The 144179-nt window shown below is 41.9% G+C and overlaps 6 protein-coding genes and 1 pseudogene across 10 annotated transcripts; 5 read left to right on the top strand and 2 right to left on the bottom strand.

Annotated features, from left to right (window-relative positions):
* Window positions 1-28904: 28904 nt before the first annotated feature.
* Window positions 28905-32726, top strand: LOC112264981 (transmembrane protein 42). Its single transcript, XM_024441929.2, has 3 exons — window positions 28905-29267; window positions 30380-30526; window positions 30698-32726. The coding sequence occupies exons 1-3, from the start codon at window positions 29091-29093 to the stop codon at window positions 30827-30829; spliced, it is 456 nt and encodes a 151-aa protein (XP_024297697.1). The 5' UTR covers window positions 28905-29090; the 3' UTR covers window positions 30830-32726.
* A 7667-nt stretch (window positions 32727-40393) lies between these two features.
* On the bottom strand, window positions 40394-54559 carry LOC112264980 (zinc finger DHHC-type palmitoyltransferase 3). 5 transcript variants are annotated; one of them, XM_024441927.2, is made up of 8 exons: window positions 54152-54559; window positions 54010-54032; window positions 49691-50028; window positions 49160-49284; window positions 47461-47557; window positions 46215-46296; window positions 45682-45812; window positions 40394-45312 (listed from the first exon to the last, which is right to left on the bottom strand). In XM_024441927.2, the coding sequence occupies exons 3-8, from the start codon at window positions 49994-49996 to the stop codon at window positions 45154-45156; spliced, it is 900 nt and encodes a 299-aa protein (XP_024297695.1). In that variant the 5' UTR covers window positions 49997-50028; window positions 54010-54032; window positions 54152-54559; the 3' UTR covers window positions 40394-45153. The 5 variants fall into 5 exon arrangements, with proteins under 5 accessions (XP_024297695.1, XP_024297694.1, XP_024297696.1 ...); XM_024441926.2 differs by having other exon boundaries at window positions 49691-50025; window positions 54152-54558; XM_024441928.2 differs by lacking the exon at window positions 54010-54032 and having other exon boundaries at window positions 49691-50025.
* A 1074-nt stretch (window positions 54560-55633) lies between these two features.
* exosc7 (exosome component 7) lies at window positions 55634-64456 on the top strand. The gene is made up of 8 exons (XM_024441923.2): window positions 55634-55792; window positions 55988-56089; window positions 56209-56303; window positions 56420-56585; window positions 59933-60003; window positions 60149-60272; window positions 60428-60583; window positions 64296-64456. The coding sequence occupies exons 1-8, from the start codon at window positions 55736-55738 to the stop codon at window positions 64398-64400; spliced, it is 876 nt and encodes a 291-aa protein (XP_024297691.1). The 5' UTR covers window positions 55634-55735; the 3' UTR covers window positions 64401-64456.
* A 790-nt stretch (window positions 64457-65246) lies between these two features.
* On the bottom strand, window positions 65247-93403 carry LOC112264978 (CUB domain-containing protein 1). Its single transcript, XM_024441922.1, has 12 exons — window positions 93386-93403; window positions 93193-93267; window positions 79511-79744; window positions 77239-77595; window positions 75079-75288; window positions 73783-74139; window positions 73272-73631; window positions 72808-73005; window positions 70389-70751; window positions 67693-68049; window positions 66750-66837; window positions 65247-66619 (listed from the first exon to the last, which is right to left on the bottom strand). The coding sequence occupies exons 2-12, from the start codon at window positions 93260-93262 to the stop codon at window positions 66088-66090; spliced, it is 3126 nt and encodes a 1041-aa protein (XP_024297690.1). The 5' UTR covers window positions 93263-93267; window positions 93386-93403; the 3' UTR covers window positions 65247-66087.
* A 6444-nt stretch (window positions 93404-99847) lies between these two features.
* Window positions 99848-105336, top strand: nrm (nurim). Its single transcript, XM_024441920.2, has 4 exons — window positions 99848-100194; window positions 101978-102171; window positions 102302-102478; window positions 102804-105336. The coding sequence occupies exons 1-4, from the start codon at window positions 100044-100046 to the stop codon at window positions 103107-103109; spliced, it is 828 nt and encodes a 275-aa protein (XP_024297688.1). The 5' UTR covers window positions 99848-100043; the 3' UTR covers window positions 103110-105336.
* Window positions 105337-111950: 6614 nt separating this feature from the next.
* Window positions 111951-125067, top strand: ppp1r18 (protein phosphatase 1, regulatory subunit 18). The gene is given in 5 exon segments (XM_042294924.1): window positions 111951-112294; window positions 112719-116998; window positions 117000-117174; window positions 121891-122104; window positions 124315-125067. Coding segments are annotated over 4 exon segments (4671 nt in total). The 5' UTR covers window positions 111951-112294; window positions 112719-112787; the 3' UTR covers window positions 124386-125067.
* On the top strand, window positions 124412-137640 carry LOC112266042 (annotated as a pseudogene).
* The last annotated feature ends 6539 nt before the right edge of the window (window positions 137641-144179 follow it).

The raw sequence follows: 144179 nt of genomic DNA, 5'->3' as shown, positions 1-144179 counted from the left end.
ATCTTGCAGTATATTATAACAATCGGTGAATAGATGCAAAGTTCCATCTTGAGTTGATGGGTAGGCTACAGTCTAGGATCTGGGAATTATGGTCATTTCAATTACTGAACCATTGATTCAATGCATGGATAATATCATGTATAAATGTACACCAAGATCATTCTTTGTCATGCCTCATTTTAAGGGGCTCAGATGGTGTGGTGACAGGGATCTTAACAGGGTCAGGCAGCCAGGGAAGACCAGTCTGTGACGGAGGTGAGGTGAATTCTTGGAGATACAATACTTTGTTCTCTCTGTGCAGCAAATACTGGACAAGTAAGAAGCTTCAAAGACTGAAACTATTTTAAGGCACTCTGACAACCTCTAAAGTTTATTTCCAAACTGTATCAAGGTGCGTGGGGCTGCCTTAATTGACATCCATATCTTCAGCACCCGGGGAACAGTGGGTTAACTGCCTTGCTCGGGCAGAACAACTGTTTTTTACCTTGTCGGCTCTGGATTCGATCCAGCAACCTTTCGGTTACTGGCCCAACGCTCTAGCCACTAGCCTACCTGCAACTATTCCTATATGGGAAGATGTACTGTTTCTGTGTGTTTATACGTAAGTGTGTGTGTTTTTTTTTGTTTTCAAAACATTCCCCTTGAGACATTTAAAAAAAAAGATGGGAAGGAAATTGTGTTGGGGAGAGTTGAGTTATTAGACTGGTGGGAGTCTGGCGTGCAGGCGGCTCGGGCTGGCTGGGCGGTCTGGCTGAAATTTGATATAGAGGATGTCTTAATTAAAGACAATCAAAAGTTATGTCTTTGCATTTTATTTGTAGGAGTTTTTCATTTGTTAGGCTATTGGTTAAAGGTGCAACACAATATTGATTATTGAATTATCATTGATCTAGTTCAGTCTTATCAATCACGTAAACCAACACAATCTCACACTAAATTTGTGCAAATATGTACAAAACATTTCAGCAGATTTTGTCCAGCTTAATTTGTGTGAAAATACAAACATTTTTGTGCAACTTCATTCGTAGGAAAAAACTTCTGAACAATCTGTTGGGCAATGGTGTTCTACACTGCCTTTTTTTGTGTCCCACCTTTATACAAAAAAACCCCACAATATTGTTAATCTACCAGGTTGTCACCGAAATACTAGTAATAGTAGCCTTACATTGTTTTTTTTATTTGTATTAATGCCAATTCTGTTTTCTATGCTTGTTTTCGCTTAATACTTTGGGATACTGGTGCTATGTCAGATGTTCTAAGGGTTGCCAGTTTGGAGTAAAATCTGTATTTGTCTTTTGTGGTTTTGATGAAGGTATTTGATTGGCGAATGAGGATACATTTTCATGATGGGAAATTCATTCACCAATAAATGTGCGGAAACAGAAGACCTGCAAAAAAAATCTGTTTGGTTTAAATTCCCCTGGTGCAGTTGCATGGTATGTGCAACTATAATGCGTCTGGACCATGATGAACTAAGCCATATCAATGCAGTTGAACAGGTTCATGTAAAATAATGAATTATGGCCCCCCCGAGTGGCGCAGTGATCTAAGGCACTGCAGCACAGTGCTAGCTGTACCACTAGAGATTCTGGGTTCGAGGGTTTGGCTGGCAGTGATGCCCTTGCCCCATCGCGCCCTAGTGAATCCTGTGGCGGGCGGGTGCAGTGCACGGTCACCAGGTGCATGTGTTTCCTCGGACACATTGGTGCGGCTTGCTTCCGGGTTAAGTGTGGCATTGTGTCAAGAAGCTGTGAGGCTTGGTTGGGTTGTGTTTCGGAGGATGCACGACTCTTGACCTTTGCCTCTCCTGAGTCTGTATGGGAGTTGCAGCAATGAGACAAGACTGTAACTTCAAATTGGATACCATGAAATTGGGGAGAAAAAGGGGTAAAAAAAAATTATACTAATAATGATGAATTTAGTTGGCTTACACTTATGGCACTTCCAAGGCTGCTTCATGATGCTGCTTCCAAGGCTGTGTCAATCATGTAATATACTTAGGCTATTGTAACAAGGTATATGCCAGCATTTTAGGCCTACTGCCTCTCCACAGAGGCCTACTAGGCTTTCATGACAACGGCTGTTGGAGCTCACTTCAACGCATATGAGCCCTGGTTAGAGTTCCTGTTGCAGCTTTCACTTTCTTCCACAACATTGGTGGCAGAGTTGGAATCACGTCCAGCTCACGTCTCGTTATGTGATCTAGTGGTGGGAATCATTCTGTTTTTGTGTTGGGTGTAATTACGTTGATATATCTAGTGAACAATGGATAAGCAACAATGGGTGTGATGGCTAGAAGTAGTCACTACAGGTGTGATCAAGACTTATATCAAAGTTGCCTGAAGCTGAATGGAATGTATTATGCCCCGGCCAGTTATTCAGAAGAAAATCTTATCAGTGTGGACCCAAAACAAACACATTCTACACAACCATGGTGTTATTTTGTTACTGAAGCTTATATATCTAATAACCTGACAATGATCCACATCATATGGGTAGACAAATGATGTGTGTTATGCAGAAAAACACAACTATCCTTTTTTTTAGGATGCAAACCAGTAATATGAATCACTGTTGATCCGTCCTGTTCTGATCTAATGAGATGGATGTAGGATTTTCTACTTTGTCGGGTTCACCTAGGGGTCATAAAAAGGGTTGTACCCAAATGTTTATTGTATTTTAAAAAAATGTATGATGCTTATGTTTTATTAATAGAAGGGGAGGGGTTAAAAGACCTTACATTTATAGGGCTTTAGACTACTGATTAACAATAGATATATTCATTGTAGAAGTTTAGTATTGTTCTACATTTGTATTTTAGTTAAATCTCTCTCTTTTTCTGCCTCATTAATAAAGAGGCCCTTAGACAGAACTCTGCAGGGGAGTGAAGGAGATAACACTAGGTAAACATTCCACAATAAATCTACTTTGGGGGAAGAGGACATTTACTGCTAGTGTTTAGCTAACAATAAAGGCCCTGTTTATACAGATTTGTAGGCTGGTTTTGGTCCCAGGAGTAGAGTAGTGATGATATAGGCAGTGACATCACCAGGGCGCGACTTAGGGTTTAATAAAACAACTGGGAACTTTTGTTGGGGGCAGAACTTACTCAGAAACATGCGTGCTATGTTCCTGTTTGTCAACTTCTGTCTGCAATTGCATTAATAAAGGTTTTTTAATTATTTAATTAAGGATATTGTCATAATGCTAATTTCACAACAAGTGAGTTGTGTGTGTGTGTGTATTAGGGTGTGTATTATAATTTCCCATCATAAAAATGTATCCCCATTCCCCAATCATATACCTTCACTATGGATAGTGCCCTAAGCAACACACCACCAAGTAGGATCGCCCTAGATATGACAAAATGCCATGATGGAGTCATTTAGCCAAGACTGTGGACGTATATAGAATAGAGTCCAATTAGATGATTAATGTGTGGTAACTATATTTTGTATATATTTTTGTATGTGTTTTTATTCTTATTTAATTTTCTTTGGCACTTAGGAAGTGATACTGCCACAAAGAAGTTCCCCATACAACCACCAATTAGTGCCACAACACTGCTCATTTGGGAAAGAAATGTAATGATGTATTGCATGAGTATTGTGCATTATTAACATCTGCCTAGGTTACCTACATCCACCAACCTGTACAACTGGACGACGGGTCACGAACGACGATCCACAACCAGGATATCCCACGGCCATACTTGTGGTGGTCTGCAGCTTGCAGAAATCAGGTTGAGCGACCAAAGGGGATGGACTGTCACGACAATCCACACCATCCATAATTTTGCACTGTGAGTAGTCACCGCCCCGAAGTGAGGTCAGAGAGCGTGTCAGCCTGCCGGAACTGCCTCTTTCGAGCAAAACGTATAAATGATGGGTTGAGAAAAAAACATTAGACCAGAAAAGCATGAAGCTGCAGCTGCACGTTTAAAACCTCTTTGGGCTAGGTGGGGCGCTAGTGACCGACCTCGATAACATCTGGTGAAATTGCAAAGCACGAAATTCCAAATACAAAAATCGTAATATTAAACGTATATGAAAATACAAGTGTCAAACATCATTTAAAAGCTTAACTTCTTGTTAATCCAGCCGCTTTGTCAGATTTCAAAAAGGCTTTATGGCGAAAGCATACCATGCGATTATCTGAGGACAGCGCCCCGCGTACAAAAGCATTAAAAACATTTTCCAAACCAGCAGAGGCGTCACAAAAGTCAGAAATAGCGATAAAATAAATCACTTATCTTTGAAGATCTTCCTCTGTTTGCAATCCCAAGGGTCCCAGCTACATAACAAATGGTTGTTTTGTTCGATAAAGTCCTTCTTTATATCCCAATATATGTCAGTTTAGTTGGCGCGTTTGATTCAGTAATCCACCCGTTCCACTAGTTCAACATGCATTCAAAGGAATCCCAAAAGTATCCAATAAACTTTGTCCAAACAAGTCAAACAACGTTTCTAATCAATCCTCAGGTACCCTAATATGTAAATAAACGATCAAATTTAAGACGGAGAATAGTGTGTTCAATACCGGAGATAAATAACCAAGTGCGCACCCTCATCCACGCGTGCTACAACACCAGTCAAAATGAGAGCCATCTTGAAAAACAACATTCTAGCTCATTTTTCAAAAAACAAGCCTGAAACCCTTTCTAAAGACTGTTGACATCTAGTGGAAGCCATATGAACTGCAATCTGGGAGGATTTCCTTTGATTTTCCCATAGACAGGTCCCACCTCAAAAATGTTTTTTTCTGTTGGATTCTCCTCGGGTTTTCACCTGCCATATCAGTTCTGTTATACTCACATACATTATTTTAACAGTTGTAGAAACTTCAGGCAGTTTACCTTGGGCATGTTAGTCATCTGAACTTCTGAATACTGCCACCTATCCCTAAGAAGTTTTTAAGATGGTTTGAACTTTGAATGTAAAAACGAGGTGGAGAAGATAAACTCACCTCCCGGACAATCACTGGTATGGTTGATTAGCTGTCCTAAGTAAAGTATCTTCAAAAGATAATTTAAGTAGGACCATCCTGATACTCAGTTCAAACCATCGTATTACGTAACTCTCATAACCCCACTGGGAAACCATTGATACAGCTGGGTAGCCTATCTTCAAAGAAGCATCTTCAAGAGCAAACGGAAGGAAAATCAACTCTGTAATTCTGTTCAGGATTACACTACAAGTCACCGGATACGGGACAACAACAAAGAAGGACAAGAGTAGAAGACATGTTGGAACAATTTCGGACAATCAGAGCCTTACAAGTGTGCTGTGAAAAGGCCCAACCCCCTTTCCAAGGCTATTGGCATCCTCATGGAAGTTACATATTAATACAAAGCTATGAATCAAATACAGTGCCTTGCGAAAGTCTTCGGCCCCCTTGAACTTTGCGACCTTTTGCCACATTTCAGGCTTCAAACATAAAGATAGAAAACTGTATTTTTTTGTGAAGAATCAACAACAAGTGGGACACAATCATGAAGTGGAACGACATTTATTGGATATTTCAAACTTTTTTAACAAATCAAAAACTGAAAAATTGGGCGTGCAAAATTATTCAGCCCCTTTACTTTCAGTGCAGCAAACTCTCTCCAGAAGTTCAGTGAGGATCTCTGAATGATCCAATGTTGACCTAAATGACTAATGATGATAAATACAATCCACCTGTGTGTAATCAAGTCTCCGTATAAATGCACCTGCACTGTGATAGTCTCAGAGGTCCGTTAAAAGCGCAGAGAGCATCATGAAGAACAAGGAACACACCAGGCAGGTCCGAGATACTGTTGTGAAGAAGTTTAAAGCTGGATTTGGATACAAAAAGATTTCCCAAGCTTTAAACATCCCAAGGAGCACTGTGCAAGCGATAATATTGAAATGGAAGGAGTATCAGACCACTACAAATCTACCAAGACCTGGCCGTCCCTCTAAACTTTCAGCTCGTACAAGGAGAAGACTGATCAGAGATGCAGCCAAGAGGCCCATGATCACTCTGGATGAACTGCAGAGATCTACAGCTGAGGTGGGAGACTCTGTCCATAGGACAACAATCAGTCGTATATTGCACAAATCTGGCCTTTATGGAAGAGTGGCAAGAAGAAAGCCATTTCTTAAAGATATCCATAAAAAGTGTCATTTAAAGTTTGCCACAAGCCACCTGGGAGACACACCAAACATGTGGAAGAAGGTGCTCTGGTCAGATGAAACCAAAATTGAACTTTTTGGCAACAATGCAAAACGTTATGTTTGGTGTAAAAGCAACACAGCTCATCACCCTGACCACACCATCCCCACTGTCAAACATGGTGGTGGCAGCATCATGGTTTGGGCCTGCTTTTCTTCAGCAGGGACAGGGAAGATGGTTAAAATTGATGGGAAGATGGAAGGAGCCAAATACAGGACCATTCTGGAAGAAAACCTGATGGAGTCTGCAAAAGACCTGAGACTGGGACGGAGATTTGTCTTCCAACAAGACAATGATCCAAAACATAAAGCAAAATCTACAATGGAATGGTTCAAAAATAAACATATCCAGGTGTTAGAATGGCCAAGTCAAAGTCCAGACCTGAATCCAATCGAGAATCTGTGGAAAGAACTGAAAACTGCTGTTCACAAATGCTCTCCATCCAACCTCACTGAGCTCGAGCTGTTTTGCAAGGAGGAATGGGAAAAAATGTCAGTCTCTCGATGTGCAAAACTGATAGAGACATACCCCAAGCGACTTACAGCTGTAATCGCAGCAGAAGGTGGCGCTACAAAGTATTAACTTAAGGGGGCTGAATAATTTTTGCACGCCCAATTTTTCAGTTTTTGATTTGTTAAAAAAGTTTGAAATATCCAATAAATGTTGTTCCACTTCATGATTGTGTCCCACTGGTTGTTGATTCTTCACAAAAAAATACAGTTTTATATCTTTATGTTTGAAGCCTGAAATGTGGCAAAAGGTCGCAAAGTTCAAGGGGGCCGAATACTTTCGCAAGGCACTGTAGGTGAAGACTTTACCACTACGTTCTTTTGGTGGGTGACAATAAATAAAAATGTGGATTGGATTAATGACATCTATTATAATCAACAGAGATTCGTGAATGATACTGGGGATGCAGTAAAGGGGTTCTCTGACCAATTATCCGCCACCTCCCTCATGACCTGGTAAAATAGACTGACTCTCGATATGTTATTGGCAGAAAAGGGCAGGGTATGTAGAATGATTGGGGTTCATTGCTGTACGTTTATTTTTTAATAGCACAGCTCCAGACGGATCAGTGACCAAGAACCTGGCCAGTTTAACCACATTAGCTCACGAATTAGCAGAGAACTCTGGGGTGGATAATTAATGTGTTGTGGAGACTTTCAACTGTATGAGTGTGTTGGTTCTGTGTGGATGTTGTTTGATACCGTGTATGAGAGGTTTGATCACCAGGACTCTGGAGAGGTCAATGACGCAACAGAGGATGAGGTATGGACCGATTCTGAGCTCCGGCCGGTGGGATGACGAATACGGGCCTCCAGGCCTAGGAGATGGCTCCGTTTCTTTTAACTACGAGGAGCCAATGTTGGATGAGATTGTTTTTGATGTTTAAGACTGTTTTTTATGAAATTTGTAATAAAAATTCCAACATGAAGCATTATGATGGGATGTAGGCCTATAACAGTCATTGATGAACATCGAATGTACATACATGTATTGGTTTGGATTATCCTTGTATACAATTTATGTATCAGGGTGTATCATTTAGTCATTAAGGGTGGATTTGTAATGGGATTTATATGTTCATATGAATGATTAGAATATTCCACCCTGAAACCATATGATTGTATGAAATTGATTAGAATCCTGATGAAATTGATTAGAATCATGATGTGTGCGGTTTTAGTCAGTAGAATTATAATATCCGCGTGTAGTTTTTAGTCAGAATTACTGAGTAGTATTATTGAATTGGGTTATGAACTAGAGTATAACAATATATCTGTACGATGTGTCTATAATAATATCTTAGAACCAGACTGTCTGAGCAAGATTCGGTGCCGACCTTGGCTGGGGGCCACTGAGAGTACTTCCCAGGGCCTCCCTATCTTGAGGGAGGAAGGGGAGTGATTCTCACGAATTCCCCTAATCTTTGTCGGCTGGGTAGCAGGACATTTTGGGCGTAGGATACCTAAATATTTGTGTGTGAACGTGTGTGAACGTGTGTGCGTAGGACCTAATGTTTGTGGGGTGAAAGTATGTGCGTAAGACGCCAGTATAAAATGAATGGTTTTGTACCACTAACCAGCGCTCTCGTGAATAAACCTTTTTGTCTATTTAGCTGGGCCTTCGTCTGTTTCATTCGACCAGGATCTTACAAATTATAGGTTTAAGTTGCAGACTGAGTAGTATTATTGAATTGGGTTATGAACCTTGAGAACATAATTCTCGTAACACTTACTCAAAGCGGGTGGCGATTTGTGTGCAAAATATATGGTTACTGTAGGTGAAAGTAGTTCCTGAATGTACCAATGTTACGTGTCTCTGTCCCTCTCCATCTCTTCTTTAACAAGCAGCCATATTGTTCATGTATTACAGACTCAGACAGGGAGAGGTTGAAAATGTCAGTGAAGACACTTGCCAGTTGGTCAGTGCATGCTCAGAGTACACGTCCTGGTTATCCATCTGGCCCCGCGGCCTTGTGGATGTTGACCTGTTTAAATGTCTTACTCACAATGGCTGTGGAGAGTGGGATCACACAGTCATCCAGGACAGCTGATGCTCTCATGCATGTTTCAGTGTTACTTGCCTCGAAGTGAGAATAGAAGTTATTTAGCTCGTCTGGTAGGCTCGTGTTACTGGGCAGCTCTCGGTTGTGCTTCCCTTTGTAGTCTGTAATAGTTTGCAAGCCCTGCCACATCTGACGAGTGTCGGAGCCGGTGTAGTACAATTTGATCTTAGTCCTGTATTGACGCTTTGGCTGTTTGATGGTTCGTCAGAGGGCATAGTGGAATTTCCTATAAGCTTCCGGGTTAGAGTCCCGCTCCTTGAAAGCGGCAGCTCTGCCCTTTAACTTGGTGCAAATGTTGCCTGTAATCCATGGCTTCTGGTTGGGGTATGTATATACAGTCACTGTGGGGGCGACGCCCTCACTGCACTTATTGATAAAGCCAGCGACTGTACTCCTCAATGCCATTGGAATATCCCGGAACATATTCCAGTCTGTGCTAGCAAAACAGTCCTGTAGTTTAGCATCTGCTTCATCTGACCACCTTTTTGTAGTCACTGGTGCTTCCTGCTTTAATTTTTGCTTGTAAGCAGGAATCAGGAGGATAGAGTTATGGTCAGATTTGCCAAATGGAGGTCGAGGGAGGGCTTTGTACGCGTCTCTGTGTGGAGTAATTTTTTCCTTCTGGTTGCACATTTAACATGTTGATAAAAATTCGGTAGAACTGATTTAAGTTTCCCTGCATTAAGGTCACCGGCCACCAGGAGCACCACCTCTTGGTGAGCATTTTCCTGTTTGCTTATGGCGGAATACAGCTCGTTGAGTGTGGTTTTAGTGCCAACTTCGCTCTGTAGTGGTATGTAGACAGCTATGAAAAATACAGATGAAAACTCTCTAGGTAGATAGTGTGGTCTATAGCTTATCATGAGATACTCTACCTCAGGCGAGCAAAACTTTGAGACTTCTTTAGATATCGTGCACTAGCTGTTGTTTACATAAATGCATAGGCCCCGTCGCGTGTCTTACCAGAGGCTGCTGTTCTGTCTTGCCAATAGAGTGTATAACCCGCCAGCTGTATGTTCTTAATGTCTTCATTCAGTCACGACTTGTGAAACTTTATTACAGTTTTTAATGTTCCGTTGATATGATATACGTGCTGTCAGTTCGTCCCATTTATTTTCCAACAATTGAACGTTAGCTAGCAGAATGGAAGGCAAGGGCAGATTAGCCACTCAGTTTCCTTCTCCAGCAAATCATGGGGTTCAGGGCCTGGTCGGGTGTCTGCAGTATATCCTCGCGGCCGGCTCATTTAAGAAGAATTCCTTGTCCAATTTGAAGTGAATAATCCCCATTCTGATGTTCAGAAGCTCTTTTCGGTCATAAGAGATGGTAGGAGCAACATTATGTACAAAACAAGTTACGAACAACGCAAAAAGACAAACAAAATAGCTGGTTGATTGGTTGAGAGCCGATAAGACGGCAGCCCTACCCTCCGGGGCCATCACGGGCAATACAGTCTTTGCTGCAATTTAGAAAGTAATATTTCATGATCAACCGTGTCAAACGATTTGGATAAATCTAAAAAGATGCCAAGAGCATATTCATTGTTGTTCAGGGCTGTAAAGATTTTATCCACAAGTTGCAAAAGAGCTGTGGATTAGTTTTTACGAAAACCATATTGGTGTTCTTATAGAATACAGTGTTGATTTAAATGTTTCAACATTCTCTTATACACACATTTTCTAGGATTATAGAAAAACATGGTAGTACAGATATTGCGCGATTGATAGATGGATAAAGAAACAGACATCGAATATCCCTTTGAGGATGGTGAAGTTATTAATTACACTTTGGATGGTGTATCAATACACCCAGTCACTAAACTGCTCAGGGATTTAACCATGATGCCAATGGTGCCTTTAAAATAGTTACAGAGTTTAATGGCTGTGATAGGAGAAAACTGAGGATGGATCAACAACATTGTAGTTATGCCACAATACTAATCTAAATGACAGAGTGAAAAGAAGGAAGTCTGTACAGAATAAATATTTTCCAAAACATGCATCCTGTTTGCAATAAGACACTAAAGTAAAACAGCAAAAAATGTGGCAAAGAAGTTAACTTTATGTCCGGAATACAAAGCATTATATTTGGGCCAAATCCAACATCACACATTACTGAGTACCACACTTCATATTGTCAAGCATGGTGGGAGCTGCATCATGTTATGGGTATACTTGTCATCGGCAAGGACTAGGGAGTTTTTGTAGGATAAAAACTAATGGAATAGAGCAAATGTATTTATTAAAGCAAAATCCTAGAGAAAAACCTGGTTCAGTCTGCTTTCCAACAGATTCTGGGAGACAAATTCACCTTTCACTAGGACAATAACCGAAAACAAAGGCCAAATATACACTGGAGTTGCTTATCAAGACGACATTGAATGTTCCTGAGTGGCCTAGTTACAGTTTTGACTTCAATCGTCTTGAAAATCTATGTTAAGACTTGACAATGGCTGTCTTTTTTAAAGAATGTACAATCCAGGTGCGCAAAGTTCTTAGGGACTTACCCAGACAGACTCACAGCTGTAATCACTGCCAAAGGTGAATATAACATGTATTGACTCAGGGGTGTGAATATTTTTGTAAAAAACTATGTATTTATGTGTTTAATTTGCAATATATTATAAAATGTCTTAAAACATGTTTCCACTGTTATTATTGGGTATTATGAGTAGATACAGTACGTGAGATTTTTATTATTTTTTAATCCATTTTGAATTCAGGCTGTAACACAACAAAATGTGGAATAAGTCAAGGGGTATGAATACTTTCTGAAGGCACTGAATGTTTTCATAGCCTGCTGGTGACTGGTCTTCTCTGTCTAAATGCATGTCGTCGCAATCATCATTCTCAGTCACTACCAAAGTAGCACGTGGTTCTATGACGCATCCCAGCAGTATACAATGTGACCAATGTGTCCACCATGTAAAACTTTAAAGGTCATACACATTCCCTTGAGCCAGTAGATTCCAGGATCTTCACATGCTTTTGTGCTACATGTTTCCCTCAGGCCATACTCCTTCCCCACTAACATAATGCCAATCCATTCGATTAAGCCCAGTGTCGGTTCAGATTTATTGCAGCCCAACGCTATGCACTTACTGTCAGAGGCCACAGTACATCGGTCTGGAGAGCAGATGTATCACAAGTAATGAGGGCAGGGGCTGGGCTCTCCTAAATATCCTCCTGAAAGCCTGCTGTTTATGCCCTAAACTAGTCTGAAAATATCACTAGCTGTTTAAATCCTTGCTTCCTCCATCCTAGTTTCTTCAATACCTGTCAAAGCACTTTGGAGGAGAGGATCTAAGGTCCCTCTATTAGATCCTTAGGACAGAGGAAGCAAGGATTTGGCAGCAAGTCACGTTATCAGATACAACCTATACAGTACATTAAACATTTGACATTTTAGTAATTTAGCAGACGCTCTAATCCACAGCGACTTGCAGTTAGTGCATTCATCTTAAAATAGCTAGGTGTGACAACCACATATCACAGGCATAGTAAGCACATTTTCCTCAAAGTAGTTATCAGTAATATCAAAGCTACTCGGGAAGTGGGGAATCACTAGCTCAGTGCTTCCCCCTCTTATTGAGTACCTCAACTTGAAGGCCGACCATGGTACCATTAGCATCTAAATGATCCTTATAACTTAACTTCTGTGTGCGATTAAAAAATAATTGGCTCAAGGACATACATCTGTTGTATTGGAAGCAATTATTGGTACGATGATTTTCTTCAAGTGTTTTATTTATTTACACAAAGATTGGCCAAGAAGAGAAGGAGTGGAGAGGAGCTTTTCATTTCATTTGCCACCTCTCCTCGATTACCTTTGATCTTTTTCAAAAGGAGGCGAGAAAAGATGGAGTAGGGAGGACGCAGGAGTTGGGCAAATCTAATTGAGAAACTGCCCTAGTCTCTTCATGGAAGAAAAAGAGATCTGAAGACCTTCCTTAGCAACCCATTTTACATGTTAATTATTTATTTATAGCTCTAATGGCCAACTAAGCATTTACCGAGTGATACATATTGTGAATCCTTACTTCCCTATGTAAACTGTATATGAAAAACATAATTTTATATGCAAAGTCTAATATGCTACTTCCGATATGACATTTTGGAGGCAGTACATCTGAAGTTCTCTCAGAGAAATTGGCCATTGATCAGAGGTAGAGAGAGAGAGAGAATTCATCAGAGCCCTGTCTTCTACTGTCTACTCCTCTCAGAGTATCAGTACACACCTACAGTAAGCTCCAAAAGTATTGGGACAGGGAATTTTGTTTGTTTGTTTCCGCCCTGTAGTCCAGCGCTTTGGATTTGAACTGATACAATGAGTTTAACGTGCAGACTGTCAGCCTTATTTGAAGGGTATTTATGGGTATCATCCATATTGAGTGAACCGTTAAGAAATTACAGCACTTTTTGTACATAGTCCCCCATTTTAGGGGACTAAAATTATTGAGACAAATTCACTTATGTGTATTAAAGTAGTCAAAAGTTTAGTATTCGGTCCCATATTCCTAGCACATAATGATTACATGAAGATTGTGACACTACAAACTTGTTGGATGCATTTGCTGTTAGTTTTGGTTGTGTTTCAGATTATTTTGTGTCCAATGGAAATTAATGGTAAATAATGTATTGTGTCATATTGGAATCACTTTTATTGTAAATAAGAATAGAATATGTTTTTAAACACTTAATGTGGATTCTACCATGATTACGGATAGTCCTGAATGAATCGTGAATAATAATGAGTAAGAAAGTTACAGACGCACAAATATCATACCCTCAAGAAATGCTAACATCTCACCATTACAATAATAAACAGCAAATGCATCCAACAAATTTGCAGTCACAAGCTCGATGCATGCTATGAATATGGGACCAAATACTTTACTTTTTACTACTTTAATACACATACAGTATAAGTGAATTTGGCCCAGTACATTTGGTCCTCTAAAATCTACAGAAAATGCTGTAATTTCTAAACGTTTCATCTGATGTGGATGAAAATAGCCTTAAATTAAAGCTGACTTTAACCTCATAGTCACTGTATAATTTCAAATCCAAAGTCCTAGAGTCCAGCCAAAACAGAAATGTGTCACTGTCTCAATACTGTTGGAGCTCACTGTATTAGTCCATAGGCCAGCAGGAAAATGTGTCCACTTTGGGGTGGCAAAGGTTTTTCTTACCCCCCCTTTTTTCTTCAACCCAATTTCGTGGTATCCAATTGTTAGTAGTTACTATCTTGTCTCATCGCTACAACTCCCGTAAGGGCTCGGGAGAGACGAAGGTCGAGAGCCATGCGTCCTCTGAAACACAACCCAACCAAGCCGCACTGCTTCTTAACACAGCACGCATCCAACCCGGAAGCCCAGCCGCACCAATGTGTCGGAGGAAACACTGTGCACCTAGCGACCTGGTCAGCGCGCACTGCGCCCGGCCCGCCACAGGAGTCGCTAGTGCGCAATGAGACAAAGATATCCCTACCGGCCAAAACCTCCCTAACCCGGACGACGCTAGGCCAATTGTGCGGTATTCAATTGTTCACCACAAGCCCCTGATAAAATGTCTCCAAAATACGTGCTTTCTATTTTTTTCATACCTTTAAATGTGTTGTTGTATGGGATTAGCATGAACTGTTATGACAAGTTGGAATGTTCATATTCTCATTGAAAATTATTGTATCAAACAATGGAACATTCTATTGGGTGGACCTCATCTTAAAAAACATTATATTTGGTAAATTTTTGCCATCAGATCAAATGATTTACCTAGACTGACTGACTCATCATTGAAACAACAATGTTACAAATAGCAGAACTACACTGAAAAAAATATATAAATGCAACATGCAATCATTTCAAAGATTTTACTTAGTTACAGTTCGTAAGTAAACCAGTCAATTGAAATACTTTCCTTAGGCCCTAGTCTATGGATTCCGCATGACTTGGAATACAGACATGCATCTGTCACAGATACCTTTTATTAAAGGTAGGGGCGTGGATCAGAAATCCAGTCAGTATCTGGTGAGACCACCATTTGCCTCATGCAGTGTGACTCATCTCCTTCATGTCGTGTCTTTGGCTATGCCGGATTAATTGCTATAACATGCTATTCTATAAAATAATTTCTCCGTAATTAATATCACCTGATTGAGCTAATCATGTAAATGTAATTAACTAGAGAGTCGGGCACCACAAAATAATATTTATAGAGCTGTTATCTTCTGAATAAACTCTTAAAGATTTAGTAATATTAGCAGTCAACATTAATCGTCATCTTACTTCAGTTGTAAATTCTTGGTTATCTGCAAGAATCTTGGCTAACAAGTTGAATCAGCAATACAAAATTGGGTATAATTATTTATTTACTAAATACCTAACTAATCACACAGAATTACATATACAAAGGATGCTTTATACCTGGATAATTCTTTACGTCATAGGAAAACGTCCCTAGTGGGCGGAACAGATATGACAGCTTGTTACACAAAGGAAAAGGGCTGGGTTGAATAAAAGAGCGGGAGACCGGAACAAAGGCGAAGCTGTGCTATCGTAAATAGTTTCTTATGCATTCTAAATTACCGCCCAGTTGGAAAAGGAAAATGCAATAAATGTTTACTCTGAGCTGCGCTTCAGTAGGTTGGTGGTAGATGGAAGACCTTGTTGCCAAACCATTTGAAGAATGTCTCTGGTAGTCACGTGGATAAGTTGTAGTAACGTCGTGGTAGTAACGTCGTGTGGTAGATGGGATACTCTGTCTGTTCCTTCCTTAACCTGCGTTTGCAGCTGCGGTCGCTAACTCAACGGCTAGGAGGTATCACTTCTGTCGTGAATAAGAGTTTAAAGTTCATACCATTCGCAACCAAAGCTCATGCTGATGTTGGCTTCGTTCTGTAGTTTTATCTGAACCATTCTGACATAGGATCGTCATCCTACCTCATTGGAACAGATTGTTATGTTGTCGTCAAGGCTTTATATAGGAAGGAAGAAGAGGGGTGTGTGTCATAATTTACAACCTCTGTCTCTTCACGTGGGCAGCCCTAACTTATGAAAACCCACATCTCACATTTTAGAAGCTAAAATCACATTTCATCCCATCACAAATAATTCCATTATTCAAACATTTAAATTGAACAACAATTCCAGTGAATCTGATAACTCTGATGTATAGACTTTCCACTGTAGAGTTTATGTCATTTTATCATTGATGAGAATGTCTCAGATGACAACCGAACTGACATCATATTCATTAAGTACCACTGCATATGCTCAATTGTTCGGATTAGCAGAATATAGTTCATTTCCCCCCACATACTGATGTTCCCAGAATCTCTATTTTAACCAAGTTTTTTTTTAATGTAACCTCAGTAGGGTAGAGAGAGGAAAAAGGGGGGAAGAGGTATTTATGACTGTCATAAACCAACCCCCCAGGCCAACGTCATGACAGTCGCATAGAGTTGATCAGGCTGTGGATTGTGGCCTGTGGAATGTTTTCTCACTCCTCTTCAAAGGCTGTGCGAAGTTGCTGGATATTGGCATGAACTGGAACATGCTGGGGTACACATCAATCCAGAGCATCCCAAACATGCTTAATGGGTGACATGTCTGGTGAGTATGCAAGGCATTGAAGAAAGGGGACATTTTTAGCTTCCAAGAATTGTGTACAGATCCTTGCGACAATAGGCCGTGCATTATCATGCTGAAACATGAGGTAATGTCGGCGGATGAATGGCACAACAATGGGCCTCAGGATCTCTTCCAGGTATCTCTGTGCATTCAAATCACCATCAATAAAATGCAACCGTGTTTGATGTCCGTAGCTTATGCCTGCCCATACCATAACCCCACTGCCACCATGGGGCACTCTGTTTACAACATTGACATCAGCAAACCACTCGCCCACACAACTCCATACAAGCTTTCTGCCACACTGTCGTCCGTGAAAAGCACACTTCTCGTGCCAGTGGCCATCGAAGGTGAGCATTTGCCCAATTAAGTCAGTTACGACGCCAAACTGCAGTCAGGTCAAGACCCAGGTGAGGATGACGAGCACGCAGATGAGCTTCTCTGACACGGTTTCTAACCGTTTGTGCAGAAATTCTTTGGTTGTACAAACCCACAGTTTCATCAGCTGCCCGGTGGCTGGTCTCAGACGATTCAGTAGGTGAAGAAGCCAGATGTGGAGGTCCTGGGCTGGCGTGGCTACACGTGGTCTGAGCTTGTGAGGCCGGTTGGACGTACTGCCGAATTCTCTAAAATGACTTTGGAGGCAGCTTATGGTAGATAAATTAACATTCAATTCTCTGGCAACAGCTCTGGTGGACATTTCTGCAGTCAGCATGCAAATTGCATGCTCCTGCAAAACTTGAGACATCTGTGGCATTGTGTTGTGACAAAACTGCACTTTTTGTGGCCTTTTATTGTCCACAGAACAAGGTGCACCTGTGTAATGATCATGCTGTTCAATCAGCTTTTTGATATGCCACACCTGTCAGGTGGATGGGTTATCTTGGCAAAGGAGAAATACTCACTAACAGGAATGTAAAGAAATTTGTGCACAAAATTTGAGATAAATAAGCTTTTTTTTGCTAAGTATGCATATTTGTTTTATGGAAATTAGTCATACTGGGAAATAAAGTCCATGAGATTCAAATCTGGTAACTGGATTTATAGTTGCCACCTGTAACATTGTCTATTGTATAGCAATACTCAACATGCTAAGATGAAAGGAGTGATCTGCCATTAGTTGAGTTACAAACACTTAGGTAGACACAAATGATCTCTAAAAAGGAACATTGGTGATTAAAAGGTCTTCTGTCTCTGAAAAACATGATCATAAAATGATGATCTCTAACCTTCAACCTTACAATTTATTAAATTAAATACGTTACCTTATCATTTTGTAGCCATTAGTTCAGTGTCTGGTTTACAAATGATGTAATGGGTGATTAGAAAAAATCCAGCCTTTTAGCAATTGGACCAGTGCTGAAACCCCTCAACACCCATCAACCAATGTATAGTTCAATAGGCCATATACTTCAATATACTATTTTTCCATAACTTATTTTTCCATAACCTAATGCTTTAATACTTCACCAGCTATGTACATTGATGCCCTCATCATCAGGCGGTTTGTTTGAATGTTATGTTGGAATGAAGTGTTGACAGGATTCAATCAGCCTGGTCTCATGACTAGCTGTAACATTATACATGTAAAACCGGAACACTAAAATTAGTATGATATGTTACATTTGGTATGGTTACATACGACAGAAGGTTACTTAATAAGGCAATAACAAAAGTAAGATGGTTGGTCGGGGTGGATTGGTAGGCGTATAAGCGAACATCTAGCAACACAAAGGTTGAGTGTACGAATCTCATCACGTGAAAACTTTAGCATTTTAGTTCATTAGCAACTTTGCACCTACTTACTCCTTTTTAGCTACTTTGCAGTACTAGCATGTTAGCTGACCCATGTTAGCTGGCCCTAACATATTGTATGAATTGCAATTTGTAACATATCATACGAATTGTAATTCGTAACATAGGATACGAAATGGATGATGTACATCCAGAAATTAATACATTCCATATGAAATGTATCATACTAATTGGAGTGTCCTGGATTTACATTTACTATGTTAGGTCTAACCCTGTTTCCAGGTTGATTCTAAACATAGATTTAATATTTAACAATATGGCATAATATTGTATATCATTATAATCACTATTAACCAGTGAAAAATCCCTTTCGGAATATTATAGGTATTTTATTTATTTGTAAATTTGTGATATCCAATTGCGATCTTGTCTCATCGCTGGAACTCCCCAGCGTGCTCGGGAGAGGCGAAGGTCGAGTCATGCGTCTTCCAAAACATGACCCGCTAAGCCGTGCTGCTTCTTAACACCCACTCGTTTAACCCAGAAGCCAGCCGCACCAATGTGTCAGAGGAAACACCATTCAACTGATGACTGAAGTCAGCTTGCAGGTGCACTGCCCGCTACAAGGAGTTGCTAGAGCACGATGAGCCAAGGAAAGCACCCCGGGCCAAACCATCCCCTAACCCGGACGGCACTGGTCCAATTGAGCGCCGCCCTATGGGACTCCCAGTCATGGCCGGTTGTGACACAGCTCGGGATCGAACCCCACGCTGTAGTGACGCTTCAACACTGCGATGCAGTGCCTTAGAGTGCTGTCCACACTCACAAGGCCCTAGTTCAATTTTATTGTTTGAAAATAAAATGTAGCAATTAGAGATACAAATAGCCTACTGAACATAAACAATTATATGAAATTGAGTTTTTGGTAAAAAACAAACAATTATGCTAATATTTTACAAAGATTATATATTTTGCAAACCGGGCTAAATTGGTAGTGATATCTCCACAACTATAATCAATTTTGAGTTATCATTAGGCATATTGTAACGTCTGTCGTTAAATGAAGACCAAGGTGCAGCGTGGTAGGCATACATTTTCTTTAATATTGAATGTTCCACCAATAAACAACTCAACGAAGGTAAAGCTAGGAGTGCACCACATGCAACACACAAAGACAAGATCCCACAACAGAAGGTGGGAAAAAGGGCTGCCTAAGTATGATCCCCAATCAGAGACAACGATAGACAGCTGCCTCTGATTGGGAACCAATCAACAAAGAAATATAAACATAGATTTCCCACCCTAGTCACACCCTGACCTACCAAATAGAGAATTTAAAGGATCTCTATGGTCAGGGTGTGCCACATATTCCACCTATTATTGAAAGAGTTGTGGCCATGTCAGACCAATCCCATTTAAACCAAAGGAGCTGGTTGGCGTCCATACTGTAAAACGGTTAAATCATTAATAGCTAGGCATCATTGTTTAGACTTTGCCTACATTTTTGCATTACGATGGCATTTTACGATAATGGGTATGTACCTCTTTGTTGGACGCAGTCATTCCTATGGGATTTCATTTAGGGTGCAATGTACGGGACAGGTTTCACGTCACATTTCTTAATGTTCACACAATTTATAGAATCATATTGCATATCATTTTAATTAATAGACATCAGTGAATGCTTCTCTGACATTTCCTAAGTGTTTTAATGTAATATATTTGAAACGGCTACAAAACTCAACAATTCGGACAGCAATTTGGCTAAATACATATATATAAATATATATATATATATATATATATACAATACATTTCATTAGTTTTAGAATATTGTTTCCTGACAAGAAAAATTACATTTCATACCCTTAATCCTTTTGGCCCAACTAACCACATAGGGGTCATATTAATGCCAGTGATAACCACATTTAGCTACCTCTTATACCTAAATATAACCCACAGACATGGACCTTAATTAAAATCATAATAGACTTGACTTTTCCACCCCAAAGTGGACAAATATGTTAAATTTGGCCCTCTGGCCATGGAATATATGGGCCATTCTGGAGTGGCATCTACTGTCTGAACATTCCATTTCAGTGACTGGAAGGTCTCTTGTTTGTTGGCAAGGTCTGTTCTAATAAAGAAGTTATATGGTGTCCTGACACTGGCAGCAACTGAGACAACCTCAAGGTCTCTGCTGGTTTGCAAACCTGCAAAAGTGCCATGTAAGTACTCTTCATTGTATTTCCATTTCTTAACAACATCGATATATTTTCTGTATACAACAGCCAAATAGAAAAGGAACAAGGATAACATTTATAAGGCTCAGCAAGTGTTCCGCACATATCCAGGAATGTAGCTTCATGAAGTTTATATGAACTCCTGTGAAAGTCATTTAACAGAATCCCAGTCAATGTGATCACATTTCAGACACCTTGCTGATGCTGTCCCTGTCCTTGTCTGCCTTACAGGTATGTTCGCTGCTTGAGAAATCTCTCTCTCGCTCTCTCTCTCTGACTAGTGGGAACAGACAAATGGTCGGAACACAGTGCCAGTTCATTAAACAAAAAGACAACTAACCTTGTTCTCTGCTCGGTGCCTATGACATTGCATTTGCAGAGAACAGTAGGATCAGATTAGCATGTCACCTGATCTAATTGCTTTTGGCATTGATGTCAGAGATAATCTACAGTTTGTTTTTTGGGGGTGCATTTTTATCCGTCTGTTTTGCTGCAAAAATGTCTATAATTTGAATAATGACTTTTCCTAAGCAGCGTAAGAGGTTCCTCTATCAATATTCCCAATTTTTGGGGTAAATAGAACATGAAATCCAGACCACAGTTAATGTAATACTGTGATTTAATCATTGATAATCATTTTAATGTGGCAAATGGAAGCATGGTTGTTCATTTGTTATTCTCTGGGTCATGCAGCTCACAGAAAGACATGACATCTGGTCATCGGAGGCCTGCCAGAGCTTATGGATGTTTGCAGTCAATAGTCTAGAGGGGGCTGTTGACCATGCATACTCACAAGGTGTATGTGTATTGTGTGCATGTGTGTGCATATTATCGTGGAGAAATTATAAGATTATGTTAATAATACTGTTATTGCATCAAGTGGTTGTTTTATGTAACATAATAGGGTTCCTAGAACTCTACTGTGTCTGTGTGAACTGAGAGGAGCTTCTGAGATTTAACTCTAGCAACAGATTTATGATGGTCTTGTCCTCTCTCGGAGACCGCATTCCATAGAATGAGTTGGTGTTAGTGTACTGGAAGGTACCAGGGTGGAGATGGCTCCGGTATGGATAATGATGAGGGGAACTTTGTTTTGGGGGCCAGACCCTGGTTTCTACACAATGAGAACAGTCGTTACAGCAGATACCGTCTGCTGTGAATTGTTAGTATCTTTCATACAAATCCTAACCTTGTGACCCATTCCATACATCTGTTGTTTTTCATGAACATTCAGGGGGATGTACTTTGCTATAAAATTCTGTGGCTCAAATCCCTCGTTGGGCTCTCAACTAATCACCTACAGGTGGGTCATCGACCAGCTTCATTATTGCAATAATTAATCAATGTTATTAATACATTTTGAATAAAGTAATATCCTGATTGGTGATTGAACTTGTCTCTCCTCATTATTGATTAGAATTTCCACGACAATATGTGTGTGTGCCTGTTGTGTGTGTACTTCCTGCCTCCATGTATGCATGCCTATACGGGTGAAGGATGGAACCATGCATATAGATTACAACTGCTAGAAGACAAATGAAGGGTTTCATGAATGCAGGGTATGGACAGGGAGACAGAGCAATTCATGTACCCAGTCCTCTTGTGTCAGGAACCCACGGTAAATCAAAGGTCTGAAGGCCAGCATGCCACTGCATCTTCCACAGGGAGACTGGATCTGTGTCCCAAATGGCACCCTATTCCCTATATAGTGCACTACTTTTGACCAGGGCCCATGGGGCTCTTGTCAAAAGTAGTGCACCATATAGGGAATAGGTGCCACACCCTGATCTGTTTCCCCTGTCTTTGTGCTTGTCTCCACCCCCCTCCAAGTGTCGCCCATTTTCCCCATTATCCACAGTGTATTTATACCTGTGTTCTCTGTTTGTCTGTTGCCAGTTTGTTTTGTTCGTCAAGCCTACCAGCGTTTTTCCCTTCGCTCCTGTCTGTTTCTAGTTCCTGTTTTCTATTTTTCCCAGTTTTGACCATTCTGCTTGCCCTGAGCCTGCCAGCCGTTCTGAACCTTGTCACATCACCCTGGATTATTGACCTCTACCTGCACTGACCCTGAGACTGCCTGCCATTCTGTACCTTATGGACTCTGATCTGAATTACTGACCTCTGCCTGCTCTTGACCTGTCGTTTTTCCTGCCCCTGTTCTAGTAATAAACTTTTGTTACTTCGACACTGTCTCCTCCATCTGGGTCTTCCCTGAAACGTGATAATAGGGTGACATTTGAAACACAGCATGGATATGTATGCCCTGTAAATCAACATAGGCCTTCACCACTTACTGAATTATTTTTTAAAAGTGATTTAACATTAATTTAACTGGGCAAGTCAGTTAAGAACAAATTCTTATTTACAATGACGGCCTGCCAGGAGGCAAATGCCTCCTGCGGCGACAGGGGCTGGGATTAAAAATGAAAAAAATAAATAAAAATATAGGACAAAAAACAATGGCAAATTTTCTACTTTTAAACTCGGGACAAAACAGAGATGCTTGTTCTAGGTCCCACGAAACAAAGAGATCTTCTGTTGAATCTGACAATTAATCTTGATGGTTGTACAGTCATCTAAAATAAAACTGTGAAGGGCCTCGGCGTTACTCTGGACCCTGATCTCTCTTTTGACGAACATATCAAGACTGTTTCAAGGACAATGTTTTTCCATCTACGTAACATTGCAAAAATCAGAAACGTTCTGTCCAAAAATTAAGCAGAAAAATTTATCCATGCTTTTGTCACTTCTAGGTTAGACTACTGCAATGACCTACTTTCCGGGTACCTGGATAAAGCACTAAATAAACTTCAGTTAGTGCTAAACCCGGCTGCTAGAATCTTGACTGGAACCAAAAAATGTGATCATATTACTCCAGTGCTAGCCTCTCTACACTGGCTTCCTGTTAAGGCAAGGGCTGATTTCATGGTTTTACTGTTAACCTACAAAACATTAAATGGGCTTGCTCTTACTTATCTTTCCGATTTGGTCCTGCCGTACATACCTACACGTACGCTATGGTCACAAGACGCAGGCCTACTTACTGTCCCTAGAATTTCTAAGCAAACCGCTGGAGGCAGGGCTTTCTCCTATAGAGCTCTATTTTTATTGAATGGTCTGCTTATCCATGTGAGAGACGCAGACTCGGTCTCAACCTTTAAGTCTTTATTGAAGACTCATATCTTCAGTAGGTTGTATGGTTGACTGTAGTCTGGCCCAGGAGTGTGAAGGTGAACGGAAAGGCACTGGAGCAACGGACCGCCTTTGCTGTCTCTCCACTGGGATTCTCTGCCTCAAACCCTATTACAAAGGCTGAGTCACTGACTTCATGCCGTCGCTAGGAGGGGTGCGTCACTTGAGTGGGTTGAGTCACTGATGTGATCTTCCTGTCCGGGTTGGCAGCCCCCCTTGGGTTGTGCTGTGGGGGAGATCTTTGTGGGCTATACTCGGCCTTGTCTCAGGATGGTAGGTTGGTGGTTGAAGATATCCCTCTAGTGGTGTGGGGGCTGTGCTTTGGCAAAGTGGGTGGGATTATATCCTGCCTGTTTGGCCCAGTCTGGGGGTATCGTCGGACGGGGCCACAGTGTCTCCGGACCACTCCTGTCTCATCCTCCAGTATTTATGCTGCAATAGTTTATGTGTCGGGGGCTAGGGTCAGTGTGTTATATCTGGAGTGTTTCTCCTGTCTTATCCGGTGTCCTATGTGAATTTAAGTATGCTCTCTCTAATTCTCTTTCTCTTTTTCTCAATTTCTTTCTTTCTCTCTTTCGGAGGACCTGAGCCCTAGGACCATGCCTCAGGACTACCTGGCCTGATGACTCCTTGCTGTCCCCAGTCCCCCTGGTCGTGCTGCTGCTCCAGTTTCAACTGTTCAGCCTGCGGCTATGGAACCCTGACCTGTTCACCGCATGTGCTACCTGTCCCAGACCTGCTGTTTTCAACTCTCTAGAGACAGCAGGAGTGGTAGAGATACTCGGAATGATCTGCTATGAAATGCCAACTGACATTTACTCCTGAGGTGCTGACATGTAGCACTCGCTACAACCACTGTGATTATTATTATTTGACCCTGCTGGTCATCTATGAACATTTGAACATCTTGGCCAAGTTCTGTTATAATCTCCACCTGGCACAGCCAGAACCTCTTCCACCCCAGAACTGGCCAACCCTCATAGTCTGGTTCCGCCCTACGTTTCTTCCTAGGCTCTGGCCTTTCTAGGGAGTTTTTCCTAGCCACCGTGCTTCTACACCTGCATTGGTTGCTGTTTGGGGTTTTAGGCTGGGTTTTTGTACAGTACTTTGTGACATCAACTGATGTAAGAAGTGCTTTATAAATACATTTGATTGATTGATTGATTGATTGATTGATTGATTGGCAATAAAGACACCACAACACTACATGAAGAGAGACCTAAGACAACAACATAGCATGACAGCAACACATGAAAACACAGCATGGTAGCAACACAAATAACAACATGGTAGCAACACAACATGGTAGCAGCACAAAACATGGTACAAACATTATTGGTCACAGACTTCAGCACAAAGGGCAAGAAGGTAGAGACAACAATACATCACGCGAAGCAGCCACAACTGTCAGTAAGTGAATATCTATGAGATCATACTTCCCCTACCACCCACAGTCCATGGGGCGTATTCATACCTAAATATTCCAACATCAAGATCACAGATTAGATGGAGTCTGTGGGCTGTTTGCTCTATCTTTTTATGGTCTCTTTGGCAGAGAAAACACACATTTGGAGAAAATTAGGATATATGTAAAAGATGTAGAGGGCGTTTTTTCTGAATTTCTATTCATTTTAGGTCTGCCTCTTTTTAACCTAGTCAAATTATCTTATCTGCCTAGATCACCCCATTTAAGATGTCATTTAAGATGGCCCGATATACTGAGACAAAGGTCAAAGTTGTAGTAGCTAATGATCTTGGTCCCTTCACCTTGAGGTCAGTCTAGTTAGCCCATCCTGTAAAGTTAGGATTGTAAATGGAAAACATGGCTGCCTTTTCAGCCAACGGATATAGATGGGAAGCTCCATGACAGGTCCTCATTTGCGAGTGTTCGTTTGTTCTCTGTGGACTCTTATCTCCCAATAAACACGAACAGGACCCCAAATTAGAGATTTATCTCAATACCTTAGTGAGTCATAAGCTGTGTCCCAAATGGCACCCTATTCCCTATATAGTGCACTACATTTGACCAGGGCCCATGCTGTATATAGGGAATAAGGTGCCATTTGGGACGCAAACATACACTTCCACAAGCATGCACCTTCAAATGTGAAGATTACATTTAATTGGCCCCTTGATATGAAAGTTATTCTTTTCTGAGGGTGGCGATGATGACTTGCTAATGACTGGATGGCGAGACATGATGATGGAGACTGAACAGTAGCCTAATGGCCTAACGAGAGGAGAGCTTTGATGTGACTGGTCACAAATATCCTAATGATGTGATCATAGATATTACAGGTAAAATAGGTAGATTTTTTAGGTAACAGACCTGAAGTAGTCAAACCACCAGTAGTTTATAATCACATTTATTTGAGGTAATATTTTTAATGATACATGACTGATAATAACAATAATCCAATTTAAAATGATTCCAGAAGTATTTTCTGGATGTTTTTCAGTTCATCCAAGCAGTAATTTCTGAAGTGCATCACAGATTATAGGTTTACATGATTATTTGTGTACATTTTAGGAAATTGTCTGCATTCAAAACTCAAAACTGTTTGATTTCTGTAGATATGCTGTCGCTTGAAGAACATTAGAGACATCTACTGGCCAAAATTTGGATCTGTTGAATAATGGGAATGGACGGATAATTTTTGTTTCAGCTTGGGCCTGTAACATTTTATGACCTTGAATTATTCATTAAATAGGCATTGTGCAAAAATCCGTAAAACACATACAAAAGTAAACTACTTGCCACAGCTGAGGAAAACAGTGGCCCAGTGTTATTCTCATGGTGCCTGGAGCCATAACTTAAAGATTGGTGCATCCATAGTATTGTTAGGTTAATGTTTTTGAGGGGGTATCTTAGATCGATATCTTACAGTCTCAAATCTGTAATACAGATAATATTCTTCTTTGATAATCGATAAGAGGAGGAGAAATAGATTGTTTTTTATACAGTGTTCTCTTTTTTAGGGAAACTCTAATAGTAACAGACAAGTTCCCTCACTTTATTTCCTCTCTGTGTGCAAATAATGAGGATTTCAAGTCTTGTCTCTGAAGGACAGAGATCTTTCTGAACTAAGGTACCATTTTCTCCCCTCCACTTGTTGAGGAGATGGGGGATGCATCCCAAACGGCACATTATTCCCTACGTAGTGCACTTATTTTGACCAGAGCCTATAAGGATCTGGTAAAAAAAAAAGTGCACTATATATTCAAGAGGATGCCATTTGTTTTTAGGTAATGAACCTATAGGATCCAGCTCATCAGTATGGTGAAGGGGACATTTATTCAGAGGGCCCCAGGCCCCAATCTGAGGGACTGATAAAGGAATTCTAAATTCCTCTGTATTATTTCCCAATCAGAATTCAATACTCTGTCAATGCATTCGAAGGGCTTGTAAGACCCTATATTTTTATTGATTAATGGACAGAGCCCCGGTCTTAAAAGTCAGGTAACAGCGTTTAATTCAAGAGAGTACTGGTACATACATTTTTCCACAGGTTATAAACTGAAAATTACGTCAGGGTTTTCTAAATGTTCTATCTCTTCATGACACTAGTAGAGAGGCCCTATAGTTCTCGAGCCTTCCCTCCTCGCCTGAAGCCAAGGTCAGTAATTGTAAATCAGCATTCTAGACAGTCTGGAGATAGTTCATTCATTTGTACAAAGGAACAGACCGTCATTGTTACTAAACTCCTGACTATATTATATACAATTGGGAATGAGAGCAAGAGAGAAAATTCATATATGTACAGTACATAATCGCATTTGGACTAGTCAGTCCTGATTGAAATGTATACATAATTAGTCATCATTGATAAAAACTCCCTTAACAAGGACCCACTGTCTGGATCAGGATTGGGGCTAGTGTGAGAGTAGTCCTGCCTTGACCCACTCAAAGACATCACATTAGCATCCAGGATATAAAATTAACACCCGCCACCCACCAAATGCTGGTAGATGTAGGTATTGGCAGGTAAGAATGTCTATTTCACCTGCCACGTTGGCGGGTGATCCGTTTGCAGGGCTCTACAGTGCGAGCAATACATTTGCAAATAAAAATTGTCTAAATTCAAGTATGAGAATGTGTGAGTTTGTGTTAGAAAAATACATCAGTAGCTGTTTTAAAAGTAGTTATGCTGTTTTGTTTCATAGCTGCTAATTGAACAAATAAATACAAATCCTATATCCCATTGTTGTATTTACATTGTTTTGTTCACAAGCTTGGTTATTTTTCAACATTAATTTGAGTCTGCTGCTTCAACTGATAAGAGAAGAGATGCCCTAGTCCAGTGGTCACCAACCTTTTCTGATTCAAGATCACTTTCGAAGTCAAAATGCAAGCCAAGATCTACCACTCCGATTGTTTTCAAAACATGACTTAAAAAACTTAAACCTATGCAACATAAACCAATTAAAAACAGTTCTGTAGCGATGAGGTTTGTGCAGTAGACTATAGGCCCAATATTATCACTACATATTGGCTATGCTTGAATTGCCCTGCAAAGTTCTTCTCAGACCAGTTAGAAATTATATTTAAAAAATGTAGGTATATAATCATACTGGCACCAGATTTGTTGTATAATCTGTATTACTGTATTACTTATGCTGAGTGAGCATAATAATTAGCTTTTTAATTTTTTTTATTATGGACTGGTGACCTGCATCTGATGGTGAGTCTGAGGGGAGGGAGGGTAGCAGTGGAGGCTCCTCAGAGGAGGAAGGGGAGGACCATCCTCCTCAGTGAATTTCAGAAGAAAGAAAAATATTGAAACATTAAAAATGTATGCTTTTTAGATAAAACTATACTAAATATATTAATGTCACCAAATAATTGATTAAAACACAATGTTTTGCAATGAAGGTCTACAGTAGCTTCAACAGCACTCTATAGGGTAGCTGCTTTACTGCTTCTTAGACTTGCTTTCGATGAGAATGACAGATCTATAACTCACATTTCTATGTACATTTGGTCAGGTTTCTCAAAAAGTTACATATATTAACAGTTAACAGTTACTTTGTTAACAGTTACACATATTAACAAAGTAGTAGGCTATAAGACTAACCTCACCCTTTGCCTAATGTATGATTATTTTTTGTGATTAAAATAGAACGTCTGGCTATTAATTTAATATTATAAATATGAATTAGACTAATTAAAGGCCTATTATGATTCATTAATTGGGTCTTGCATTTGAGAGACTAGAAACTCACTCATAAACCTATTGATTCCTGAAATAAATTCTTATCCAATATCCACAGAATTCCTGAACACGTGATGCCGCTGAAGAAACTACTCATCCCACAATGCTACACAGCCGTGGAGTTCGAACCACTTTCTGCACCTACCCGCTGAGCAAGTATTTTGATTGGTGTGGCTATCTCCGGGCGGTTATTGTTAGGAAGTAGCCTGTAGATTAGATTTTAGTCACACATTCAACTCAATACCGCCGTAGGAATGTGATGGATTAGAAAAATATGTGCCTTGGTTGTCAACATGTTCCCCGGCGTTTTCTATGCGCTCCTGGCGGGGTTTCTCGGGGCTGTCGCATCTTCATCTGCAAAGCTGTCACTTGGAGCCGATTACCTTAAAGGTGTATGTGAAACGGGGCTACGAACATGGGGAGAGCAGCGGAAATTTAGACAACCGGATGAAACTACCGCGTGTGACTGGGTGAGGAATCGCCCCCGTTTAAGTGCCTGAATTATTAACGCGATGGGATTCGGGTGACTTTGAATAATGTAAATGTCAATGTGTTAGCATAGCAATACGTCCGCGAGAAGGAAAATTGGGGGTTTCCAGTGATGAGTTTAAGGCTCCCGATTCCGGCTCGTGCGCTCAGCATCAGCACCAGCACCATCGGCAGCATCATCGGCGGCTCGCTCAGCTGGACAGGCGATGCTGTATATCAAGCTCCTGTCGTACCCGCGTGCTTGAACGACATTGCAGCTCGTGCGACCTACAGTAGTGCAGTATTACATCGTTTATTTTTGTGTTAAAGCAATATATTTGCTTATGTTGAGTATCATTTTATTCTAGTGGCCGAATGTGATCCTAGTTTAACATATGGGCAATTGTCCATTCAATGTCAATACCAAATTGTAATTGGGCTGCTTGAAACGACCTTCATAATGTGGTGTTATGATTTTACGTTTGAGTTATCATCTATATTATTTATTTATAAAGCCGTCAGATATTTATTTAACATACATTTACATATCAAGACACATAACTAAAATAGGCTCCAAATCCCTGAAATGGAGCTCAACTATTCGATGTGACTCAATTGCCACATAACATTGTTTTCATACATATAGACCACATTCCAGTACACGACACACTGACGTCACGTAGAAATGCGTGCTACTATTGGCAGCAGTAAAAGGCCATCACCATCTATGCCCGTTCAACATAGCCTAGATTTATGTTTTTATTACTTATAAACAAAGTCACTTTTTGGGGTTCTCCTATGCTTACAATGATGTTTAGACTCTTGCTTGAATAGTCAAAGATTCTATTTGGTTATCTTTGCAAAATAACTATTTTGGATTCAGCCGTTGTTAGCTTGATGACACAAACATTATATTAAACAGGACATACACACTAGCCTTAAAATATGATTATAATCCAAAAGTAGTGTGCAATGCACTTATAAGCAACATGTAAATAGAGGCTTTTTTGCCCTTGTTCCCCCTTGTTCTCCCACCAACTTGTGTACGTTGCCCTAGTGCAGCAATGTTTGCAAACACAGAAAGGGGTCTATTGTGTTTGTGTGTTTGTTTCAGTTACACATCCCCCTGAGGCTGCTTTGTGGGGGGCTGCTCTTCACTTGTAATGCTGTGATGTGGACATTCCTCGCTAAGGCTCTCAGGTACTCTTCCTCCTCCACCCGAACCACTGTGACCACCACCGCTTCCAACTTCATATCTTCCGTAAGTACATGTTTCCCTGTGGAAAAGACACACTTATTTATAAATAATGTATAAGACTAAAAGTGCATGGTTTGAATTAATACATGACACAGATTTTCTGTTTTGAGTGCTGTCAGAGAGAAAAGTGTAATGACTGGTGCACTAAATTTAAATACCTGTATTTTGCCACAGGCCTTTTTGGGGCAGCTTATCTTCGGGGAGGCCCAGATTGCATTGTGGTGGGTGGGAATCTCCCTCACGTTCTCTGGCCTCCTGGTACTTCAGAGGGCAGCCCCCAACGACCGAGCCAGGAAGGACGAATAACAGCCTGTCGGAAGGCACAACTAATTAACTGATATAGAAAGAAACCAGTAATGCAACGTATAGCCTACTATCTGTGACAAACAATAGCATTTCTTGGGTGAATGGCAACTTTGGAAGGTAAACACTGTCAAAACATACCATGTAAGGAATATACAGTGATTTTTGTTTTGTTTTAAACACTTTGACATCATCAGCAATGTGTGCATGACATCAATACTTGAGAACACAAAAGCTGTTTTGCTCACATATCCTAAGATGACACTCACTGTAAACTTCCACACCAACATTGCATTATTGCATGTTCAAGGTGATGTGTGAATGGAATCATGTATATAGCCTCATATCTTGAGGACTTGACCCTTAGAGTTTTGACATGTTTTGTGAATTCTGAGGAGGTTTGGCCTTGCCTGCCTTTATAGCAAATGTCTAATAGAAAGTTCCTCACAAGGTCTAAACCCAATTAAGTCAAACCAAAGTACCCAAATATGTTGATCCTGCCTTTTACCCACTAACCACAGCAGTGGCTCTGTCAATGCATTGTGAAGTCAAACTGCTAAGTGGCCCAAAAAAAATCGTAGTGACCTCAACTGCCTGTAAAGTGATAGTGTCTAGTTCACTCAAAAATCAAAGTTTGTCAGACATATTCAAACCTCAAAAGTGGCCTAATGTCGAGATGAGACAAACTCCAATGAATGGAAAGGATAGGCACAGTCTAATTTAATCTTCTTTGGAGGGTGCCTGTCTTTCCAATTCATTTGGAGTTGAGGCACAGAGCTGGATCTACACACCAGACAGTCTGGACCTCTTGACATTAGCCCACATCTGACCTCAACTACAATTTTTGAGTGAACTATCCCTTATTCCTTTTGGCAGAAGAGACTAATTTAATTCTGACCTAATGGGGTGTCTAAACAACAGTTACTCCAATGTCTGGCCTTTTAATTGAGTGTCACCAGCTGTTTGTCTTCCAGCTATAGGCCTGTCTCATCAACAATGTCTATCCTAGTTTTCCAATGCAATTAAAATCAGTTTGAGGTTATCCTTGGGGTAAGAGAGGCATCCGGTAGCACAGTCCCTCCCTCTGCATCTTCCAAAACTCCCAAAAGGTCAAATGTTGCTGTGGGGTTTCTAACCCAACTACTGAAAGTAGTGTTTATTACTAGCATGCTTGTCCTCCAACGGTGTACTTCCCTGATATTCCTTAACACTGTGATGTGCTATTGTGGAAATGGGCTTTTTGCGTAATACTGACAACGTTACCATAGACTGGAGTTTGACTTGACAACTTTACTATACGATCACACTTTGCTGTTTTTTTTAAAAATACGTATCATATGCATGCAACAACCAACGGTAGCTACCTGTATTCTGACTGTATCTATTAGACAATGATATGTCTGTATAAATGCAGAGGAATACACACTATGAAATCGGTTCTCCATCCAGTTGCAGTACATTACAGACTGCAGGTTTTGTATGTAATGTAATCTACTTCCCTGGCAATGTGACTATCTATGCTATTGAATCAGGATGGGAGACATTGGTGCTGACATTTCTCCTGTGTTCTTCAGTCTAAACTGAGGATAAACATTTACCTGTGAAGCCAGTGTCACTAAGGGCAAGAGAAATCAATGCATTAGTGCAGTGGTTTCATGAAATGTTTGATTTATAGCCAGCACCGGAATGGGACATGTTTGTTGTAACCATTATACTGTAGATATGGATATCATGTTATAAACTGTAGATATTAGTTTGGGAGGTGCATATGACTGACCTGTTAAGATGTGTGTTCCAGATTAGTGCAGCACTGGGGCCCTACTAGGGGGATAAGGAAAGGCAATGTATTATAAACAAAAATGCATTATTAAAAGAGTCCTTACTTGGACAAGACACCTCCCCATCCTTTGAATATGTTGCTTGGCTCTTAGTAAATGGTGTATGATAAGGGAGGAAGTCTCAGAAAATGTCTGTTAGCCAATAGAATCTGATTGCACATACTGATGCTGTGTCTGTCAAACTGTTAGTCATCACTTCTTGGAAAACGGGGAGAGAAAAAAGATGTTTGGGCAGACTGCAAACTGTCTGCACTGGTAAGAAATATGAACCATTCATATCTAGTCTAATATAACTTATATTAAACTAACATTTAAGTGTAAATATTTTCTATTTACAGAAAATATTATGGACATGTGTAACCACTCATCCAAATATGAGATGGTGCACAATGTGAAATAAACCTCATCTAGGAAAGTGAACTATTTTTTGTTCATTCTATCACGTTAAGGTGCAGACAGTGTAGAAGGAACAAATGTTTATTCTTTAAAACGGGCAGTCAAACGACAGGTCAAGGCAGGCAGGGGTCAAAAATCCAGAGAGGGTGTAAGACACCGGAACAGCAGGCGGAGTCAGGTCAGGCAGAGGTCGGAAATCCAGAGCAGTGTGGTATAAGTACAGGACGACAGGCAGGCTCAGGGAAGGCAGGAATGGTCAAAACCCGGAAACTAGAAAACAGGGACTATAGCAAAGACAGGCGCTGGTAGGTTTGAACAAACAAACAAACTGGCAACAGACAAACAGAGAACACAAGTATAAATAAACGGGATAATGGGGAAGATGGGTGACACCTGGAGGGGGTGGAGACAATCACAAAGACAGGTGAAACAGATCAGTGTGTGATACATTCATTCTAAATGACTCATCTAAAACGCCAAGAGACTAATTAACTATCATCAATGGAATGAGATGCACATACAGGCAGAATTTACAAGGTTACAAGTCCTGTAAATTTCTCAGATTACCTAATTAAATGATTGTCAAATCAAATTGTATTTGTCACGTGCCGAATACAAACAGGTGTAGACCTTATCGTGAAATGCTTACTTACAAGCCCTTAACCAACCATGCTGTTCAAGTAATAGAGTCAAGAAAAGATTTACTAAATAAACTAAAGGAAAAGGAAAAAAAAGTAACACAATAAAATAACAATAATGAGGCTATATACAGGGGGTACCTCTGATCTGGCCAACCCACTAAACATACTTGCTTCGTTTGTAAATTACGTCTGAGTGTTGGAGTGTGCTCAAGGCTATCTGTACATGTAAAAAAACAAGAAAACGGTGGCACCTGGTTTGCTTAATATAATGAATTTGAAATGATTTACACTTTTGATAGTTAAGTATATTTTAGCAATTACATTAACTTTTGACACCTACTTAATTATATTTAAATCCAAATACTTTTAGACTTTTACTCAAGTAGTATTTTACTGGGTGACTTTAACTTTTACTTGAGTCATTTTCTATTAAGGTATCTTTACTTTTACTCAAGTGTGACAATTGGGTATTTTTTCCACCACTGACAACTTTTGCTAAAACTAGATTTGTCTGTCGGACTGCCAGATGGTGAAGTGTGATTCATCACTCCAGAGAACGAGTTTCCACTGCTCCAGAGTCTAATGTTGGCGTGTTTGACACCACTCCAGCCGATGCTTGGCATTGCGCATGGTGATCTTAGGCTTGTGTGCGGCTGCTAGGCCATGGAAACTAATTTCATGAAGCTTCAGACGAACAGTTTTTGTGCTGACGTTGCTTCCAAAGGTAGTTTGGATCTCAGTAGTGAGTTTTGCAACTGAGGACAGACAATTTTTACACGTTACGTGCTTTAGCACTCGGTGGTCCCGTTCTGTGAGTTTGTGTGGCCTACCACTTTGCAGCTGAGCCGTTGTTGCTCCTAGACGTTTTCACTTCACCATATGAGCAAGTACAGTTGACCGGGGCAGCTCTATCAGGATAAAACTTTGACTAACTGACTTGTTGGAAGCTAACTGACAATGGAGATTGCATGGCAGTGTGCTCGATTTTATACACCTGTCAGCAAAGGGTGTGGCCGAAATAACCAAATCCACAAATTTGAAGGGGTGTCCACATCCGTTTGCATATAGAGTGCATTCGGAAAGTATTCAGACCCCTTGACTTTTCTCCACATTTTGTCATGTTACAGCCTTATTCTAAAATTGATTTAAAAATTAAAAATAAACGTTTTTATTCATCAATTTACACACAATACCCCATAATGACAAAGCAAAAACAGGTTGTTGTTTTTTTGGTGCAAAAACCTCCAGAAATATCACATTAACATAAGACCCTTTAACTTGGTATTTTGTTGAAGCGCCTTTGGGAACGATTACAGCCCCGAGTCTAATTGGGCATGATGCTACAAGCTTGGCACACCTGTATTTGGGGAGTTTCTCCCATTCTTCTCTGCAGATCATTTCAAGCTCTGTCAGGTTGGATAGTGAGCATCGCTGCACAGCTATTTTCAGGTCTCTGTTTGATCGGGTTCAAGTCCAGGCTCTGGCTGGGCCACTAAAGGACATTCATAGACTTGTCCCGAAGCCACTCTTGCGTTATCTTGGCTGTGTGCTTAGGGTCATTGTCCTGTTGGAAGGTGAACTTTCACCCCAGTCTGAGGTCCTGAGCGCTCTGGAGCAGGTTTTCATCAAGGATCTCTCTGTACTTTGCTCCTTTCATCTTTCCTTCGAACCTGACTTAGTCTTCCACTCTCTGCCGCTGAAAAACATCCCACAGCATGATGCTGCCACAACCATGCTTCACCGTAGGGATGGTGCCAGGTTTCCTCCAGATGTGACGCTTGGCATTCAGGCCAAAGAGAGAGTCCTTTTGGTGCCTTTTGGCAAACTCCTAGCGGGCTGTCATGTAGCTTTTACAAAGGAGTGGCTTCCGTCTGGCCACTCTACCATAAAGGTCTGATTGGCGGAGAGCTACAGAGATGGTTGTCCTTCTGAAAGGCCCTCCCATCTCCACAGATGAACTCTGGAACTCTGTCAGAGTGACCATCTGATTCTTGGTCACCACCCTGACTAAGGCCTTTCTCCCCCGATTGCTCAGTTTGGTGGGCAGCCAGCTCTAGGAAGAGTCTTGGTGGTTCCAAACTTCTTCCATTTAAGAATGATGGAGGCCCCTGTGTTCTTGGGGACCTTCAATGCTGCAGACATGTTTTGGTACCATTCCCCAGATCTGTGCCTCGACACAATGCTGTCTCGGAGCTCTACGTTCAAATCCTATGACCTCCTGGCTTGTTTTTTTTGTCTCTAACATGCACTGTCAACTGTGGAACCTCATATAGATAGTTGTGTGCCTTTCCAAATCATGTCCAAACAATTGAATTTACCACAGGTGAACTCCAAGTTGGAGAAACTTCAAGGATGATCAATTGAAACAGGATGCATCTGAGCTCAATGTTGATTCTCATAGCAAAGGGTCTGAAAACTTACAGTACCAGTCAAAAGTTTAGACACGCCTACTCATTCAAGGGTTTGTCTTTATTTGGACTATTTTCTACATTGTAGAATAATAGTGAAGACATCAACACTATGAAATAACACATATGGAATCATGTAGTAGCTAAAAAAGTGTTAAAGAAATGTGAGATTCTTCAAAGTAGCCACACTTTGTCTTGACGACAGCTTTGCACACTCTCTCAACCAGCATTCTGGCATTCTCTCAACCAGCTTTATGAGGTAGTCACCTGAAACACATTTTATTTAAGAAGTGTGCCTTGTTAAAAGTTCATTTGTGGAATTCCTTTCCTTCTTAATTTGTTTTAGCCAATAAGTTATGTTGTGACAAGGTAGGGGTGGTATACAGAAGATAGCACTATTTGACAAAAGTCCAGGTCCATATAATGGCAAGAACAGCTCGAATAAGCAAGGAGAAATGACAGTCCATCATTGTTTTAAGACATTATGGTAAGTCAATGCAGAACATTTCAAGAACGTTGTAAGTTTCTTCAAGTGCAGTCGCAAGAACCATCAAGTGTTATGATGAAACTGGCTCACATGAGGACCGCCACAGGAAAGGAAGACCCAGAGTTACCTCTGCTGCAGAGGATAAGTTCATTAGAGTTACCAGCCTCAGAAATTGCAGCCCAAATAAATGCTTCACAGAGTTCAAGTAACAGACACATCTCAACACCAACTGTTCAGAGGAGACTGCGTGAATCAGGCCTTTATGGTCAAATTGCTGCAAAGAAACCACTACTAAAGGACACCAATAATAAGAAGAGACTTGCTCGAGCCAAGAAACACGAGCAATGGACGTTAGACCGGTAGAAATCTGTCCTTTGGTCTGATGAGTCCAAATTTGATATTTTTGGTTCCAACCGCCATGTCTTTGTGAGACACAGAGTAGGTGAACGGATGATCTCCGCATGTGTGGTTCCTACAGTGAAGCATGGAGGAGGAGGTATGATAGTGTGGGGGTTCTTTGCTGTTGACATGGTCTGTGATTTATTTAGAATTCAAGGCACACTTAACCAGTATGGCTACCACAGCATTCTGCAGTGATTCGCCATCCCATCTGGTTTGCGCTCAGTGGGACTATCATTTGTTTTTCAACTCGACAATGACCCAACTCACCCCCAGGCTGTGTAAGGGCTATTTGACCAAGAAGGAGAGATGGAGTGCTGCATCAGATGACCTGGCCTCCACAATCACCCGACCTCAACCCAATTGAGATGGTTTGGGATGAGTTGGACTGCAGAGAGAAGGAAAAGAAGCCAACAAGTGCTCAGCATATGTGGGAACTCCTTCAAGACTGTTGGAAAAGCATTCCAGGTGAAGCTGGTTGAGAGAATGCCAAGAGTGTGCAAAGCTGTCATCAAGGCAAAGGGTGGCTACTTTAAAGAATATGAAATATAACAAATATTTTGATTTGTTTAATACTTTTTTGATTACTACATGATTCCATATGTGTTATTTCGTAACAAAATAGTAAAAAATAAAGGAAAACCCTTGAATGAGTAGGTGTGTCCAAACTTTTGACTGGTAGTGTATGTAAATAAGGTATTCAGTTTTTTTTTTTTTTAAGACATTTGCAAAAAAATCAAAAAAACAATTTTTGCTTTGTCATTATGGGGTATTTTTATTTATTTAACTAGGCAAATCAGTTAAGAACAAATTCTTATTTACAATGACGGCCTACACTGCCAAACCCGGACGACGCTGGGCCAATTGAGCTCTGCCCTATGGGACTCCCAATCACAGCCTAATGTGATGCAGCCTGGATTTGAACCAGGGACTGCAGTGATGCCTCTTGCATTGAGATGCAGTGCCTTAGACTGCTGCGCCACTCGGGAGATTGATGAGAAAAATTTAGAATAAGGCTGTAGCATAACATGTTCAAACAGTAAAAGGGTCTGAATATTTTCCAAATGCACTGTATAGTTTATTTTGAGTAGATACATATTCAACCTCCTGTTAGAAACACTGTTGTCGATTACAACTGTGAGTTTTTCTGGGTAAGTCTCTAAGAGCTTTCCACACCTGGATTGTGTAACATTTGTACATTATTTATTTATTTTAATTCAAGCTCTGTCAAATTGGTTGTTGGTCATCACTAGACAACCATTTTCAGGTCTGCCACAGATTTTCAAGACGATATAAGTCCAAACTTGAACTGGGCCACTGGAACATTCACGGTCTTCTTGGAAAGCAACTCCAGTGTAGATTTGGCCTTGTGTTTTAGCTTACTGTCCTGCTGAAAATGTATTCATCTCCCAGTGTCTGGTGGAAAGCAGACTGACTGAACCAGGTTTCCCTCTAGGATTTTGCTTAGCTCCATTACTTGAATTTTTTATCCAGAAAAACTCCCCAGTCCAAATATGCCCACAACATGATGCAGCCACCACTATGCTTGAAAATATGGAGTGCTACTCAGTAATGTGTTGTATTGAATTTGCCCCAAACATAACACTTTGTATTCAGGACAAAAAGTGAATTGCTTTGCCAAACTGTTTTTGTGCCTTGTTGTAAACTGGATGCATGTTTTGGAATATTTGTTATACTGTACAGGCTTCTTTCTTTTCAAGTTAGAAATGTGGAGTTACTACAATGTTGTTGATCCATTCTCAATTTTCTACTATCACAGCCATTAAACTCTGGCCTCATGGCAACTGAGTTAGGAATGATGCCCGTACTGTATCTTTGTAGTAATTGGCTGTATTGATACACCATCCATAGTGTAATTAATAGCTTCACCATGCTCAAAGGGATATTCAATGTCTGCTTTTTTATTTTTTATCCATTTACCAATAGGTGCCCTTCTTTGCAAGGCATTGGAAAACATCCCTGGTGTTTGTGGTTGAAATTCACTGGTCAACTGAGGGCCCTAACAGATAATTGGATGTGTGGTGTACAGAGATAAGGTTGTCATTCAAAAATCATTGCACACCGAGTGAGTCCATGCAACTTATTATCTGACTCGTTAAGCACACTTTTACTCCTGAACTTATGTAGGCCTGCCATAACAAAAATGGGTTGAATACTTATTGACTTAAGATATTTCAGCTTTTCATTTTGAATTAATTTGTAAACATTTTCCATTTTAATTTTATGTGGTATTGTGTGAAGACCAGTGAAAAAAAAATCTATATTGAATCCATTTTAAATGCAGGCTGTAACACAATAAAATGTGGAAAAAGTCAAGGCGTGTGAATACTTTCTGAAGTCACTGTACGTCATGTAGCTGAGTCAACCATTAATGTACTGAAAGGGAGTAACATGAGCCTTGAACCAGCCTCTTTCTAAGGAACCTCATACCCCATTACTTCTGATGTCTCTCCTCTAAGTGACTCTGACACAGACAGACATTAATCAGATTCAGGAACTTCTACATCTACAAAGAATTAATACATGCCTGTGAGGCATGTACATGATGAGCAGATAATTAGTTGAAGTTATTTGGTTAAAGGTCGAACTGGAATGAGCTGGAACAGGAAGCACCTTTTAAAGATAAAATAAAGAATGTATTTTTGGAGAGCATTTAGTCTGATATGATAGTCAACTTTAGTCACAGTATTTGATAGTTGGGTCATTCTACGAAAATGGTGGGTTTCCTGTCCCAGCCTTATTCACCAGGAAAAACACTTAAAAGTGTGAGATAATGACACAAAAAAATATTGTTTCAGGAGTCATGGTTTAGTGACATATTTTGAGTTTTTCTCCCTCTTTAAATGCCATAATACAAAGACAAGTATTATAGTTATTTAGTGTACTACTTAAAACTAAATTATCAAATAATTTACAAGTAATAGCTGCTCCTCAATTTCATGTCACTGGTGTGAAAATGTATAAAAACCACCACTTTGAAAAAAATGCAACATCGTTGCCAACTTTTTCCTGGGTCAAAGGTTCATTGGAGACGGGACTGTTTTGAAAAGCACATGGTGAGTGTGCACCCTCTTCAATTTGATTATTAACTTGGTAATTTCATGCGAGGACTTATGCGAGATTTCACACAGTTTATAGTAAGGGGAAAGAAAATTGGATTAAAATGATTGATAAAATTCCACAATTAAGTGATTTATTTACAATTTAAGAAGTGTGGTTTGAGCTACAGTGGCTGCAGTCTTAGATATTCCATCTTGTCTGCAGATTTGTCACTGGTGTTACGGTTCTTGCTGGTAACGCCAGTGACAATCAATAACACAACTTTTTTCTCAACGTAATGTTTTATAAAACCCTCAACAATTATATATATATAAAAATACTTATTAGCATTTTATTACTGTTTCAATATTGTAATCACATAATTAAAGACTGAAATTACATTCTAGAAAGCCTGAATTGTCATCTAAAACATAGGTAATACCAGTGACAAAAAGGCAGCACAAGCATTTTTGTTTATGTAAAGTAGTAAAAATATAAAAAATATGTTAAGCTGTCATTTATCTTGATTTATAACATTAAGGGGTTAACTATTATCTGACTATGTTTTGATTAAAAATAAAAATAATTAACATTTGTAAAAGTTTGCTGTTCAAAAAGCCACCATTTTCATAGACTGACCCAGTTATATGAGTCACTACAGAGTTTAAAGGGGTCAATCAGTTCAAGTAGGAGATAGCAGTATTGAGATTTAGGTAGTTGAGCATTCTGCTTTAAAAGAAAAAAGGTGCACCAAATCAGAAAGATATGGTAACGTAAACTCACGTGAACTTGTACATTGCCTTGGTCCGTACAATTGCCTTTATTTTAGCGCCCCAAAAACTTAATACTTCCAGATCAACTGTAATGTCAATACCATTGTAAAGCACAATTTCTCCCCTTTCCAACAAAATCAATTACATGACCTAAACGCTGCCCATTTCTGCATAATTCAACAAGGCAATGAGCTCTGTCGGGTCTTTAAAAAAATGGCGGGTGGGGAAGCTAAACTCATGCGTGGTAGTGAGGAGAGATGTGTGGGATTTCTTTTTTTTCACTCGATCTGTCCAACTTATCACCTTATCGCCTCTAGAATGTAAATAAAACACTATAAAGAGTTTATATAATGTGTCATTACATACCTATTTGGTTTGTGTCGAATTAGAATCAGGTTTTTAGGGCGGTGCTAAAGTGATCTTAGAAGTAAACAGCGGCTTTGAGAATGATGATCGCATGCAATGATGACGCAAAAAATGACTAGATATCCCTCCGCCTTACCCCTGTCACTGTCCATTTCTTGTTTCTAAAGGATCAGAGAAGTGCTACACCTGGTGAAGAGAGATTGTAAGACAGAAATAGTTGCTTTATGCGTGCTGTACGTTATGGCATGACACTTCACGATGTAAAGGAGGGTCCGTTTTTTAAACTTTTCTCCAATACTATAGAGCCATTACCATGTCGATCAACGCTTGAATAGAAACCTAGTTCACACCACCGATTTTGACGCCAACACAGTCTCTACAGTCCCATTAGCTTTCTTTGTAGCCTTGTTTGTTTGTTGTTGTTGTTGCGCACATTTGTACAGAATGGGGTGAGTTTAAGTTAGTAGATTTGATTGAAGCATCTTTAACTTTAAAGTCACCTATTCAATAAAAAAATGTACTGCTTAGAAAAAGTGACTGTCCGGCCTCTCGAGTGGAGCATCGCAGTACTTGAGGCATCACTACAGATCCGGGTTCGATCCCGGGCTGTGACACAGCCGTCTGGGAGATCCATGAGGCGGCGCACAATTGGCCCAGCATCGTCTGGGTTGGGGGAGGGTTTGGCCGGCCAGAATTTCCTTGTCCCATCGCGCTCCAGCGATTCCTGTGGCGGGCCGGACACCTGCACACTGACTTCGGTCGCCAATTGTATGGCGTTTCCTCCACCCCATTGGTGTGGCTGGCTTCCGAGTTAAGCGTGCAGTGTGTCAAGAAGCAGTGCTGCTTGGCAGGGTCGTGTTTCGGAGGACGTGTCGCTCTCTCCCTTCTCCTCTCCCGAGTTAGTACGGGAGTTGCAGCGATGGGACAAGACTAACTACCAATTGGGGAGAAAAAGGGGTCAAAACCAACAGGAAAAGGTGACTGTCGTGATAGTGTCATGCTGCTTTAGTGACTTCAAAGTTGATTTTATTCTTCATAATACTTTTTTTTTTTAAATCTATAAAATGTGGTCCATACACATTTCAAATGACACCCATGCCGTGCAAATGCACTCTGAATTCTCAATTAAGAGAGAAACATTTTTGTTTGATGAATACATAACCATTGTGTTCATTCAGCATGGCTTTGACAGTCTGTAAAATGCATTTTCATAAAAGGCATATGTTTCTGAAAGTTCCCCTGTGGCCTCAATGGTACATTCCACCATAAGCTGTACAAAATGATATGCAGGGAGGGTGAAAGAGTTCAGAGATTCCTCATTCATAAACCAGAAAATATGGCACCAAAAATATTCTACATGAGTTAGGCTGTGCCCCAAATGACACTCTATTCCCTACACAGTACACAACTTTTGACTAGAGCCCTGTTGGAATAGAGCCCCATTTGGGATGTAGCCATTCTGTTCATCACCAACAGCCCATACTCTTTCTATAGTAAGGCTTCTGAACACACGATTGATTGTGTGATCATTTTCTCACTCGACAAAGGCATTTTCACTGAAGTATCTGCTTTGAATGAAGCTTGTTTGTTTGCAATTGGCCTAGAGCCAATCTAGACTGTCTCTAGGAGACCGGTCTGTGCCTTTACATAGTGTGTGAACTAGTTAGCATGGTCCACAATGTTCTTTCGGGTTTCAGTGCACGTTTCACTGGCCTAAATGTCATCACCAATGTTTGTCCCGCAAAGCTTAGCTCGGTCAGATTCATAACCACAAATGTCAAGCCGATAGCCTGTTATGATATGACATTTAACAAATTCCATTTAGTGAACACAGGGGAATTACACATAGCTGCAGGCTTCTGTTCCAAAACGTTAAATATTATGTACATTTGATTTACCAGTTGTATAGTTATTCAGTGATCAAATGAACATCTCAGAGGGCATTACAGTACTTTTTCTATAGAAACAGTTGTCACATACACCAGCCAGTAAGACATCCTGTTACAACAGACAACCATCCACCACTGTCACCAGCCGCTACCGCAGTTGGACTTTCAATCATCCTGTCATGACCTTCGGAGGGGACCCATCCTGCACATGGACATGACTGACAGCCTGTGAGAGGAAGCAGATACCCTATTCAACTGAAACTCAAGGTTACAGAGCTACAAAAATATCTTTACCCAACTGCCATGGTGTACTGTCCTACAAGTAAACATTTGGGGGGCTGAGCAAATTTGAGGTGTTGTGAGCGGAAACTTGAACGTTGTGAGAATTCTGTGCAAGTTCCGACACGCGATTACAGTGAATACTGAGGTGGAACCCTTACAGTTTTAGACAGTAACCAATAGCCTATTGTGGCTATTTGAGCATAATGTAGTCCTACCAACAAAACCAATGGAGCAAATCCCATAACATTTTCAGATAGAAATTGCTTTTGATTTCTATGATATAGCCTACAGTAGTCTATATGTGGTGTTCAATGCAGGACTACATTGCATGATACCTTTAAACATTTTTACATTATGAAGGGTTTGACATTAATTAATGACTTTTTACTTGGTCTGTAACACCATGGGCCAAATAGGTACATTGCATTGTATGATGCAAGAAACCACTTTTCAAATAATTAATTATTATCATTCAGAGAATTAGACAATGAAGACTACCCTTCTGCCTATTGGCTCATTTCCATATTCAAGGCTGTCTCAAAATACAACACTGCCCCTTTAATTAAAACACACGCTTTTTACCTGACTAGTTTTTCAAAAACAGCTTAAAGGGGCTGATATAATTAAGCAATAAGGCGCGAGGGGGTGTGGTATATGGCCAATATACCACGGCTACGGGCTGTTTTTATGCACGACGCAACGTGGAGCGCCTGGATACAGCCCTTAGCGGTGGTGTATTAGTCATATACCACAAACCCCTGTGGTGCCTTATTTCTATTATAAACTGGTTACCAAGTTAATTAGAGCAGTAAAAATACATGTTTTGTCAAACCCGTGGTATACAGTCTGATATAGCTGTCAGCTAATCAGCATTCAGGACATCCCAGTTTATAATGTTGATTCGGTCACAGAAAAAACGTTGATCTATGTAGTGCAAACTAATGGGGTGAACTCAGTGAAGTTCAATCTCTGGAGTCTGCGCGGCCTGGCATTTCTTCTGTGCGTCAGTCCTGCAGGAGGTGAGCAGCCGCGCATGCTTATAAGGCAAAGACTCTGCAGCAACAGATTTGGCTGTTCTAAACAGCAAATGTAATGCCTTGTGGGTCGGTAGTACATCAACAGCGTGGCGCTGGCACCAAAGGCTATAGCTTATACCCATAAAGGATACTTTATGGAAAGGCTGAGGTACTGCAACATTGGAAGACAAAATATGCCTATTGGAACTGATCGTTTTCGTCCACTGAAAAGCCAATCTGAATTCAGGTCATGCGTTTGCTTTGTTTAGGTCTAGTCCTCAAACGGGACATGAACAAATACAGGAAATACTATACGTTGGGTTTAAGAGTGTCTATCCTTTCTATCCCAAAGGTAGAGCCTAGTTTATAGCCACGTCAGATTCAGTCTCTGGCTAGGTTACATCAGTAAGTGCTCTCTTTCATGTTAAACGTGAGAGAAGCAGAGACTCATTTTACAGTTGATGGTTTTGCAGGGCTTGTCTGTGATTGTGAACAGAAGGGAAAATAACTTGTTTTTCATACAGGTATCAAAATCAGCACCAGGCATAGAAAACTAAAATAAGTGACAAGAATTAAAAACAGGCAGAAAGATGTTTTTCACAAAGAAGACCCTGAAATTTAAAAATGATCAAAAACAGAAAAGGAGAAGAAGTGTCAAGAGTTAATGCTCAGTGAAGTCAGGCGGTGGGAACACCTTCGCCTGTACGCATCATCAGTCCGCACCCTGAAAGACAGGCTGGTAGCAAGGGTGCTGGAGCTTGGCTTCGTCTTCTCAGACAACGTACTGGTAATAGTCTGCCTTCCCGTGGTCGGGGGTTGCAAAGGGACTTAGCCAGGCTATGGAGAACGGATGGCCAAATACCACCCTCATGTTCATCCACTTTGTCCTTTTAACCCATCTTCTCTCCTCCTTTTTCAACTGCTCTATGCCCTGTAGATAAGATCCAACAGGCAAAACATCAGCAGGAGACCATGTGTCTCAAAATAATCCTGGCTACTTATACATCTTGGGGACGGTTCCATCAAGAACCTGAATAAAGCTATGTGCAATCTGGATCTAGTAACTAAGCAGCATGGTTGGGGCCAATTCCATTTCAATTCAGGAAGCAAACTGGAATTCTAATTCCAATTGTCCTCAACGCTTTTCTATGACAAAATATGGAATTGGAATTCCAGTTGACTTCCTAAATGTTAAAATGGAATCAACCCCAAACCTGCTGAGCAGCGATGGTTAAGAAGGAAGAGAGGAGCATTGAGTGGGGGAGTAAATGGGAGCTGGTGGCGTGTTCTGTTCACTTACCGTCTCATCGGTACAGATGGAATGGACCTGGGTCCCAAACATCACTGAGGTGAAAATGAGGAAGAGGAGTCCCTCAAAGCAGAGGAAGATGAGGAGGATGACGGTCGCAGGAGGAGAGAATGTACTGCACTCTGGGGAGGGCCGAGGGAAGAGAGGAGAAGGGAGAGAAGAGGTTTAAACTGGAGGGCACTGATAGTCTGGAAGCTGAGGAAAGGGGTGCTGGGTTCCTTCTCACCAGGTAAGTATTATCTTAGGGGGCAGGAAAGGAGAGACAAAGGTTGATATCCTGTATGTGGCATTGACCAATTAAGTCATGCTTTAACAAAGAGAGAGTCAAAGGAGAACAATCAGGGTACTGGAAAGGAAAACAACATGATACTTATGAAGTAGTGGAAATAAATAATTGCAAATGGAAACCACAACACCAAATCCATTAAATGTGTTTCTCTGTTGCGGAAGAACCACGCAAAGTTAAAAACAGTATGGTGGATTTGACAGAGAAGGCTAACATAGCTGAACAGCATGGTACTCACTTGTCCAGTCTGACTCGAAGCAGAAGATAAAATGGAAGGCAACCATGACCAGGGCATGGAGGGATATCAGTGCAATGTACATCTGAAGGGAGACAAATATCACATTGCATCAGCTAACACAGTAGTAACACTACATCAGCTAACACAGTAGTAACACTACATCAGCTAACACAGTAGTAACACTACATCAGCTAACACAGTAGTAACACTACATCAGCTAACACAGTAGTAACACTACATCAGTTAACACAGTAGTAACACTACATCAGCTAACACAGTAGTAACACTACATCAGCTAACACAGTAGTAACACTACATCAGTTAACCACGCAGTGCTCTTATTTTGAAAAAGTATTTATCAGAGTTCTGTCAAGATTGTGTACATTGTTATGGATACAGGTATCCTATGTGTATTTGTTTTCTCTCCTTCATGCCCTAGTCACAATTTTCACTCATCAGTCGCCAATCAGAAGACACACCTGCTCCTTTTCCCTTACCCAATCACATCCCCTTGGTTTAATAACCCACTCGGTTGTTTTCCCAAACACTCTCTGTCCGTCTCTCCCTCCGGATAGAGATCATCTCTCTTTTGTTTTTGCACCTACATGTCACATTTGCCCGTTATTATGTATTGTAATATTGTGTATGACTGTTTGTTTGTTGGTGGGAAAAGGGGATACCAAAACAAGTCGCCCATGGGCATTACCCGTAGGAAAACATCGTCTAAGAACCCTAGTTAGAACTGGGCGGACCACCCACTGTATTTCATTGGTCAGTTAGCTAGCTGTGCTTGAGGAAGGTAAGACTAGATTAGGGTTTTTTGGATATTTATTAGTTCTTTCCTTGGGTCCAGCTCAGCCCTTTTCCACCCCATTACCGTGTGTTTGACGGTAGATTTAGGTTGTCTGTTGTTATTAGTTCTCACTGCTCCTTTTCACTGTTATGATTTGCATGAGATATGTTACGGGTCTCTTTTCCATCTCCCCCTAGACTGCAGGGCCAAAGGGGCTCGTAACATCCATAATGGAATAATGTGTTGTCTTGATGAATGTGGGTGAGAGTTTGCAGGTCTGTAGGAGGACATTAGTCAGCATTAACTGTAAGGTAGGAACACATTAGTCAGCAATAACTGAAAGGTATGATTGCTGAGACAAGTAGCAACATCTCATGTGAGGGAGTCAATAACAGCTTGTTGTGAATGTATGTTTGCGTAATAGCTGAGTAGCTCGAGGCTAAAAACACTCACTGTGAAAAGCACAAAGAATTTCTGGTTCTTCTCTCCTACGCAGTTGTTTACCCATGGGCAATGGTGGTCCATCTTCTTGATACAGCGTTTACACACACTGAGAGGGGCACACACAAGGACATGACAGCATGGAACAGCCACAGAGAAAGAGGCCTGGAAATATGAGCCAAACCGTGACCTACACAAGCTGCTCCTTCTGGAAGCATGAAGACCAGCCACAACGCCTAGTTAATTAAATCTGGCAATTCAGAACACGCACACCAACACAGCAGAGTGAGTGGAGAGATACTCCACTCCTTCTAGCCACCTTCAGCTGCATGTCTGCGCCCCAAAGGGCACTCTACTCCCTATAAATGGTGCACTATATAGGGAATAAGGTTACATTTGAAACAAACATGTTGACATTTATGGAGGTGAGAGATGGGAATAACCAGCTGAACTGGACTCTCCCATCACACAGGGGAGTCACAGCGGAGACATATTATTTAAGGTAGCAGACTGACAACTCAACTCTCTGCCATATGGAGCTGCAATATGCTCAGAGGTGTTCTGATACCATGGTATTCTCTGAAGGTGGAACAAGTGTTACAGTATGGGGTCATGATATATACTATATGCTTTAGAGGTGTTCTGATACCATGGTATTCTCTGAAGGTGGAACAAGTGTTACAGTATGGGGTCATGATGTTTATACTATATGCTTTAGAGGTGTTCTGCTACCATGGTATTCTCTGAAGGTGGAACAAGTGTTACAGTATGGGGTCATGATATTTATACTATATGCTTTAGAGGTGTTCTGATACCATGGTATTCTCTGAAGGTGGAACAAGTGTTACAGTATGGGGTCATGATGTTTATACTATATGCTTTAGAGGTGTTTTGATACCATGGTATTCTCTGAAGGTGGAACAAGTGTTACAGTATGGGGTCATGATATTTATACTATATGCTTTAGAGGTGTTCTGATACCATGGTATTCTCTGAAGGTGGAACAAGTGTTACAGTATGGGGTCATGATGTTTATACTATATGCTTTAGAGGTGTTCTGCTACCATGGTATTCTCTGAAGGTGGAACAAGTGTTACAGTATGGGGTCATGATATATACTATATGCTTTAGAGGTGTTCTGATACCATGGTATTCTCTGAAGGTAGAACAAGTGTTACAGTATGGGGTCATGATGTTTATACTATATGCTTTAGAGGTGTTCTGATACCATGGTATTCTCTGAAGGTGGAACAATTGTTATAGTATGGGGTCATGATATATATACTATATGCTTTAGAGGTGTTCTGCTACCATGGTATTCTCTGAAGGTGGAACAAGTGTTACAGTATGGGGTCATGATATATATACTATATGCTTTAGAGGTGTTCTGATACCATGGTATTCTCTGAAGGTGGAACAAGTGTTACAGTATGGGGTCATGATATTTATACTATATGCTTGAGAGGGGTTGTTGCTATGTACTTTTTTCCAATTCCTACTTCAACTAATCCCTTTTTGTTTTAGCCATTTCCGTCCCCTTGAAGTGTTAAAGCACTTCAAAGTCTGGGGAACAACTCCTTAGCCATCCAGTAAGTACCAGTGGGTATAAGTAATGCAGCCAGGCTGAGGCTAAACAACATTGTCAGGAGAGAACATTAGAAGAAAATAAGTGGAACGGGACAGACTAGACTGCAGCAGTCCTGTACTGTACCTGCAGTGGTGAGCTCTGTCAGGCTTGATACTGCAGCACTTGGGACATTTGTAGACCACCTGACCGGGCTTGAGTTGCAGGCTCTCGATAAACTCCTTGGTTGCGTTCCCTTTAGGCACCGCACCCTGGGAGAGAGGCACGGGTTAGGACAGGGGCATTCATTCATATCTGAAACCTATCTGAAAACAAGAGTTCTCTACAAGCAGGTTTTCTAGTGAAGACAACTTATTTCTAGACTGAAAGCACAGCATTCGACAGTTTAGCCTGAGAGTCCAGTCACTGACTCACTGGGTGCGTCCCAATAGTATCTCCTTTCTCCTGAAGTGTGTACTCGTTCACCACTGCCCACAAATCAAATAGCATTGGATTGGTGGAGGCATGGGCTAGTAAGAATATCCACCATATTTTTTGATTCCAGTCATTTCCTTTCAAATCAGTGAAGGAAAATGATCATGTGCATACTTGGGGGGGGCTAATTGGAACAAAGCCACAGAATCACTGAGACAGACAGACAAAGCCAGCCAGACTAACCGGGTCTGTGCACATGGCCCGGGCGTGCGAAGCCAGAGCAAGGAAGGCGAGGGTACTGAACAGTGCCCCGTTGATTAGACTATAGAGCAGGTTCTTGGCGGGCAGCAGCATGACGAAGAGCACCACGAACTCGGCGTAGAACACCAGGCACCAGGTGATGACGCCGCACGCGATGCCGCAGCAGTCGCGGATGAACCACATGGCGTCGGAACTGGGGCGGGTCGGGGGAGGGGCGCAGTGCTCGGGCTGCAGGTAACCGGCTTGCCTCTCTATGTCCCTGCAGCGGTGCGCCGGGCTCTTCTTCATTCTAGAGCGGATGCAGCTCTCTCCGCATGCTGCTGAGAGAAGGGTTTGGATGGTTAGGAATAGGCTACAGATGTAGGTGTCAACGAAGTGATATCTGATGTGCCAATGTTGCAATGCATTTTCTATGTTGTTGGAATGCGCGGTTGTTGTAGTGTAAATGAGAAACTACAGGTGTATACAGAAGTGATTAGGAAGTGAAGTGTCAATGTTGCATTGACTGTACAGACACTATTGTTGGAATGTGGTCAGTTTCTGTTATTTGTTGGAATGTGGCGTTGTAGCCTGAAAACAAATGCTTGACTGAAAAGGCTCGAGACCTGTGTGTTGCATAATCTAAACTTATCTGAACTATGGTGATGGCGCAACGTTGACATGCAATTCAATCATCTGTGCAAACAGACAGTAACGGACAAAGGGAGTGAGAGGAGACGGCGCATGAGCGTTTGAAGTTCCTGTTAGTCTGTTTAAGGATTCTAAAGCAAGTCAATTACCCTGGTCAAAATGTCTCTATGGTCAGTTTTGGCCCACGTTTAGTTGAAACAGAATGTCAGGGTACTAAATATAGCCATATATGTCAAAACATACGTAGAAAAGTTCACAAAAGCTGAGTATTCACTGCCTTTTCAAATGTATTTATCAATCAAACGTATTTTATAAAGCCATTTTAACAAAAGCAGTTGCTACAAGGTGCTTATACAGATACCCAACATAAATCCCCAAAGAGCAAGCAATGCAGATGTAGAAGCACAGTGGCTAGGAAAAACTTCCCCCTCTGAAATCTGGCCTACAAGAGATCAGAATTACATCCATTGATGTGGCCAATTCAATCTCACTTTTATGATTAGCCACACTAGCTTAATTGAGCTTTAGCCTATCGGCTTTGAGGGGAACCCTGGTCCAACTGACATTCCTGCCAAAACTGTTTTCATATCATGTTTGTAAAAGCCCACTATTCAAGCATCCCTAACAGCCAGGGATATAGGCCAGTGAGTAAGTAGCCTCATAGTGACAATCAACCTGAGATAAACACATTACTGCACACACAAATGCACAAGCCTACACAGTGCCCTCCCCCATCCTCTGGTTGTCTCCAATATACACTACAGTATTGTAGCCTGGGTAGTGCCTTGCGACAGACTCTGGACAGTCTGCCTACAGACAACAGGCTTAGAGCCCACCTGCTGTGTTAGTGGGCGTGATGTCCAGTCTGGCCATGGCTATCACTTTCCCCACTCAGCCCAGACATTACCATCTGCTGCTGATAGCCTGAATGTGCTAGCATAGCAGTAACGGCATCTAGCTAATTCACTGGGTCAGTGTGTCACTCACTCTCTCACAGACACACACACACAAGCTACAACACTCCCATCCTGCAAATTGGGCATAGCTAATAGCCAGACTGCAAGGATCCCTCTGTGGATTTGATAAGCGCAGGTGTGGAATGTTTGTGTTAGCCTAGTTAATCATAAAATCATGATGCATATAATTTGTTTTGTCAAACAGCCAACAAATGGAAGGCCTTTGCTGTTATCCATCAAATGAAATATTCAGTGAGTCATTTCTGGTAGAACTTGCTTTAGACAAAGGAAGTGGAATGCTAATATCTCCCGGGGGTTGTTCCATGTCATTTCAGCAAGCCATGAATGACACCCACCATCTCATTGTTCTGAAATCATTTCTATAGTCAGAAACATGTAAGATTAGCATTCCTGAAACATTATTTTGCTGAAATATAATGATTAAGTAGATTGATTGCCCCCAAATTGGCCATTTTAACTTATAGGATTCATAACATTCAATAAATATAGTACCTAACATCTGATTTAGACCAACAATTTTCTAACAATGAGTAAGACATGAGGAATCCAAATAAAGTCAAAATCCACCCACCATGCCAATCCCACCCCAACGAGTATACAGTATCAGTTCTCCATGTCTGACAAGTAGTATGGAGCTGTGGCTCTGAGTATTGTTTCCTCGTCTTATTTTATGTATTCTCAGTGAATTTGGTGATGTTCCCCCATGTTCAAAGAAATGAGTCATTGAAGTGGTTAGGTTTATGTCCCGTCATACATACTGATATTACAAGGTTCTAGTGGTCAGAACCGGGTAATATCAGGACGCAGGATGGGACACAAACCTAACAACTTTAATGACTAATTTCTCTGAACAGGGGGAAATTAGTATTTCCTAAATATATTTCCTAATTATTGGAGCATTACGGTAATGATAAGCAGGTTTCGGTAATGAGTGTTTCAGTTTGCCATTGAAAAACTGTACTGAGCTCTATTAGAGATTGAGTAACCCAATACATCATCAAACTGTGTCACTTGTTAATCCCAAATTATTTGCATAAAACAAAATCTGATCTTAATGCAATTGACTAAAATATCCCTTATTTTATCATAAGTACTGTAATTGTGCATGTATTATCAAATGTCAAAAGTGGACTTAAGCGTAAAAAAAAGCCTATTTTTAGACAAAGTAATTTCTCAAGTCTTTCAAATGTATTTAAAATGAGACTGTGCCATAAACTAGGCATCTTAGTATTCAGAATGATAGTTGATTGTTGCAGATGCATAATGGTTTTCTAATTCAATTTACTACTGCTATGGTTAACTGGTTTCTGAGAATCACCCGGTGGGTGTTGAAATCCTCTTTCTTGTGCTTTTTTGAGGTGGAACAACCCATAAGTGAATCCATGTTGAGAGATGACTGAGCGTCACTCTCGTTGAGTGAACAAAGCTAACAGTATCTCTTGTACAACATCATAAATATTGTTTCATAGAAACCCAATAAGTCAGGAACGTCACAGAAACGTTGCACTATATCATCTCATAATGCTTCATAAATCCAGTGCCACAATCTGTTACCAAGGACGATGCTACTAATGAAGTCACTATAGCTACTATGGCATTTGTACACATAAGCCAAAGCACTGTCAAGAAAAACACTTCCAAGAAAAACACTTCCAAGAAAAGCGTTGATTATCTATTATCTGCTAAATCAATGCTCTTTTGTGGTTGACTGAAAGGGGGAGTGAATAAACTACTGTTTCACTGAATGACATGCTGCTGTTACTCTGAATGAACTGATTTGACTTCAGTATCATCTTTGTCTTACAGCAGAAAGTACTTTTACAAAACTGCCATTCTATTCTGCCGTTCGAGGCAGCAATAGTTTTTTAAGTTTTTTAAATTTAACTAGGCAAGTCAGTTAAGAACAAATTCTTATTTACAATGAGGGACTACCCCGGCCAAACCCGGGCGACGCTGGGCCAATTGTTCACCACCCTATGGAACTCAACCATTAATAAACATAACGGCATATGTCTAACAGATTACTTCACTGGACCAGTGATCACTGTATGAGCGCTATACCGCTGAATGAGACATCCGTTTAATACATGGATTTATAGGGATGCAGGACGAGCTGCTGCTTGGATGCCTCCAAACAGTACAACTGAGGAATGATGGTAGACACCGAGGAAGAGACCACGGGAGGATGGGAGTGGAGATGTGTCTCAATAGGTCGAAATAGCAGTTAACAGGCTGATGAGACTTCCGTTTATAACCTCTGCTGGCAGTCGCTGTCTGTGACATGAGATACTGCTGGCAGCTGAAAAGATACTGCTAACCTAGCCGAAAGGCCGGCAGATGGCGATATTGATCTGGTATTGATAGTCCTAACACTTTCTATTTATTTTGAAATTTCCTAACAAACACCTTACACGGAGTGTAATAGTAAGATGACAAATGGAATGAAACTGGTATTTTGATCAGTTGACCCTCTAAATCACAATCACTGTTATTGAGCTAGAATAATATGGTTCATTAGCTAATGCAACAAATCTCGATTCTGCTGTCAGATTCAGAATATAATGCGAGCTAGCTTGGTAGCTCCAATGATTAGCATGGTTTCACCGGTTTTATGACTTACTTACTTAGTTAGTTAGCCAATTTGGTTAGTTTAGCTAGGCAACGGTAGAAACAACCATGCTGATTTCAACTCACCTCTTTCCTGGTTGAGGAAATACCTTTCAGAGAAGAGAAACGTTACTCAGTTTGACAGTCTGGCACGCAAACGTCAGCTAGGTAACGTTTCACCATTCACAACAGTAAATCGTAGCTGATTGTACCAAATTAGCTAGCTTACGTTCACTAGCTGGTTATCCTTGCTAGCGTGGAGGTAGTTAGCAGTACCCCTTGTTGGGTCTCACTATTCACGCCTGACGTAACGAGTCCATCGTTAAACTACAAAACCACTTAGTTTCAATATTTCCTGTGATTCATTTGTCCATAAGTGCAGACCTAACGTTACTAGTTCGGTGGGTGGATGCCTGTTTCCCCATTACTCAATATAGAAAGCGCTCTCTGGTAAGCAAGAAAAGATCTGAGGAAAAACAGGAAGTGCCCTGCCTTCCATGCGCAAGACATCAGTGAGCTCCAAAGGTTATCTGGCTTTCCAAGCACCTGAAGATGCCCCAGTATATTTGTTGCCTCTGCAAGCAGATCTAGGAACAGATTTGCCTACCCAATCCCAAACTCAATCCCAAAGAACTGCATCTAAAAACCGATGTAGGATATTAGTGTAGCTAATGGCCCAAAAGCCGGCAGATGGTGATATTGAGTCATTTTAGTGTACCGTCCAAAGCGAATGTATGCAGCTGGCTATTTAGCGTATAACACTTATCCTCCATGGACCAGTTTGTACATAAATCGAGTCTGAATGGAGAATGTTTTAATGATGAGAATGTGAAAAATATGAGTACTTTCTTTATGAAACACATTTTCCACCACCATGTAAGAGTGGCTAATGGTACTTTTCCTGATGATGTGCCACACTTTCATCCAGGGGTAAACAGCAGACTGCTGTTACTTGATTGGCTGAACACCATACACCCAGGGTTGTATTCATGACAGAAACATTTACCATTTAAGAACCAAACAGAGAAAACAGAACGAAACGGGGTGGGATCTACCTGAATTTGTTCAATAGAAACTCTCGTTTGCGTTTTCTGTTTGGAGTAAACGGTTTGCAACAGAATCAGCATAATGATTATACACCCCAGGACTAGCATTCATGGGCATTAGCCGCTCTAGCATGGTTATGGAAAGTGGTGTTTCATAAGGAAATTACGCCAAATTCCCCTGTTTTTTTCTCACCATTAAATCGAGTTGAGTAGGAAATCGACGCCGTTGCAAACTGAATGGAGAATGTTTAATGTTTGAACCGGTCCACGGGGGGATACAAGTGTAGCCTGCTACATGGGCTCCCTTTGGACGGTAAGATGAAATGACTCAATATCGCCATCTGCTGGCCTTAGGGCTATGCATCTACCTCAATTTAAACTCCAACTGCACTACAAAGTAGTCTTTTGCAAAATATCATCCCTCGCCTACTTTTATGTAATAACTATAGCTATTTGTTAAAACAGTAGTAATCAAAGAAATATCGATCTTAAAATCGTCTGAGTTTGAATGCATAACAAGCTAAATCATTGACATGTTATCTCAAAGGCTATAAAGTACAAATTCAAACAGTCCAAAAACACACACAATTCCGGGCATTTGAATCGAATGGTAGAGCTGTGTTGATTTGTACACTGATCCAGCAACAATCTGGATAGTTTCTGCAACTGAGGTACAATAAGAAGCTGAGTTTTATCTGTGCCTTTTTGCCGCTCTTTGATGACGTACACAGCGGAAGAACACATGTGGTATTTTAGTGCAACGCATCATGGCTACTGTACAAGTCAGTGAGGCTGAAAAGGTGTATATTTTGCATGGTGTACGGGTAGGTGGTCTTCTGAAAGATATTGCTACATGCTCTTGTTCAGTTGACCTTTTTGCGTGAATTCATTGTTTTATGGCTAGCTGTCTTTCTTTACCACAGCGAAAGGCATCCTCTTGGCATAGCTAGCTAACAAGCTAACGTTAATGCCAGAATGTGACAAGATTTTGTTATGTTCTATGGTCATTTTTTCACCAGGATGACTTACGGGTTGATGGACGAGGATGCGAGGACTACAGACACATGGAGATTGAGACAGACATGGTGTCAAATACAGATGGCTCAGCCAAAGTGACCCTGGTAATTTCAATGCTCCTTGCAAAACAATGTTGCACATCAAAAAGCTAACAGAGTGGGATCTGACATGTGAGATACATGTATCATATCCCTGCATTCAATATATGTCTTGTCTCTTGCAGGGGCATACAGACGTGCTAGTGGGAGTCAAAGCTGAAATGGGAAAGCCGAGGCCCATGGTCCCAGATGAAGGCTACCTGGAGTTTTTTGTTGATTGGTGAGTGCATTGTTGTTTTGCTTGGAGTACAGTATAATTCTAATATGTCGGACACTGGTGGTATTGTTGTAACAAGTCATTTATGATGAATCACCCTCTTCTTGTACCCCTCCTAGCTCTGCCAATGCCACACCAGAATTTGAGGGTCGGGGTGGTGATGAGCTGGGCATGGAGTTGAGCAACACCCTGTACAAAGTGTTCAACAACAGATACAGTGTGGACCTGAAAAGCCTCTGCATCAGCCCAGGGGACCACTGCTGGGTGCTCTATGTGGACGTGCTGGTGAGTGACTGACACGGCAACGGGGCCTCAAAGTAGAGGTCTTAACAGGTTCTCAAATGGATCTGTGGCTTTCCCACCCGATGTGATATGCATCAATTAATTATAAAATAAAACATTCCGAATGGACCCAAGGACGGTCAGACCCGTTCCGAAAAGGCCTGTGTACAAAACACACTGTGCCGTTCAGATCTGAGTAGAAAGAGAGAGAAAGAAACCTCCGACCTGGTGCTACCATCACCCTCAACAAAAGAACGGTATTGGCCAAATGATCCACAGTTGCATGTCCTTAACTGCCTATAACAAATGACCAAAAAACTATTTGTTTTGACGTGTAGCATATTCAAAACTTCATAGCCTGTTTTATTGGTTTTTACTTTCCTAAAACATTAATTGTCGACCTCACGGTTCAGATGTTGGAGATTTGAGCGCTTATGCTTTAGGGCATTGCTTGCATTTAGGATATTGATTTTTTTTTTAATTAAAAAAATATGAAAGAAGAGAAGCTTAGGCCTGAGAGAAACCGGCTCCGTGTTCCCGACACCACTGCATTCTTTATCTTTGTCAGACAGGCTACTACTGCTATACAGATAAAGGTGTACAGGAGGCGGCAAATTCGTTAATTTTCAATCAGATTGTTATGCATTTTTAAAATAAAGATAAGCATTACATTGTTCGATGAATAAAGGGGTAACTCTGGTAGGCCTAAAATATTCTTCCTCACTGCAAGTTCAACAGCAGGTGTCAATTGAAGCTCTGGTGCCAGGGGCGGACTTAGTGATTTGGAGGCCCCAGACGAGGGCCAGTCTGATTGTCCAACAAATCACTTCAAAAAATAGGTCACCTTTACATGTTCATCCAAAATAATTCCAGCATCCGAACAGTGCACTGTGCACCTGCCAGCTTCTCTTCAAATCGCAAGTGGCTGAAACTACTGTATCTCACCGGAGAAAGCACCTGAGCGAGCGAAACGGCGCCCCTCTCTCTGTCTTACTATATGTAGCCCATGTATCTGATTTTTGTCTAGCCCACAAAAATTGTATTGCATGCTATACTCTTGCTAGACAGCATCGACACATGGGCTACACATGCTTATCATTTGCCTTGACGATGGTGGCAGTATTATCAGCAGCACCTGTCTTTTTACAAAATAAATGCGTATTGTATACCCTTCGAGTCTAAGGGCCCGGGGCAGGGTTTCTCCTAAGCTAGCCTCTTTGACAACCAGGCTTCCTTAATACGGGTAAGCCTGGGGAGGTTTATGGCAGAAAAATTGCTAAAAAGGGTGGAGACGCAGTGTAAATCAGAGACCCCCGCCCGCTACATGTCAAACCAATGAAATGCCTTGCTTGGGCGGAGCTCCAATAGTGCTCACTAGATTAGTGTCGTAGGTGCAACAGTGTGCGCAGATTATTTTTCACAGTCTATGATGGGAAATCGCTGATTTAAAACCTCAGCAAATGTTTTGCGTATGTCGATTTTGTGTATAGAGCACACTTCTGACAAGACAGATTTATATTTTTCCTCCGGGTGTTCTTTCATTTTCTGCAATGTTGCAAACTAGCGTACTGAATAACTCTGCAAAATGTCCCGAACCTAACACGTAGCACCAACAGGCATGTGTGTGTGGGAGGGGGTTCTTAAAATGTAACATCCAATCAAAATCTTGCTGCTGGGAGCCAACGGACCATTCAAACCGTTTTTGCAATTCTACAGACCTCCCAAGGGAGGCGTGACAGCGATGTGATTTGAGGTATTGCAACGCGACGCTTCTACTAAGCTAAAATATGGAATTGTTTTAAGATGTTCATATCAAGGATAAGTTGGCTATCTGATTTAGAATTTTAGGACTCCTGTAGGTATACTTTTTTTTAATGAAACATTGAATTTGGCCTAACTGCCATTAGCCCATAGAAGTACATTGAATAACAGCTTCATACATGGGGGGGATGGGGGGAAATCACAAATTTAATCAAAAGGAAGAATGTTTTGAAGTGTCTGTCCTATATCTGAGAGAGAGATGGGAAAAAATGTAACCAGTTTATAATAGCAGTAAGGCACCTCGGGGGTTTGTGGTATAGGGCCGCTGTATCCAGGCACTCCGCGTTGCGTTGTGCTTAAGAACGGCCCTTAGCCGTGGTATATTGGCCATATACCATAGCCCCTCAGGCCTTATTGCTTAAGTAGTAGACCTTAAGTAGACCGTTCGGACACTACAGACGTTTTCATGACAAGACTGAATTTCGAGATGTCGCCTGGTCTGACAAACACCGCTGTAGTTCTGCCACCTTCCGCTGCAGATGTGGAATGCCGACATCAGCAGATGCGGTGGATTGAAGTGCAGCCCATGTAAAAATAAAACAAACTCTCTAGCTTTAACAGAGAGATTTTGAGTGTGATTGTTTTGGTTATTTATTGTCTCGAGGAGCATGGGGGTCCACCAAGCGGATAAATTATATATAAAGCAGCAGTCAAAAGTTTGGACACCTACTCATTTAAGGGTCTTTCTTTTGTTTTGACTATTTTCTACATTATAGATTAATAGTGAAGACTAACTATGAAATAACACATGGAATCATGTAGTAACCAAAACGAGTGTTACAAGGTTTTTCCTATTCATGGTTTGAGTGCGAGTAGCCCCTATAACAGGCCTACCAGTAATTCTATTTTTATTGCTACAAATACAGCATTTACAGTTGGAACTTAATTAGGCTGAAGAAAATGTCTCAGAATGAAATAAAAAACACTTATTGCATAGTTAAAGACCTGGTTTAAACCTTCAAAGGTTTTGAACATGCTAGCCTATATTGCAGCAATTACCAACAAAGGCGAGTTCCCACTGTAGGCCTACAAATGACAGCAAAAGGCTAATGATATTTATTTTACAATAGGTCTACTTCAGTAGCGGTGCGTGGGTAAAGTCACTGGGGAAGTCGAGCCAGAAAATGTAAAGGCATATTACAATATGTGTTATGATAATTGCATTGTTTGCTCTATAACCTGTTAGTTCATATACTGTACCTTGCGACCGTTATATATATATATATATGCCTAAAAAGACAGTGGCAGAATACATTCAACCATACCTTTGTTTCATCATAAAACCTGGAGAGCGACCTCTGTCTAGTGAAGTCAACAAAACAGGAAAGAGAAGAGCTTTGACTGAGTTGAGCGGGAGCTGCCCTCCGTAGGGCTGGGTGGGCCAAGAGACCAGAGGTGGCAGGAGTGTTCGGGTTGGGATGTAGGGTTTGCGCATAGCCTGAAGGTAGGGAGGGACAGTTCCCCTTGCAAAGTGTAATTGGTCTCTTTTATTTGTGTGTGAAGTCATCACTTTTTATTTTGTTTCTCAGCTCCTGCAGTGTGATGGAAATCTTTTTGATGCCATCTCTGTTGCAATTAAAGCAGCTCTCTTCAATACAAAGTAAGGTGCTAAGCTTCAGTTACCACTTTGCTCATTAAATTGCAATAAATAGATGCTGTGATTTCAGTCTGTCCTACAGAGCTCAAACAATAGAACATCTAGTCCTGAGTCAAACACTTTCTTCACCTTCCCTCTCTCCCAACAGAATTCCCAAAGTACACATCTCTGAGGATGAGGAAGGAGGGAAGGAAATAGAGCTGTCAGATGACCCCTATGACTGCATGCGACTCAATGTGGAGAATGTTCCCTGCATCGTGACCTTGTGCAAGGTGGGTTCGGTCATTCACATGGCAACACCTGCTGAGATGGTATCAAATCACATCATTTACATGAGTTTAGTTTAGACAAAGGATAGTAAAGCTAGATGGTTTTGTCCACAAATGATGGTTATTCACATTATTTGTGTGTCCTCGTCTCACTCCAGGTGGGCCATAGGCACGTGGTGGACGCCACGCTGCAGGAGAAGGCGTGTTCAGTGGCCAGCCTGATCATCTCTGTCACACACAAGGGGACGGTCACCTGTGTCAGGAAGGTGGGGGGTGGCAGCCTGGACCCAGAGAGCATCTTTGAGATGACCGAGGTGAAATGGGATGCCTGTGCTCTTTTTCATACCATCTGTCCTCTCCCAGGCAAACTTATTAGCATAGAGTATTCAGCCCCTTGCTTGTTCACATAATTATTAAGATCCTTTGCTTTGAGCACTGAAATTGAGCCCAGGTGCATCCATTGATCATCCTTGATGTTTCTACAACTTGATTGGACATGATTTGGAAAGGCACACACCTGTCTATATAAGGTCCCACAGTTGACAGTGCATGTCAGAGCAAAAACCAAGCCATGATGTCAAAGGATTTGTCAGTAGATCTCAGAGACAGGATTGTGTTGATGCACAGATCTGGGGAAGGGTACCAAAACATTTCTGCAGCATTGAAGGTCACCAAGAACACAGTGGCCTCCATCATTCTTAAATGGAGGAAGTTTGGAACCACCAAGACTCTTCCTAGACGTGGGCATCTGGCCAAACTGAGCAATCGGGGGAGAAGGGCCTTGGTCGGGGAGGTGACCAAGAACCCGATGGTCACCCTGACATAGCTCCAGAGTTCCTCTGTGGAGATGGGAGAACCTTCCAGAAGGACAACCATTTCTGTAGCACTCCACCAATCAGGCCTTTATGTTAAAGTGGCCAGATGGAACCTCTCCTCAGTAAAAGGTACATGACAGCCCACTTGGAGTTTGACAAAAGGCACATAAAGACTCTCAGACCATGAGAAACAAGATTCTCTGGTCTGATGAAACCAAGATTGAACTTTTGGGCCTGAATGCCAAGTGTCACGTCTAGAGGAAACCTGGCACCATCCCTATGGTGAAGCGTGGTTGCAGCATCATGCAGTGGGGATGTTTTTCAGTGGCAGGGACTCTGGGACTAGTCAGGATTGAGGGAAATATTAACGGAGCAAAGTACAGAGATCCTTGATGAAAATCTGGCTCCAGAATGCTCAGGACCTCAGACTGGGGCAACAGTTCACTTTCCAACAGGACAACGACCATAAGCACACAACCAAGACAACGCAGGAGTGGCTTCCGGACAAGTCTCTGAATGTCCTTGAGTGACCTAGTCATAACCCGAACTTGATCTAACATCTCTGGAGAGACGTGAAAATAGCGGTGCAGCGACGTTCCCCATCCAACCTGACAGAGCTTGAGAGGATCTGAAGATAAGAATGGGAGAAACTCCCCAAATACTGGTGTGCCAAGCTTGTAGTGTCATACGCAAGAAGACTTGAAGCTGTAATCGCTGCTAAAGGTGCTTCAACAAAGTACTGAGTAAAGGGTCTGAATACTTATGTAAATATGATATTTAATTTAAAAAAAGTTAATACTAAAGATTTATGCGTGCATACACACACACACTACCATTCAAAAGGGGTCACTTTGAAATGTCCTTGTTTTTGGAAGGAAATTACTTTTTTTGTCCGTTTTAAAATAACATCAAATTGATCCGAAATACAGTGTAGACATTGTTAATGTTGTAAATGACCATTGTAGCTGGAAACAGCTTTTATTAAAAAAAAAAAATCTACGTACAGAAGCCCATTATCATCAACCATCACTCCCGTGTTCCAATGGCACGTTGTTAGCTAATCCAAGTTTATCATTTAAAAAAATCTTTAGCATAACGCTTTTCCGATTTATGTCAGCACAGCTGAAAACTGATTAAAGAAGCAATAAAACTGGCCTTCTTTAGACTAGTTCAGTATCCGGATCATCAGCATTTGTGCGTTCGATTATAGGCTCAAAATGGCCAGAAACTAATAACTTTCTTCTGAAACTCGTCAGTCTATTTCTTGTTCTGAGAAAGGCTATTCCATGCGGGAAATTGCCAAAAACTGTAGATCTCATACAACGCTGTGTACTACTCCCTTCACAGAACAGTGCAAACTGGCTCTAAACAGAATATAAAGAATGGGAGGTCCCGGTGCACAACTGAGCAAGAGGACAAGTACATTAGTGTCTAGTTTGAGAAACAGATGCCTCCCAAGTCAACTGGCAGCTTCATTAAATTGTACCCGCAAAACACCAGTCTCAACGTCAACAACAGTGAAGAGGCGACTCCGGGATGCTGGCCTTCTAGGCAGAGTTGCAAAGAAAAAGCCATATCTCAGACTAACCAATAAAAGATTAAGATAGGCAAATGAACACACACTGGACTGAGGAACTCTGCCTAGAAGGCCAGCATCCCGGAGTCGCCTCTTCACTGTTGATGTTGAGACTGGTGTTTTGCGGGTACTATTTAATGAAGCCGCCAGTCATTTACAACATTAACAATGTCTACACTATTTCTGATCAATTTGATGTTATTTTAATGGACAAAAACAAGAATTTCTAAGTGACTGCAAACTTTTGAACACCAACTCATTCCAGGGTTTTTCTTTATTTTTCCTAATTTTTGTAGAGTAGTGTTGAAGACATCAAAACTTTGAAATAACACGTATAGAATCATGTAGTAGCCAAAAAAGTGTTAAACAAATCAAAATATATTTTGTATTTGAGTTTTGTCAAAGTAGCCACCCTTTGCATTCTCAACCGGCTTTACCTGGAATGTTTTCCCAACTGTCTTGAAGGAGTTCTCCAACTCATCCCAAACCATCTCAATTGGGTTGAGGTCAGGTGATTGTGGAGGCCAGGACATCTGATGCAGCACTCCATCACTCTCCTTGTTCAAATAGCCATTACACAGCCTGGAGGTGTGTTGGGTCATTGTCCTGTTGAAAAACAAATGATAATGCAAATCAGATGGGATGGCATATTGCTGCAGAATGCTGAGGTAGCCATGCTGGTTAAGTCTGCCTTGAATTCAAAATTAATCACTGACAGTGTCAACAGCAAAGCACCATCACACCTCCTCGCTTTACGGTGGGAACCACACATGTGGATGTCCGCTCACCTACTCTGCCTCCACAAAGACACAGCGGTTGGCACCAAAAATCTCAAATTTGGACTCCTCAGACCAAAGGATAGATTTCCACTGGTTTAATGTCAATTGCTTGTTTCTTGGCCCAAGCAAGTCTCTTCTTCATATTGGTGACCTTTAGTGGTGGTTTCTTTGCGTGAAATCAGGCCTTCATGGTCAAACTGCTGCAGTCTCCTCTGAACAGTTGATGTTGAGATGTGTCTGTTACTTGAACTCTGAAGCATTTTTATGGGCTGGTAACTCCTAATGAACTTGTCCTCTGCAGCAGAGGTAACTCTGGGTCTTCCATTCCTGTGGCGTTCCTCATGAGAGCCAGTTTCATCATAGCGCTTGATGGTTTTTGTAACTGCACTTGAAGAAACTTAGTCCTTGACATTTTCTGGTTTGACTGACCTTCATGTCTTAAAGTAATAGACTGTCGTTTCTCTTTGCTTATGAGTTATTCTTGCCATAATATGGACTTGGTCTTTTACCAAATAGGGCTATCTTCCGTATACCCCCTACCTGGTCACAACAACTGATTGGCTCAAATGCATTAAGGAAAGAAGAAATTCCACAAATGTAGTTAAGAATGCATTCCAGGTGACTACCTCAAAGCTGGTTGAGAGAATGCAAAGTTGTCATCAAGGCAAAGGGTGGCTGCTTTGAAGAATCTCATTCAAAATATATTTTGATATTTTTAACACTTTGGTTACTACATGATTCTATATGTGTAATTTCATAGTTTTGATGTCTTCACTATTCTACAATGTTTTTTTTATAAAGAAAAACCCTTATCTATCCAACACAAACATATTCTGATGCTCTGTTGTATCTCTAGACAGGGAAACGGGTAGGGAAAGCCCTCCACGCCCCCCTCATGGAGCTTCTGCAGGAGGAGGAGAGTCTGGGAAAGAAGAGACAGAAAGTGGGCTTTCTTGGTTAGCATCACAGTTTTTGTAAATGTTTACTATGTACAAATAAAATGCTTTATTAGAAGTCTTTTTCCTTGTCTGTTTTCAGAGAAAATTATGAAAGGTATTTATTTAAAGACTCGTGCAATGTCTTCCTTACATGTCAAAGCAGGGAAATTCTGAATCACCAATACAAATTGTGAGTATTTTGAACAGGGTCTTCTTGGCATTCAAATGGCTCCAATAAAAACTAAAGCCCCTTACCTTTTGAGTCTTCTAGGTTGGCCAGGATTTCACAAATGTTCAGCATTAAGTGAAGTTAATATCTTTTAAACTGAATGTCTTTCTGTAATTGAGTAGATACAACTCTGAAAGTCCTATTGTCCTTGCCATGTGTTAGTGTCATCAGAAAAGCACAAAGTGCACAGCTGAAAGATGTGAGACTTGACCATTTCCACTGCGTAAGAACCCTGGCCTGGGGCATCTGCGCTGCCTGAACCTCTGTGGAAGAGCTACCACACAGCCTTCAACTGCATTGCCCTTGGGTAGCAGCGACTACATCCACCAGCACATTGGCCCATATGAGCTCATCTGGCTGGACATCAGCGACATTGTGACTGAAGGCAAATGGATGGACCAGGCAGGCAACAGCATCCTCTACAAGAACTGGAATCCCCAAAGTTAAATAGTTCCCAGAACTGTGCCATCCTCTGAGACTAATGGTGGGAAATGGTTGGACAAGACCTGTCATGAGGAGAAGGCCTCTGTCTACGAGTGCCATTTCTGTTATCTGCATTTCCCCTGCTTGAATTATATTTTTTGTTGCCTACCAAAAAAAACATACATTGCTTTAAACCCCTGAATTTGGACAAGATGGACAAGATTTTGAACCAAAGTTTATTGCCACAATCTGATGACCCTTGGCTTCTGGCTAAAGGTTTGGTGGTTTCCTGTAAAAGTCCCTCAACAAATACTCAATGGTAACCACTCCAACCTTCCAAACAATCGATCTTCCGTGGTTCAAGGTTATAACAAGCTACAAGATGGGATTTAAAAGGTCACAGGTTTTAGCCAAAGGATTACTAATGTCACTTTTCCCCATAACAACAAGGAAGCCTTTTGTCTTTTCTTTGTAAGTTTTAGTGTTTTGGATTGATTACCTTGTCCATCCTAAAAAAACTATTACTCACAATATCACACTGTACACTTTCACAGACCACTCAAAATGTCTAATTAATTAATTAAAATAATTGGCAGAGAAAAAGTTTGGTAATGTCTAAAAATACATTTACAGAGAAAAACCTTTGGCAAACAGCATCAACAATGCAAAAAAGCTAAAAGCAACTCAAGGTTACTCATTAGATGCAACCCTGCTCCTAAATCCATGGCACACCAGTGGCCCAGGGCAACATTCATTCTATTAAGTACATACTAGCATATAAAACAAAGATAAAATACAATCAAGAAATATACACAAAAACCAAGTCCACCAGTATTGTAAAATCAGAAGAGCAGCACCATGTGCTGTAAGGAAGCGTAGACTCAGAGGCTCGAATGAAATGTAGTACCAGTGTTGTCTGATGGCCTTATGCAGTAGACAACACACCACTAATACAGACGCCCTGATTGTTATGCAAAGGCACATTTCCGCTCCATTTCTACACTGCAGTGAACTTGCAACAATGTGAAATAATTAACAGTAGTCCATCTCACAGTACGCTAAATGGATTCCTCCCCATCCGAGCCGATGAAGATCTCCGGTTCTAGGATTTGGTCTGCACCCGACAGTCGAATCGTATTTATATCCCCAGTGCTCTTGAATGTGCACAGCTCATTGTCCACCATCCTGCGGTCCATGAAGCCCATGCTGTTGTGACGGTTTATGGGCGTGCGAGGTCTTGATGGCATGAAGGATTCCGACGGGTCCAGGATAGGTCTGTGCACGTCTTTCTCGGGCACCAGTTCAGGCTCGTGGTCTGCAGCAGTCTCTGTGATCTCTGGCACTCCGTCCTGGAGCGGCATGAATGTCCGGTAGGTGTCGACCGGCTGTCCTTGGAAGTGGGCCTGGATGGTGCCCACATAGCTGGGCTCGCGGAGCAGGTGGCCATACACCATGGAGTCTTCGATGGAGGCGTAGACATGAGACTCATTGTCCGACCGGGTTTTGGGGAACATGCCGTCGCCTGGGATGAAGATATTCCCTTTCCTTACGAAGATGGAAGCCTCATTGACCATCGTTCTTTTCTTCTTCCTGTAAAGCACGAAAGAGGAATACAAATGGTTTTGAGTCAGACAAACTACAGCAGGGGAAACAGCCAAGTCATGGATTGACCTTAACATCAAAGCTATACAGATTGTTTTGGTGAGGCAGGTGTTCTCACCTTATCACCAAGCAGACGACTGCCAGCACAATGAGCATAAGGAGCACCACTGCTCCCACAGCCCACAGAATGGAGCTCTGGAGCAGCACTATAGAGACACACACAAGAAGATAATCATGATTAGATATGGTAATAATTATACAAATATAGCAGCATGTACTGTAGCAATGAAATGGGGTGCTGGTTTATGAGCAGGCTGAAAGACAGTTGCATGGAAGCATTATACTGTACATCCTCCCTTGTAACAAATCTACTCCCATGTAACAATTCAAAACACTATGGCAAGTTTCAAGTTGATTGAGCAAAGAGAAGTTAATTTACAAGGGTTTCATTTAGGATGTAAATAATGTTTTACAAAGGTTCCATTTTCTCATCTTTTGACGGATTGCTTAGATTTTCTCAAATCGTACTAGAGACAGTAATACGTGCTAAGAGTTAAGGTTCACAACTGAATTGCATGCTGTTAATTTATACTTTATTTTTTTATCAACACCTGCTTTGGCATACACCTTCCTACCCTCAAGAACATCAATCAGTTTCAAGTTGATAGAGCAAAGAAAAGTTGAATTAGGGTTTGAATGAGAGCGCAATATTATTTTGTAGAAAGTTGCGGTTTTCTCTTTTGACATATCGCTGAGCATTTTTCATACTTAGTAGAGGGATGAACATATATTCTGAGTTGAGTCAAGCTTCACTGCCAGCACCCCTAAATACAGTGTTGATGATTATGAGACCACCATGTATCCCTAATAAGTGCCCTACGTGTATTGATGTCATTTAAGAAATATAAATTGTTTTCATTTTCCCTCAAATTTAAGATCTCTTAGAGTTATTGAAATAACCAGAAAAGGTCTTGAGAGAAAAGATATCTGCATAATTCTAGAATTTATCACAACCATAATTCAGTCACAACTCCATAATAACATTATAAACAGGTCCTTACTGCTAGTATTCTGTAGGGTGACCTTGCTGAGCACACTGAAGTGTCTGTCTTCCGGCAAACAGTTGGACATGTTGAGGTAGAAGCTCTCAGGGACCATCAGCTTGTCCTCTGCCGCCTCATCCTCCCTTTGACTCAATAGCTCCTCTGGAGAGCCCAGGGTCTGCACCTTGATGCACGTGTGCCCCTGGCCACACTTGGGCTGGCTGATGTTAGTGAACAGCAGGTTGGCCTGGAGGTGGCCCGGCAGATTGACGATCCAGGACACGGTGGAGTACGGCTTCATACCGTTGGGCCAGTTTGGGGTGGCCAGGAGGGCAGGGGAACCCATTCTGGGCTGGACAGTATATATGATGCTCTCTGATAGAGAAAAAGTAAGTGATGAGGAACAATCATTTTCAATACAGTTTGAACACAGTGGTTGAAGGAGAGGGAGAATGGAATTTTCCACTGAATCCATTGTTAAAACAAATCCCCTTGCTATTGCTGTATTTCAGTGCTCTCTTGTGGATGTTACACAAGGAATCATAAAAAGGTATGTGAAGAGGGTATTAAACTGTCCAGTGTTTCCAGATTTCTATGAAATGTGACCTATAATTCATTAAAATACGAGTGAAATAATCACACTTTTTTGGAAGGAAAACTAAGTAGGACAAAAATAAGCTTTGTGTTGGAATGGTGTAGGCGTACCTAGGGCTGTGGTGGACAACATTTTGTCAGCCGATGATTGTCAAGCAAATAACGGTCAGTCTCACGGTAATTGACTGTTAATTAACAAAACACATGTAGCATCTCCTGGCTTCCACACACAGCCTACAAGCCACTAGTGCTGACCTTTGGAACATCTACATTTTAAATAGTCTAATAAATCCATGTAATATAGCCTACACCATCACAATACATCCATTATTTATTTTAGACAGGTCTAAAGAAACATGATATGAAGAAAATGTGGTCTATTTCAGAAGAACAGAATAACATACTCTGAGTTGTATTTATGTTAGGTCCTGATCTGGCTATGCCATATGGCAGTGGGCTACACTAGTTCATTAAGCAGACAAGATTTGCTTAGAATTTCGTAGCATCATTTTATATTATTTTATAGTATGAAAAATACAACTGAACAAAGCTGAATAAAACAAATAATATTTTCTCCAAACAATGAGGGAGTGCACATATGTGGCTGTGTTGAACAGTTAACAAAGAAATAGGTACTTCTATATGCTTCATTTAGAGTTATTCATGTAACTTCAGTTCTACCAACGTTGCTCTATATGTTTAGATTTTTTATACATTGTAAGGCTGCATGACGCGACTAATGATGATTTGAAAAAAGTCGCTTGAAATGCATGAGCTCTACTTTGTTTGTTGCGCAGGCTGTACACACTTCATCAGTCTCTCACTCACAATTTGACAAGCACTTGATAATGCCTCGATTTCCTGGCGGCATCCCCGTTGTGTGGCCGTAATGCTCCTTAAAAGAAATCCATGCCTTTTGTGGCCGTTGAGCCCTTGGGCTAAATATTATAATTCTCCTCTCCCTGAGTGCTTACGAAGCACCGCTCACTCAGATGGCTCTCCATTACGTGATCGGGTCTTTCTTACAGGCTACAAGTGAAGACTGACATTGGGGACACAACTGTGAGCACCCTTATCCAATTCCAAGGTGCATATTAAAGATATTGAAAGAATGGTCCACATTTACTTTTTGTCAGCCAACAAGATGAGTAGGCTAAATGAACAGCAAAAACACTAGCCTATGTCAATCTACTATTCCCCATAGTACAAAAGTTTACATATTCTATTCTGTGTGAGAAATAAATATTCCAAACATAGTCTGGGACAGTTGTGGGATGCGATAGATCCCAAATTAATACAACCACTAGCAACAAAAAAACATTTTTTCACGCAGGGCATCATTCACAAGTGGTAATACATAATTCACAAGTGATAGGCTAATATTGTCACCCATCTGACTATTCTTGATTTAATGCTGTATTTACATATACTAAATAATGTGTGTGTGAAATTAGTTCTGATTTAGAACAGACCATTATCATGCACTGTCTCAAACCAGGGGAAGGGGGGAAAAAATACACGTAATCTATGCACTTAAATAGCGAATGTAGGACGCTTTTCCTGTGGTTAATTTTCATGCCAGCCAGGTAGGCTATACTCCTGTTGTAAAGATTATCAATGTGCTTACTGTTAGGAAGGTTGATAAATAAATATAGTAGATCTAGCCTATAGAAAGCTGATGGGATCCTCATCTTTTTAATAAAGGCCATCACTCAGTTCTCGCACGCAATTGCATATCATATAGAACTGTTGCCCAACATGAGATCATGGGCTCTCATTAAGTGTTTGATTAGATTTTAGATGACATTTGCATTGATGTCAGAGTGATTATATGGACATTAGAGTGCTGAGTACCAGGCAGTTAGCAAGTTTAGCAGGCAGCAGCATGAGCTTGGAAAAACCTAATTACCGTGACTAAACTGTCACGTGGAATTTGACTGCCTTCATGACTCCACATGATACCACATGGCGGTAATATGGTCACTGTAACAGTTCTAGGCATACAAATGGGGATATAGGATGAGTAAATTTGGGTATGAGTTAAAATGAGATTTTCACTGGACAGTTAAAAGATTTAAAACGTGAAAAAAAGAGACTGCAAATCCAGTTAGTTAGCATACCTGAGATTTCATCACTGAAGGACACATTGAGGAAAGGCCCTTGATTCAGGCTAAGGTCCTTGGCTGTGGCAGTGACAGAGACGTTGGAGTGCACTTGGACTTTGCGAATGATGCCTTCGGAGCAGAAGTAGCCAATGGAGGACCCATCACCCTCAGCTATGTGAAGGGAGACACTCCCATTGCATTCCTGTCCTGGCAGGGACTGCCTGAGGTTTCCTGTGGGGGACAGTAGATCCACAGTGCCATATACTGGGATGTTGAGGTGCCAGGTGAAGCTTTGTAGTAGCGTAGGGAGGCACATCGGAATTTTGGGGACCGTGAGAAGAGTCCCGCTCACAGAGCATGAGTCCAAACTCTGGCATCCTGGAATAGATCCACAGAGGCTTGAGAGATTATAATGGTTTACACACAGTGCTTTCAGAGTATTCACACCCCTCTACTTTTTCCACATCTTGTCGTGTTACAAAGGGGGAATAAAATGGATTCTGCATTTTTTGTCAATGATCTACACAAAATACTCCAATGTCAAAGTGGGAAAAAAATTCTAACATGTCAAAACAATCAAGAAAAATAAAACATTAATATATGCAACCCCCGGAGTCAATACATGTTAGAATCACCTTCGGCAGCGATTACAGCTGTGAGTCTTTCTGGGTAAGTCTCTAAGAGCTTTCCACACCTGGACTGTGCAACATTTGCCCATTATTCTTTAAAACATTTCAAGCTCTGTCAAATTCATTGTTGATCATTGCTAGACAACCATTTTTCAGGTCGCCATTGATTTTCAAGCAGATTTAAGTCAAAGCTCTCGACATTCACAGTCTTCTTGGTAAGCAACTCCAATGTAGATTCGGCTTTGTGTTTTAGGTTATCGTCCTGCTGAAAGGTGAATTAATCTCCCAGGGTCTGGTGGAAAGCAGACTGAACCAGGTTTTCCTCTAGGATTTTGCCAGTGCTTAGCTCCATTCCATTTATTTTTTATCCTGAAAAACTGTCCTTAACGATTACAAGCATGCCCATAACATGATACAGCCATCACTGTGTTTGAAAATATAGCGAGTGGTACTTGGTAATGTGTTGTATTTGCCCCAAACATAACAGGCTATTCAGGCCAAATTTTGTACAGTATTACTTTTGTGCCCTGTTGCAAACATGATATTTAAAATATTTTATGCTTCCTTCTTTTCACTCTGGCAATTAGGTTAGTAAAAGTCTAAAATTATTTGGTTTTAAATATACTTCAGTATGAAAAGAAAACATAATTGCTAAAATATACTTGAGTATCAAAAGTATGAATAATTTCAAATTCCTTATATTAAGCAAAATGTTCTTATCTTTTTAATTTACGGATAGCCAGGGGCACGCTTCAACACTCAGACATAATTTACAAATGAAGCATGTGTTTAGTGAGTTTGTCAGATCAGAGGCAGTAGCGTTGACCAGGGATGTTCTCTTGATAAGTGTGTGAATTACACCATTTTCCTGTCCTGCTAAGTATTCAAAATGTTATTTTGGGTATCAGGGACAATGTATGGAGTAAAAAGTACATTCTTTTTTTTTTGGAATGTAGTGAATTAAAAGTCAAACATATAAATGGTCAAGTAAAGTAGACACCCCCCCAAAAAATACTTTAGTACTTTCAAGTATTTTTTTAGTACTTTCAAGTAAGGACTTTACACCACTGAAAATTAATAACTTCACCATGCTCAAAGGGATATTCAGCTACATCTAACAACAGCTGCCCTTCTTTTCATTGGAAAACCTCCTTTGTTGTTGAATCTGTATTTGAAATTCACTGCTTGACTGAGGGACCTTACAATTATCTGCAAGTGTTGGGTACAGAGATGAGGCAATCATTCAAAAATCATGTTAAACACCATTATTGCACACAGAGTGAGTTCATGGAACTTATTATTGCACACAGAGTGAGTTCATGGAACTTATTATGTGACCTGTTAAGCAAATCTTTACTCCTGAATTTATTTAGGCTTGCCATAACAAATGGGTTGAATACTTATTGTCTCATGACATTTCAACTATTCATTTTTTATTAATTTGTAAAAATTCACACATTAAAAAAAAATAATAATCATTCCACTTTGACATTATGGGTTATTGTGTGTAGGCCAGTGAAAATAAAATCTCAATTGCATCCATTTTAAATTCAGGCTGTAACAACATGTGAAAAAGTCTAGGGATGTGAATAATTTCTCAAGGCACTGTACATTAATATTATTGGTGCACATCCTTAGATTTGGATAATACAAAGACCATCTGTTCTAGCTTTGTCGCGAAGATACTCTAACAAGCTTAAATGAGAATGGTATAGATACTGTCCATAGTACTATAGTTCCTATGTTCAAGTGTAGTTATTTTGGAGGCAATACATGCAATCCTACTGTATGTATTGTTACAGTACCTATGGTTTTCGTGGCTGTCAGACGTAGGTCTTCACTTGGACAGTCCAGGAAAGAAAGACTTGCTTTGGTTCCTGAGGGAACTGTGATCTTCTCCTGGACCACAGAGTCCTTCCTCATCTCACAGTGGGAGTCAGAGCCCATCTTCTCAATGTGGAGGAATGGCCCTTCCTCCTCTGACAGATTTACAGTGCAGAGAACTGACCAGGGAATACAAGACAAACAGTCACAATCATCCTGAGAAATAGGTCACTGATCACCACTCAATTAATTTGATTGAATGATCAGGCTAATTTTAGGCCACAAGTTTATAATGGAAATATTAGTGGTGTATTGGTTTTGAAAAGTCTAGTTTTGGTTTAACAGATTGCATGCACAGAATAAATAAGCATCTTTGGATCTTATTTGTGATTGCTTACAGCACAATCATGTCATAACAATTTATGATCGTCAATAGTCTTTGTACCTGGATGGCCGCTCCTCATTACCGAGAGCCTGAAATGTAGGGACAGGCCCTGTTTGGTCTTGTCAGTCTCACAGTTAAACATAGTCATGGTGAAGCTGCCCTGCCTGTGTGTTGGCTGGGGGTCCACCAGGGTCTTCTGGATGCCCACCTCTCCATCCTTGTCGTAAATCACCATCACTTTCTTCTTCCGGCAGAGAGGCGCCGTGTAATTCAGGAAGTTAACTGTGTAGTTATGCATGCCGGGCACCATGAAGTCCCACCTCATCAGGTCATTGTCAGAGAAACCTCTAGGGTAGTTGGCTGAGAGAAAGTTTGTATCGGACACCCCACGAGGTAGGTTGACTTTTACCACAGCCAGCACTGGAAGGAAGAGGGTTAAATAAGGTATAATGACATGAGTAATTCTGTCATTAGAGGGATACCGAATATATATAGGCTAATAGGGATGACCTCAGTGACCTCAACAGGCATCGATTTCCTGTGGCTCCTCCAATAGCTGCCAGACACTCACTTTTAATCTCCGGCCCAACAGTGACCTTGAAGTCCAGCGGCTCCAGCTTCCTGTCCCCAGGGACCTGCAGGGACACTCGGCCCTTGTACAGCACCTGGACCGTGGTGATGGTGCCATCTGGGCAGAACATGCCGATGGTGGCGGGCCCGGTGCGCTGGTAAGTGATGATGGTGTAGGTATGCTCGTCAGGACAGGACTCAGAGGGTGGGATCTGTCTCATTCCCGGTGATGGGAAGTCCAGCTGGAAGGAAAGGCCAGGTGGAACTTTCAGGTCCCAGGTGAAGGTTCTGTTGAAGTCTGGGAAGAGGGAGGACTCCGCCTGGACAATGTTCCCACTGCAGGCGATCTCTGTGCAATCTGGAGGAGGAAAAACATCCAATTGGCGACAGATTTTTATGCGAATATTCTAAAATCTGAAAATATGCGCATTTCCCCACCAGTGGTGTTTCCACCAAACTAACTTGTTTCAGTGCGTGATGACATAGTGCTCACAAAATGTACTTTTTCACCTACATTTTAATGTACTGAATAAAAATCTAAAAGCTCAATGTGTCTCCATCGCAGTTTCAACTCTGCCAAAGGTTTGGTCACAAAAACTGTTAAATAGCAAATGTGCCCACTCTGGTCTTGGCACATGTGCTCTAGCCTACTGCTCAGATACAATGTGGGTAGGCTGTGCGGGTAGGCTGTGCGGGTAGGCTGTGCGGGTAGGCTACTCTACATGATTAGACTATTATGGATGAGAGAATATTTTTATCTGTCAAACAGCAGTCAAGCATCGACCACTATGTTCCCAGAATAAGACCCTCAATATTTATTGGAAAGGAGCATCAATCATCACTGTGTATCATGCTGTGAAGTTCATCATCATTTATTTAATCTGTATCCTAATAACCTGCATGGTTTCCCAAGTCGTAGTGGGAGGACCACACACCATATCATAACCTGACTCCAAGTTTAATTCGATATGATGATTCTTTTTTAAATATTTGTGCATAATTAATTTTACAGACAAAAAGGTCCCAACATGTCTAATGAACAAATGATCTGTGAGCATTTATAAAATTGTAACGAAGCCTCCTGTAGTTTCCATCCCAGCTTTAGAGATTTAGTTTTTATGGGGTATGACTATGTGGATGGAATCATGGTTAGTGAAGCTAACCGATGACCAAGGGTTTACACTTTTAAGACTCCTATTGGGTCCCTTGTGCCAGAGAAGCTCAATCAAGTGCTACTAGAAATCAGGTTTGGTCAGTGCCCTGTTGAGGCAAGGAAAATGGGTCAGAGGCGTCTTACCAATATCCCTGTTGATCTGCACACTGAAGACATATTGTGGCTGTGGGCAGGTGAACGTCACAGAGATGTTGTGGGCGTCTTTCAGGACGAGTTCTTTGGAGTTACAGGTAGGCCCCTCCCCAACACACACACTGCACTCTTTGGCTTTGGCGTCTCTGCTGATGGTGACGATAGTGTCTGGCTCTGGGGTCACTGACATCATTCGGCTCTCTGAGGATGATTCGAAACATAAGCACTCAAACTACACTGAACAAAAATATAAATGCAACAAGTGCTGGTCTCATGTTTCAGGAAATTAAATAAAAAGGTCCCAAAAATGTTCCATACGCACAAAAAGCTTATTTCTCTCAAATGTGTTTACATCCCTGTTAGTTAGCATTTCTTCTTTGCCAAGATAATCCATCCACCTGACAGGTACGGCATATCAAGAAGCTGATTAAACAGTATGATCATTACACAGGTGCACCTTGAGCTGGGGACAATAAATGGCCACTAAAATGTGCAGTTTTGTCACACAACGCCACAGATATCTCAAATTTTGAGGGAGCGTGCAATTGGCATGCTGACTGCAACAATGTCCACCAGAGCTGTTGCCAGAGAATTTAATGTTAATTTCTCTACCATAAGCCACCTCCGAAGTCGTTTTTGAGAATTTGTCAGTACGTCCAACCGACCTCACAACCGCAGACCCATTGTGAGGCCCATTTTTTTAAGGTACACTACATACACAAAAGTATGTGGACCCCCTTTCAAATTGGTGGACTCAGCAATTTCAGCCACACCCATTGCTGACGGGTGTATAAAATTGAGCACACAGCCATACAATCTCCAAAGACAAACAATGGCAGTAGAATGGCCTGTACTGAAGAACTCAGTGACTTTCAACGAGGCACCGTCATAGGATGCCACCTTTCAAACAAGTCTGTTTGTCAAAGTTCTGACCTGTTAGAGCTGCCCCCGTCAACTCTGCTGTTATTGTGAAGTGGAAACGTCTAGGAGCAACAACAGCTCAGCCGAGAAGTATTAGACCACACAAGCTCCAAGAACGGGACCGGCGAGTGCTGAAGCGCGTAAAAATCGTCTGTCCCCGGTTGCAACACTCACTACACTCACTTCTCTAGAGTGACGCTTCACAATCTGGCGGTCCGACAGACAAATCAGGGTTTGGCGGATGCCAGGAGAACACTACCTACCCCAATGCATAGTGTCAACTGTAAACTTTGGTGGAGAAGGAATCATTGTCTGGGGCAGTTTTTCATGGTTCGGGCTAGGCCCCTTAGTTCCAGTGAAGGGAAATCTTAATGCTACAGCACACAATGACATTCTAGACGATTCTGTGCTTCCAACTTTGTGGCAACAGTTTGGGGAAGGCCTTTCCTGTTTCAGAATGACAATGCCCCAGGGCACAAAGTGAGGTCCATACAGAAACGGTTTGTCAAGATCAGTGTGGAAGAACTTGACTGGCCTGCACAGAGCCCTCACCTCAACCACATCGAAGGCCTTTGGGATGAACTTGGAACGCTGACTGCAGGTGTCCACATACTTTGTAGTGCATATCTGCATTCCCAGTCATGTGAAATCCATAGATTAGGGCCTGATTTCCTTATATGAATTGTAACATCTTTGAAATTGTTGCATGTTGGGTTTATATTTTAATTCAGTATAATTCATTGTTCGGTCTTCAACTAAATATAAATTTAGTGTACATACACTACATTACCAAAAGTATGTGGACCGGTTGGAAAGGAGGCATAATATGACGGTGCCACGTTGAAAGTCACTGAGCTCTTCTGTAAGGCCATTCTACTGCCAATGTTTGTCTAAGGAGATTGAATATACACCTGTCAGCAATGGGTGTGGCTTAAATAGCCGAATCCACTAATATGAAGGGGTCTCCACATAGACACTATATGGGGTGGCCTAGTGGTTAGAGCGTTGGATTAATAACCGGAAGGTTGCGAGTTCAAACCCCCGAGCTGACAAGGTACAAATCTGTCGTTCTGCCCCTGAACAGGCAGTTAACCCACTGTTCCCAGGCCGTCATTGAAACTAAGAATATGTTCTTAACTGACTTGCCTGGTTAAAAAGGTAAAAAAAATATACACAAAACTATGGTTCACATTATTGTGAGGCATGAACAGAAGAGTTGAAAGAGCTTACGTTTCTTCATTGGTTTGGCAGTGGCCGTGAATATAGAGGAATTCACCTCCCCACCGTTCTGAACTTGCAAAGACACTGTGGCGTTGCTCAGTATATCTAAGTGAGCCACAAGGCCATTCCTGCAGTATGTTTGAGTTTTGACCTCTCCTTCAGTGCTGGTGCTGGTTACAGCGTACTGGTAGCCATCTTGACAGATCTCTGCTTCAGTCATCTCCTTCAGCCTGTCACTAGGGAAGTCCAAACTCAAAACGGTCATCTCTGGCACATTTAGGTGCCAGACAAGGGTTCTAATGAACTCTGGGAAGAGGGAAGGCTGAGCTGCACCTGTGGCAGGGCTGCAAGAGTCCTTGGTGCAATCTGGGTAAAATAAAATTACATAACAGGTAAGAGGAGAAGTAACACAAACAAAACCTGCTTAACAGTTCACCCGTAGTGCTAGATTTGAAAGGTGGCCTTAACTGTTTTTATTAGAGGTCGACCGATTATGATTTTTCAACGCCGATACCGATTATTGGCGGACCGAAAAAGCCGATACCGATTAATCGTCCAATTAAAAAATAATGTATTTGTAATAATGACAATTACAACAATACTGAATTAACATTATTTTAACTTAATATAATACATCAATAAAATCAATTTAGCCTCAAGTAGATAATGAAACATGTTCAATTTGGTTTAAATAATGCAAAAACAAAGTAAAAGTGCAATATGTGCTATGTAAGAAAGCTAACATTTCAGTTCCTTGCTCAGAACATGAGAACATATGAAAGCTGGTGGTTCCTTTTAACATGAGTCTTCAATATTCCCAGGTAAGAAGTTTTAGGTTGTAGTTATTATAGGACTATTTCCCTCTATACCATTTGTATTTCGTTAACCTTTGACTATTGGATGTTTTTATAGGCACTTTAGTATTGCCAGTGTAACAGTATAGCTTCCATCCCACTCCTCGCTCCTCCCTGGGCTCGAACCAGGAACACAACGACAACAGCCACCATCGAAGCAGCGTTACCCATGCAGAGCAAGGGAAACAACCACCCCAAGGCTCAGAGCAGTGAAGTTTGAAGCGCTATTAGCGCGCGCTAACTAGCCAGCCATTTCACTTCGGTCACACCAGCCTCATCTCGGGAGTTGATAGGTTTGAAGTCATAAAAAGCACAATGCTTGGACGCACAACGAAGAGCTGCTGGCAAAAAGCACGAAAGTGCTGTTTGAATGAATGTTTACATGCCTGCTTCTGCCTACCACCGCTCAGAAGTAGACACTGACTCTACTCCAGCCACTTTAATCATGGGAATTGATGGGAAATTATGTAAATATATCACTAGCCACTTTAAACAATGCTACCTTATATAATGTTACTTACCCTACATTGTTCATCTCATATGCATACGTTGATACTGTACTCTATATCATCGATTGCATCCTTTTAATACATGTATCACTAGCCACTTTAACTATGCCACTTGGTTTACATACTTATCTCATATGTATATACTGTACTCGATATCATCTACTGTATCTTGCCTATGCTGCTCTGTACCATCACTCATTCATATATCCTTATGTACATATTCTTTATCCCCTTACACTGTGTATAAGACAGTAGTTTTTTTTTTGGAATTGTTAGTTAGATTACTTGCTCGTTATTACTGCATTGTCGGAACTAGAAGCACAAGCATTTCGCTACACTCGCATTAACATCTGCTAACCATGTGTATGTGACAAATAAAATTTGATTTGATTTGATTTGATTTGAGATACTTGTATGCTCAGTCAGATTATATGCAACGCAGGACACGCTAGATAATATCTAGTAATATCATCAACCATGTGTTGTTAACTAGTGATTATGATTGATAGTTTTTTTATAAGATAAGTTTAATGCTAGCTAGCAACTTACCTTGGCTTACTGCATTTGCGTAACAGGCAGTCTCCTTGTGGAGTGCAACGAGTGAGAGAGGCAGGTCGTTATTGCGTTGGACTAGTTAACTGTAAAGTTGCAAGTTTGGATCCCCCGAGCTGACAAGGTGAAAATTCTTTCTGCCCCTGTTATGAAAGCTTGAAAATCGGCCCTAATTAATCGTCCATTCCGATTAATCGTCGACCTCTAGTTTTTATGCAGTATCCTTGTTGACACAACTACCACCCACAGCATGCATATCAAATTCTGAAGCAGCTGTCTGTGGGGTACGTCTTTTTGACTGGTTTGACCGAATTAAGGTGGCAGCCTAAAGGGAAACCCAATACAACAACGTTTCTCTAGACTCACCGATTTTCCTGTGGATCTGGATGGCAAAGGCCCTCTGAGGCAGTTCAGTGCAGTTGAAGAGCAAGGTGATGTCCTCATCTGGGACCAGGGCCAGAGATGAGTGACAGGCCGTCTGGGTGTCATTCTCACCGCCACGGACTGTGCACACAGAACACTGTTCCAATGGAAGGAGCAGTGAGGACGACACAGTCACAGCGGCATCTTTGTCAGGGTGGACATTCATGTGCAGACATTCTGAGGGAACAGAACAAAGGTTATTTATCATATTTTGCAGTCTAAACAGAAAAGGCTAATCTACTACTATATCGTTGTATTGAGGGGTAAAACTGTTGTTTGAATCAATGAACAGGCTAAGATTTCTGAGGTGAAGGTAACAACAAATACATGAGAGAAAAAGATTATAAAACAGTGACATAGCATTTCAGTTTCACTGAACATTGGGAGTAGGCTAGATAGGCTACCTATTTGCATGTCTGGACTCGAGGCTGCACTGGTTATTGCACAAATACACATCCTTCCAGAACACTCAGTTACATTTTCTCTCAGAGGAAAATATGAATTTAGGTTCTCTGTGACATTCAAATTGACAGAAAGTAGCCTGTATCAAGTCCAGTGTCAGATGACTGGTCTGTGTCTAAACCTACCACGACGGAAGCTCTTTTGTCTTTGAATAGCATATCAACATATAATTCTACTTTAATAACAATTTAAAAAATGTGACTAGTGTTGATGCTTCTGCAAACAGCGTGGTACCAAGCACACCGGCCACTGTGTACTCGACTGTAAAGTAGCACCCACAATTAAGTCAGTACTCAGACTGAAGTCTTATCAAAGCCCTTGTTACAGTTATGTAGGTGATCTAACAAGGGTGTTCAAAGAAAAAGTACTGTACTCTCATATTGTTTGAGAAACTCATCCTTTATTTGAAAACCTAAATATTTTGAGTAAAGTCTAATGGTTACATGGTGTACATCTTATGGTGTTAAGATGGAAGTTTGGTATGGTTAACTCAATACTTTCCATAGGCTGTTCTCTGTGAGAAAAGTACTATTGTACTGCACCTACAAGAACATGCAGGAAATGTTCATCACCTGAACTTGCAGAGACTTGAAGCAAGCCCAGAACAATGACAGAATTCACATCACACAGTATGGTAAAAAGTGTTGCCAAAGGGTGATTCCTCACAAAACTAGAATTTGGGGGGGATTTTTATGACATTTCATCTAAAAAAAAGGGTCCTTTGGGGGAAGAGTTGTTGACATATATTTGACATGATTTTGCTAGCCCACCACCACCCCCAGCCTCCATCTCTTTGACTGTGCTTCCGTTTCATTTCAGGGTGACTGATATAGCATATTGAGCACACTGTCTGTAGTTATTTTATTATCTTAAATGATAGAGGCTTGCCCTGGCAGTGAGATGCCCTGGAAGAGCAGAGCCTAAACCCAAGACCTAATGAAATGTATTTTCTATTAAATGGTTTTCTGTCTGAAATATACGGCATATCAAAGTTCCAAAGTAGGATCTCTGCTACTTTTAGAGTTAGAATCTAATTTAAGCAGAGTAGCCTCTGCCAGGCTTTCACCTTAACTTCAGTATGAAAGCCTGTAGAAGACCTGGTCAGAAATATGCTTAAAGGAGGTGGAATGTATACAGAGACTGAAGAGAAAGCGATACATCCGGCTCCCTCATTTTTTCCTGATAAGGTTAGGGCCGCTCTGGTTTGCTTATTGCCTCCACCCCGTGGAGGTGGTGTCCCAGAGCGAGATATCGCACTAGCTCAAGGCAAGCAGGCAGGGGACAATGGGCACGTTCCTCTGCTCACGTTGCTGACACATGCCAGATCTTACAACACCTGGATATGTAGTTTATGTATCAGCTAACCACATATTTATTGGCAATCTGTCAGTCGATGACGACGTCTGAGTTAGGGGATCGCGACCAATAAGTAGGACAGAGCAAGCTGTTCCCTCTCTCACATGAGCATGCCAGATATTGATCACGTTTCCCTGCTCAGACGTTGCATGCATATATACGCTGCACGCAATGTCGGAGCAGGGGAACGCGACCAACGTTAAACGGCTTCAGTCATTCATCTTAAATTTATCCACCATCTTTGGTTGCTTTGGTGCAAGACCTTTGTCCCTCCCAATAATTGGAATAGGCACATTCAAACAGAGGCAGAGAATCTAAACTGAAAGCAAATCATTTTCATAGATACCGACATGGAGTAGTGTCATTTCAACCAAATTATATACAAAATAAAAACAATTTCATAAATATCAATTTTCAAAAGTATAATATGCTAGCACTGTGAATGAGCATACGTAAATATATTTGATCCCCTGCTGATTTTGTACATTTGCCCACTGACAAAGAAATGATCCGTCTATAATTTTAATGTTAGGTTTATTTGAACAGTGAGAGACAGAATAACAAACAAACAAATCCAGAAAAATGCATGTCAAAAATGTTAAAATACAAATCAATTTCTAATGAGGGAAATAAGTATTTGACCCCTCTGCAAAACATGACTTAGTACTTGGTGGCAAAACCCTTGCAATCACAGAGGTCAGACGTTTCTTGTAGTTGTCCACCAGGTTTGCACACATCTCAGGAGGGATTTTGTCCCAATCCTCTTTGCAGATCTTCTCCAAGTCATTAAGGTTTCAAGGCTGACGTTTGGCAACTCGAACCTTCAGCTCCCTCCACAGATTTTCTATGGGTTTAAGGTCTGGAGACTGGCTAGGCCACTCCAGGACCTTAATGTGCTTCTTCTTGAGCCACTCCTTTGTTGTCTTGGCCGTGTGTTTTGGGTCATTGTCATGCTGGAATACCCATCCACGCCCCATTTTCAATGCCCTGGCTGAGGGAAGGAGGTTCTCACCCAAGATTTGACGGTACATGGCACCGTCCATCGTCCCTTTGATGCGGTGAAGCTGTCCTGTCCCCTTAGCAGAAAAACACCCTCAAAGCATAATGTTTCCACCTCCATGTTTGACGGTGGGGATGGTGTTCTTGGGGTCATAGGCAGCATTCCTTCTCCTCAAAACACAGTGAGTTGAATTGATGTCAAAGAGCTCCATTTTGGTCTCATCTGACCATAACACTTTCACCCAGTTGTCCTCTGAATCATTCAGATGTTCATTGGCAAACTTCAGACGGCATGTATATGTGCTTTCTTGAGCAGGGGGACCTTGCGGGCGCTGCAGGATTTTAGTTCTTCACGGCGTAGTGTGTTACCAATTGTTTTCTTGGTGACTATATGGCCCCAGCTGCCTTGAGATCATTGACAAGATCCTCCCGTGTAGTTTTGGGCTTATTCCTCACCATTTTCATGATCATTGCAACGCCACGAGGTGAGATCTTGCATGGAGCCCCAGGCCGAGGGAGATTGACAGTTCTTTTGTGTTTCTTCCATTGACGAATAATTACACCAACTTTTGTCACCTGCTTGGCGATGGTCTTGTAGCCCATTCCAGCCTTGTGTAGGTCTACAATCTTGTCCCTGACATCCTTGGAGAGCTCTTTGGTCTTGGCCATGGTGGAGAGTTTGGAATCTATTTGATTGATTGCTTCTGTGGACACGTGTCTTTTATACAGGTAACAAACTGAGATTAGGAGCACTCCCGTTAAGAGTGTGCTCCTAATCTCAGCTCGTTACCTGTATAAAAGACACCTGGGAGACACCATAAATCTTTCTGATTGAGAGGGGTCAAATACTTATTTCCCTCGTTAAAATGCAAATCAACTTATAACATTTTTGACATGCGTTTTTCTGGATTTTTGTTGTTATTATTATTATTATTAGTATTATTATTATTATTATTATTATTATTATTGTCTCTCACTGTTCAAATAAACCTACCATTAAAATTAGACTGATCATTTCTTTGTCAGTGGGCAAACGTACAAAATCAGCAGGGGATCAAATACTTTTTTCCCCTCACTGTACCTTCCCCAGGCTCTAGAGAACACGTTGGGCGAGACATGGGGTGCGTTCAGTTCACTTGCTACATGGTTTGGAATGGTTTGTACTGAACATCACGTTACCCCAAAACGTACGTCCCTTAAAAACCGACTTTGAGATATGTTTGCTCAGTTCTGTGGGTGTGCCAGGGTGTTGCTTGACAAAAATGAGTGGTATATTTAAAGGGCAGCGATGCATTTTGAACCCACAACCCAAACAGGTCGTTCACTACAGCACAATTTTGGTTTAATTGAACGTTACACTACATTTTTTCATCCTGAACACAGGCCAGGAAGCGGAGGCCACCAACAGAGTGAATGTGAAAATTGATTCAAAATGGTCGCCCTCTGCTGGTGATTTGCAGGCTGTCCAATGATACAAGTAAACAGAGGGCTGGATTTCATACCAATGAAAGTATACCAAACTTTTTTGATATACTCAGAAGACTATTATTAGCATGTTTTAAATCACACCTATATAAATGGTAGATTATCAAACACGCAAGAAGAAGGTCTGATTTCATTACTCCTGAAACAGGATCCAAGTGGTATATATACAGATAACTGTCAAGAGGAGTAAAACAAGGTTGTCCACTATTGGCATATCTATCTATCATTTTGATAAAGTGTACTATATTATGTATTGGATCACAAAAAAATGCAACTTCTACATTAGTGTAGGTGACCAATAAAATGGTTTGACGGGGATGTGGACATACTCGGTATACATATCCCGAAAGAAAGAAATTCTCACTCCAATAAATTTGATTATAAAGTTAACAAAAATAGATACGATCTTGCTACCATGGGAAGGAAAATACCTGTCTGTCTATTTGTGTAAAAACCACCCTGATTAACTCTTTAGTCATGGTGCTTATGGTTTTGCCTACACCTGCTTTTTAAATTATATGAACAAAAAAATAATACATTTTGTTTGGAATGGCAAGCCAGACAAAATTAAATGGGCCTATTTATATAATGAATATGAACTCAGAGGGCAGAAATGATTAAATATTAAAATAATTAGACCTCTCACTAAAGGCATCAGTCATACAAAATGTATACTTAAATCAGAAATGGTTCTCTAGTAAAATAGTAAGAATGTCTCACCCAATGTTCAAGAATGGCCTTTTCCCCTTTATACAGATTAGCGTAGCCTAGTGGTTAGAGCGTTAGACTAGTAACCAGAAGGTTGCAAGTTCAAACCCCCGAGCTGACAAGGTACAAATCTGTCGTTCTGCCCCTGAACAGGCAGTTAACCCACTGTTCCTAGGTCGTCATTGAAAATAAGAATTTGTTCTTAACTGACTTGCCTAGTTAAATAAAGGTAAAAAATAAAAATAAAATTACAATGGCTCACAATAATCTCCAAAATATCATTATTTTTTAAACACGCCTTAGAAAGTTGGTTGCAATTTCAATTTAATCTACCTGAAAAGACAGGACAAATAACAACAAAAATTGTGGTTAAACTCAAATATACTAAATTGATAAAAAATGTTGATAAAATGATTAAAAAAGGTATAATCTCTGTAAATGATATCATAAATAGGAGTTGTGTCACACATGCAGCTAACACAAACGTGTACAGTTGAAGTCGGAAGCTGCAAGGCATCCGCACAACATGATGCTGCCACCTCCGTGCTTCACGGTTGGGATGGCGTTCTTCAGCTTGCAAGCATCCTCCTTTTTCCTCCAAACATAACGATGGTCATTATGGTCAAACAGTTCTATTTTTGTTTCATCAGACCAGAGGACATTTCTCTAAAAAGTATGATCTTTGTCCCCATGTGCAGTTGCAAACCGTAGTCTGGCTTTTTTATGGTGGTTTCGGAGCAGTGGGTTCTACCTTGCTGAGCAGCCTTTCAGGTTGTCGATATAGGACTCGTTTTACTGTGAATATAGACACTTTTGTACCGGTTTCCTCCAGCATCTTCACAAGGTCCTTTGCGGTTGTTCTGGGATTAATTGTCACTTTTCATACCAAAGTACGTTCATCTCTAGGAGTCAGAACATGTCTCCTTCCTGAGGGGTATGACAGTTGCGTGGTCCCATGGTGTTTATACTTGCGTACTATTGTTTGTACAGATGAACGTGGTACCGTCAGGCGTTTGGAAATTGCTCCCAAGAATGAACCCAGCTTGTGGAGGTCTACCATTTTTTTCTGAGGTCATGGCTGATTTAATTTGATTTTCCCATGATGTCAAGCAAAGAGGCACCAAGCATACTTCCAAAGTTGTGGCAAAATGGCTTAAAAAATAAAAGTCAAGGTATTGAAGTGGCCATCACGAAAGCCCTAACCTCAATTTCACATTCTTAAAATAAAAGTGGGGATCCTAACTGACCTAAGGCAGGGAATTTTTATTTGGATTAAATGTCAGGAATTGTGAAAAATTGTTTACATTTATTTGTCTAAGGTGTATGTAAACTTCCGACTTCAACTGTACATACATACATACATACATACATACATACATACATACATACATACATACTCAGCAAAAAAATAAACGGCCCTTTTTCATGACCCTGTCTTTCAAAGATAATTCATAAATATCCAAATAACTTCACAGAATTTAAACACTGTTTCCCATGCTTGTTCAATGATCCATAAACAATTAATGAACATGCACCTGTGGAATGGTCATTAAGACACTAACCGTTTACAGACGGTAGACAAGTAAGGTCACAGTTATGAAAACTTAGGACACTATAAAGAGGCCCTTCTACTGACTCTGAAAAACACCAAAAGAAAGATGCCCAGGGTCCTAGCGTGAACGTGCCTTAGGCAACCTGCAACGTTGCCTTTGGGCACAAACCCACCGTCGCTGGACCAGACAGGACTGTCAAAAAGTGCTCTTCACTAATGAGTGAGTAGTGTTGTCTCGGTCGGATTCGTGTTTATCGTCGAAGGAATGAGCGTTACACCGAGGCCTGTACTCTGGAGCAGGATCGATTTGGAAGTGGAGGGTCCGTCATGGTCTGGGGCGGTGTGTCACAGCATCATCGGACTGAGCTTGTTGTCATTGCAGGCAATCTCAACGCTGTGCGTTGCAGGGAAGACATCCTCCTCTCTCATGTGATACCCTTCCTGCAGGCTCATCCTGACATGACCCTCCAGCATGACAATGCCACCAGCCATACTGCTCATTCTGTGTGTGATTTCCTGCAAGACAGGAATGTCAGTGTTCTGCCATGGCCAGCGAAGAGCCTGGATCTCAATCCCATTGAGCATGTCTGGGACCTGTTGGATCGGAGGGTGAGGGCTAGGGCCATTCCCCACAGAAATGTCTGGGAACTTGCACGTGCCTTGGTGGAAGAGTGGGGTAACATCTCACAGCAAGAACTGGCAAATCTGGTGCAGTCCATGAGGAGAAGATGCACTGCATACTTAATGCAGCTGGTGGCCACACCAGATACTGACTGTTACTTTTGATTTCGACCTCCCCTTTGTTCAGGGACACATTATTCCATTTCTGTTAGTCACATGTCTGTGGAACATGTTCAGTTTATGTCTCAGTTGTTGAATCTTATGTTCATACAAATATTTACACATGGGAGTATTACAGTGTAATTAATACATTTAATATATACCATAGCAAAAATAATCATTTGGTTGTGTTTATGAAGGGTTTGGTTAACATTAAAATAAAAATCATATTCTATTTCAAATAACACAATAGCATTTGCATTAAACCTGGCCCTAACCTTCCTATGGTGAAGCATGGTGGTGGCAGCATCATGCTGTGGGGATGTTCTTCATTGGCAGGAACTGGGAGAATTGTCAGCATTGATAGAAAGATGAATGGAGCAAAGTACAGATAAATCCTTGATGAAAACCTGCTCCAGATTGCTCAGGACCTCAGACTGTGGCGAAGGATCACCTTCCAACAGGACAAAGACCCTAAGCACACAGCTAAGAGAACTCATGAGCGGCTTGTGTAAACTTACGACTTCAACTGCATATAACATAGGTAGATGACGTAATGACACCACGAAAAACACAGCGCTACACAGCATCCCTAACCTAGCCCAATGTCTGCTGTGTGGATCTATTTTGATGTTTCAAGGAAGATAACAAAAAGGCCAAATGCAACATTTGTGCTGCAATATTTCCCGATGGGAGAAAGTGAAATCTTTCAATACCACAAACCTAATTACTCATTTGAAAGTGCATCACCCCCAGACGTTCAGCCCCTACTTAAAACAAAAGGCAGAAAAAACTAAGCGCTTCCAACAACTAAACAAGTTCAAGTCGAGCAGTCATTTGAAAGAGTAAGAACATTTCAGCGAGACAACTCAAAAGGTGAAATCCATTAACGCCAAGATAATGGAATTCATTGCCCTTGCCAATCAACCGTTCTCTGTCGTTGATGATGTTGGCTTTCCCCTACTGGTTCAGCACCTCAAGCCCCGGTACACACTACCAAGCAGGTGATTTATCAGATGTTGCCCTATCGGAGTTACACAGCATTGTTGAAACGCACATCCATGAGATACTTGCTATGGGCGTCACTGCTATTAGCTTCACGGCTGACATTTGGACCAGCGATGTCAGCCCCTTGCGCATGCGAAGTCTGACAGCACAGTGGGTGGATGAGGATTTTGTACTGAGGAAAGCCGTATTGTGCGGCTTTCCTCAGAATGTGCTGGTCCTCATACCGCTGCGGCCATTTCAATGGCAGTTGAGAACATGTTTGAAACTTGGAAACATAAACACACTAGCATTCAAACAACTGACTGGAGAAATAAGCTCATCAACTGCGTCTGCAGCAGACGTTGATACCCTCTGTCATGGCATTAAAACTCTACTAGCAAAAGTACTCTACTAGAGGTTGTGAACAAGCGATTCGTGGCATTCTCTCTGAGCCTCTTTACTGTGGTCGCCACCGTGCTCGATGCTAGGTACAAGGACCGCTACTTCGTTGCAGACAAACAGGGTTTACGTGAAATGTTACAGACACAGATGGACAAGATGGAAACAGACAGAGTGACAGTGCGCACCGAGGAAGAGGTCCTACGACAGAAGAGGCCACGGACAGACAGAGCTGAAACTTTACAGCTTGACATATATGATGAAATTCTGGTTGAGAATGAAACTACTGAACAACGAAACAGCATAGCAAGTAAGTGAAAGAAATAGGTTTTGATGATGTTTTACTGGTAATGGGGACACATGTAAATGCCAAGAAAATAACTTTTTGGTCAGTGTGTGGAATGCAGTCAACATTGCAATTGCACGCTCCCTCTAAACTTGAGACATCTGTGGCATCGTGTTCTGTGACAAAACAGCACATTTTAGAGTAACCTTTTATTGTCCTGTATAATGATCATGCTGTTTAATCAGCTTCTTGATATGCCACACCTGCCAGGTGGATGGATTAACTTGGCAAAGGAGAAATGCTCACTAACATGGATGTAAACAAATTTGTGGACAACATTTTCGAGTAATAAGCTTTTTGTGGATATGGACATTTCTGGGATCTTATATTTCAGCTCATAAAACATGGGACCAACACTTTATGTTGCATTTATATTTTTGTGCAGTGTAGTTTCGGTATAGTTTAGGTTCAGTTGAGAGGCAATTATCAGGGTCACTATCAGATGGGCACTGCACTCTCAACTGTCTGAAGAAGGAGCGGAGCAGGCCCTACTTTTTGGAGAACGAGGGGCAACGGGGGAAAAACCCTTTAAAAAAATGACACGCCCTCCTAAAACTCCAGTTCTGTTTGTGACATTAAGATTCTAACAACGGCAGTGTGTTATATAAACTTATTTAGGAAAAGTCAAGGACGGAGCGGGGCAAGACTTAAAAAATGTAGGCGTAATAAAAAATGTTTTTATCATGAACAGTCAGATGAGATGAGAAAAAAGGAACCCGCACGCACACTGCTCTTGATAGAATCACTGATCTCTAATAAGCTTTACATATTGTCCTCGCGGCCTTCGTCAGAGCTTTTGCAAGTTTTTTTAAATGAGCACCCTTATGTAGACCTAGCCACACCCATATCCGTTCCACGCATCGAATGGGGTCTTAATGATGAAATGCCTATGCATGTTATGTGGTAAAATTGAACATGAATTATGCCCCTATTTCAGATTACTCTGATGTTTTTATTACGCTGTACCCAATGATTTATGAAAACTTGCTTGGTAGGTCGATGTCCTCATTGTGGTTTTACAGACATGTTTAATACATTTTATGTACACACTTTATTCGAATAATTAGGAAATGCATATTGTATATTTGGTAGCACTTACTTGTTTTTCCTTTGCCTCCAAACCCTTTCGATTTGTGGGACGGATGTGGGTGGGGCTAGGTCTACATAAGGGTGCTAATTTAAAAAAAACACACAAAAGCTCTGACGAAGGCCGTGAGGCCGATTCACCATGTGGCAGTCTGACAGAAGACTCTGGGTTTGACGGATGCCAGGAGAATGCTACCTGCCCGGATGTATAGTGCCAACTGTAAAGTTTGGTGGAGGAGGAATAATGTCCTGGGGCTGTTTTTCGTGGTTCGGACTAGGCCCCTTAGTTCCAGTGAAGGGAAATGTTAATGCTACAGCATTCAATGATATTCAAGACGATTCTGTGCATCCAACTTTGTGGCAACAGTTTGGGGAAGGCCTTTCTTGTTTCAGCATGTCAATGCACCTGGGCACAAAGCGAGGTCCATACAAAAATGGTTTGTCGAGATCGGTGTGGAAGAACAGAGCCCTGACCTCAACCCCATCAAAGACCTTGGGGATGAATTGGAATGCCGACTGCACGCCAGGCCTAATCGCCCAACATCAGTGCCCGACCTCACTAATGCTCTAGTGGCTGAATGGAAGCAAGTTCCCACAGCAATGTTCCAACATCACGTGGAAAGCCTTCCCAGAAGAGTGGAGGTTGTTATAGCAGCAAAGGGGGGACCAACTCCATATTAATGCCCCTGATTTTGGAATAAGACGCTCGACAAGCAGTGTCCACATACTTTTTGCCATGTAGTGTACAGTGCATTCGTAAAGTATACTTTCCAAATGCACTGTATACAGTACCATTCAAAAGTTGACACACCTACTCATTCCAGGGCTTTTCTTTATTTTGACTATTTTCTACATTGTAGAATAATACGGAAGACATCAAAACTATGAAATAACACATATGAAATCAAGTAGAAACCCAAAAAGTTAACAAATATATATTTTATATTTGAGATTCTTCAAAGTAGCAACTCTTTGCCTTTTGATGACAGCTTTTTTTTCTCGTAGTTTCGTGAGGAATCACCCATATGTCCTGTGGAGGCTCAGCTCACAATGACCTCAGACTGTGAGAACATGAATGTAAATAAGAGGTGTGTCAGGAACAAGATAGTAAATAGTAGTAAACAGTAAATCCATGTTCTGTATCAAGTGAGATATGCCTCTTACATGTGTGTAGATCTTTGTTTCGATCTTTGTCATCTACTTCTACACGTGGCCGTGCCCACGTCACATATGGGGGCGGCAGGGTAGCCTAGTGGTTAGAGCGTTGGACTAGTAACCGGAAGGTTGCAATTATTCTAAAAGAAATTATTCTACATCCTTTTGTTTATATGGATGGCTCTAGAATATGTGGACAACTACAAATACCTAGGTGTCTGGTTAGACTGTAAACTCTCCTTCCAGACTCACATTAACCATCTCCAATCGGCTTCCTTTTCCACAACAAAGCCTCCTTGACATGCTGTCAAACATACACTCGTAAAACTGACCATCCTACCGATCCTTGACTTCGGCGATGTCATTTACAAAATAGCCTCCAACACTCTACTCAGCAAATTGGATGCAGTCTATCACAGTGACATCTGTTTTGTCACCAAAGCCCCATGTACTACCCACCACTGCGACCAGTATGCTCTCGTTGGCTGGCCCTCGTTACATATTTGTCACCAAACCCCACTGGCTCCAGGTCATCTATAAGTCTTTGCTAGGTAAAGCCCCGCCTTTTAAGCTCCCTAGTCACCATAGCAACACCCACCCGTAGCACGCACTCCAGCAGGTATATATCACTGGTCATCCCCAAAGCCAAGACTTTCTTTGGCCGCCTTTCCTTCCAGTTCTCTGCTGCCAATGACTGGAACGAATTGCAAAAATCACTGAAGCTGGAGACTCATATCTCCCTCACTAGCATTAAGCATCAGCTGTCAGAGAAGCTTACCGATCACTGTACCTGTACACACCCAACTACCTCATCCCCATATTGTTACTTATCTTCTTGCTCTTTTGCACCCCAGTAGCTCTACTTGCACATCATCATCTGCACATCTATCACTCCAGTGTTACTGATATATTGTAATTATTTTGCCTCTATGGCCTATTTATTGCCTTACCTCTCTAATCTTCTACATTTGCACACACTGTACATAGATTTTCTATTGTGTTATTGACTATATGTTTGTTTATGTGTAACTCTGTTGTTGTTTTTGTCGCACTGCTTTGCTTTATCTTGGCCAGGCCGCCGTTGTAAATGAGAACGTGTTCTCAACTGGCCTACCTGGTTAAATAAAGGTGAAATAAAGCAATACAATAAATACACACACACACACACAGACACACATACATATTTTACACATCTGGGAAATGCCATCGACTTCACGATTCGATATTATCATGATATTTAGGTGCCGATACAATATGTATAAACGATTCTCACGATTCTATATGTATTGTGATTCGATACTGTGATTTTATTGGGATTTCATGTTCCAATCATATTGCTCACCATATGTCTGCTGCAGAGGGACAAGAGAGCCATGAGAGGATGAGTTTTGATCAGTCATGGGTAGAAAAGTGCTGAAAACAAATTGGCTCCCTATTTAAAAAAGTAGATATAGAAGAAGCTATGAATGAAAAATACTGGAGTTTTGGTGCAGGTACAATCAACTATCGCAACAATTATATTGCGATAGTTAAAACAATACAAAACTATGTATCATCCAAAATAATATACCGATATGTAACTGTATCAATCCCCCCATCACTAATTTATAAGATTTCCAGAATTGAGAACAAAGAGAGTATCGCCAATCCCAGGCTAGTTCAAATCTATAATGCCGTTTTGTATAGGCGAACATGTAACGTCCATTAATGGACAGCACAAACCTTTGGTTATTCACATCACATTATCTGGTGTGGAAAACTGTAGCAAGGTATGCTGCTTGCATGTTATGCGTTAGGCCGCTCATTTCAGTGTCAACTCAATCAACATGATATATCTGACACAAATTGGAGAAAGGTGTCTGACTATTTTAGTACAAATTGTGCCTAAGTGCAGTTTAAATTCAACCTTGTGTGTTCTATTGAAATGAACTTCCGTATAAAGACGTCGTTTTCAGCTTTTCACTTCTCAGTCTGTCCTACCTGTCTAACGTTAAAATGTCATGTGGGCAAAATATCATACCCATTTGGAAACTATTTCCAATTGCAGTGGATCAAGAATATGCAGAACGCTGTTACAGATTAACGTTAAATGATTGTGAAACTATTTAATGTATTTTTTTTTAAATGCTCGCAAATATACAAAACTAAAGACTTGTAAACACTGAAGTAGAATACAATTCTTACGTTTATCGACAACATCATATTCTGCAACATTGAGAATATGTAAAGGCCACACTCAGTACATGATTTATAACTTATTGTTAACGTCTGCTTGCTTTGTTTGAAAGGTTGTTTTGAATGTTCTCTCACCTGACAGGTTGAGGCGTAACAAAATCACAATTCCCAGGAGCACTCCAGCGCAAATTGTAGTGAGCCGCATGTCCCCTGATAAAACGACAAAAAGATGTGCCTTAAATATTTCTGGATAAATGTTGTTACCAAAACCACGATATTTGCCTTTTTTAAATCCCAGGTTAAAATATTTTTAATGGCGGTGACCAACCAGTAGCTTCCTGATTTACATTACCTGTTTCACTCAGGGCGACGTGTAGGCTAACGTAAATTGGTCTGTCGAAACTTGACGGAAGAATTTAGCCGTTGACAGGCTGGTCTCTTGGACAAAACGTAACATAGTAAACGAAAATCAGGGCCACTCAAATTAGTATGTTATGTTTGCTATGGTTACATAAGACAGAAAGTTAATAAAGGCCATCATTTAAGGAAGGTGGTTGGTCATGTGTAACCCAAAAGTTGCTAGTTTGAAACTCAACACGGACAACATTAGCATTTTAGCTAATTAGCAACTTTGCAACTAACTTGTTACTTACTACATTTTAGCTACTTTGCAACTATTTAGCATGTTAGTGTAGCCGATGCGAAATGGCTAGCTAGTTAGAGGTGGTGCGCGCTGGTAGCGTTTCAATCGGTGACGTCACTCGCTCTGAGACCTTGAAGTAGTGATTCCCCTTGCTCTGCGGCTTTTGTGGAGCGATGGGTAACGATGCTCCGAGGGTGACTGTTGACGTGTGTACCTGGTTCATGCCCAGGTCGGGGCGAGGGGACGGACATAAAGTCTATACTGTTACATTGGTGCCGTGACCCGGATCACTGGTTGCTGCGGAAAAGGAGGAGGTCAAAAGATGGGTGAGTGTAGCCGATGCGAAATGGCTAGGTGGTGCGCGCTGGTAGTGTTTCAATTGGTGACGTCACTCGCTCTGAGACCTTGAAGTAGAGGTTCCCCTTGCTCTGCAAGGGCCGCGGCTTTTGTGGAACGATGGGTAACGATGCTTCGAGGGTGACTGTTGACGTGTGCAGAGCGTCCCTGGTTCACGCCCAGGTCGGGGCGAGGGGACGGATGTAAAGTCTAAACTGTTGCATTAGCTAACCCTTCCCTTTAACCTAACTCCTAACCTTAACCCATAGCCTAGCTAACATTATCCACCTAGCTAACTTTAGCATTAGCCACCTAGCTAACATTAGCCACAACAAATTGGAATTTGTAACGTATCATACGTACTGCAAATTCGTAACATTGTACAAATTACAGTTTGTAATGTATCATATGAATTGTAATGGTTAACATATCATACTAATTGTAATTCGTAACATATACGAAATGGATGATGGACATCCACAAATGAATACATACCACACCATGTTACATATCATATGATACAAATTTTAGTGTTCCCAGACTTTTGTCTACTATAGATGTGGTAAAGAGGTCAATGGAACTGGACCAAAACAATGGAACTGCCATGGAAATGCATGGAGGGAAGGGCGTGACGGAAAGATCCCGAGTCTCTCCCAGCAAGATTAGGCCACATTTAGGCTATTGTTTATATGTGTATTTCACACTATGTTGAGGTAGAAATCGGAGTATAATGCTTGTGTGGATGTCAACCACTGCCGGTCAGTGCCTTTTCAGATGAGGGAGTACAAAAACAAAATTCATCAGCATGGCCTTATTTCTATTGAAGCATATTGGATGTATCTTATTCATATACCATTCACCCAGTTCAATGTAACAATGATAGGTTTAGGCTACTACGTGATACTTAAATTTTCCCTATACCCATCATGAGGTTGCTACAACTTAGCCTATGAATGAAAGTTTACAACAAATGTGCACACAGGTTGAGAGACAAATTTGAGGTGACAGACAGTCACATTCAATACCGCCTTGCAAACTCCTGCCTGCATTTAGCTGATACAGGGTGTAATAATTTGTCCAACAGTTGTCCATCATTTGTCCAATGAAAGTTTCTATTGGACAAAATCAGGTATGTCTATGGAAGGGGGTTAGAACCATGAGCCTCGTAGGTTTTGTATTGAAGTCAATGTACCCAGAGGAGGACAGAAGCTAGCTGTTCTCCAGCTACACCATGGTGCTACCCTACAGAGTGCTGTTGAGGCTACTGCAGACCTTCTTTGAAAATAGTGTCTTTTAATAAATTATTTGATGACGTGATTATATTCAGTATAGTTTTATCAAAAAAGGATAACTTTTTTAATGTTTTACTATTTTTATTTGTATGAAATTCACTGAGAAAGATGGTGCTTCCCTTCCTCCTCTGAGGAACCTCCACTGATGTCAACCCCAACACATATTCATGTCATCGTTATCAATCAACTGCATTTCAGTTAGAAATGAATTTGACTACCACCACCGATTTCTGTATGCTAGCCATGCTAACCAGTTTATACGAACGGGAGTTAGTATTTAGAAAGTACTTCTTCTAAACCTGAAAAGGGACAACTTATTCAGTGAAAACAGCCAAATATATCCAAATCGTTAACCACATTGTGGGCCAGTTACAATACAAAAATCACGATAGATTTGACAAATATTTACTTTGTTTGATCAGATTTGTTGGAGGAGTGCTAATCTGGTCAATGGAACGTCTGTGTTCCATTGACTCCTTGCAGATGTTCCATTGACTCCTTTACCGCATCTATGTTACGTCTACCCCTGAGTCCAGGTTGCCGTTGAAGCCTTGACACCCTCCCTCTCTGTTTTGGCTTTATTGATGCCCTACAATGAATAACAATATTTCATTAATTGTTAGAAGACTACGTTTTATAAGTGTGCAGCATTCTTTGGGTCCCTCATTGTGTGTTGTGTTGATTATATTGCAGAGGGCAGGCCCAATTCTGAGGTTATGTATTATTTATTTTCTGTAACATCAATATTTTAGTACACTAGGAAAGGGAGATTTGTGTTTTCCAAAGACAATTAAGAAGGTGTAGTTTAGGCTATAGTTTTTTATTTGACAGAATGCTTATGACATATTTCAATATAGGCTACCCTGTGTTATTTGTTTATGAAAGACTTCATAAACAACCGTATCTGCCACAGTGTCATCATGTATCAGTTTTTTTTGTGTGGACCCATGCAGATGTCAACTTTTGGGCTTTTCTCTCACTGCAGTATTGAGACATCCTCCTGCCTCCACATGCCTAATGCCATATGGCTAGCATTCCTGAGATGGAGCCCGGGGCACAAGATAGGAACCCTAGGAAGACCACGTGAGGGCAGCAACACAGAACTAATGGTCACTGATTAAAGTAACTGCCCAGTGTTTCCAGATTTCTATTAAATATTACCTATAATTACTTTTTGGGTATGAGTTAACAAAATATTAACTTTTAAAAGTGAGATTTTTACTGGACAGTTACTTTTAAACTGACTTGCACAGTTAAATAATGGTTAAATCAACACGTGGGAGCTCAGGATGATAGACGAGATTCCCACTAGTAAACACCAGTTGGAGGGCCGTTCAAGTGGATTTTCCCCATGGTGCATGGTTCATTTCCACTTCCCACTAGGTTATGAACACTGCATCAAATTAAATCAAATGTTATTTGTCACATACACATGGTTAGCAGATGTTAATGCGAGTGTTGCGAAATGCTTGTGCTTCTAGTTCCGACAATGCAGTAATAACCAACAAGTAATCTAGCAAACAATTCCAAAACTACTACCTTATACACATAAGTGTAAAGGGATAAAGAATATGTACATAAAGATATATGAATGAGTGATGGTACAGAGCGGCATAGGCAAGATGCAGTAGATGGTATCGAGTACAGTATATACATATGAGATGAGTATGTAAACAAAGTGGCATAGTTTAAAGTGGCTAGTGATACATGTATTACATAAAGATGCAGTAGATGATATAGAGTACAGTATATATGTATACATATGAGATAAATAATGTAGGGTATGTAAACATTATATTAAGTAGCATTGTTTAAAGTGGCTAGTGATATATTTTCCATCAATTTCCATCAATTCCCATTATTAAAGTGGCTGGAGTTGAGTCAGTGTGATGGCAGCAGCCACTCAATGTTAGTGGTGGCTGTTTAACAGTCTGATGGCCTTGAGATAGAAGCTGTTTTTCAGTCTCTCGGTCCCAGCTTTGATGCACCTGTACTGACCTCGCCTTCTGGACGATAGCGGGGTGAACAGGCAGTGGCTCGGGTGGTTGTTGTCCTTGATGATCTTTATGGCCTTCCTGTGACATCGGGTGGTGTAGGTGTCCTGGAGGGCAGGTAGTTTGCCCCCGGTGATGCGTTGTGCAGACCTCACTACCCTCTGGAGAGCCTTACGGTTGTGGGCGGAGCAGTTGCCGTACCAGGTGATACAGCCCGACAGGATGCTCTCGATTGTGCATCTGTAGAAGTTTGTGAGTGCTTTTGGTAACAAGCCGAATTTCTTCAGCCTCCTGAGGTTGAAGAGGCGCTGCTGCGCCTTCTTCACGATACTGTCTGTGTGGGTGGACCAATTCAGTTTGTCTGTGATATGTACGCCGAGGAACTTAAAACTTACTACCCTCTCCACTACTGTTCCATCGATGTGGATAGGGGGGTGTTCCCTCTGCTGTTTCCTGAAGTCCACAATCATCTCCTTAGTTTTGTTGACGTTGAGTGTGAGGTTATTTTCCTGACACCACACTCAGAGGGCCCTCACCTCCTCCCTGTAGGCCGTCTCGTCGTTGTTGGTAATCAAGCTTACCACTGTTGTGTCGTCCGCAAACTTGAGTTGGAGGCGTGCATGGCCACGCAGTCGTGGGTGAACAGGGAGTACAGGAGGGGGCTCAGAACGCACCCTTGTGGGGCCCCAGTGTTGAGGATCAGCGGGGTGGAGATGTTGTTACCTACCCTCACCACCTAAAATTAGAAGCTCACATAGAGAGGCTTCTGGAAGTGGAGATGGACTCCCAGACCAGTACTGACATCTACTTTGGTAAGGTAGATATCAAAACCACAGCTTTGGTCGAACGCTAGGTTCTCTTCTATACTGTAGCAAGATAGCAGCATACCTGTTTTATGTTGGGGTACTCTACTCTGGTATTTAACAGATCTAAATAGCTCTACAGTGTGTGATTGTGTGCTAGGCTGCTTGCATTTGTGATTGGGGAAAGGATCAGATGTCAGAGTATTTCAGTTGACTGTGCAGCTCTTGCTGGATGATCGAGGGATACTGAAAGAAACATAGTTACAGTGTGTAGTTTGTGTGTATTGTGTGTGTGTGGTCTGACAATTTCAGGGAGCTGTGTAAGATGCAGCGAAGCAGTATACGGTATTGGCCGGGCTTGCCAGGCAATGGGAAAGCTATACCATGACACCTGTTTCACCTGCAGTGCTTGCAGTACATGTCATGCATCTATTCTACACACAAACATGCACACAAAAAAACAAATGTAATTTCATTAACAGCCACTCTCTCACTATCCCTCATTTGAACTCTCTTTCATGTTTAGGTCAAACGCTAAAAGGCAGGCCATTTTACTACATGTCAAAAATAATATTTTGTGAAGATGACTTCCTGGTAAGCATCTCAATGTCTTTAAATCAGATATCAGTTAAGGGTGTGGTTCTGCTTCTTAATTTTTATGCAAAGGACATTCAGTATATTCAAACGTATTCAATTAGTTAATCAAGTACTGTCTCTTGTTATGAGAATTTGATTAAATATACGCTATTTTTCAATTACTTTGAAAGTACTCCAGAATTCTGTAATGCCTGTGGATATTTAATAAAATAAAGGGTTTACTGTGTCAGAGACTACCACAGGTGAGTTTGATTGCATTACTACTCCAACACAATGAGCAAGACCATCACACACCCTTAAATCAACATCAACACCCTGTTACAGACACACCTTTATACAGCATAGCAATAATGATTAAACTATTACCACAATTGAGTCAATCACATTTCTCTATTTAATTTACATCTTGTCATTTTATTCTCAGACTTGTGGCACCTTGCTGTGCAACTTGTGGCCAGACAATTCTGCCATCTGAGGTTAGCTATGATATCTGGCTTTTGAATGTTTGAGCAGGTTCTAACTAAAAGCATGGCATAATATCCTGGGTGCCAGTTGTTTCTGAGCAGATCCAAACAGACTGAGACACAGGCTATGATATAAGGCTATTTTGCTAAATGGTGCATGTGTTAATAATGAGTTGTCTGTCCAGAGAAGGATCTGGACCTCTGTCTGTATATCTGTCTTCCCTTAGGGCTCAAGAGAGTCCATTCAGGTAGTGGCCTTGGACAGACGTTGCATGTGGAGTGCTAATCACTGTGATGTTGATTTGAGGTTTGATTGGGAGATTAACCTACACATGATAATCAGAGCGGTGTACCACGAGATGCTGAGCTGGGCTTCCTTTTATATACATTTGATATTGTGATGTGCAAAATCAATCATGTGTTGATTTTTCTGTCCAATTTGTGAGGCTTTAATGTGTATAATAATATATATAAAAAAAACTCAAAGTAAGAAGGTGTCTCATTTATTGGACATTTTAGGTACTATATCAGCATTGAGTAAGTCAAATTAAAGTTCTTTACATCCTCGTGGGATTCCGAACCCAGGTCTCTACTCTTCAAGTCTCACTCAGGTTAACAGCGACATCAAGCGTTAATATTTGTCCCCACCGCTCACCTCCCGGAAGAAACTACCGACAGTAGTGAACGTTTTTGCTAAAGCAGCAGGGTCCGTGCTATCTGGGATCCTTGGGACGGACAGGTAAACGCTATGGTTACGGTTAAACTATGTCCCAAGGATCCCGCACAGCACTGATCAGAGAGGAAGAGGCGACGCCTCTCGTTCTTTCTGCCTAAATCAGGAAAAAGTCCATATTGAAATGGCGTCAGTCACTGCTCGTGGTATGACCCTTTGCATCTTGGCGCTGTTAAACTTTGTCTTCGTTTTTATAACCGGTGCAGACTTTGTTCGTTTCATCTCATTTCGAGCGATATATCATAACATCACTGGAGAGTCGCCACTGTGTCAAGGTATGTTTCCTGGCTCTTTGGCAAAGGGTTGTGTGTTCATCAGGAAAAGTAGCACATTCTAGTCTCAAACTATACAAACGGTTCACAGCTGTTGCAACTTCCGGATGTATTGTTTCAGTAGGAAGTTAGAATGTTTTTATTTGAATGGTTCATTCATCTCAATAAATAGTGTAACGAACCTGGTTTTAAGCGCAACGAGCATGCTTTTGCGGCACAGTCGATAGCGCGCCGGACCTCGGGCTAGAAGGTCGAGGGTTCGAGACCTGCTTCCTGCCTGCTTCATGACAATACTTTTGGACCTGGAACCGAGACCGTAGAAAAAAGTACTGCAGTCGAAATCGAACGCTGTGATGTAACGTTAATGTGCCTGTGCAAAACAATGTTAGCTGAACATGGCCCGGTTTTCCAAAAGCATCTTAACTTAAGGATCGGACCTTTTTTTTGTCTTAAATTTTCACCTAAAATGACATACCCAAATCTAACTGGCTGTAGTTCAGGACCTGAAGCAAGGATATGCATATTCTTGATCCCATTTGAAAGGAAACACTTAGAAGTTTTTAGAAATGTTAAATGAATGTAGGATAATATAAAACATTTAGATCTGGTAAAAGATAATGCAAACAATATAACATGCTGATAATATAATATTGGAGTCTAGGCACAATTTAGATTTTGGCCACTAGATGGGAGCAGTGTGTGTGCAAAGTTTCATATTGATCCAGTGAAGCATTGCAATACTGCACAATATTTTCTATGAAGTCTGCCCAAATGTGCCGAATTGGTCAATTGATACATTTTCAAGTACATAACTATAGAGAACATACATTTTGTATTACCATATAATTTTTGTAAGTTTACACACTACCAGGTATGTCATACATGGTGGATCATTAGCTCATACACTAACTTTCACACATCTAGATGGCTGGGTGGGGTGGGTGTGGAGCAAGAGACAACAGGGGTTCAAACTGCAGAACCCAGTTCCTACATTTGACTATAACAATAGATTTTATCAAACAAAATGATGCTACATTTTATCCCTGGGACCCTCGGGATGACAAATCAGAGCAAGATTACTGAATGTAAGTACATAATTTACATTCGGAGGTGAGTGTATCAAACCAGTTGCCGTGATAAACGTTTTTTTTTGTTTCTGTGAACTCTCCTCAAACAATAGCATGGTATTTTTTCACTGTAATAGATACTTTGATCGTAGTTTAATTGGATAGTGCAGTTAGCTTAAATTCTTGTTAATCTTTCTGCCCATATAAGATATGTCTATGTCCTGGGAAGTTTGCTCTTACTTACAACGTCACTTTAGTCAAATTAGCGCACGTTAGCAAAAAGCGTCCCGGTATCTCAATAAATAAATGGGGCGGCAGGGTAGCCTAGTGGTTAGAGTGTTGGACTAGTAACCGAAAGGTGACAAGGTACAAATCTGTCCTTCTGCCCATGAACAAGGCAGTTAACCCACTGTTCCCAGGCCGTCATTGAAAATAAGAATTTGTTCTTAACTGACTTGCCTAGTTAAATAAAGGTGAAATAAAAATATAAGGACACCGATCTCTTAGAGGTTAAGGCTATGTTCATCGTTAGAACCAATGCTTTTGGTAAACCGGGCCAAGACTGGTACCCTCTGACTAACAAGATCACTTCAACAATGGGAATTCATCATTATACTTTGCTCCAAGACTTTGTTGTTGTCTTGTACTGATAATCACCAACACCTACCACACCATATACTTATCGTATCCCTCTGTCATTATTTCTATACTTTATATAGACTCTGTACCATGGTCTGTAGCTTTGCGGGACAGCTCTGTTCTCAAGTCTGTGGTTGTGGATCTGGGGCTTCTGGCTCTTTTTATTGTCCAGCACAGCCTATTGGCCTGGGCTCCAGTCAAGCAGGCCTGTCAGTCTGTCCTGGGGGTACTGAACCGGGCCATGTACTGCTCCACCACTGCTCTGGCTCTCCAGGTAACACACACACACACACACACACACACACCTTTAATTTATAAAATCTTATGGTCTTAAAAAAATGAGACAATTCAACATTTAAATACCCCTTTTGCTGTCCTACTTCACTGTCTTGTCCCTGTTCTAGATATTGATGCATTACTGGCAGCCTGTGACGGAGGCTCCCTGTCTGTGGTCAGTACGTAATGCCCCATGGAATACCTGGTTCCCCCTGCTCTGTTTCACCCTGCACTTCCTCTGCTGGTCCATCATCTGCAGTATACTGCTGATCTTTGACTATCCTGAACTACTGGGCATCAAGCAGGTGAAGTAAACCCATGCAGCTGTAACAGAGTAAGATTGCAGTCACGTGATTGCGATCAGAGGACCACTAGTTTGAGGCCAGTAAGGGGACAGGGACAGTGGAGGAAGTGATACTGTTCACTTTCACACTGGTTACACCAAAGCATTTTCATGCATCACATTTGATCATTGATCATTGATGTGATGCCAAAGCTGTAATTAGTCAGCAATAGAATGATTAAGAATATCTTTCTGATGAAATGTAAATAACTGGTATAATATCTGCAATAAGTAATTTATCCCTTTCTCCCGGTCTCCCTCCATCCTCCCTCTTCCATCCCTCTCAGGTTTATTATGAGTGCCTTGGTTTGGGAGATCCTCTGGCTCTCAAGTCCCCCCGGGCTCAGCGTCTCTTCGCCCACCTGCGTCACCCTGTGTGTGTGGAGCTGGCTGTGGTGCTGTGGCTCCTCCCTGCCCTGCCCCTGGACAGGCTGCTGCTGGCGGGGAGTCTGTCGGCCTACCTGGCCCTGGCTCACTCCCTGGATACACAGGACTGTGCCTACCTCAGTGTCCAGCTGCATAGCAAACTGCGGCTCTTCTCTTTGCCACAGGATGGCACTGCTCAGAACAATGACAACCACAAGCAAGAGTGAATTGAAGTCATGGGTGTTGTAAGCTAGGTTTCCATCCAATTGCCAAAACATAAGAATATTCTAATATGCAGATTTTCCCGCCAAAGATGTTTCCGTCAAATTGACTTGATGGGGATTAAATTACTTTTGCGGTTAAATTCCGATGTACAGAATATTTGTAATTTAAAAAAAGGAAGTTAAATGGGTTTCCATCGCATTTTAAACTCTACTGATGGTATTCTCACACACAAAATTGCGTTATATGGCGTGGACTTTACTCGCATGAAAAGGTTGGATGGAAACTTGGTTACTATTGAGAGCAATAGTAATGGCATCTTTTTGATATCACTAACTCCGCCATAGCTCGTTGGTCAAAGCCTATGGGGAAATTAATGTTTTTTTTGTCTCAACTCCGAAAATAAGGTCTGTGGTAAACACAGGTTTAGGAGTTCTTATAGGTTTTGTTCTATTAGATCAGCTGATGTTAATTTGAAGCATTAATGTAATCAAAACAAGCGCATAAATTCCAATTTCCACTCAAAATTTTCCGAATTGAAAAGCATTGGAAGAGAATTGGCGTAAGGATTTCATTGTACTTTTTGAGTTGACTGGAATTGAAATGGAATTGACCCCAACTCTGGTTATCTCATAGAACAAAATGTGTAAGATCTTCTAAGCCTCAGACTTTATTTCTGGTGTTTATCCCAAAACCCCATTCTTTCCCCATTAATTTCCCTTATAGGAATGGCTGAATGAACTAAAGGTAACTCATTTCTGTTTTTTGGGGACTACAAGCTGGTGAGCTTTATTACTACACAATACATGAATGGGATCAGATGGGATGTTTGTGTGGCTGCACACAGCAATTGACAAAAGTACACATTGCAGTTGTTTGTTACCTTCACTTGGTAGGGGTAACACTGTTGATTTTAGAAAATGACAAGATTCAGAACATCTGTAAATACACCACCAAGCATTTAGGCATAGCTTTTAACATCAATGTATTTGTAAGTAATTACTCAGAATATATATATATATATATTATATATATATTTTTTTTATCTAAAAGAGTATATTTTTATATAGCCTATGAACATAACATTACATTTTACATTCCACCACCAAGTGCTAACTCATAGCCCTTCTAGTAATTTAATAGGATCTCTATGTCATAAACTGTCAAGCTTCCAGAAATGGCAGCCATATTGGTCGGAGAAATCCAACCCAGTCTAACTGGAATGAATGGCAGTAGAGGTACAATCCTAAAAGTAAGGCATATGACATAAGAAATTGTGTGATAGAATTATTGTCAACCTAAAATATTGTCATAATTATAAATTCTGTTTATACAGGTTTCCTACACATTTTCTGTATAAATAGCCTCTAAAATATATGTAAACAGACCATAAATGCCTCCTTGGGAAGCTGTGAGTTATATTATATGATACAATATCAGTAGGCTATTTGTTGCATTTACAACTTGTCTTAGTCCTATCATCAACTGATTTCAGCCAGTGAATGGCTGTGGGATGTTGGCATATTGGCAGTTAATTTGAGGGGGAAATCATTCTGCTAAAACTGGCTGGCTAGCTAGCTAACAAACACAGTGCAGATCAATTCTTCAAATTATTTTATGTTTTTACACTGTCTTATCACTTCACTGGCAAACCATGGTTGACCAACTTCCTGACAAAAATGGCTGACCTATATCCCATCATAAGGTTCATGGCCATTCTAGTATTCTAATTATATGTGCCAACTGCTGTTCCACACTGTATTATTTTCGAAATTGGATTATGTCAGTGCTACATTTTGCTGTTGTCTTTCATTTTGTTGTATTTGTCCTGTTCCTTTCCTATTTCCCCACACACATTCTGTCACATTTTGAGGGTGTCTTTGTCTTATCCTTTTCTCTCCATCATCATTGTTTTTATATCCTTTGTGTTGCAGTAAATCAATGTATAATTACTTGAATAGCTGCATTCCTTCTAATTCCAACTGTGAGCATGGATTATAGGAGAGGCTAAGGTATTCATTGTGTAATTATTTTATATAGGTCTAATTACAGTATTTTTAACTACATTAATTATTTTAATAAGATAATATATAGGTGAAACTACCTTAGAGCAAACTGTTCATGTGATGCCATATTTTCATCAGTTTTGTACCAACACAAGTTCTTTGTTACACTGGAACAAATTATAAGCAACTAAAACAAAATGTCTCAATAAATACAAGTCATAATGCATTTTTTTTCTATTGTCATTTTTTCTCATTACTTTTTAGAGTTAATTTAAGTTTGATTTAGGCTCTTACCGTTGATGTTGGCCAGGACTATTCAACTCTTACCCTACGAAGTTCAGAGCCTGCTGGTTGTCTGTTCTACCTGATAGTGAATTACACCCATCTGGTGTCCCAGGTCTCAATCAGTCCCTGATTAGAGGGGAACAATTTTAAAAAGCAGTGGAACTGACTTCAAGGTTAAGAGTTGAGTTTGCGAGATGTAGGCTTCTCTCATGCATGATTCCTCCACTGTCTAAACTGGGAAAGTTTTTTTTTTTAAATCCAAGAGAAAATACTATCAGATTTTGGAACCTAATCGTATAGGATTTTATCCAATACAAGAATTCAGTGGACACGGTTCTATTGGACTGTTATTCCCAGATTCCGTGTGGTTAGTTTTAACAGGACGTGTAATCCGACTCTCCCATCTCATTCTACTGATTTCAACCAGCTACATTTTGGAGTGATGCATTTTGATTTGGTGGTCACCGAAACGGAAAGAAAAATGCAACACTTACAGTACCGGTCAAAAGTTTGGACACCTACTTATTCAAGGGTTTTTTATTTATTTTACTCTTTTCTACATTGAAGAATAATAATAGTGAAGACATCAAATCTATGAAACAACACTGTCTTGACTTGACTATCATTAATCTGGTGACTTATTTATTTGATCAACTATGTTTAATTGTTACTCAATTAAATGAATCATATAACAATTAACTCATTAGGAATTTGGGGCACCACAGGAAAATGTTGTTTAATGAGTTACTATCTCCCGACTTAAACTCTAAAGATATATAGATATCTCTTACATCAGTAACAGTCACTTATTAAATCATTACTTCATATCAGTCTCATTCTGAACATCACATACTCCTTGATATCTGCAAGAACCCTAACCTTATTGATGAATCAGCAATACACCAATTGGCTTAATTATTTATATACTAACTACCTAAATAATAACACAGAATACACACACACAAACACTTACATGCGATAAAAGTCCCTAGTGGACTGACGAGATATGATGGCTTGTTACAAAAGGGAGGGGTCAATAGAACCTTTGAGGAGGGGGGTACTGTCACGCCCTGACCATAGAAAGCCCTTGGGGTTCTCTATGGTGCAATAGGTCAGAGCGTGACTAGGGGGTGTTCTAGTCTTGAATTTCTATAATGGTGTGAGTATGGTTCCTAATTGGAGGCAGCTGATGATCGCTGCCTCTAATTGGGGATCATACTTAGTGTGGTCCTTTTCCCACCTGCATTTGTGGGGTTTTGTTTTGGTTTAGTGCTATGTGCACTACGAACTGCACTTTCGTTTATTATTTGTTGTTTTTTGAAGGTTCACTTTAATAAATATGTGGAACTCTACTCACGCTGCGCCTTGGTCTGCTCATTATGTATACGACGAAAGTGACACAGTTGTGTTGTGACAATGAAGGGGTGGTATACAGAAGATAGCCCTATTTGGTAAAAGACCAAGTCCATGGTATGGCCAGAACAGCTCAAATAAGCAAAGAGAAACGATAGTCCATCATTACTTTAAGACATGAAGGTCAGTCAATCTGGAAAATTTCAAGAACTTTGAAAGTTTCTTAAAGTGCAGTCGCAAAAACCATCAAGCGCTATGATGAAACTGGTCATGAGGACCGCCACAGGAAAGGAAGACCCAGAGTTACCTCTGCTGCAGAGGATAAGTTCATTAGAGTTAACTGCACCTCAGATTGCAGCTCAAATAAATGCTTCACAGAGTTCAAGTAACAGACACATCTCAACATCAACTGTTCAAAGGAGACTGCGTGAATCAGGCCTTCATGGTCGAATTTGCTACAAAGAAACCACAACTAAAGGACACCAATAATAAGAGATTTTTGGTATCAACCGCCATGTCTTTGTGAGACGCAGAGTAGATGAATGGATGATATCTGCATGTGTGGTTCCCACCGTGAAGCATGGAGGAGGAGGTGTGATGGTGTGGGGGTGATTTGATGGTGACACTGTCAGTGATTTACAGTGCCTTGCGAAAGTATTCGGCCCCCTTGAACTTTGCGACCTTTTGCCACATTTCAGGCTTCAAACATAAAGATATAAAACTGTATTTTTTTGTGAAGAATCAACAACCAGTGGGACACAATCATGAAGTGGAATGACATTTATTGGATATTTCAAACTTTTTTAACAAATCAAAAACTGAAAAATTGGGCGTGCAAAATTATTCAGCCCCCTTAAGTTAATACTTTGTAGCGCCACCTTTTGCTGCGATTACAGCTGTAAGTCGCCTCTATCAGTTTTGCACATCGAGAGACTGAAGTTTTTCCCATTCCTCCTTGCAAAACAGCTCGAGCTCAGTGAGGTTGGATGGAGAGCATTTGTGAACAGCAGTTTTCAGTTCTTTCCACAGATTCTCGATTGGATTCAGGTCTGGACTTTGACTTGGCCATTCTAACACCTGGATATGTTTATTTTTGAACCATTCCATTGTAGATTTTGCTTTATGTTTTGGATCATTGTCTTGTTGGAAGACAAATCTCCGTCCCAGTCTCAGGTCTTTTGCAGACTCCATCAGGTTTTCTTCCAGAATGGTCCTGTATTTGGCTCCATCCATCTTCCCATCAATTTTAACCATCTTCCCTGTCCCTGCTGAAGAAAAGCAGGCCCAAACCATGATGCTGCCACCACCATGTTTGACAGTGGGGATGGTGTGGTCAGGTGATGAGCTGTGTTGCTTTTACGCCAAACATAACGTTTTGCATTGTTGCCAAAAAGTTCAATTTTGGTTTCATCTGACCAGAGCACCTTCTTCCACATGTTTGGTGTGTCTCCCAGGTGGCTTGTGGCAAACTTTAAATGACACTTTTTATGGATATCTTTAAGAAATGGCTTTCTTCTTGCCACTCTTCCATAAAGGCCAGATTTGTGCAATATACGACTGATTGTTGTCCTATGGACAGAGTCTCCCACCTCAGCTGTCGATCTCTGCAGTTCATCCAGAGTGATCATGGGCCTCTTGGCTGCATCTCTGATCAGTCTTCTCCTTGTATGAGCTGAAAGTTTAGAGGGACGGCCAGGTCTTGGTAGATTTGCAGTGGTCTGATACTCCTTCCATTTCAATATTATCGCTTGCACAGTGCTCCTTGGGATGTTTAAAGCTTGGGAAATCTTTTTGTATCCAAATCCGTCTTTAAACTTCTTCACAACAGTATCTCGAACCTGCCTGGTGTGTTCCTTGTTCTTCATGATGCTCTCTGCGCTTTTAACGGACCTCTGAGACTATCATAGTGCAGGTGCATTTATACGGAGACTTGATTACACACAGGTGGATTGTATTTATCATCATTAGTCATTTAGGTCAACATTGGATCATTCAGAGATCCTCACTGAACTTCTGGAGAGAGTTTGCTGCACTGAAAGTAAAGGGGCTGAATAATTTTGCACGCCCAATTTTTCAGTTTTTGATTTGTTAAAAAAGTTTGAAATATCCAATAAATGTCGTTCCACTTCATGATTGTGTCCCACTTGTTGTTGATTCTTCACAAAAAATACAGTTTTATATCTTTATGTTTGAAGCCTGAAATGTGGCAAAAGGTCGCAAAGTTCAAGGGGGCCAAATACTTTCGCAAGGCACTGTATTTAGAATTCAAAGCACACTTAACCAGCATGGCTACCACAGCATTCTGCAGCGATACGCCATCCCATCTGGTTTGAGCTTAGTTGGACAATAATTTGTTTTTCAACAGGACAATGACCCAAAACACACCTCCAGGCTGTGTAAGGGCTATTTGACCAAGGAGAGTGATGGAGTGCTGCATCAGATGACCTGGCCTCCACAATCACCCGACCTCCTCAATTGAGATGGTTGAGTGAAAGAATAGCAGCCAACAAGTGTTCAGCATATATGGGAACTCCTTCAAGACTGTTGAAAAAGCATTCCTCGTGAATCTGGTTGAGAGAATGCCAAGAGTGTGTAAAGCTGTCGTCAAGGCAAAGGGTGGCTACTTTGGAGAATCTCAAATAGAAAATATATTTGGATTTGTTTAACACTTTTCTTGGTTTCTACATGATTCCATATGTGTTATTTCATAGATTTGATGTCTTCACTGTTATTCTTCAATGTAGAAAATAGACAAATAAATAAAAACCCTTGAATAAGTAGGTGTGTCCAAACTTTTGACTGGTACTGTAAGTGTTGCATTTTTCATTCCGTTTTGGCGACCACCAAATCAAAATGCATCACTCCAAAATGTAGCTGGTTGTCTTCAGCAGGTTGTCCTCTAACACGTGATGCAAATCATATTTCCAGTTTCCATGTGGGTTTTGAGTTGTGTTAGTTTCAACAGCCTGATCAATATGAGTGATTCAATGCCACTTGTCAACAGGGTTTTGGTGCATATGCAGGTGCTCGTTTAAAAAATGACTCAATTGTGGCACATGTACAGTATGTGTAAGTAGTACATTTTATGTTTATGATTTCAATATTTCATAAACTGTGTTGATTTAGACACTTCAAAATGGTGTTTTGATATTGGGCTATTTATCAAAGGTTATTGTAAACAGGAAGCAGCAGCAGCATCATTTTCAACTTATGTTTTAGAAATGTTATTGGAACTTTCAACATTAATTTCCAATAGTATTCTACTTATTAGGTAAAAACTGCTGAATGAGTCCAAAAACTTGATGTGATGTGACTTATTTTGATGACCTGAAATCATGAAAATGGGGTTGACTTGCCTGTAATAAGACACATATTGTATATTTATCAATAACAAACAAGAAAAATTATAACTGCTATAAAACATATAACTGCTATAACAATACAGTGACTCAAAAACAACAAACAAATGTTTGTTAGCTAGTCAGCTGACCAGCAAAATATGGCTAACAGTCGTTTTTTAGCTAGCATAAAAAAGCATAATATGATGTACAATGACGAAAATATGACAAAAACATTGACAACTTTGTCAGGAACATAAGGAAACAAATACTGTACTCACGGTTCTTGCATTTATGCACAGCACAGTGAAGGATAAATAGAACGATAATGTTAGAAAACCCAAGGTTCTCTGCACAGCCACAGCTGGCAAGCTGAATTTGGGAGTTAGGCTAACACTTACGAGCTCGTGCTTGCTGTGACATCATCAGTCACTTTTAAAGGTACCTGGCATAGGCCCATCCACTTGGGAGCCAGGCCGGCCCACTGGGGAGCCAGGCCCAGCCAATCAGAATGTGTTTTCAACACAAAAGGGCTTAATTACAGACAAAAATTCTCCTCCATATCCCCGCAGTTGAAGAAGCCGGATGTGGAGGTCTTGGGCTGGCATGGTTACATGTGGTCTGCGGTTGTGAGGCAGGTTGGACATACTGCCAAATTCTCTAAAATAACGTTGGATGCGGCTTATGGTAGAGAAATTAACATTTCATTATCTGGCAAAAGCTCTGGTGGACATTCCTGCAGTCAGAATGCCAATTGCACGCTCCCTCAAAACTTGAGACATCTGTGGCAGTTTATAGTGGCCTTTTATTTTCCCCAGCACAAGGTGTGCAATGATCATGCTGTTTAATCAGCTTCTTGATATTGCACACCTGTCAGGTGGATTATTTTGACAAAGGATAAAATGCTCACTAACATGGATGTAAACACATTTGTGCACAAAATTTGAAAGAAATAAGCTTTTGTGCATATGGAAGATTTCTGGGATATTTTACTTCAGGCCATGAAACATGGGACCAGTACTTTTACTGTGGCATTTATATTTTTGTTCAGTGTATAATTTTATGGGTTTGTTTAAGAAAAATATGTTCGAATAGGATTCTGATTGGGGTGACAAAATCCTACAAGATTTATCAAAAACCTATTGGATCCAATCAGATTACTTTTGATTTCCAATAGGATTCCAATATGATTCTGATAGAGGTAATAGAAAATCCTATAGGATTGCCAGAATTATATAGGGTCAAATAGGATTACTTTTGATTCCCAATAGGAGAACACATAATCCAATAGAATTCCAATAGGATTCTATAGGAAATCGAGAACCCTATAGGACCCAATATGATTACTTTCCATTTCAAATAGGAAAAAGGTTGTCCAATAGGATACCAATAGGATTCTGATAGAGGTGACACAAAATCCTATAAGATTGTGAGAATCTTATGGGATTCTATCAGATAAATCCCAATTTTTGACTTGGGAATCCACCAGGGAAGACCAGTTGAAGCTTTTCACATCACCTAGGATCATTTGCATTATCTCAACCCTCATGTTCTGGCTGAGGTGACCCTTTCTTTCTTTCTTTCTTTCTTTCTTTCTTTCTTTCTTTCTTTCTTTCTTTCTTTCTTTCTTTCTTTCTTTCTTTCTTTCTTTCTTTCTTTCTTTCTTTCTTTCTTTCTTTCTTTCTTTCTTTCTCTCTCTCTCTCTCTCTCTCTTTCTCTCTCTCTCCCTCTCTCTCTCTCCCTCTCTCTCTCTCCCTCCCTCCCTCCCTCCCAATTAGAGGGACGAGGGGTTGACCGGCAGACGGGAGTCTTCTTTAAACGCCTTTTCTTGGGTCGGCCATTATGGTGTGTGCCACTAACTCCCCTGATGGAATTAAATGTAATTAGTGGATTACAGTAGTCGGACAGCACTGCAGTTGGGGAATATTTACTACCAATGGAGGTGTTTCAAATTGACATGCTCTAATTCACAGTGTAGTCGTCATTAAGATAATCGAGCTTTGTAAACATTATTAATCCTGACTTTTTGACAACATCGATTAATCAACTATATCGGAAAGCTTTAGATAGAGACCAATCTTCCAGTTGGTGGTTTGAACGCATTAAGAACAACGGGTGGCACACAGTCGCCCGTCATTCAGAAGCTGACTCCTCTCAAACTAACACAGAGGGGGATATAAAGCATTACTGCGGAATACCCAGGATTTGGTAAGTTTGGAAAATTATTTTAGAATTTTTTTTGTGTGCAGCTTAAAACGAGGAGTGCGTAATTGTGGTGAACGCTTGGCTTGCAAATTTATAGCTACATGCAGACCAGAGGCATAGTTGGTATGTATGTTCACTTTTTATGATTAGAGAAAGTAACCATCATGGGAGGAAGAAGCCTGTGTAAAATGTCACCCAGTAAATAGGCTACGTAGGTGAGTTACATAGCCTCTATACATGATATAAAGTACAAAGTAGGCCTATTAATAGGCAACATTTCAATATAAAGTCTATTCTGATTTGAAAGCAAAGTGACGCACTCATTTTTCTCCAGTTTTCTATGATCAGTTTGAAAGGGAATATGCTATACAATTTAAATCACAACATATGTTTATTATAATTATTGCATATGTGTCCTTTTTGACAGACCTGTTGCCAGAGCGTTAAAAGAAAGGAAGATTAGGCAACTTGCCAAAAGCAAGACCTCTTCTCTGTTATGTCTGTCTCCTCTTTACCGGAATGGAAACAACTCCTGCTGGAGCGAAAGAGGAGGGAGGAGGAGGAGCGAGAGAAGAGAGAAAAAGAGGAGGAGGACAAACTCGCCAGCATGCCTGCCTGGAAGCGAGGGATCATCCAGAGGAGGAGAATGAAACAGGAGAGTTTCGGGGACAAGGAGAGGGAGGGCCCCCTCCAAGTCAAGGAGGGCAGGTCCCCCTCTGACCCTGCGAGTGACCTGGACAGCTCTACACTAGTGCAGATGGGAAGTGAACCACCACTCAGCCCAGACATCACAGGGCCTTGGCTGGATGAAGAGGCTAAACCGCAGAGTCTGGTGTTAAAGGAGACCATCATCCCTGTCGGACAAAACTCATTCATTCGCACACATGGCGGATGGAGGAGGGGAAGAGAAGCAGAGAGGGCTGGGGAGATGGGCCACGAGAAAGGGAATGAGCAGGAAATAGAAGTAGGGAGAGAGAGGCAAAAGGAGAAAGAAAGAGGCCACGTCAAAGGTCATGATGGAGAGTCTGGGAAGGGAAGAGATATAGAAATACAAATAGAGCGATACAGGGACAGGAGTGGGGGCAGAGAAAGGGACAGGAGTGCCGGGAGAGAAAGGGACAGGAGTAGAGGCAGAGAAAGGGACAGGAGTAGGGGCAGAGAAAGGGACAGGAGTGCCGGGAGAGAGACGAGCCGGGATACTGTGAGAGACAGGGAAAGGGATTGCCCGAGAGGGAGAAAAGAGGAGGAGAGGGAGGAGGGAGACTCAAATTCTCCAACCCCCAAGTACTCCTATCCACTAGTCCCAGGCCTTCGTACCATCAGAGCAGACAACATCATCATTATTGAACAGGACAGAAAGGGAAGTGATGAAAGGAGGGGTAGAAGGAGAGAGTCAGAGAGGGAGAGGGAGGTGATGGAAGAGGAGCAGGAAAATAGAGATGTAAAGATGGACCTCAAGGAGTTTATGGCTGGTGGAGGGAGTGTCACAGAGATCCGGGCATCAGAAATATTGATCATTAAACCCTTAGCTGGCAATGAGGACTCAAGAAGTGGAGGTCTCAAAGGGACAGGCAGGGAAGGAGACGGAGAAAGAGGGAGAGATGCAAAGTGCAATAAAGATGGAGGGAAAGACTGTGAGAGGCAGCTGGAGAGAGAGGTGGCATGGCTGATGATGAAAGATAAAGAGAGGGAAAACTTGAGGGAGAAAGACCGACCACGGACACAAGTAGCTTCTTCAGAAAAAGAGGATCAGAGATATGGTGACACAGATGACAGTATCCACAACGAGAGAGGAGTTAGGGTGAGTGAGCTGCTGAGTAAATTTGGGGAGCACCCAAAGAAATTCAGAGAACATCCAAAACCCCCATCCCGGTCTAAAAGCTCAGAGTGTTTCATCCGGCCTGGCAGGGGCAGAGAACCGTTTTGTCTGGATGATGGAGACAGGAGAGGGGAGGAGGAACATGCAGGATTCAGGGGTGTGCCCAAGCGGTCATTCAGCTTCTCTGACCGCGTGATATGCACAAAGGAGAATGGCATGCAGGACGAGGGGAACCATGATAGGAAGGTGGTGGAGAGGACATGTTCAGACAGGAGGGTGGCAGCAAAGGGAGATGTAGTGGAGGGGGAATGGTCAGAGAGGGGAGGCAAGCAGGGGTGCTGGACCTGGCTTTCAGATAAAGTGCCTGTGGGGAAGCATAGAGAGGGATGCATAAAAGCAGACAGGGCGGTAGGGGGACAGCACGAGAGACGGCCTGCTTTGGAAAGTAACGCCGGAAAAGAGATTGACCGTTGGGTCGAGAGAGTAACAGGAGTGGAGTTAGATTTTAGCAACAAGGGGACAGAGGAACTCACAGAGAATATGTATGGGGAGGTAGGGTTTACAATGGCCTCAGTTAGAAACACAGAGGCCTCGTTTGCACGAAGAGTGCCCATCAGACAGGATGGTCGAGAGAGAGCAGTGGAAAGAGAGGTAGAGCAAACGAGAGAAGAAAGCGAGAGAGGGTTGGTCAAGGCGAGGAGCAAAGGGAGAGAGGGGGTGGGTGGAAGAGAGGTGGAACCTCAAGTGCGGGAGAGAAGGGAGTCAGACTTTAGGAGAGGATCAGAGGTAAGGGACATGAAGAGGGTATCAGAGGTAAGGGACTGCACAATTTCAGTTGAAACAACTCAGCAAAACTGTGTGATCACCCTCTCCATAGACAGAGCCAGTCCTCCTCAGTCTGTCGATAGTCATTACGACCACGTGTCAGCGTTTACAGAGTGCTCATCAACCTTGCTCAGTACTGTGGCACATAAAGGAACAGATTGGCATAGTAGTCAAGGAGCACCGGGACACCATTCAACCCAGTCACCACTGTCACAGCACACAGAGGATCTTATCAACAAGATAGAGAGAGTGGGGGGGACAGTGAATGAACGTGACAATCACAAAGGGACCCAAACATTGATGCAGGATGGCAAAGGCGTGATGAGGGAGGACACAGAGACTGAGAGAGGGAGCAAAGCTTATAGGGAGCCAGGTGAGGTAAGCAAGGACACTATACATTCACCTGGCGCACACGTGCACAGTCATGTTTACCCCAAAAAGTCAGTTCATGAAGTGACCCCTAAGTGTCCTAAGTCTCCAAAGTGCTTTGCCTCAGTTGGAACCCCTCCAATGCCACTTGAGATACACATACCAAGGACCGTGTTCTATGGTGTGGGGGAGGCAAGCTTCCAAAGCGAATACGACCAGAGCTGTGAAGGAGAGGGAGGAAAAGGTGTGGAGAGGAAGGACAGTTGGAGGATCGGCAAGCGCTTGTCTCACATCGAATCCTTGCGAGAGAAAATCCAACAGAGAGAGAAGGAGAGGCTGAGGAACATGGAGGGAGTGGCAACGACGGGGGATGATGGAGATGCGACTGAGGGGACAGAAAAGGCTGGGACTAGAAGGACTAGAAAAGCTTCAAGTTCAGACTGGTGTGAGGAAGGAGAGATGGGGAACGAAATAGAGCGAGAGAGACAGAGACAGGAAGGCTCCCCACCGCAGACAACATCCACTCAGTTTGACGTCACACAGGAAGTGAGCGTGTCAAAAGCCGTCTCCCAGCTTCCTGTTCCTCTCTCGTTCTCGCAAGCTGTCAAAGGAGAGAAAGAAACCAGAGGGATCTCCATCGCAGCCTGTGAAGTAGCCTTGATCAGCTCTCACACAACTGAGAGAGGGGAAGATCCAACCAAACATGTACTAGCAGAGTTACGGTGCGACAGGGGTCGGCAGAGGAAACAGAACACCAGAGGCAGAGGAGAAGAAGGAGAGGATAAACTCTCGGAGGAAGAGTACAGGCTGCATTATCTGCCTCCTTCACACTCTCCCGCGCCCTTAGACTCTCTCTCCCCCTCTCTGCTTCACCCTCCCTCTCTTGCTGAAATGAGCCGGATCTATAACTTGAAAACTGTGGGGTCCAGGGCGGCGGTGTGCATGAGTGACAGGACCGTGGATAGGCCTATCCCATCACACACTCCTAAGGTACAGTCCGACATATCCGCAGAACAACAGGAGCCATGCAGTCCAGAGAGATCAGTTGGGAGGCTGACACAGAAGCAGCTGTGGGGTGGTGGTGGGGCTCCTGGGAATAAAGCCTCTTCCAGCGATGAGAAGTCCGGACTTCAGACTGTACAGTGTCAGGTGGAACAGCTTCAGTTGCGAGAACAACAGGAAGTACAGAGACAATCACATGACGACAACGCAGCACAGTCGTCTTTTGGACAAAATATTAATTTGAAAGATAAAGAGTCTAAAGCTCAGCAAAGCCCTAGGATATCACACAATCAGCCTAATAAGGAACCTCAGCAGAAGCATCCAAGGCAAAAGGACCAGCAAACAATCCTAAATCCCAGAAAATCTCAGTCCAATCTGCAACTGCACTCTGAAAGGCCTCCTCAACCCAAGCAGGCCCAGTCCAACCAACCCAAACAGGCCCGATCCATTACCATCAACTCCAGATCTGTCCTGACCCCCTCTCCTGAGAACTCATTACACCCAGACCAGGGAGTACCAACCACCCCATCAGCTTCCCCATCCCAGTCCCCCTCCGTCTCCCTCCCCTTCCCCTTCTCCGACCCATTTCACCATCAGAAGCCTCTCTGGAGGCCAGCAGGTCAAGAGGGGCACCACCATCACCATCACCCCCAGGAAGCCTGTTGGAGGGGCAGCCGTGGAAGCTGTTTCAGTATCCTCTAGACCCCTGGCCAATACGTCTGCCCAGTCCCAGATGCCTGTCCTAACCGAGGAAGGAGAGAAAGGCAAGAAGAGGTACCCCACTGCGGAGGAGATTGAGGTGATCGGCGGGTATCAGAACCTGGACAAGTCCTGCCTGGTCAAGACTTCCAAAGCATCTCCCAAAGGGGTGAGTGTAGACTGCCGTTTGGCATATTGCAGACTATGCACTATAAATTGTATTGATGAAGTATCACATCTTGTAGTGATGATCATGGGATCCCATCATCTAAGGTTGTGTTAAATGAAGACCCAATTGGTAAAACAAAATGAAAATAGCAGAAAATGGCTTGAATAGATTGTCAGTGTGTTATGGGATAAGATCGATGATAGTGTTTTGAGTTGTCACACATACTGTGACTGTCAGAAAACATCACCTCTTTCCTACTTGCTTCCATTTGAACCTTTTTATCACCAGTCCCCAGAATGCCCCCCCCACACACACACACACTATCATGTAGAATCCCCTTTCACTCGCATTAGAACATCCTGTTTGATTGAACTGAGGAGTTAGAACACGTCAACTGAGCTAAGCCTGTTAATGCCTTATCAAGCACGACATCATGATTCTCAGCTGTAAAGTAGCCTAATAGTAGCAGTGGCTGTGTGGTCTCATTTAATAATAAACTAATTATAAACCCGTTATAAATCATTTGTTAGGGTGACCGTAATGTATAGAATTACCAGTCACTTTCAAATGAGCCTTCATGTAACACTTGAGGAAATCACACCGACAACTAGAGCCACCCTTCCTCCTACCCCCTATCTAATTCTGTCTGTCTGACTGGAGGTTTTGCAGAGACGAGGTATGTGGGTTGTGAATCAGTCATCACTTTTTTCTGTTTCATATAGAAAGACAAGTTATCTCACAAAAGTTCAAAATGCTTTTAACATTGCGTCCCCTTTTCGTGAAAACAATTGGAGCCATAGCCTGTTAGAGACAGGATGCTTCCGGGTACCATTTCAGACACAGAAGAGTCTTTTAGAGTACTGTAATTAGGACGCCTACATAACAAAGTGGCTCATCAGGGCAGAACTAAAGACAAGGCTGGCAGTCTCCCCACACAAATAGAGCAAGAGCTTTAGAATGGGATGAGTCTGGTACAGTCTGTTTATATAGTAAGTTAGACCAGAATGTGCATATTTAGAGCAATTACTGTATACAGTATACCTATTGTTATATACTTAAACATGTATGGTTCATGTACTGTACTTTACACAGGCAGCATGACCTTTAGTATAAAGCACGTTGCTATTGTACTTTGCCTATCAGCATCTTGTTTCCTTTAGTTTTCTGTAAGATGCTACACAGTTCACGGACTGCGTCACACCATTATGTTGCAGGTTACTTCCTCTGCCAGATCCTGTCTTTCAATGAGTCTGCTGTTGTTGCCTTTCCGACAAGTCTTCCTTTGTATTTTCCTGTTTCTGCTGAGTTTGTTCTGCTGCATTGGAATTTTGGCAAGCGTTGACCTATTGGCATATAACAACAGGGTAGGAAAGAAATGAATAGTCTCGCGATGCCGATGACATCCTTTCAAGTTCAAATATGGGAATGAATGATAACACCTCAAAAAAAATTACTAACTTGTTAATTTAGCAATGGCACTATGGTTGAGGAAGCTCTCGCCATGTTTATTGAATCGTTTTTGCAACATTTGACTAATGATGCTATCCTACTGTAACCTAATTTCCAATTTATACTTCTTCAAATGGGGTCATCAGGCCCAATTCTGGTGCGACTGAGGAGGAACAGCCTCTCATTTGACAGTGAAAGAGGAGGGCGGGGTTAAACAGAAGTGTAGTGAGGGGAAGCTCAACAACCTTGTGATTCCCTATCTGACACTGCCTGTCTGAGTCCCTGGTCAAAACTAGTGCAGTTTACAGAGAAAAGGGTGACATTTTGGATGCATTCACTGGGTATTTGCTCTCATTTCCTCTTTCAGGCCTGCTAACTTCCTCTGAATGATAGAGACAGAGAAATAGCAAATATAGGGGAGAGTGGGGTAAGTTGAGCCAAACAACTAGTTGAGCCACCCCTCGTTTCTAAGAAACCATACACAAGATTAATCATGTGACCAAATATTTAGGAAGAGGTCATCATTTCATGTAGTCTATGAAGGAAGAAACCACATGGAAAATGTGGTAAGCAAGTTAGTTTAAAAAAATGTAAGATTTTCACAAACTCAAATGAACATATTGTGTTGTAGGTTTCATGACGCTTGTATCTAAACCAAATGTTAGAGTTTTAAGATTGTTTTATACATCAGTTGGGGTCTCTATAAGCTACAATATGAGGTCCTAAACATAGCATGAAAGTTCCTCCTAGCTGTGTGGGCTAATATATAGTAGTCAAAATGTTTGCCTTGGGATAAGTTGAGCCCATGTCCATGGGGTAAGTCAGGGTTTCCTAAACTCAATCCTCTGGACCCAAAGGGGTTCGTGTTTTGGTTTTACCCCTAGCACTACAAATCTGATTAAATTCATCAAAGCTTGATGATGAGTTCATTATTTGAATCAGAACCGAGTTTGGGAAACGCGGGGGTAAGTTGAGCCAACGGCCACCAAACCCCATTCAAATTATGATTACATTTTGTCAGTTCTATGTATTATATGCATAGTATTTTTGCCACGTGTCATGCATATGAACTAAAGATCGTGCATTTTTATTATGACAGAGCAGACATCATCATGCCCCGTGTTTCCAAACGTAAACAAGCAGGGGTGTAGCCCCCCCTCGAGGTTCTTGAGAGTTCAGACATGGAAGTGAGAGAAGGGAAAAAGTCCATTTGAGCAGCAGCAAGGGATGATACTTTTTGTTTGACTGAATGACACTGAAGAGGTACATGGACAAAAAAAGAACTGTACCTGTTCGAAAGAGAGGCTATGAAAGAGTAACAGAGGCACACAAGGTCTTATCTGATGACATGGAGTCTGAGATGATAAACATATCAAGAGTCTTGCGGACCAATTTCATTGGGCTTAGTAGCCTCAAATGCAGAGAATTTGCCTACAAATTGGCACATCGAAACAACATCCCTGTCCCAGACAAGTGGTCAAGAAATGGGAGGATAAGTGATATTGAACAGAGAGATATATATCTGAATGTAGGTATACATTTAGGATATATAATATACCACTCCCCCATTTCATTAATTAAACTTTGACCTACCAGCACCATCACCCATTGTCACAGGACTCTATCACCCACTTACCCCAAGGCTGCTCAACTTACCCGTCACTATGCTCAAGAGACCACTTTATTTGGACAAGCTATGTTTTCAAAACTGTTATGTTTACATTCATTCTGATTATTTCCAGGGATACACAACATCCTTCGTTAGAAATAATACTATATTTCCCTTGACGTAGTGACGCTGAATGTAAAAAACGGCTCAACATACCCCGATCTCCCCTACAGACTGGTTTTCAGTGAATAAATTATGCAGGGTTGTTTATTAATCAACTATGATACAGGATGTGGATAATGACAAAGTATCATCCTCTGTAACTGAATGGACATACTCTGACTGAAATCATCCAAATATATCCAAACCTAATTGGATGCATTATTCACCTGAATGAATCTCACCCACTCAGTCCACACTGAGTAATGAGAAAACCCCCAAGAATTGTTTGTTTGGTATCTGTTCGGCACCAAATCCTGTAATGTACTCCTAGCTGTTAAGCACAGCTCTCCTTTACTATAGTCGTCCTGCTGTAACCCTTCCGTAGCCTATTGGTGCCTCCTGGCCACCTGTTGCTCACGTTGCTATCCTTGAGACTGTTTGTCGTCAGCTCCCCCAAGCAGCAGCATCATCTCACAGAGGGGGGTGACTTACGCTCTCCTCCTCATCCCCGGTCAGATCTTTTGTCTCCCTTCCTCAATCCCTAGGTTCCCTTGGCACATCTATTTCTCTCAAACTAGACCAAGGTACCATTCTCGTCAACAGTGGCTGCTCCACATCCTGTGTAAGACATTTTTTTGAGTGTTTATAAAGGTTCCCGATGTGACTATTTTATTTTATTTAACTAGGCAAGTTAGTTAAGAACAAATTCTTATTTACAATGACGGCCTACCCCGGCCAAACCCAGACGACGCTGGGACAATTGTGCACCGCCCTATGGGACTCCCAATCATGGCCGGATGTGATACAGCCTGGATTCGAACCAGGGACTGTAGTGACACCTCTTGCACTGAGATGCAGTGCCTTAGACCACTGTGCCACTCGGGTGCAGCAATTGACACAGTGTGCCTCCTTTCTTCCTCATTCTCTCTCTCTGGTTCTCTGTCTGTCCTCCATGTTCTCCCCTGCTGTGTTAGCCTGGGTTAATCAGTTCAGTCAGGGATTAGCCTCCTGGGCCTGAGCTTGATTCGTCTAACTTCTCTCACACCAGTTTATTATCAGGAGTGTGTGGACAGTCAGTCTGTTGTGAATATAAATGTACTACACCGACCTATAATATAATGTACTATAACGACCTACACATACCTCCCAGGGGCCAGGTTTTACTTCCTTTTGGGTCCAGGCAGCAACTTTGTTTACACCAAAGTGAACGCAGTGTCCATGCTAAGTAAACAAGCTGTAGGTTACACACATTTTTGTCAGGGAGGGTCCGACTCAGTACAACCTAAATATGTCGTTTTTATGGGTGCCTTCACCATCTCCCTTTCATATGAAATAAGGGCAACACTGCAAGTACAGGTTATTTTTTGTTATTGTTCTTGAAGCATGTCCATCCTTATTATGTAACACTGCAATGTGGTCAGGCTGTCTATAAGGGTGTGGCTCATTTGTGTGAACTGTACTAAGCCTCTCTCCTGTGTCTTGTTTGCCCCCTCCAGGTGAAGGTGTGCTTCGACGAGACCCAGCTGGAGCAGGTGTGTGAGTACCCATCAGAGACCTCCATGTTTGACTCCACCCACTACCCCTTACTTGATCAGATGAAAGGGAGGGAGGAGGAGGTGAAGGACGAAGACGAGGAGGAGAGAGGAGTGCTTGTGTCCAGAAGCAGCAGGAATGTGGGGGCAGCGGTTGGCCTGAGAGTGCTGAGAGTGGGTCAGTATATGCCACTTCCTTACAAATACACTACATGACCAAAATTATGGGCATTAATATGGAGTTGGTCCCCCCTTTGTTATTATAACAGCCTTCACTCTTCTGGGTAGGCTTTCCACTAGATGTTGGAATATTGCTCCAGGGACTTGCTTCCATTTAGCCATAAGAGCATTAATGCAGTCGGGCACTGATGTTGAATGATTAGGCCTGGCTCGCAGACAGCATTCCAATTCATTCCAAAGGTTTTCGATGGGGTTGAGGTCAGGGCTCTGTGCAGGCCAGTCAAGTTCTGCCACACCGATCTCAGCATTTCTGTATGAACCTTGCTTTATGCACAGGGGCATTGTCATGTTGAAACAGGAAAGGGCCTTCCCCAAACTGTTGCCACAAAGTTGGAAGCAAAGAATCGTCTAGAATGTCATTGTATGCTGTAGCGTTAAAATTACCATTCACTGGAACTAAGAGGCCTAGCACGAACCATGAAAAACGGCCCCAAACCATTATTTTCCTCCACCAAACTTTACAGTTGGCTCTATGCATTGGGTCAGGTAGCGTTCTTCTGGCATCTGCCAAGCCCAGATTCATCCATCGGACTGCGAGATGGTGAAGCATGATCATTCCAGAGAGCGCGTTTCCCATGCTCCAGTCTAATGGCTGCAAGCTCTACACCACTCCAGCCAACGCTTGGCATTGCACATGGTGATCTTAGGCTTGTGTGTGGCTGCTCAGCCATCGATACCTATTTCATGAAGCTCCTAACGAAAAGACATTGCTTCTAGTATCAGGAATCAAGGTAAGATGCAGACACGTCGAATTGACAATGGTTTAATATTCCAACAGGGGCAGGCAATAGTCAGGTCAAGGCAGGGGTCAGTAAACCAGAGGTGGGGCAACAGTACCGGACGGCAGGCAGGGTCAGGGTAGGCAGAGGTCAACAATCCAGAGGTGGGGCAAAGGTACAGGTCAGCAGGCAGGCTCAGCGTCAGGGACAGGCAGAGTGGTCAGGCAGGCGGGCTCAGAGTCAGGACAGGCAAGGGTCAAAACCAGGAGGGTGAGAAAAAGGAGAGACTGGAAAAAACAGGAGCTGAGAAAAAACGCTGGTTGACTTGACAAACAAGACGAACTGGCAACGGACAAACAGAGAACACAGGAGACAAAGGGCTGTGAGACATACGTAGGTTTGACTCTGGACACATGAAAGGTGGGATGTATACGAAGAGTACTTGGCAACAGAAGACTAACAGCAGAGGGGCTAATAATCTTGGAAATGGGAAATGGACCGATAAACCGGGGAGAGAGTTTGCCGGAGGGACAGATCCCGGGTGGATAACCATACCTCCTGCCCGAGACGATACCGGGGAGCTGGGGTCCGATGGCGATCCGCCTGTCGTTGATACCTGGAGGTGGTCTTGAGGAGGGCCGACCAGGATTTCCTCCAGGTACGACGACAGCGACGGACAAACATCTGGGCAGAAGGTACACGGCCCTCTTCCTCCTGCTCGGGGAAGAGCGGGGGCTGATATCCCAGGGAACACTCAATCGGAGATAGGCCTGTGGCAGAGCAGGGAAGGCTGTTGTGGGCGTACTCAACCCACACCAGCTGCTGCCTCCAGGAGATGGGATTGGCGGAGACCAGGCAGCGCAGAGTAGTCTCAAGATCCTGCTTGGCTCGCTCTGACTGGCCATTGTACTGGGGATGGAACCCAGAAGACAGGCTGGCCAACAACCCAATGAGGGCACAGAACACCTTCCAGAACCGGGACAAGAACTGAGGCCCCCAGTCGGAGACCATGTCTGCGGGCAGTCCATGGATCCGGAAGAGGTGCTGCACCAGGAACTGGGCCATCTCCTTGGCCGAGGGTAGTTTAGGGAGAGTTATGTAGTGAGCGGCCTTGGAAAACCGGTCAACCACAGTCAGGATGGCGTTGTTGCCCTCAGACGGGGGAAGACCCATGACAAAATCCAGGGAAATGTGGGACCAGGATCGGTGAGGGGCAGGCAGTGGTTGCAGAAGACCAGCCGGCGCTTGCCGAGGAGTCTTATGTTGGGCACAGACTGTGCAGGCGTATACAAACGCGGCAACATCCGGAACCACCAGGGTTCGGCTGGGACCACTGCGCCTCCCGGACCTGGTTCCCTATACCCCAGTTGAAACCCAGAAAAGATATGGTGGAACGTTTGAACTCGCACTTCTCTGCTTTTACAAACAGCTGGTTCTCCAGGAGGCGTTGGAGAACCTGTCAGACGTGGAGCACATATTCTTGGGTGGAATGGGAGATGATGAGGACAAAGACAGACCGGTTCAACATGTCCCGGAGAACGTCATTGACCAGACACTGGAACACAGCAGGGGCATTGGTAAGGCCAAATGGCATGAACCGATACTCGTAATGACCACAGGCCGTGTTGAAGGTGACTCTTCCATTTGCAAGGTGGGATCCCTGGGCGTGCGAGCAACATCCAATAACCTCTCCCTCCGTTGTTCCCGTAATCGCCCATCGATACGGATGGTCAAGCTCTGTAGGTAACTACCGGGCTGCAAGCTTGTCCTTGACCTCCTCAGAGACGCCGTGCAGGAACATATCGAACATTGCCTCTTGATTCCAAGCACTCTCCGCTTGTTCCCACACAGCAGTAGCCCAGGTGAGAGCCCTCCCGGTCATCAGCGTGATGAGGTAGGCTATCTTGGAGCGATCCGAGGGGAAGGAGGAGGGCTGAAGCTTGAAGACGAGGATACATTGAGCTAGGAACGCCCGACAGGTGCTCGGCTCTCCACTGAAGCATTCCGGAGGAGGTAAGTAGGGCTCTCAAGAAGGTGGAGTGATCAATGAGACGGCGCTGCTTGTACTTCGCGGCTGAGCCGTTGTTGCTCCTAGACATTTCCACTTCACAATAAAAGCATTCACAGTTGACCAGGGCAGCTGTAGCAGGGCAGAAATGTGAAGAACTGACTTGTTGGAAAACATGACTGTACCATGTTGAAAGTCACTGAGCGCTTCAGTAAGGCCATTCTACTGCCAATATTTGTCTATGGAGATTGCATGGCTGTGTGCTCGATTGTATACACCTGTCAGCAACGGGTGTTGCTATAATAGCCCGAATCCACTCATTTGAAGGTGTGTCCACATACTTTTGTATTTATAGTGCAGCTGAATACCTGTGCAAACCATTGCAAAACATTCTGCAACTAAACCAAGTGTTTCTTATTGGACAAGTCCAGGTTAGTCCCTCTCAGTTTTCGCCCGTCTGCATCCGTTTGGTTTCTAGTGAATACATCCCTCAGTCATGAAATGTGGTTGTCCAGTCTGAAATGTGGTTGTCCAGTCATGAAATGTGGTTGTCCAGTCTGAAATGTGGTTGTCCAGTCTGAATTGTGGTTGTCCAGTCTGAAATGTGGTTGTCCAGTCTGAAATGTGGTTGTCCATTCGGAATTGTGGTTGTCCAGTCTGAAATGTGGTTGTCCATTCGGAATTGTGGTTGTCCAGTCTGAAATGTGGTTGTCCAGTCTGACATGTGGTTGTCCAGTCTGAAATGTGGTTGTCCAGTCTGAATTGTGGTTGTCCAGTCTGAAATGTGGTTGTCCAGTCTGAAATGTGGTTGTCCAGTCTGAAATGTGGTTGTCCAGTCTGAAATGTGGTTGTCCAGTCATGAAATGTGGTTGTCCAGTCTGAAATGTGGTTGTCCAGTCTGAAATGTGTTTGTCCAGTCATGAAATGTGGTTGTCCAGTCTGAATGTGGTTGTCCAGTCTGAAATGTTGTTGTCCAGTCATGAAATGTGGTTGTCCAGTCTGAAATGTGTTTGTCCAGTCTGAAATGTGGTTGTCCAGTCTGAAATGTGGTTGTCCAGTCTGAATTGTGTCTCATAACTCCTCTTTATCTCTCTATTTTACAGATGAGTCTTGCCATCGGTAGACATCAGTCGGCTCGCCAAATTGCTCAAGTCATGTGGTTAAGATTAGATTTTATCTTGCAATATGACTTTTGTTTTCCTGTATTTTGTTTCTTTGAAACTATTCATTTAATGTTTGTAATCTTTTTGATGTACAATATTTTATTTTACATAGGATCAGGGACTATTGGTTTTGAATAAAAGAAAACAACAGTTTTATGTAGTTTGTGAGATGAATGTGTAACGATGTGCGCTGAGAGTCGGGAAGCAAATTCAGGGAGTGAGTGTTTTAATAATTAAACGCAACATAATACAAACCACAAACAACGCATAGACAGGGAACTGAAACAGAAACAATGACACCTGGAAAAGGAACCAAAGGGAGTGACATATATAGGGAAGGTAATCAGGGAAGTGATGGAGTCCAGGTGTGTCTGATGATGCGCAGGTGCGCAGCCTGGTGACCAAGAGGCTGGAGAGGTAGCACACGTGACAGAATGGTGGATGGAGCCTCAACTCTTCTATTTCAGTGTAAAAGTGTAAAGACAATATGAAAACATGGTACATATTGTAGCCTCTAAGTTTTACTATATACACTTGTTGTATTTTTACTATCAGGTGTGTACTTTTGGGTGATGATCACGTCTATGCAAGTTAGTGGATTACAAATGTATGGTAAAAAGGGTCCGGTCAGTTTAGTTTTAGTTAGCTTAGATCAACAACACAACGTCTCTACTGTATATAAACTCTGCATCAGCACTGTAACGATTCCTGGTGCATTCCAAATGACACCCTATTCCCGACAGGGCTCTGGACAAAAGTAGTGCACTATAAAGGGATTAGAATGTCATTTTGGACACCTCAATGATGCTTACCGTATATCATCTGGTCCCTGTGCCTGCTGGATTTGCTCATACCGATGACATAAAGAACAGGTCATCTACAAGTCCAAGATGAATTTTGAGCCTTGTGAACACACCTCATGTGTAGTTTCTGGTAAACCATGGCTATATGTAACGTCATGACAATTCTCTTTTGTTCAATTACTATTTCTGTTTGAACCACAACATGGATATCAGCTAGCCTTTAATGCACATGATTTAAAACACCGATGATACATTATGGAATAATCACCAATACACATTATTATAATCTTTTTTTTTTTAGGTTTCACTGTTTGCCCTTTAGTGGAATTAATGTGGTAGAATGAAAAAGAGTAGTATATCTACTGTATCTATGCTAATTTGACTGCATAGTTTTGAATAGAAAAGGTATTATGTTTGTGGTGTTATCATGTGAGACTAGAGCACATGGGGGATGTGGGTGAAAACATGATTTAAGGGATGTTTACAACATTTAATCCATAGAATGGTCCTTTGTATCTAAAAGCATAATTGAGAAATAATTCATCAAAGTTGTCATATTTATGAAATGTTGATCTTACACAGGTCTCTTTTAAGACTCCATTATGTTTATCTGTAGGTGCTACAAAGCAAACATTGGTGGCATATGAAGCTTTACCGCTTGCTCTGTAATATGAGTAGTATTTTGTTTTCAATAACAATTTTCTTGCATTAATTTATGAAAACTGAAGAATAAGTACATTTTTGATTTAGCAATTTTTTCTATATATTGTTGAACGTAATATACTCTATGGACATATCAAAGTTCTCTGTTACTTTTAGTTAATATCCCATTTGTAAGCATTAAGAACAGAGTGAATGTGAACATTGATTCAAAATGGTTGCCCTCTGCTGGTGATTTGCAGGATGTACAATATGTTGAAAGATTTGCCAAATATTTTTTTATATATTCTATATTCTTGTTTATATTATATTCATTAATTCATGTAAGAAAATTGTTATTGAAATCAAAATACCACTCATGTTTCAAAGTAAGTGAAAAAGATTTATAAGACACAGGTTTTTGTAGCACCTACAGATGAAACATGGCGTCTTAAAGGAGGCCTGGGTAAGGCCAAAATGTAATAACTATGACAACTTCAATTAATTATTTCTCAATTCTGCTTTTAAATACAAATGTAAAATATATTTCAACGATCCTTCCTCCAAAGAAGCATTCTATGGATGAAATGTTGTGAAATCTCCCAACTCATGGTATTATGTCATCCTGGTTTTGTGAGGAATCACCGACATCCCAAATAAGGGCACAAACATTATAATGGCTCCATGGGATGCTGTAATCTCAATTTTAGGTGCTCTTTTTTGATGAGAAATAATCTAAATGAAGAATATCAGATTGATGGTATATCTGATTTATGCTCCCACGTGTGCAATTTTAATACTTGGTTTTATTCTGTTTTCTATTGTGGTCGAAGAAGCTGGCTTCATGAGAGAAAAACATCAAATAAATTATTTGAAACGAATTGAAGTGTCATGATGGGTTGTGTAGATGTGACTATAGATACATTTATGTTTCAACGATATTTAGAGAGTATGTGATATTATTATGTCATGGTGGGACTTCTTGTGCACAAACGTGGCTGCATTGATAAATCATTTACAATTACAGCACAGAGGTTACAGTCTGGCTGTCCAAACCAATGATGTATATAAACTCTGGATTACTGTTGCTATGTATTGAACAGAATCAATTTTGGATCAACAATTTGTATTATTTTCTTACCATAAAAAACAACTACTGAAGATCCTGCTGTTTTTTTAAATATTTTTACAAATGATGTCAGAGGTGCAAGTGTGAAACTCAGAGCACGGAGATGATCGACCAGTTTCCCTAAAGTAATTACCAGTTGGAAGGGTGTTCAAGTGGATTTTTCTCAGTCTTATGCTGGTATTTAAATTATGAGATGTTGTAAACGCAGCAATAGTCGAGAAACCTGCCTATTTTCCTTTAAAGTTCATAATGCCAAGATTTCAAAGATATACGATATCACAGAGAAGTTTTTATCTTTACATCTCAGGAAAAGATTTGTAATGTTGTGTTTCTTGTTTAAGTAATTCATGCAAACGTTGGGTTTTTAAGCTAGCATTCAATTGACTCCTTGAAGGAGTGTACCCAGAATGCACCAAGCGGCCCATTGAAAAGGTACGGGTATCGTACAGAATGGACATTAATACGAATCAAATGGAGTTTCCCCATTTATTAAAGTATTAGCCCTAGGTGACCCCAAATAACATAAATATTCAAACCACCTATCAACTCGTCTTATTACTCATCCGACTACACTCAACATTGTTTATCTGGACATGCATGTAGGTTGTGTCTGGATCCAGCCAGGAGTGATGCTTTTACTCCTCAGTGCCCGTCCAACCGGTGCCCCTGCTGGCCCAGACTCTGCAGGGGTACCTACGAGCACTGGAGCCCCTGATACCTAAAGAAGAGCTGGTCCACACCCGCAAGAAGATCCAAATGTTTTGTGGAGAGGGGGGACTCGGTCCGCAACTTCAAGAGGGACTGGAGAGACGAGCTAGACACTTAAACAATTAGATATGCAAAAAATTGTGGGAAATTGTGCACAATTTGTAACCAACTGATTGTCACGTAACTAGACTGAGATAAGAAAATATCAGTTTTGGATGACACCTTATAGTACACACAATGCATGGTGCTAATTTCAAGTTCACTCTATGGCTCAAATTGCCTTTCCACAGCTGCCGTCCTTTATGGACTGTCCTGCATGATTGATAGTTGTTTTGCTGTTGTTCTCTTCTCTGTCATCTATTATAGATATCTGACTGGTGGGTGCAGTGGGCATACCTGGAGAGCAGACAGCCCCTGCCCATGCATTCTAACCCAGCCATCTCCCTGACTAAGTGGGACTTCTCAGACTGGAGGGACCAGCGTGTGTGAGTGCCAGCTGGCAGCATACTGCCATAGCTGTAGGCACAATGTCCCTGTGAGATACGAGAGGAGCAGGCCAGTTTACTGACTGTACACAGACAGTCACAGACAGTGTTGACATGGTTCTAGATTGACGATGTACACACACTCAGCATTTGCACCTGTGGATTTGCTGAGTAGAGAGTGAGCACATCCTACTCCGGTACAACTACTGACAGATTGTCACATGAAAGGGGTGATGGCTGCCTTCTAAGTTGAGGCTCCTCTGGTTTAGAGATGTTATTTCTGTATCCTACACTGAGTGTATAGAACATTAAGAACGCCTTCCTGCTATTGAGTTGCACCCCCTTTTGGCCCTCAGAACAGCCTCAATTTCTCAGAGCATGGACTCTACAAAGTGTCGAAAGCGTTCCACAGGGATTCTGGCCAATGTTGACTCCAATGCATCCCACAGTTGTATCAGGTTGGCTGGGTGTCCTTTGGGTGGTGGACCATTCTTGATACACACAGGAAACTGTTGAGTGTGAAAAACCCAGCAGTGTTACAGTTCTTGACACAAACCAGTGCGCATGGCACCTACAACCATACCCCGTTCAAAGGCAATTACATCTTTTGTCTAGCCCATTCACCCTCTGAGTGGCACACATATACAATCCATGTCTCAATTGTCTCATGGCTAAAAAAATCCTTCTTTACTGTATAATGGCGTTGGAAAGGATGGCTGCCATTTTATTGACTTTTAATGAACCATGCTTTTTTGTTTGTTTTTTTGCATTGTTTGTAACTTATTTTGTACATAATCTTGCTGCTACTGTCTCTTATCACCGAAAATAGCTTCTGGACATCAGAACAGAGAGTACTCACCTTAAATTGGACAAATAATGTTTATTTAATGAGTCGGATGGGAGAGATTTACTGCAGACACCCGAACAGGCCCTCATCCCCGTCGCTCGCAGGAGAAAGAGACAGAGCTTGTGCGGAAGGAGATCGGGGTGCCTTGTGAGGATCAGGCGACTAGTGGCTAATCTGCCTTTGCCACCCGTACTGGTAGCCAACGTACAATCGCTAGAAAATAAATGGAATTAACTAAAAGTACATATATCTTATCAACGGGACATTAAAAGCTGTAATATCTTATGTTTCACCGAGTCGTGGCTGAACGACGACATTAATAACATACAGCTGGCAGGTTATACTCTCTATCAGCAGGATAGAACAGCAGCGTCTAGTAAGACAAGGAGTGGCGGGCTATGTATATTTGTAAACAACAGCTGGTGCACGATATCTAATGAAGTCTCAAGGTTTTGCTCGCTTGAGGTAGAGTATCTCATGATAAGACCACACTATCTACCTAGAGAGTTTTCATCTGTATTTTTCCTTAGCCTTCTACATACCACCACAGACTGATGCTGGCACTAAAACCGCACTCAATGAGCTGTATACTGCCATAAGCAAACAGGTGAATGCTCATTCAGTGACGATGCTCCTAGTGGCCGGACACTTAAATCAGTTTTACCTCATTTCTATCAGCATGTTAAATGTGCAACCAGATGGAAAAAAACTCTAGACCACCTTTACTCCACACACAGAAGCGCATACAAAGCTCTCCCTCACCCTCCATTTGGCAAATCTGACCATAATTATACCCTCCTGATTCCTGCTTAAAAGCAAAAATTCAAGCAGGAAGCACCAGTGACTCGGTCAGATGAAGCAGATGCTAAACTACAGGACTGTTTTGCTAGCACAGACTGGAATATGTTCTGGGATTCTTCCGATGGCATTGAGGAGTACATCACATCAGTCACTGGCTTCATCAATAAGTGCATCGATGGTGTCGTTCCCACAGTGACTGTACGTACATACCCCAACCAGAAGCCATGGATTACAAGCAACATCCCACTGAGCTAAAGGGTAGAGCTGCTGCTTTCAAGGAGCGGGACTCACCCGGAAGCTTACAAGAAATCCCGCTAATCTCTGACGAACCATCAAACAGGAAAATAATCAATACAGGACTAAGAGCTAAATAACTTCTATGCTCGCTTCGAGGCAAGTAACACTGAAACATGCATGAGAACATCAGCTTTTGGCAAATCTGACCATAATTATATCCTCCTGATTCCTGCTTAAAAGCAAAAATTCAAGCAGGAAGCACCAGTGACTCGGTCAGATGAAGCAGATGCTAAACTACAGGACTGTTTTGCTAGCACAGACTGGAATATGTTCTGGGATTCTTCCGATGGCATTGAGGAGTACATCACATCAGTCACTGGCTTCATCAATAAGTGCATCGATGGTGTCGTTCACACAGTGACTGTACGTACATACCCCAACCAGAAGCCATGGATTACAAGCAACATCCCACTGAGCTAAAGGGTAGAGCTGCTGCTTTCAAGGAGCGGGACTCACCCGGAAGCTTACAAGAAATCCCGATAATCTCTGACGAACCATCAAACAGGAAAATAATCAATACAGGACTAAGAGCTAAATAACTTCTATGCTCGCTTCGAGGCAAGTAACACTGAAACATGCATGAGAACATCAGCTGTTCCGGACGACTGTGTGATCGCGCTCTCCACAGCTGATGTGAGACCTTTAAACAGGTCAACATTCACAAGGCCGCAGGGCCAGACAGATTACCAGGATGTGTACTCCGAGCATGCGCTGACCAACTGGCAAGTGTCTCATTTTCAACCGCTCCCTGTCTGAGTCTGTAATACCAACATGTTTCAAGCAGACCACCATAGTCCCTGTGCCCAAGAACACTAAGGTAATCTGCCTAAATGACTACTGACCCGTAGCACTTGCGTCTATAGCCATGAAGTGCTTTGAAAGGCTGGTCATGGCTCACATCAACACCATTATCCCAGAAACCCTAGACCAACTCCAATTTGCATACCGCCCCAACAGATCCACAGATGATGCAATCTCTATTGCACTCCACACTGCTCTTTCACACCTGGGCAAAAGGAACACCTATGTGTGTCACGCCCTGATCTGTTTCACCTGTCCTTGTGATTGTCTCCACCCCTTACAAGTGTTGCTTATTTTCCCCAGTGTATTTATCCCTGTGTTACCTGTCTCTCTGTACCAGTTCGTCTTGTATGTTTCCAAGTCAACCAAGCGTTTTTCATGGTCTCCTGCTTTTTGCATTCTCCTTTTTCTAGTCCTCCCGGTTTTGACCCTTGCCTGTTTCTGGACTTTGTACACGCCTGCCTGACTATTCTGCCTGCCTTGACCATGAGCCTGAGTCTGCCATTCTGTACCTCCTGGACTCTGATCTGGTTTTGACCTTTTTGCCTGTCCACAACCATTCTCTTGCCTACCCCTTTGGATTAATAAACATTGTAAGACTCCAACCATCTACCTCCTGTGTCTGCATTTGGGTCTTGTCTTGTGCCTTGACAATGTGAGAATGCTATTCATTGGCTACAGCTCAGCGTTCAACACCATAGTGCTTTCAAAGCTCATCACTAAGGTCCCTGGGACTAAACACCTCCCTCTGCAACTGGATCCTGGACTTCCTGACGGGCCGCCCCCAGGTGGTAAGGGTAGGTAACAACACACCCGCCACACTGATCCTCAACACGGGGGCCCCTCAGGGCTGCATGCTCAGTCCCCTCCTGTACTCCCTGTTCACTCATGACTGCACGGCCAGGCACGACTCCGACACCATCATTAAGTTTGCCGATGACACAACAGTGGTGGGCCTGATCACCGGCAACGACGAGGCAGGCTATAGAGGACAACATCCTCTCCCTCAATGTGATCAAGACAAAGGAGATGATTGTGGACTACAGGAAAAGGAGGACTGAGCACGTCCCCATTCTCATCGACGGGGCTGTAGTGGAGCAGGTTGAGAGCTTCAAGTTCCTTGGCGTCCACATCACCAACCAACTAACATAGTCAAAGCACACCAGGACAGTCGCGAAGAGGGCATGACAAAACCTATTCCCCCTCAGGAGACTGAAAAGATTTGGCATGGGTCCTCAGATCCTCCAAAGGTTCTACAGCTGCACCACTGAGAGCATCCTGACAGGTTGCATCACTGCCTGGTATGGCAACAGCTCGGCCTCCAACCGCAAGGCACTATAGAGGGTAATGTGTTCGGCCCAGTGCATCACCGGAGCCAAGCTTCCTGCCATCCAGGACCTCTCTACCAGGCGGTGTCAGAGGAAGGCCCTAAAAATTGTCAAAGACTCCTGCCACCCCAGTCATAGACTATTCTCTCTGCTACCGCATGGCAAGCAGTACCGGAGCACCAAGTCTAGGTCTAAGATGCTTCTAAACAGCTTCTACCCCTAAGCCATAACAGCTTCTACACTGTTGCTACTCTCTGCTATCTATGCACAATCACTTTAGTAGCTCTACCTACATGTACATATTACCTCAACTAACTGGTGCCCCTGCACATTGACTCTGTACCGGACCCCCTGTATATAGCCTCACTATTGTTATTTTACTGCTGCTCTTTAATTATTTCTTACTTTTATTTCTTACTTTTTTTCTGTATTTTCTTAACTGCATTGTTGGTTAAAACTTCTTCAGGATCGGTGGGTCCCCTGCAGGACGTTGAGCTAACTTAAACTAATGTGATTAGCATGAGGTTGTAAGTAACAAGAAAATTTCTCAGGACATATACATATCTGATATTTGCAGAAAGCTTAAATTCTTGTTAATCTAACTGCACTGTCCAAGTTGCAATAGCTATTACAGTTCAAGAATACCATGCTATTGTTTAAGGAGAGTGCACAGTTTTGAACATGACAAGTTATTAATAAACCAACTAGGCACATTTGGGCAGTCTTGATACAACATTTTGAACTGAAATGTAATGGTTCATTGGATCAGTCTAAAACATTGCACATACACTGCTGCCAGCTAGTAGCCAACATCTAAATAGCAGCTGGGCTGGAATAATACATGATGGCCTTTCTCTTGCATTTCAAAGATGATGGTACAAAAAAATACAACAGAACGGTTGTTTTGTTCTTGGTATTATCTTTTACCAGATCTATTGTGTTATATTCTCCTACAATCCTTTCACATTTCCACAAAATTCAAAGTGTTTCCTTTCAAATGGTACCAAGAATATGCATATGCTTTCTAGGTTAAAAGTAAAACCTTGAAATCAGCCCTAGCCTTTACAGGAAGCCAGAGGCTATCACTTGACAATGTACTGGAATTTTGGGTTCTCGTCAAGATTCTTGCAGCTGTAATCTGCACTAACTGAAGTTTATTAAGGCCTCGTGCCATATTTGGGTAGGCGGAAAGTAGGTCATTGCTGTAATCTAATCTTGAAGTGACAAAAGCATGAATTGTCTTTTCCGTATCACAATTCAATTCTTTCTGCTCCCCAAGAGCTTTCAGCTGGACGTGTACAACAGTGACGGCTCCCGGATGACAGAGAGCCAGATCCATGCCCGAGCTCCTGTGAATCAGGGCTGAGTCCTGGAAGACGGACAAGGAGCCCATGAGCATCCTGACCAGTGAGTATCGCCAGACCTGGGGCCAGGCCTGCAGCCGGCTGTTCAGAGGTAGGCAGGTGATAGAACACAGCATTACACTATACATACCCATAACAATACCTAAAGTATGGGACGTCCAGTGTGTGGAATGCAGAGGCACGACACTGTTTTCATATGCTAGGTCTCTGAAGTTCGAAATGTTTCATTTTTTATTACCTTCAGTAAGGATTTAGGGGGATTGTTCGCTCAGTGCTTCACCTTTCTTTCATGTTCTCCCTTTTTTCTTACACATATAAATTGAACAAGGAGTCAGTTTGAGCGATTGAGAAGGGACTTTTCACCTTGTGTCTGGACTCTCCAGTCATGAGGGTCTCAGATGACAGGTATGAGCCATGTTCTTCTCTCTTTCTCCTCCACCCGCACTCTATTGGTTAAGAGTGTTGGGCCAGTAATCGTATAGGTTGCTGGATCAAATCCCAGAGCAGACAAGGTCAAAATCTGTTCCCCATCCAATGAAGACGTGGATGTCGATTATGGCAGCCCCCCGCACCTCTCTGATTCAGAGGGGTTGGGTTAAATGCGGAAGACACATTTCAGTTGAATGCATTCAGTTGTACAACTAGCTAGGTATCCTCCTTTCCTTTTTCCCCAATTTCTCCAGGGTCGCCGCCAATAATGGCTGATCCCTGGCTCTGACTCCACTCTCCGAGGGTGTCTCTGGGGGAGTGGGATATGCCAAACAATAATTTCCAATTCACATGTATAATACACACTTGTACATGTATGAAATAGGACACATGTAAGCACCCTCCTAATTACTATTGTTATGTATTCTCTCTCCATTTCCTCTTCTCAATCATTTATGCAACCAAATTATTATTATTTCACCCATCCTTTGTTACTATTTTTGTAATTGCTGTACAGTATGCATTATTTTTGCTCATTTACATTTGACACATCAAGGGACTTGTTGAGCACTTAATTGGTTACGGCTGACTGATGTGTTTTGGATTATGAGATGAATTAGTCAGGCAGTTCTATGTTACTTTGACCTTAACTGACAGGCACTCCAGTCGCATGGCAGCTCAAATCCTGCATGGGGGCGGGACACACTTGAACAGCGGCAATCGTTGGTTTGACAAAACACTGCAGGTGAGTGGAGCAGTACAATTAACATTTATCCTTGGTCTTCTCTCTTCAGTAAGAAACCTGACCCAAAGAAAACCCCTTTGATCCCACTTCAGATGCCCAAGAAGCTTTACTTCAACATTGACTGTGAGATTAAGAGAGATATCGAGCATGCCAAGCAAAACCTTGATATGTGAGTTTGCATACCCTATGCAATTATTATCATGCATTATTTCCTCACTCCTGTGTTGTTACATATCATATAGGCTTTAATGAATCTAAATATGCGGTTGTTTATTTATATGGTGCGCATACTGACTGGTTCGACACAGACTACAGTACTAACGCTGTCGAGTGCATTGGTGTACTAGGTGATACTACAATGACAATGATAAGGAACCACTCAGCCTCTGTGTAGTCAATGTTTGCTTTGTTATGAAATTCAACACGGCTCTGAGCTGAAATGAAAGTGACACGGACCAAAGCAAATGGAGGCGTGTAAACACGATTTATCTACCCTCAGTGTTGGTTTAACCTTTACAAAACACGGTCAGAAGCGTAAGACGGCTCTGGTTGGCTTTAGTGCCCCCTAACCTCCTTATTCTATTTTAAGTAATTGTTTGTGATCCTGAGCTGCCTGTGTTATCCTGGGTTCAGACCATGTGCTGCCATCCTGTGGCCAAACTGACAACTGTCGATACGTTTGTATCCCATTAGAGTGAAGATTCATCTTTATAATTTCAATTGAACAGCTAACCTGGGCCCGTGTACATGAAGTGTCTCAGAGCAAGAAAGCTGATCTTGGATCAGGGCCATTCATTGTAATCTACAAGGCAAAAACTGATCCTAGATCAGCACTCCCACTTGATGCTTTATTCATGGTTTTGAATTTGTCATTTTAATTTTGCCATACTTTTGCCCTCAGACTGATCAACAACCTGGATATCCACTGCTTCAACTTCCAGAGGTTTGGGAAGGAGTTGCCCAAACGGCACAACCTGAGTCCCAACTCCTTCATCCAGGTGGCACTGCAGCTGGGCTAGTGAGCTCGTAGGAATCACTTACAAAGGGCATTCAGCCTCAAACCAGGATACTGTATGCAATAATAAGGATAATATGTGTGCAGTTGATGTAGTTTTCACACTTTGTGGTACTGATTTTCATAGATGTGCTAGTAAATGTTCATGCAAGAAGCATTATATTCTCATTGTAAATAAATGAGACAACATGTGTTCTTGGCAGCCAACTTTCTGAAAATGTGGAATATCTGCATTTTCAAATCAAAACTTTTCTGTAAATGAATTGTGATTAGCAGCAATTATTGTGTCCATATCCAATATCTGAATTGCGTTCAGTACGACAGAACGTTGTGCAACATTGAATTCAACTGAAACGGTACTGTACTGAACATCCGGTTTAAAAACGTTGTGATTATGGTGGCCCAAACGGAAGTAACTATATGGTGTGCTGGACAAGTTTTGCGATTTCAGATGGTCACACCCATATTGATGAGGCCATTCCTCAGCACACTCACCAAATGGGAGCAAGCATACTTCAAAGGTTGTCAAAGATTGTTGTGCACTGTTTTCGGGAAATGGGTCATTCGGTTCAAAGCGTCACAGAATGTAGCAAACGTTGAAGCAAACTGATCGCACCCCTGCTCTATCTTTCTCCTTCTCTCCGTCAGAGTTCACAATGAGGTCTGTGCCTCCTGTGACATCGCCTCCCAAAGGATGTTTCGAGGAGGCCGCACAGACGACATCCGCTCTCCCACCAATCAAATGCTCAAGTTTGTGCTTGCCTTTGACGACCCCACTATCTCGGTGAGAATCATACTCAGGGCTTGACATATCCTTTGGACAAGTGGGAGAGAAAGCTCCGGTCAGTTAAAAAGTGGTCTATATAACACTATTTTTACATCATTATATGATGCAAGGAATCACTTTACAAAATAAAATGCATTATTATTACCATAGATAATCAGACAAGTGTGCCAATTGGCTTCTTTGCATATTCAAGCCTACAACACTGCCCCTTTATGGCGCTCCTGAAGGGTGGTTGGGCCCCCTTACTACCTATAAAATATTGAAAAATTACAATTACAACCAAATACTTTTTTATGTCTTTATAAAAATAAAAAAAATCCCTCATTCAATGAATGAGTGATCAAATGACTACTTCAAAGCAAGGGAACTAAGGCATGTTTATCTATAACCTAAAAATATTCAGATGATCTATTAACAGCATGTGAGGTATTTGTCAATTAGGCTAGAATATTTGTCAAAATGTTGAATAGAGTGGAATCACACCTTTCCAATGGTGTCAGGTTTATTTCTCAAGTCCCATTATTGAGCACTTGAGAGAGAGTTTTACAATAGGAGTATGTAGCATTGGTTTACAGACCCCTTGACTTTTTCCACATTTTGTTACGTATGGCCTTGTTCTAAAATGGTTTAAATGAAACAATTTCCTCAGCAATCTACACATAATACCCCATAATGACAAACCAACATTTTGCAAATGTATTACAAACAAAAATCAGATACTTTATTTACATAAGCATTCAGATCCTTTGCTATGAGACTCGAAATTGAGCTCTGGTGCGTCCTGTTTCCATTTATCATCCTTGAGATGTTTTTACTTGATTGGAGTCCACCTGTGGTAAATTCAATTGATTGGGCATGATTTGGAAAGGCACACACCTGTTTAAATAATGTCCCACAGTTGACAGTGCATTACAGAGCAAAAACCAAGACATGAGATCGAAGGAATTGTCCATAGAGCTCGGAGACAGGATTGTGTCAAGGCACAGATCTGGGGAAGGGTACTAAAAAATGGCTGCAATACTGAAGGTACCCAAGAACACAGTGGCCTCCATCATTCTTAAAAGGAGGAAGTTTGGAACCACCAAGACTCTTCCTAGAGCTGGCCACCTGGCCAAACTGATCAATCGGGGGAGAAGGGCCTTGGTCAGGGAGGTGACCAAGAACCTGATGGACACTGACAGAGCTCTAGAGTTCTTCTGTGGAGATGGGAGGACCTTCCAGAAAGACAACCATCTCTGCAGCACTCCACCAATTAGGCCTTTATGGTAGAGTGGTCAGACGGAAGCCACTCCCCAGTAAAAGGCACATGACAGCCCACTTGGAGTTTGCCAAAAGGCACCTAAAGACTCTCAGATCATGAGAAACAAGATTCTCTGGTCTGATGAAACCAAGAGTGAACTCTTTGGCCTGAATACCAAGCGTCACGTCTGTAGGAAACCTGGCACCATCCCTACGGTGAAGCATGGTGGTGGCAGCATCATGCTGTGGGGATGTTTTTCAGCTGCATGGACTGGGAGACGAGTCAGGTTTGAGGCAAAGATGAACGGAGCAAAGTACAGAGAACCTGCTCCAGAGCGCTCAGGACCTCAGACTGGGGCAAAGGTTCACCTTTCAACAGGACTACGACCCTAAGCACACAGCCAAGACAAAGCAGGAATGGCTTCGGGACAAGTCTCTGAATGTCCTTGTGTGGCCCAGCCAGAGTCCAGACTTGAACCTGATCAAACATCTCTGGAGAGACCTGAAAACAGCTGTGCAGCAACACTCCCCATCCAACCTGACTGCACTTGAGAGGATCTGTAGAAAACAATGGGAGAAACTCCCCATATACAGGTGTGCCAAGCTTGTAGCGTCCTAGCCAAGACTCGAGGCTGTAATCGCTGCCAAAGGTGCTTCAGCAAAGTAAAGGGTCTGAATACTTATGTAAATGTAAATTTTCAGTTTTTGTATTTGTTTTATTAGCAAAAATTTCAAAAAAACAGTTTTTGCTTTGTCATTATGGGGTATTGTGTGTAGATTAATGGGGGGGGGGGAAACTATTTAATCAATTTTAGAATAAGGCTGTAACCTAACAAAATGTGGAAAAAGTCAAGAGGTCTGAATACTTTCCGAAGGCACTATTTGCGGTCAGGTGATTCACACACCAAGGCTTTTCCAGGATTTACATGACCGCACAAACCCTGTTTGCTGACCATAAATTAGCTATAACTGGGTAAATAACTCACAAACTAGCAAGGAATATCAACAAATGTTGATAAACACACGTGGCTCTGATCTCATAAGCGCATCTCGCGACCTGAGGTGATAGAAAAGGGCTGTTGGTGCCGGTCAATGCAATACACTACTAATCTACTCCGATGCGCTCTGCAGAAATTGGGATAGCATGTCGCAAATCTTTGCATCCGGAAGACACTGATCCAACTCTGATTGGAGTAATTATTTGAAATTGTGATTTGTTGGTTATAAAAATAAATATACCTTTCCATTCAGACAATATACAGTACCAGTCAAAAGTTTGGACACACCTACTCATTCACCTACTCATTATTTTTTAATGCCACCATCATTACGCACACCTGCCTTTCCCTCGTCACGCGCATCAGTGATTTTTGGACTCACCTGGACTCTATCACCTCTGTCATTACCTTCCCTGTATATGTCTGGTTCCCCGCTCTGTTCCCTGCTTCAGCATTGATTGTCGTATGTCCTTGTTTACCCGTGTGCCAACGCTTTGCCTGTCTTGTTACCTGTTTGTTCCTGACTAAATTTTGACTCCACGTACTTGCTTCTCATCTCCGGCGTCGGTCCTTACAGAATGCTGAAGCCACTATACGAAACATTGGGGAGTAATGGCGTTCCGGTTGGTGGTGACGTTGATGGAACTGGGGGTGCCTAAGCCAGCTGTCACGCCCTAGCTGGCTTGAGAGGTTCTTGCCCCAGTTGGCTCGGAAGGTGCCCATCCCACGTCGGGCCTCGGCTAGATCGTCAGGTTTTTATGCCCAGCCGGCTCGTCAGGCTGCTACGTCTCTGCCGGATCACCGGGCTCGAACGCCGCAGCGGGATCGTCAGGCTCCTATGCCTCTGCCGGTTCATTGAGAGTTTACGCCCAGCCGGCTTGCCCAGAGCCCATGCCTCAGAGGGCCCGTCATACTATGCGTTGGTCCTTACATTTTGCAAAGCTGACATCAAGGCACTCTCGGCATTCTCTCAACCAGCTTCACCTAGAATGCTTTTCCAATAGTATTGAAGGAGTTCCCACATATGCTGAGCACTTCTTGGCTGCTGTTCTTTCACTCTGCTGTCCAACTCATCCCAAACCATCTCAATTGGGTTGAGGTCGGGTGATTGTGGAGGCCAGGTCATCTGATGCAGCACTCCATCACTCTCCTTCTTGGTAAAATGGCCCTTATACAGCCTGGAGGTGTGCTCGGTCATTGTCCTGTAAAAAAAAAGGGAAAAAAGGGTAGTTCCAGTATGCGCAAACCAGATGGGATGGCGCATCGCTGCAGAATGCTGTGGTAGCCATGCTGGTTCAGTGTGCCTTGAATTCTAAATAAATCACTGACAGTGTCACCAGCAAATAACCCTTACACCATCACATCTCCTCCTCCATGCTTCACGGTGGGAACCACACGTGGAGATCATCCGTTCACGTACTCTGCGCCTCACAAAGACACACCATTTGGAACCAAAAATCTCAAATTTGGCCTCATCAGACCAAAGGACAAATTTCCACCGGTCTAATGTCCATTGCTCGTGTTTTTTGGCCCAAGCAAGTCTCTTCTTATTATTGGTGTCCTTTAGTAGTGGTTTGTTTGCAGCAATTTGACCATGAAGGCCTGATTGACACAGTCTCGTCTGAACAGTTGATGTTGAGATGTGTCTGTTACTTAATCTCTGAAGTATTTATTTGGGCTGCAATTTCTGAGGCTGGTAACTAATAAACCTATCCTCTGCAGCAGAGTTAACTCTGGGTCCTCCTTTCCTGTGGCAGTCCTCATGAAAGCCAGTTTCATTATAGCGCTTGATTATTTTTTAGACTGCACTTGGAGAAACTTTCAAACTTCTTGAAATGTATATATTGACTGACCTTCATGTCTTCAAGTAATGATGGCCTGTCATTTCTCTTTGCTTATTTGAGCTGTTCTTGCCATAATATGGACTTGGTCTTTTACCAAATAGGGCTATCTTCTGTATACCACCCTACCCTTGTCACAACACAACTGATTGGCTCAAACACATTAAGAAGGAAAGAAATTCCACAAATGAACTTTTAACAAGCCACACCTGTTAATTGAAATGCGTTCCAGGTGGCTGGTTAAGACAATGCCAAGAGTGTGCAAAGCTGTCATCAAGGCAAAGGTGGCTACTTTGAAGAATCTCAAATATAACATATTTTTATTTGTTTAACAATTTTTTGGTTACTACATGATTCCACGTGTTATTTCATAGTTTTGATGTCTTAACTACTATTCTACAATGTACAAAATAGTACAAATATAGAAAAACCCTGGAATGAGTAGGTGTTTCAAAACCTTTGACTGGTAATGTAAAAAGATATTCTGCTTGTCTGACAATGTAAAAAAAAAATCAAATCAAATCACATGTATTTGTCACATACACATATGGTTAGCAGATGTTAATGCAAGTGTAGCGAAATGCTTGTGCATCTAGTTCCGACAATGCAGTAATAACCAATGAGTAATCTAACCTAACAATTCCAAAACTACTACCTTATACACACAAGTGTAAAGGGATAAAGAATATGTACACAAAGATACATGAATGAGTGATGGTACAGAACGGCATAGGCAAGATGCAGTAGATGGTATCGAGTATAGTATATACATATGAGATGAGTAATGTAGGGTATGTAAACAAAGTGGCATAGTTTAAAGTGGCTAGTGATACATGTATTAAATAAAGATGCAGTAGATTATATAGAGTACAGTATATACATATACATATGAGATGAGTAATGTAGGGTATGTAAACATTATATTAAGTAGCATTGTTTAAAGTGGCTAGTGATATATTTTTACATCAATTCCCATCAATTTCCATTATTAAAGTGGCTGGAGTTGAGTCAGTGTGTTGGCAGCAGCCACTCAATGTTAGTGGTGGCTGTTTAACAGTCTGATGGCCTTGAGATAGAAGCTGTTTTTCAGTCTCTCGGTCCCAGCTTTGATGCACCTGTACTGACCTCGCCTTCTGGATGATAACGGGGTGAACAGGCAGTGGCTTGGGTGGTTGTTGTCCTTGATGATCTTTATGGCCTTCCTGTGACATCGGGTGGTATAGGTGTCCTGGAGGGCAGGTAGTTTGCCCCCGGTGATGCGTTGTGCAGACCTCACTACCCTCTGGAGAGCCTTACGGTTGTGGGCGGAGCAGTTGCCGTACCAGGTGGTGATACAGCCCGACGGGATGTTCTCGATTGTGCATCTGTAGAGGTTTTTGAGTGCTTTTGGTGACAAGACGAATTTCTTCAGCCTCCTGAGGTTGAAGAGGCGCTGCTGCGCCTTCTTCACGATGCTGTCTGTGTGGGTGGCCCAATTCAGTTTGTCAGTTTGTCCAATGTGTACGCCGATGAACTTAAAACTTACTACCCTCTCCGCTACTGTCCCATCGATGTGGATAGGGGGGGTGTTCCTTCTGCTGTTTCCTGAAGTCCACAATCATCTCCTTTGTTTTGTTGACGTTGAGTGTGAGGTTATTTTCCTGACACCACACTCCGAGGGCCCTCACCTCCTCCTTCCTGTAGGCCGTCTCGTCGTTGTTGGTAATCAAGCCTACCACTGTAATGTCGTCCGCAAACTTGATGATTGAGTTGGAGGCGTGCATAGCCACACAGTCGTGGGTGAACAGGGAGTACAGGAGAGGGCTCAGAACGCACCCTTGTGGGGCCCCAGTGTTGAGGATCAGCGGGGTGGAGATGTTGTTACCTA

The sequence above is a fragment of the Oncorhynchus tshawytscha genome, linkage group LG13, assembly GCF_018296145.1.
Source record: "Oncorhynchus tshawytscha isolate Ot180627B linkage group LG13, Otsh_v2.0, whole genome shotgun sequence".
NCBI classification, from domain to species: Eukaryota; Metazoa; Chordata; class Actinopteri; order Salmoniformes; family Salmonidae; genus Oncorhynchus; species Oncorhynchus tshawytscha.
This window is presented reverse-complemented; position numbering and strand designations above follow the sequence as displayed.

Excerpts from the sequence above, each read along its gene's own strand:
- LOC112264978 (XM_024441922.1), bottom strand. The coding sequence starts at position 93,262 with ATGCGGCTCACTACAATTTGCGCTGGAGTGCTCCTGGGAATTGTGATT. Across the intron at positions 75,289-77,238 it reads TGCCAAACCAATGAAGAAAC|AGAGCCGAATGATGTCAGTG; the intron begins GTAAGCTCTTTC and ends AATCATCCTCAG. Across the intron at positions 68,050-70,388 it reads CTTCAGTGATGAAATCTCAG|AGAGCATCATATATACTGTC; the intron begins GTATGCTAACTA and ends TTTCTCTATCAG.
- LOC112264981 (XM_024441929.2), top strand. The coding sequence starts at position 29,091 with ATGTTCCCCGGCGTTTTCTATGCGCTCCTGGCGGGGTTTCTCGGGGCT. Across the intron at positions 29,268-30,379 it reads AAACTACCGCGTGTGACTGG|TTACACATCCCCCTGAGGCT; the intron begins GTGAGGAATCGC and ends TGTTTGTTTCAG. Across the intron at positions 30,527-30,697 it reads CTTCCAACTTCATATCTTCC|GCCTTTTTGGGGCAGCTTAT; the intron begins GTAAGTACATGT and ends ATTTTGCCACAG.
- exosc7 (XM_024441923.2), top strand. The coding sequence starts at position 55,736 with ATGGCTACTGTACAAGTCAGTGAGGCTGAAAAGGTGTATATTTTGCAT. Across the intron at positions 55,793-55,987 it reads ATATTTTGCATGGTGTACGG|GATGACTTACGGGTTGATGG; the intron begins GTAGGTGGTCTT and ends TTTTTTCACCAG. Across the intron at positions 60,004-60,148 it reads GCAGCTCTCTTCAATACAAA|AATTCCCAAAGTACACATCT; the intron begins GTAAGGTGCTAA and ends CTCTCCCAACAG.
- nrm (XM_024441920.2), top strand. The coding sequence starts at position 100,044 with ATGGCGTCAGTCACTGCTCGTGGTATGACCCTTTGCATCTTGGCGCTG. Across the intron at positions 102,172-102,301 it reads CCACTGCTCTGGCTCTCCAG|ATATTGATGCATTACTGGCA; the intron begins GTAACACACACA and ends TCCCTGTTCTAG. Across the intron at positions 102,479-102,803 it reads AACTACTGGGCATCAAGCAG|GTTTATTATGAGTGCCTTGG; the intron begins GTGAAGTAAACC and ends CATCCCTCTCAG.
- LOC112264980 (XM_024441927.2), bottom strand. The coding sequence starts at position 49,996 with ATGAAGAAGAGCCCGGCGCACCGCTGCAGGGACATAGAGAGGCAAGCC. Across the intron at positions 46,297-47,460 it reads AATTCTTTGTGCTTTTCACA|ATGTACATTGCACTGATATC; the intron begins GTGAGTGTTTTT and ends GTCTCCCTTCAG. Across the intron at positions 45,313-45,681 it reads CCATCTGTACCGATGAGACG|GGCATAGAGCAGTTGAAAAA; the intron begins GTAAGTGAACAG and ends TCTTATCTACAG.